The sequence below is a fragment of the Triticum aestivum genome, chromosome 5B (assembly GCF_018294505.1).
Source record: "Triticum aestivum cultivar Chinese Spring chromosome 5B, IWGSC CS RefSeq v2.1, whole genome shotgun sequence".
Lineage (NCBI taxonomy): Eukaryota > Viridiplantae > Streptophyta > Magnoliopsida > Poales > Poaceae > Triticum > Triticum aestivum.
The window spans coordinates 115,505,498-115,649,676 of NC_057807.1; the positions used below are offsets into that span (position 1 = coordinate 115,505,498).

The window sequence follows — 144,179 nt, forward strand, 5'->3', positions numbered from 1 at the left end:
TCCTTCATAGAAGCTTGGAGTAAACCCTTCAATGGGGTCACTGGTCCAGTTATTGCCAAAGCCATGGCACTCCAAGAAGGCATCATTTTTGCACTAACTATGAGGCTTTCTCACACGTGGTGATGGAAGTGGATTGCTTAGAGGCTGTTAACCTCTGGTCTTCGTGTTATAATTCTTGATCAATTGTAGCGTCTATCTTAGATGAAATAGAGGGAAAATAGGCAAGTTTTAGTTTTTCTGTTAGACATGTCCCAAGGATGGTAGCAGTGTGGGGGAACTTTATGCTAAGCAGGCATGTTCCTTGGTTTCAGACTACTGGCCACACAAACGTTCATCCTTTCTCATTACAGCTTCAGGGGTAGTTGTAATCGAATGTTATTAAAGTAATGAAGCTCCCCGAATTCTCGGCAAAAATCCCCAGAAAAAAAAAGAACAAGGGTGAGTCCCACCGGTCAGATATAGCAAACCCAAAATGAAAAAACAAACTCGTCATGCACCGCCTATGTTTCACTGGTATATCCCGCAGAATCTTGCGTACACATCACACACACATCCATCTAATAGTGTCGAGCTAATCAGCGTAGTGCATACTGTAATAATCACCCCACCGATCGATCAAAACCACCGAAAAATCGAAGTGCTCTGGCTAGCCGCACCCCGATCAGTTCATCGCACGAGTAGCTACTACGTACGGACGTATGCCCCATGGCCCCACGCGCGCCGGTCAATACGGGGAGGAGGAGGAGGTCCCCGCCGGGAGCCGGGAACCGGTGGCGAGGAAGCGGACGAGCCGGAACCCCGTCGCGAGCGCCGCCAGCGCCAGGAACGCGAACGCCGCGAACCCGAGCCCCACGGCGATGTCGCCCTGCAGGCACGCCGTGCTGCTGATATTCCGCTCCTGGCCTCCGCCGCACAACGCCGCTTCCCGCGCCGCCGCCGCCGCCGCGGCCAGCGCCATGTACCCGAAACCCTGCAGCGCACGCACACACGATCAAATTAACAACTCCGGAATTAGGTAACTAACTCCTTGTGTGTGGTCGATCGACCAGATGCAACTTGCGTGTAATTACAGCAAGTAGGCGCTGGTTAATTAGTTACCTGGTCGTGGCCGAAGTCGAACCAGAGCTGCAAGGCCTCCGGGAGCAGCGTGGCGCCCTTGGCCACCTCCCACGCCGCCGCGGCGACCTCGAACACCGAGTATACCGCCACGATCGCGTTCGCCGCCAGCAGGAACCTGAACGGCGCCAGCCGCAGCACGGCGCCGTCCGTCGCCGCGAGCACCGCCGCCGCGAGGCTAAAGCACAGCGCCGCCACACGCAGCACCAGCAGGAGCGCCCCCAGCCGCCTCGACTCCTTCCTCCGACCCCCCGCCTGAGCCCCGTTACGCAGCGGCGACGCCATCCGACCACCCAAAGCTCAGCTCATCCAACGGTGACTGGGTGTCCTGAGCTTCGCACGTAGCCTCCTCCCGGCTTTATAGACAGCCTGGGATCACGGGAGAGGCGAGTCTTGGGCGCCTACGTGGCGGCGCATGGGACCCACACGGCAGGCTCGGATGAGCCAAAGGTTGTGTAAAGCCGAGCTGCCATGGCCAGGTGTGGCGAGGCGTTAGGTGTGGACATGTGAGTGAATTAATGGCGCCATCAATGTGGACTGTTCGGAGCTTGTGATGCTATCTAATTTTCCACTTGAGCACCGCCACACGTACGAACGATCCAACAAATTCCCTCTGGTCCCATTTTCGGACACGGATTCTTCTTCACTTTCCATAGCAAAACGAACTGGTTTGCCTGACATTCATGCCGAAATCCCGTGAAATTTAGGCTGTAAAATTACGGAGATTGTTGATAAGCATCCTTGTCCTAAAGCACACAAATAAAGACAAGATGCATGAAATTGAGATTCTATGTAAACCGGGTACAGTTTAAATCCCGCTTAAATCCACTTATTATCTAACAGTTCAATATATTCACATATATTCTTTTTAGGAAAATGAACTATCAAACTAACTAAACGGGACTTTCGGGTGTCATTTATTTGCCATTTACATCCCTAGATACTTCCACAAATTCATATTAGGCCCTGTTTGGTTCATAAGTCTTAGGACTTTTTTTAGTCCCAACTTATAAGTCCCAAGTCCTTATAAAGTCCCTACCTGTTTGGTTCTTGGTACTTATAAGTCCCTATAAGACCATATTACAAATATAAGTCCCTATAAATCCCTCCTTGAGAGTCTTATTTCATAAGTCCCAAATGCCCACTTTAAGTCCCTATAAGTCCTTCTGTTTGGTTTAGATGGGACTTATAGAGATTTTTTTAAGTCCCTAAGCCAATAAGTCCCTGGAAACAAACACCCTCTTAATTGTTGCTGAGTTAGTACATATTATTATTTCTTAGATTCTTCTATGGAAGCCAAAAAAAATTAGATGCTCTCCACGTACTTGAAGAAGGAAGAAGAGAGAATATGCATGTAATACATGAAAATATCTAGTGCGCTGTTTTAGAATTCATGATTCTATGAACATGAAAACGGAAAGTAAGATTTGGATGGCATGGCATCTAGGAAACCAAAGCACATGAATTTGCAGCCGTGACACATTAGATGATATTCCAAAACAGTATATTTAAAGTGATAGAAGGTGCATGCAAAGTCTGCAGGAAAAAAATATGGCCCTAAGAGCATCTCCCTAAAAATCCCTAAAATGGGAGACCCTAAAACAATTTTAGGGTCAATGTCTAACAACTTTTAGGAATTACAGTGTGCTTCGCTCTACCAGAATCCCTAAATCACAGTCCTTTCATTTCTCTTCAATTCCGAGGGCAACTTGTATAGCATTAGCAACACCTTAGGAGTGATCGCGCGATCGGGTCTGGGCCATTTGATGGAAATTTGATGGTACAAATCACGTGAGGTGAAGAGGTGGTAGACATTTTAACAAGCCACTTGAACATAACGAACATTGCAGGCTCAGACCCTCTCGCCGCGGCTCCCTGTTTCTAGTCCAAACCTCTATCTCTCTCTTTCACGTGCACCAACCTGGGCTGCCGGAAAGCCCCCCCCCCCCCCCCATTCGTCCACTGTGTGCCACTAGCCCGGCCGAATAAACTCGACCGAGACTCACTGGGCTAGAGCCGGCCTTCCAAAGTCTCACTTCTTGTAGATCTGTCGGCTCCAAGTTGCGTTGCTTCCATCTCCAGCCAATTCAGAGCCCACCGTCGCCTTATCGCGCTCCCCCACTGTAACAGTGTCAGGTCTTCCTCCAAGCTACCATGAAGTCCCGGGCACATGCCTCCATTGGATACAGCGGCCCGAGCACCTTTGCACCAGATTCGTCTACTACCCCACTTGGTGCTCCTCACTCGTCATCAAGTTCATTTTGTTCCACATCACCTTCCCCTTGTTCATTAATTTTAACGCGAGAACCTTCCTTTTTTACACATTACCAAGTGATACTTTCTTATTTATACATGTGCTAACGAATTTGTAGGCAACAAGTCTTCCTTTGGTGCATTGCTCTCGTAAAATCTTCTTCTCTTTTGTACATATCTTGTGGATCTGTGTAGGATGAGCATTTGATTTTTGTTCTTGTCCAGCACAGCCTTATGTACAAATTATAGTTTGCAAACAAGAATTAATTAATGTACCAAAAGTGGAGATGAATATATGAAATGTCTCGTTTTTGTTGTTGTTCATTCTACATCAATGAATTATACCAAGGAAAAAACTAATGATGTACCATAAGGATTTGTGTTTGTGTACCAAATCTAGTTATTCCATTATACAATTTGAAATTTAATTTGTTCCCAAATCAGCATATTCTGGACATAAAAAGAAATCTACATAATGGTTTTAGTACATTCATATTTTTAAAAAATTACAATTTATTTTCTACATATATATTATGTTGTAAGGTATACACAACATTACTCATAAAAGCATAATCTAATTTGTAGAAGTTTTAAACAAGGCCAAATGGACAGAGATGATAAGAGTACTAAATTTTCAAATGACAAGAATTGTAATACAAGATATACTACGAGTCCCACCAAGAGAGGCGGAACTATGTGTAGTTCGGGGGAGGGGGCACTTGAAGAATTTTGTAGTGCTTGGATTGAAGAAATTGGAGTCATTTGCCCACCGCCACTAGCCACCAGTGCTTGATTTGGACCATTTATATCCTATTTCTTCATATGAATCCATGAAAACCACTTCCACGTTGCCATTGCGACCTTTTGCAAAACACTAAACCCAAGTAAACCAGATCTTTTCATTTGTTATTGTTGAAGTAGTTGTGTTCTCTTCCATTGCGTTGACAATGCACATACATAAATGACTTCTCATATGGAAGTGTCTCCTAACTTGATAAACGCCATGCTTTTGCTTGTTGCTCTCATCCATCTCTGCAAGCAAAAGTGTCACCATGTCCAAATCTTCATCGCCGTCAAGAAAGTCATCGACACCCTCCTCTAACAATGAATGTTCAAAATACTTCTCATTTAAGCAAATGGCATTAAACATCATCAAATTTGCATATCTAATTCGTGTTCTTTGAATTACAAGAGAGAGGGAGAGGGGGGGGGGAGAGAGATAGTCGAGCATGAGATTTTTACAACAACCTTTTCGATGGTGGTGGCATTGTCTAGCACAAACATTGCGGGAGGAGGAGGCACGACTACCGAGCTTTGGCGTTGAGAAGTAAGGCCACGCTTCGTAGAATGCGGGGAAGCGCTCGGGTGCATGGAGGAGGGCAGCGGTTACGTGTGTGGCTCTGCCCGAGCAACATGGCGAAAGGCTCGTAACTCAGACAAAGCTCCTCTGGGAGGAGCTCATGTTGCTGCGGTGGAGCTTGCTATGCCGACACACTCGAGCTCGGGGCGGTGGTAAAGAGTTGGGGGAGGCGGGTGAAGACGGTGCTGGATAGAGGGGAGGGGGTGGGGATGATTCCACGGTAGTAGGGAGAGGGTCGATGGTAGGTGGAGCAGGGCTTGAGGGTGGCCGACGATGGTCGGAGGGCACAGAGGCACGATTGCTCGCCACATGCGGTCAGGGAATTTTTTGTTCCTCCCACAAAGGTTGGAAAATATACACAAATCACATTGGGGTGTCTTTTGCCCTACTGTTTGGATCAGAAGACATCGGAGTTCTTATCTAACCTAAAATTTATAAGAATGACCTCAGATAAAGAATCTGCAAGGATGCATTTTCTTGAAATTTTGGCAATTTTATAAAGATGGTGATGGATAATGATTCTGCTAGACATGCTCTAACCTTTTACTATTAGGTATCTTAGGAAGTATAAGTGTAGAAAGTCAATCATTGTGAATTTTAACGAGCTCATTCCTTCAAGAGCATGACTAATACTACTATATAGTAACAGTTGGCTATAGCATGTTGCCATGTCTTACGTATAGCTAATGTAATAGACAATATAGCACTCCTTCCGTTCCTAAATATTTGTCTTTCTAAATATTTCAACAAGTCACTACACATGGAGCAAATGAGTGAATCTACGCTTTAAAATATGTCTATATACATCTGTATGTGATAGTAATTTGAAATCCCTAAAAATACAAATATTTAGGAAGGGAGGGAGTAGCAGTTAGCAACAAGAAAGTACTACTTTATTATCAAATAACCTATCTTACACTCTCACAAAGTTTCTTAGAACCCGTGATACAGCAGGTTGTAAATCTACAACCCGTTTTTCTTCTCTCTTCTTTTCTCTATCCTCCAACTCAGCAAAATATAATATTTAAAGTCTTACAGCTCGTCTACGTCACCTTGTTATACTTTCTCTAATTTGGAGCATTCTGCCATGCCTATTTTTGAAAATACATGATTCTAAAACATGTCATGAATTAGCTTCTAGGAAATCAAAGCACAAGAATTTGCAGCCGGAACTCATCAGATACTCTGCAGGAATTCTAGATTTTTTTCAGTAAAACTAGGAAATTGCCCGTGCGTTGCAACGGGGCATATTCTAGTAGTTCAATACCAATCATGTCTAACATATATTGTTAGGATTCTCATGCACATCAGGTGGAATTATCGATTTCTTTTTTCCTGGCAAGTCAATTTTAGTGGTTCGGTATCAATGATGACTTACTTATGTCATTAGGATTCTCATGCATAGCAGGCAAAAATGTCGATTTCTTTTTTACCGACAAGCCTCCTCCTTGTGCTCCTCCTCCTCTTATACCCACTTACATGTCGCCACTCTCTCCCAACATTCCCTTTCTTCTTCCTCCGACTCCAGTAAGACCATCCCAATCCGAAGTTTTATGCCCATAGTTTTTATTTACATGTTTGCATTACTTCCTTTTTTTGCAATGATTGGCCATCAAAAGTGCAATTAGCATACTACACATGAACATGTGTCATAAAAGTTAGTATAGTCGACACTACAGAGATAAAGTAACTTGAAAAATAGAAGATCACGCTTCAAAAAATGGCGACTAAACTTACCGCCTCCTTGAGCACCTTTCACATCATATCCTTTCTACCATGTTGAGGGGCACTTCAAGGTGCCAATCTTCCCCGAAGCTCCTCCGATCCACAATAGAATTACATTCTCGTATGAAGGATCCCGAGCAAAACCTTAGCCCAACCAAAACCAGTAACTATGAATATATCACCAACATTGATGAACAACTGAAAAATATATTATGATACACACAGTTCTAGGAAATATAGTAAGCCATAACTCCCAGGAGATATGTAAAATATGCACAAGGATCATGCTTCTCGCTCCCATGCATGAGATTCTCTGAATCAAATTGAGAACTCGAGACAAATCACGCCATATATCTTTTTCATGCCACAACACATATATAGTAACCGCCAATCAAGTGTTGGCTACCTATTATATAGCTTGTTCTTTGTTTGTACCAAGTGATTACTTATCAGCTTGAAGTTAAATTCATCAAATGTGTGCATGATTTGTCACTTTCAGTTTTGAGGAATGTCATACATCTTACTAAAAGTTATTACAATCAGAGGAGTGAAAAATCATGAACTGCTGAGACAACGAACTCTGCCTTGCGGACTATAAATTATGTACTCCGTCAGGTTAACTCATCATAGGCCTTTTGTTCTGTTATCCACTTATGTAATAGTTTTAAATTCTATTATGGGCAATTTTAGTGTGAATAAATTTGTTCTATTATTGTCCCACACTGGTGGCAAACGACTACAGTACTAAAAGCTGAGAGAAAGCTCAAAAAGGTGAAGAAGGAGCAGGCGTTGAAATTGGTATTGCTCTAATTCTTTTACTCACACCAGAATCCAGGGACCGAGCCATATAAGACTTCAATTGGCAGAAACAACCTGATCATGTATTAATACCGCATGCACAAAATGCCACAGCCTGCCAGAGTCGTAGAATTAGTTTGCCACAAAAGTACAAGATATGCAGCGTCTAGAGCAACCTATTTGAATAGCATACATCTCGCTGTCCACAAGAAACAGCAAGTCTCTCTCACATATGTGAAACTCAAAACATGCCACGAGGCCCACGACGAGAACCAGGAAGTCTCTCTCACCTGATGTAATCCACGATACGTTGCTGCTCCTCGTTGGTTTTGCCCTGGTTCTCCCCTCCCTACCCACCTCCTTCTCCCCGTCGTCAGCGGCCACGGGCAGCAAGGCGGCGACCTGCAGCGACGCCCAGTAGTGCGGGAGGTGGTGCCCATCAGAGGGGTAGAGGCGGCGGCGGCGGTTGCAGCATGATGGAAAACGATGGTGATACAGATTAACCTAATTCGGCAGAATCTACGGTGCGGGAGGGAGACCGCTGGGCCTAAGTTTTTTTTTTTCTTTTCTTGTGGGAGCGATAGAAAACCGGAGGGGAGGAAGAGTACGTCGCGGTGGAGCGAGGGGATCCGGACGAAACATACGAGGTGGAGGGATCTGGACGAAACGTTCGCTAGAAAACCGGGAGATAGAAAACCGGTGGGGGTGGGGGGAAGAAAATCGCTACGGGGTGGAAGGGATCGTACGAGAGGTTGGACGAAGAGGGGCGAACGTAAGAGAGGAAACGGAACACTACGTTTCTTTTAGGTAGCAGAGATTCTAGAGCTCCTTTTCAGAAGATCCTGTAATACATTAGAACCGTACAGTGTCTCGCGCGCATGCATGCCTGTCGTCAGACGGTTTGAGGCGGAGCTACCACCTGCCGATCACGGCCAAAAATGGCCCCTTCGACCCCGCAAAAAAAAAAATGGCCCCTTCATCTATCTTTAGCTTCGACACGTCTCAGTTTTTCCTACTGCAATCATCATCGCCCGTGGAAGAAGCGTCAGTGCGACTGCCATCTCACCGCGTACGGCGCACACGTCGCCAGCTACGTACCTAACAATCGAATGTTGAATGAAGGAAATAAAACCAGCTAAAGCACAGGCGTCAATGCGTGAGAAGGACGTTGCATGGCTTGACACACCAATATCATGGGCCATGACGACGTGACAGGGCCTACTAATTAAAGCCTAATCCACCGCAATTGCTGCATGCCGCCCATGTCCGGAAGTGGATCCTCTAACATGAAGAAGAGAAGTCACCTAAGATATAATTCCCTAACTTTCCTCCTTCGCATCCATATGATTAAGGCTAGAATGACTTGATTTAATTTGTAAATTACAAATCTATTGTATACATTTAGAAAAATTACATACAAACAAAATTATGATGTAATAAAATTAATTTTAAATTTATTTACATGAACAGTAACCACGCACATAACCTGTTACAGTAGCTAAATACAATATTTGCTACAGTGCCCCTGACTTTCCTTCTTTGTTTTGCATTAGATTGCACTGTAGCTTAGGTGACTTTCCTCCTTAATGTTAGAGGATCCACTTCCCCCATGTCCGGCCCGTCCGAGTCTGTACGTGTGTGACCGGAATGGCGCGCCCGAGCTGCGGCGTGATCCCCGTGAACTCGCGTGTGAGCTACAGTACTAAGGCCCAGTTCTTTTGCCAGAATCTGGGGATTCTCCCAGAATCCGACCCCTACCCAGCTTCTCCTAGAATCTTTGAGCCCCATTTGTTTTACAATCCTGTCTAATTAGAGCCTAACTAGGTAGGATTGTAAAACAAATGGGGCTCAAAGATTCTGGGAGAAGCTGGGTAGGGGTCGGATCCTGGGAGAATCCCCAGATTCTGGCAAAAGAACTGGGCCTAATAATCAGCTAAAGCAGCAGCCGATCGAGTGCCGTGGGCCGTGTCAGCGGCACTGATGATGAAGCGACGACAATACACGACAATACCTGAAATGCTACAGGAAGATGCGGCAAGCGCGATGCAGGCCAGGCCCAAGAGGAGAACCCAGGCACCGGCAAGGCTGCGAGGCCTAGAGTGGGCCCGTTAATTCGTGTATAAGTATTCCTGGTCTATTTCTGTAACGGATGGACGGCGGCTTCGGCCGAGGAATGGATAGGATAGATTCTTTTTTTTAGAGAGAATTTTTCATTCATATCACGAATCAGTACAAAGTAGTTGACCCTTACAAGCACACTGAAACGCAAACACAAAGGACCATGAACACCTAGAGTACCCTAAGACGACCATAACACAAGAAGATCTTCGGAGCCCAGTGTCATCATCCCTAAATCTTGAGAGAAGACCCTTGCAGCAGAAGGATCTGCAGAGGAATGGATAGGATAGCTGGCGTGTGTGGATTGGTTGTAATCGTTCCCCTCCTCTCGTTCAAACTCTCATGAACTAGCTGAGATCTGAGTGAATCCACCTGCTAAATCGAGCAATTCCATTCATGCTTACAATTGGCGTCAGAGCCATAGATCCTGGCGCCGCCCGTTCCCCTCCACCATCCACACGCGACGAGATTTGCGGCGCGACGCCGCCATGAAATGATGGAGAGCCTATCGCCGGCGATGAAGGCGGTGTACGAGTTCCTCAAGGCCGACTTGGCGGAGTCCCTCGACGCTCGTTTCAAGCGTCAGGAGGAGGAATCGGCTATGTCGTTGCGCTCCATCATGGGGGATCTGATGATGCGCATCGAAGACCTCAAGTTGTCGATCGGTGTCGACATGGACGAGCTCCGCCTCGGTCTGGAACGGCCGCCGACCGCCCCAGCTTCGTCTCCAACCGGACGCCCTCCTCCAACCGAGCCAGGCGGTTTCAGCAACAGCGACGCGGCTCCAGAAGGCAGCCGCCGAAATCCTTCAGTCAAGGGAAAGGATCACGTTCCTTACGTTCCACCCCCGGCCAGAGGTACGAGATCAGAACCGAGCTCTGTAATCACTTCGAGATTGGCTGAATTTCAACGGGAAAATCCTGACACCTACGGGTTTGCACCTCGCATCGATCTGCCCCGTTTCGATGGGTCCAATCCGAGGCTCTGGCAAACGAGATGTGAAGATTACTTCAGCATGACCAGCACACCGCGGCAACTATGGGTTCAGTTTGCATCCACCTTGTTCGAGGGACCAGCAGCGCGTTGGTTGGAATCAGTTTAGCGGCGAGTTCCAAACGCGCCGTGGGAGGATTTCTACAGGCTTTTATAGTGCAGGTTTGGGCGAAACCAACATCAGGCGTTGGTACGCAAATTCCATAGCATCTCTCAAACGGGTTCAGTGGAAGATTATGTGGAGCAATTCGTGGAGCTTTACGACCAATTGTCTGCATATGAAGCAGTTCTTGAATCCGTGCACTATGTCACCAAGTTCATTGATGGTTTGCACTCATCGGTCAGAGTAATGGTGGCGTTGCAACAGTCCGCAGATCTAGACGCAGCTTATGAACTGGCGCTGCTACATGAGTCCCTGACCAGCTCAGCCTCCCAACATAATCAGACGGCTCGACGCCCACACTATGCACAGGCAGCTTCGACAGTTAAACCAGTTGCGAACAAGACCTCCGATGACAGGCAAAACAACTCAGATATGCAGAAACAGAAACTAGGCAAGGACAAATGGGAAGCACTGAGATCATACCGCAAGGCCAAGGGGCTACGTTTTATGTGTGGAGAGAAATTGAGTCGTGATCACCAATGCAAGCAAACAGTGTCACTGCATGTAGTTCAGGAAATGGTGGAATTCTTTCAGTGCACATCTTCATAGGAAAGTGGGTTCAGATGAGGATGAGGAAGTTAATTTAATGGCCATTTTTGAAGCAGCTGAAGGAAAATCAACTCACAGCAAGGCATTCCAATTGGTTGTTATTCTCCAAGGGCAGCAGAAGAATTTTTTGGTGGATTCTGGCAGTACTTACTCTTTTGTTGATACTGCTTCAGCAAGCACGTTGACAGGAGTGCAGGCATGCCCTTCAATGAAAGTCAAGGTGGCCAATGGGGGGATCATGAACTGTTCTAATTTTGTGCCCAACTGCAAGTGGTCAGTGCAAGGAGTTTAGTTTGAGCATGATCTTAAAATACTATGTCTTAGCTGTTATGATGGAATTCTGGGAATGGATTGGTTAGCTAAGCACAGCCCAATGACTGTAGATTGGGAACAGCAATGGATGTCCTTTCCTCTGCATGGAAAACCAGTCACTATTCAGGGAGCAACACCAGTGGAGCTTGCTTATACCATCATAGAGTTGTCTGTAGTTACTGATGAAAATGCAGAAACTGTGTTACCAGAAATTCAGGAACTGTTAGATGAATACAAAGATGTTTTTGCAGTTCCAACTGGATTGCCACCAGAGTGAACTTGTGACCATTCTATTCCTCTTATTCCTGGTGCAAGGCCCTTTTCTCACAGACCATACAGACTAGCACCAGAATTAAAAGATGAAGTAGAAAAGCAGATCCAAGAAATGTTGGATTCTAGAGTGATCAGAAGGAGTAATAGTCCTTTTTCTTCTCCAATCCTGTTGGTCAAAAAGAAAGACCACACCTGGAGGTTAGTAGTGGATTACAGACATCTTAATGCCCTTACAATCAAAGGAAATAATCCTATGCCTGTCATAGATGAACTCTTGGATGAACTGCATGGGGCACAGTGGTTTACCAAGCTGGATCTCAGGGCTGGTTACCACCAAATAAGATTAGCCCCTGGAGAAGAATACAAAACAGCTTTTCAAACCCATCATGGACACTTTGAATTTTTGGTGGTGGGTTTTGGTCTGACAGGAGCACCAAATACTTTTCAAGGGGCCATAAATGTATCCTTATCAGAGGAACCTGAAATGTTGAGGCATTTTGTGATAGCTTTCTTTGGTGACATCCTTGTTTTCAGTAAAACACTGGAACGACACTTAGAACATGTCAGAAGAGTGTTGCAGGTACTGAGAAGGGATAAATGGTATGTGAAGCTATCCAAGTGTGAATTTTCTTCTCAAAAGCTACTCTATTTGGGTCACATTATCAGCAAAGATGGGGTATCCACTAACCCTGAAAAGATAACTACTATTGAGCAGTGGCCAAAACCAGAGTCTGTGAAAGAGGTCAGAAGTTTCTTGGGATTGGCAGGGTACTACAGGAAGTTCATTTGCCATTTTGGAGTTATTGCCAAGCCTTTAACTAACCTGTTGAGCAAGGGTAGTGTATTTGTTTGGACAAGTATTGAAGACACAACGTTCAGAACACTGAAGCAAGCGTTAACTACTGCTCCTGTATTGGCACTTCCTAATTTTCAGAAACCGTTCACTGTCGAAACTGATGCTAGTGACTATGAAATTGGTGTTGTGCTGTCACAAGATGGTCATCCCATAGCATTTGTCAATAAGGCCCTGGGCCCCAAGAATCAGACACTGTCAGTGCATGATTTTTTTGGCTATTTTGCTCGCAGTGGAACAGTGGCGCTCTTATCTGCAACTGAAGGAGTTCAACATCATTACTGATCAGAAGGCTTTGGTCAGTCTAACAGAGCAACATTTGCATACAGCTTGGCAACAAAAAGCCCTCAGCAAATTGTTTGGGCTGGATTATAAGATCATATATAGACAAGGGGTAGAAAACAAGGCCGCTGATGCCCTCTCTAGACGCCCCCATGTGTTAGGAGACTGCTACGTTATTTCAGAAGTGCAACCAGCTTTAGTACAAGAAATTATAGAGAGTTATACTTCTGATTCTCATGCGGCAAGAATTTTGCATAAGCTAGCAATTGATCCAGCAATTGTTCCTAATTTTACACTGCAAGGAGGACTGCTTCATTTCAAGAAAAGAGTGTGGATTGGGTCAAATGAAAAGCTTCAGCATCAATGTGACGCTCCCGATTCAATCGTACACTAATCATGCACGCAAACGTGTACGATCAAGATCAGGGACTCACGGGAAGATATCACAACACAACTCTAAAAACATAAATAAGTCATACAAGCATCATAATACAAGCCAGGGGCCTCGAGGGCTCGAATACAAGTGCTCGATCATAGACGAGTCAGCGGGAGCAACAATATCTGAGTACAGACATAACTTAAACAAGTTTGCCTTAAGAAGGCTAGCACAAACTGGGATACAGATCGAAAGAGGCACAGGCCTCCTGCCTGGGATCCTCCTAAACTACTCCTGGTCGTCGTCAGCGGCCTGCACGTAGTAGTAGGCACCTCCGGTGTAGTAGGAGTCGTCGTCGACGGTGGCGTCTGGCTCCTGGACTCCAGCATCTACTTGCGACAATCAGAAAGAAAGGAAAGGGGAAAAAAGGGGGGAGAAAGCAACCGTGAGTACTCATCCAAAGTACTCGCAAGCAAGGAACTACACTACATATGCATGGGTATATGTGTAAGGAGGCCATATCAGTGGACTGAACTGTAGAATGCCAGAATAAGAGGGGGATAGCTAGTCCTATCGAAGACTACGCTTCTGGCAGCCACCGTCTTGCAGCATGTAGAAGAGAGTAGATTGAAGTCCTCCAAGTAGCATCTCCAAGTAGCATCTCCAGTAGCATCGCATAGCATAATCCTACACGGCGATCCTCCCCTCGTCGCCCTGTGGAAGAGCGATCACCGGGTTGTCTGTGGAACTTGGAAGGGTGTGTTTTATTAAGTATCCGATTCTAGTTGTCATAAGGTCAAGGTACAACTCCAAGTCGTCCTGTTACCGAAGATCACGGCTATTTGAATAGATTAAATTCCCTGCAGGGGTGCACCACATAACCCAACACGCTCGATCCCATTTGGCCGGACACACTTTTCTGGGTCATGCCCGACCTCGGAAGATCAACACGTCGCAGCCCCACCTAGGCACAACAGAGAGGTCAGCCCGCCGGTCTAAAGCCTATGCGCGCAGGGTTCTGGGCCCATCGCCCATTGCACACCTGCACGTTGCGTGGGCGGCCGGAAGCAGACCTAGCAACCTCCATTACAAAGGAAGTTGCGTTAACGCAGTCCAATCCGGTGCGCGCCGCTCCGTCGCTGACGTCAAGAAGGCTTCAGCTGATACCACGACGTCGGGATACCCATAACTATTCCCGCGTAGATGGTTAGTGCGTATAGACCAAATGGCCAGACTCAGATCAAATACCCAGATCTCATTAAGTGTGTTAAGTATCCGCGAACGCCGAACAGGGCCAGGCCCACCTGTCTCCTAGGTGGTCTCAACCTGCCCTGTCGCTCTGCCACAAAGTAACAGTCGGGGGCCGTCGGGAACCCAGGCCCACCTCTACCGGGATGGAGCCACCTGTCCTTTCAGCCCCCTCATAAGAATCACTTGCGGGTACTCCTCGAGATGACCCGACTTTAGTCACCATCTGTATAGTATGTATGTATGTATAGTATATACCCGTGATCACCTCCCGAGTGATCACGGCCCAATAGTATAGCAAGGCAGACTGACAAGAATGTAGGGCCAATGATGATAAACTAGCATCCTATACTAAGCATTTAGGACTGCGGGTAAGGTATCAATGATTGTAGCAACAATGACAGGCTATGCAACAGAATAGGAGTAATCAAACAGTAACATGCTACACTACTCTAATGCAAGCAGTATAGAGAAGAATAGGTGATATCTGGTGATCAAAGGGGGGGCTTGCCTGGTTGCTCTGGCAAGAGAGAGGGGTCGTCAACACCGTAGTCGTACTGGGTAGCAGCAGCGTCGGTTTCGTAATCTATCAGAGAGAAGAGGGGGAAGAAACAATGAATACAATGCAAACAGATGCATAATGATGCATGACATAACAAGTAACGGTGCCAGAGGTGCCCTAACGCGGTATGAGGTGATACCGGTGGAGGGGGGAAACATCCGGGAAAGTATCCCCGGCGTTTCGCGTTTTCGGGCAGAGGAGCCGGAGGGGGAAAGTCACGAGTTCGATAGGTTAGGGGGGTGTGGCGGACGAACGGGTTGCGTATCCGGAATCATCTCGTCGTTCTGAGCAACTTTCATGCATAAAGTTTTTTTCCATCCGAGCTACGGATTAAAAGATATGATTTTCTAAAGATTTTATTAATTTCTGGAATTTAATTAATTAATTAATTAATTCGAAAAATAGGTTAATGACATCAGCATGATGTCATGCTGACGTCAGCAGTCAACAGGGTTGACTGGTCAACCTGGCCAGTGGGTCCCACTGGTCGGTGACACATGTTAATTAACCAGTTTAATTAATCTAATCAAAATTAATTAGGGGGTGGGCCCCACTGTCAGATTAATTAATTTAGCTAATTAACAATAGTTAATTAGGTTAATTAAACATTAGGTTAATTAACCTTAATTAGTTAATTTAACCAGAATTAATTAAGTTAATTAATTAATTAATTAATTAATTAATTAATTAATTAATTTTTTCATTATTTATTTATTTATTTGTTATTTTTATTTACTTTTTTTTAACGTTCTCGGGCTGGGGCCCTCCTGTCATAGGCCCATGGCCATAGTGGGTTTGGGCGGCGGTTACGGGCGCAATTTGAGCGCCCGATAGTGCGTAGCGGGGCTAGGCCACCGCGGTGCCGCAAGGCGAGGCCAAGGGCGCACGCCGGCGGGAGGGTAGCTGCGGGCGCGGGCCCGGACTAGGGCGGATCCGAGCGCGGGCGATGGCTGGCGACGCCGCACGGCGAGCAGCGGCCAACAGCGGACAGAGGAGCCACCGGAGCCGTGCTGGGGCGGCGGCGCGCCAGCGGCGACGGTTTATGGTGGAGGGGGCCGGCGACGACGTGCAAGGCGGAGCGGGGGGAAGAGGGGTGCCATGGGGCCGGGCGCGGTGACCAACGGCGACGGTGGCCGGGGCACGGGCTCGTGCGCTCGCACGGCCAGGGCGCGGCGAGCACGTACCGGGCGTGGCTGGGAAAAAATATGCAGGGGAGGAGGGAAACCGAGGCGCGGTGAGCCAGCGCGAGCTGGGGCGCGGCGAGCGCGGCACCCGAGCGAGCGCGTGGGGGGGGAGGAGGAGAGGGGAACCGTGGCCGTGGCCTCACCGGGGGGTGGCAGGGTCTAAGGCAGCGAGCTCGGGGAAGGTCGGAGGGGAACGACGGGGACGACGTGCGTAGGGGGGCAGTCCGGCGGGGGAGGGCGAAGTAGTCCGGCGGGGGAGAGCTCCGGGCGCCGGCATGGTCCTGACGGTGACGGGGCGCAGCGTTGGGGGCGAGGGGCGAGGGGATCGGGATCTCCTCCCGATCCGGATCCAAACGAGGGGAGTGGGGGGGAGCGAGTGGGGCGACGGGGTGGTTAGGGTTTCGAGGTGGGGGGATATGGAGGGGGAGTGGCCGGCTGGGCCTTTGCCCAGTTGGGCCGGTGGCCGAATGGGCCGGCCTGTTGGGTCGGCTGGCCCCGGGGGGGGGGCCCTTTCCTTTTCTTCTCTTTTTTTGTTTGTTTTCTCTTTTGTATTTTCTTTCTTTTATTTATTTTCTTTTCTGTTTTAAATCATTTTAAATTACTTAGGCATTTTCTAAAAATGTGTTTACTTCACCATAATTACCGATGCAATTATTGACATAGCCCGAACATTCTTGTTTTAATATTTGAAAACTTTTGTCGTTTGACTTATTTAGGATTTAAATTTGAAACGGTTTTGAATTAACCCGAGATTAATTACAGTGACAAAGGTGACGTGGCACCATTAACGTGAGATTACTGTAGCATGATTATCCGGGCGTCACAATTCTCCTCCACTACAAGAAATCTCATCCCGAGATTTAAGAGGTAGTGAAAGGGGGGAAGGTTTGGTAACGAATCTAGCGGGTCTTCTCATGCTGGCTTGCTCTTCTCGAAGAGGCCGGTCCAATACATTGATGTCTTCATTTCTCTGCTTCAAGTCATCAAGATAAAGTCGGTATCCTTTCTTCGGGGGTTCCATCATACTTACGAAAGAATAAGGGGGTATTCCGGGAGAACGAACCTCTACAAGGTTGACTATCGGTCGATATCATCGGGGAAGGTGGCAGAAAGTAACTCTCGAATTGAAATTTAAGAAAATATCGAGAGCAAAGTAATGAGGTTTCATGGGATGTTTCGAGCGAGCAGGCAACTGTTCGATGCCTGAAACGGGGCGTGAAAGGGGCTCAAAGCAATCGGGAATAAGTATTGCGTCTGATACCTGAATAGATCAACAGGCAAGTGGCCCGTGAATTACATACAAAGTCAAGCATGAGGAATAACTTTGACAACAGGGGGTACAGAAGAGTCAGGTTTCGATCCTGTGGAACTGTGGGTTATGGGCCCACCATGTGGGGTAAAAGAAGGAAGGGCATTGACGTCTTGCACGATCGCATAAGAAAGACATGTCAAAGCATAGCCTGTCAGTTATGTTGGCAACAATGTCGGTACCAAGGGCGAGGGACGAAGAGAACCATTTTCTTGCTCGTTGAACGAGGCGGACCAAAGACAAAGTTCTCGTCCATCGGCGGTTATCGGGATGTCATCAACAAAAGTAACAGGGTCTTTCTGATAGAATTGTACACAGAGGTGTTTACATAAGCAGGAGAATATTACTGCTTAGATCATATAGATCACCAGTAAGGTTAAACGAAACAATGGAAAGGAAAAGGTGATCATGAGATTAAACAGAACAATGGAAAAGAAAATGTGTTTAAACACACATTTCAGGGATATATCCTTCCCAAGGACAAGCAGAGCATGATATCATGTCAGGATATAATTTAGAAAACCCTTTAGGTAAGGGGAGAGAAATTTCAAGACATTACCCATACAACGGCGTTTGGATAATTGATCAAGAAACATCTTAGCATTGGGCTTCAAATGTTCTTGTTGAAAATCGGAGTACCACAGACATGCTTCGAGATAGCATAGACATGGTCTTCAAGCAAATGTCAGACTTTGGATACAAAGGATCCATCGGAAACAACTTATAGAATAAGTCTTACCATTTCCTCATGGAAGAATGGATAACCTTGCTGAAAAGGAATATATAACAATAGGGCCTCCGGCCAGGTGTGCTAGGCACGACATCACCTTACCGGGTCACATAGAGACCGTTGCTATAACTCTTGGAAATATGTTCCAACCATCATATCTGACCGAGATTCAGATCTGATTGGTGTCAGGATACCTCAGACTCAGGATGCCTGAGAAGAAAGGTGCAACACAAATTGTCGAGATGACATTGTAAGATTCTCGGGAAATAACGTACGGAGGCAAGGCTTCGAAACAAGAGTTCATCAGTAAGCCAAAGAGAGGATGAGGAGGTGGCTGATGGACTCAGCGACAATTCAACTAGGTATCCCAAAAGATGGATCTCCACAATTATGTGGATAAGGAGATAGCATTTGTCAGATCAAATGATGTAATGAAGTATGCTCGAGTAAAACATACACAATTAAACATTGGTTGAAAGGTGCGCCCGAAATATGGGTTGGGTTGCACGACCAATGTCAGAATGGTGATTCAATAATCAATAGTCTAAGAATGAACGGCCGACCATTAACTTGAAAGCAATAGGGTTGCTAGAAGGAAAGAATCCAAACAACACCGTTCACTTGTTGGAATCAAAATGGGGACCAAGAAAGAATGGTTATGGTGAGAAGTATCACTTGTATTAAGAGTTCTCAAGAGGTAGTGAAATTCTCACAACATTGAGGTTATAAGAGATGTTAATGTCCCAAGGTAAAGAAGGACAATTACTGGATAGCAAGGAACTCAAGGTATATCACCAAACACGAACAAGCTTGTGTTGGTGGGAAGGCAATAAAGTGGTCGATGATAACACAGATCATCAAGGACAAGGATGGTATTTCTCATCATGAATTCAATTGATATCCTGGAAGAGCTCGTAAGGTTGATGATGATCACGACACACTTTGTCGAGAGATTTCAAGATGTAATCGATCGGCGATGACATCAAGTCAAATGAATGGTGAAGCGAATGGTTATAGGAACCACAGTTACGGCACAAACTCGAGCTCAAGTTTGTTGTTTAAGGTGAAAGGGTATGATGAGGAAAATCGATGTAAGCTTAGCTATCCTCGCAAATTGGTGCTACGAGAATAAGGACCAGGTAGCACAGTTAGAATCATCACGACAAGGATATAGCCAAACAGGCTAGGAATGACATGATGGGGTACAAACTCGTAAGTAAATAATATCAGTAGGAGTTGTTGAACCGTAATGCGGACTCGGTTCAATTCTCGGTGTCTTTGAGTGTTTCATAACTCAGAGCCCGTGAAAAATTGGAATCAGTGAAAATGTAGCACTTGATGAAGATCTGATGAGAAGTTATGCAGTTCCATGATAATCTCGAGATACCAGGGGGTAATACTTGACGACAGATCAAAGCAGAGGTTGGAATGGGGTATTGCTCCGCAGCAGACAAGTGCTTACACTTGCATGAGAAATGGTATTAAAAGGAGAACATGGTCGGAACCACAATTGCAAAATGCCAGATCCCAGATATAAGATAAACTTATACCAAGGAGTAATTCATTGAAGAGAAGCTTTAATGATACGATCTACATCGTGTCCATGGGCATGAACGCAAGGTTCAAGGTCGACTCCCACTTCGTCAATGTATAACCTTCCATTCGCTTCTCGCTTTGATGAAGGCATTAGTGTTGAAAGTTTTACCTGGCATAACACCAGTAGGGTATGACCCGTAGAAGTTTCCGGGTTTAAACAGATTAGAAAAAGGTATAGGTTCAACCCATTGGGGCATCTTAGAATCATATACCACAATCTTGGAGTAATTAATACAAGCTCGAAAGTAGAGCATGGTTGACAAAGCAGAGGATACAATTTACCAAAGGCATTTTATACCCGCGGAAAGGCTCACAAGGTTATTGAATATGAAGGGCGTTGTTAGATAAAATCCAGCAAAGGATCTGGTGGTCCATAAGGTATCTGATGTGAGCATCGGTACTCAACCAGAAGAAGAAAGAATGCAAGGAGATCATATGATAGAAACAACTGACTAATTCAAAGCTCAATCACAAAGGAATTATGAATTCCAAGACAAGGGATCAGAAGCAATGCTCTGATTAGGGATGGATAAGTTGAATAGCCTTAGGGGTACAATCATCAACAATTTGATGGGTCGAGATCCAACTCATGTTCAAAATGACGTCTGAGCCGGAAAGATAATTTAGAAGGATCAACTGATGATTGCATGCTTTCACACACATGTTGAATCCATAGGATCAAAATGACGGTGTCTAAGGATACTAACGAATTTTGCCAGACATATGGAAAGCATCCATCATGCAAGCAGACAGGTATTGTCGAGCAATAAGCTACTAAGGATTTTTTTTTGGGAGGACCGAATAGTATTTCGAAGACCATTGTGAAACACATGAACAACTGGGGATGAGCGGATACTCGATAAGTGCGAGAATTATCCGTAGGGGTATTCAGGTGGCAAGAAACTGCAAGGCAGTAGGCACAAAGTATTCTCAGGGTATCTTGTAATAAAAAGATCGACTGGGAATAAAAGTAAGCACGGCAGGTGTAAGTATTTATCCATAGGGATATTTCGGTGGAAGGGAATTGCAAAAGCAACGGGCACAAGGTCTCGAGAGAAAATCGGAGAGTATCTTCGAATTCTTCTGTTGCAGCCGGCGATCATCTGGACTGAAGGGTCTCTCCGGAAGAAAGTATTATCGAGAACCTAGAGTCCGAGTTAATAAAATCGTTTAACCCGAATAGAAGAGATGTCAGAGTCCCAGAGTATGGGTCGAGGAATAAAAGATCCTACTACCACCCAATGGCGACGTGTGCCCGTAAGACACACAGCCATGTTAGTAAAAGTTTTTGGAACGTCTAGACTCGACTTCGGCCAAGGAGTGTGGAAGGGGGATTCCTACAGGCAGTCGGCTCTGATTCCAACTTGTGACGCCCCCGATTCAATCATACACTAATCATGCACGGAAACGTGTACGATCAAGATCAGGGACTCACGGGAAGATATCACAACACAACTCTAAAAACATAAATAAGTCATACAAGCATCATAATACAAGCCAGGGGCCTCGAGGGCTCGAATACAAGTGCTCGATCATAGACGAGTCAGCGGGAGCAACAATATCTGAGTACAGACATAAGTTAAACAAGTTTGCCTTAAGAAGGCTAGCACAAACTGGGATACAGATCGAAAGAGGCGCAGGCCTCCTGCCTGGGATCCTCCTAAACTACTCCCTGGTCGTCGTCAGCGGGCTGCACGTAGTAGTAGGCACCTCCAGTGTAGTAGGGGTCATCGTCGACGGTGGCGTCTGGCTCCTGGACTCCAGCATCTGGTTGCGACAACCAGAAAGAAAGGAAAGGGGGAAAAAGGGGGGGAGAAAGCAACCGTGAGTACTCATCCAAAGTACTCGCAAGCAAGGAACTACACTACATATGCATGGGTATATGTGTAAGGAGGCCATATCAGTGGACTGAACTGCAGAATGCCAGAATAAGAGGGGGATAGCTAGTCCTATCGAAGACTACGCTTCTGGCAGCCTCCGTCTTGCAGCATGTAGAAGAGAGTAGATTGAAGTCCTCCAAGTAGCATCTCCAAGTAGCATCTCCAGTAGCATCGCATAGCATAATCCTACCCGGCGATCCTCCCCTCGTCGCCCTGTTAGAGAGCGATCACCGGGTTGTCTGTGGCACTTGGAAGGGTGTGTTTTATTAAGTATCCGGTTCTAGTTGTCATAAGGTCAAGGTACAACTCCGGGTCGTCCTGTTACCGAGGACACGGCTATTCGAATAGATTAAACTTCCCTGCAGGGGTGCACCACATAACCCAACACGCTCGATCCCATTTGGCCGGACACACTTTTCTGGGTCATGCCCAGCCTCGGAAGATCAACACGTCGCAGCCCCACCTAGGCACAACAGAGAGGTCAGCCCGCCGGTCTAAATCCTATGCACGCAGGGGTCTGGGCCCATCGCCCATTGCACACCTGCACGTTGCGTGGGCGGCCGGAAGCAGACCTAGCAACCTCCATTACAAAGGAAGTTGCGTTAACGCAGTCCAATCCGGCGCAAGCCGCTCCGTCGCTGACGTCAAGAAGGCTTCGGCTGATACCACGACGTCGGGATACCCATAACTACTCCCGCGTAGATGGTTAGTGCGTATAGACCAAATGGCCAGACTCAGATCGAATACCCAGATCTCGTTAAGTGTGTTAAGTATCCGCGAACGCCGAACAGGGCCAGGCCCACCTGTCTCCTAGGTGGTCTCAACCTGCCCTGTCGCTCTGCCACAAAGTAACAGTCGGGGGCCATCGGGAACCCAGGCCCACCTCTACCGGGATGGAGCCACCTGTCCTTTCAGCCCCCTCATAAGAATCACTTGCGGGTACTCACGAGATGACCCGACTTTAGTCACCATCTGTATAGTATGTATGTATGTATAGTATATACCCGTGATCACCTCCCGAGTGATCACGGCCCAATAGTATAGCAAGGCAGACTGACAAGAATGTAGGGCCAATGATGATAAACTAGCATCCTATACTAAGCATTTAGGACTTCGGGTAAGGTATCAATGATTGTAGCAACAATGACAGGCTATGCAACAGAATAGGAGTGATCAAACAGTAACATGCTACACTACTCTAATGCAAGTAGTATAGAGAAGAATAGGCGATATCTGGGTGATCAAAGGGGGGGCTTTCCTGGTTTTGCTCTGGCAAGAGAGGAGGGGTCCGTTCCAACACCTGTAGTCGTACTGGGTAGCAGCAGCGTCGGGTTTTTCGTAATCTATCAGAGAGAAGAGGGGGAAGAAACAATGAATACAATGCAAACCGATGCATATATGATGCATTGACATAAACAAGTAACGGTGCTAGAGGGTGCCTAAGCGGTATGAAGGTGATCGGTGGAGGGGGGAAAATCCGGGAAAGTATCCCCCCGGCGTTTGCGTTTTCGGCAGAGAGCCGGAGGGGGCACAAGTCACGAGTTGATAGGTTAGGGGGGTGTGGCGGACGAACAGGTTGAGTTCGGAATCATCTCGTCGTTTCTGAGCAACTTTTCATGGCATAAAGTTTTCTTTCATCCGAGCTACGGATTATAAAGAATACTGATTTTCCCTAAAGATTTTATTAAATTTCATGGAATTTAATTAATTAATTAATTAATTCCGAAAAATAGGTTTAATTGACATCAGCCATGATGTCATGCTGACGTCAGCAGTCAACAGGGTTGACTGATCAACCTGACCAGTGGGTCCCACTGGTCAGTGACACATGTTAATTAACCAGTTTAATTAATCTAATCAAAATTAATTAGGGGGGTGAGCCCCACTGTCATATTAATTAATTTAGCTAATTAACAGTAGTTAATTAGGTTAATTAACATAGGTTAATTAACCTTAATTAGTTAATTTAATCAGAATTAATTAAGTTAATTAATTATTTAATTAATTAATTAATTTTTTCATTACTTATTTATTTATTATTTTTATTTACTCTTGTTTTTTAACGTTCTGGGGCTGGGGCCCTCCTGTCATAGGCCCATGGCCATAGTGGGTTCGGGCGGCGGTTACGGGCGCAATTTGAGCGCCCGATAGAGCGTAGCGGGGCAAGGCCACCGCGGTGTCGCAAGGCGAGGCCAAGGGCGCACGCCGGCGGGAGGGTAGCTGCGGGCGCGGGCCCGGACTAGGGCGGATCCGAGCGCGGGCGATGGCTAGCGACGCCGCACGGCGAGCAGCGGCCAACAGCGGACAGAGGAGCCACCGGAGCCGTGCTGGGGCGGCGGCGTGCCAGCGGCGACGGTTTACGGTGGAGGGGGCCGGCGACGACATGCAAGGCGGGGCGGGGGGAACAGGGGCGCCATGGGGCCGGGCGCGGTGACCAACGGCGACGGTGGCCGGGGCACGGGCTCGTGCGCTCACACGGCCAGGGCGCGGCGAGCACGTACCGGGCGTGGCCTGGGAAAAATATGCAGGGGAAGGGGGGAAACCGAGGCACGGTGAGCCGGCGCGAGCCAGGGCGCGACGAGCGCGGCACTGGAGCGAGCGCGTGGGGGGGGAGGAGGAGAGGGGAACCGTGGCCGTGGCCTCACCGGGGGGTGGCAGGGTCTAAGGCAGCGAGCTCGGGGAAGGTCGGGGGGGGGGACGACGGGGACGACGTGCGTAGGGGGCAGTCCGGCGGGGGAGGGCGAAGCAGTCCGGCGGGGGAGAGCGCCGGGCACCGGCGCGGTCCTGACGGCGACGGGGCGCAGCGTCGGGGGAGAGGGGCGAGGGGATCGGGATCTCCTCCCGATCCCGATCCAAACGAGGGGAGTGGGGGGGAGCGAGTGGGGCGACGGGGTGGTTAGGGTTTCGGGGTGGGGGGATATGGAGGGGGAGTGGCCGGCTGGGCCTTTGCCCAGTTGGGCCGGTGGCCGAATGGGCCGGCCTGTTGGGTCGGCTGGCACGGGGGGGGGGTCCCTTTTCCTTTTCTTCTCTTTTTTTGTTTGTTTTCTCTTTTGTATTTTCTTTCTTTTATTTATTTTCTTTTCTGTTTTAAATCATTTTAAATTACTTAGGCATTTTCTAAAAATGTGTTTACTTCACCATAATTACCAATGCAATTATTGACATAGCCCGAACATTTTTGTTTTAATATTTGAAAACTTTTGTCGTTTGACTTATTTAGGATTTAAATTTGAAACGGTTTTGAATTAACCCGAGACTAATTACAGTGACAAAGGTGACGTGGCACCATTAACGTGAGATTACTGTAGCATGATTATCCGGGCGTCACAATCAAATTATTGACAGTATGCATGCTAGTTCAGTTGGGGGCCATTCAGGTTTTCCAACTACTTATCGCAGGATCTCTCAACTGTTCCATTGGAAGAATATGAAGCAGATGATCAAAGGAGTGCTGCAACAGTGTCAGATCTGCCAACTTGCCAAACCTGACAGAATACCCTACCCAGGTCTGTTGCAACCCTTGCCAATTCCCTCACAACCATGGGAAATGATGACCATGGATTTCATCAAAGGCTTGCCAGTTTCACAGCATTACAACTGCATTCTAGTGGTTGTAGACAAGCTGACTAAATATGGACACTTTATTGCTCTCAAGCACCCCTATACAACAGCCACAGTAGCTGATTCCTTCCTGGACCATGTGTATCGTCTGCATGGTCTTCCTGTGTCCCTAGTTTCTGATCGAGATCCTATTTTCACCAGTGCGTTTTGGGAAGAGGTGTGCAACATAACCGGGGTTAAGCTTCGCATGAGCTCTGGTCAACACCCACAAACTGATGGACAAACAGAACGTGTGAATCAACAGGTTGAAGGGTATCTTTGCTGTTTCATCAGCGCCCATCCACACTGTTGGTTCAGCTGGCTTCCTCTCTGTGAACTTTGGTACAATACAAACTGGCATTCCTCAACAGGTCGCACTCCGTTTGAGCTGGTGTATGGGCATTTCCCCCGTTACTTTGGCCTCTCTCCTATGGACGCTATTGGTAGTTCAGATGCTCATCAATGGCTACGCGATCGACATGTCGTCATGGAGTCAGTCAAGCAACACTTATTGCGGACGCAACATCGAATGAAAGTCTAAGCTGATAAGCATCGCACTGAGAGATCCTTTGAGGTGGAGGACACAGTTTTTCCTCACGACGCAGCCATACATACAATCTTCCATCGCCCCAAGAGCAAACCACAAACTTGCATTCAAGTATTTCGGCCCGTTTGAAATTCTGGCAAGAGTTGGTGCAGTGGCATACAAGCTGGCGCTACCTGACAACTGCAGAGTGCATCCAGTTTTTCATATGTCTCTCCTCAAGCGTCATGTTAAGCCAGATCAGCAGGTATTGCCAGTTCTTCCTTCGTCAGCAGCTCACTTGCAGGTTCCGTCTTGTTTCCTCGATCGTCGATTGGTCTCCCACGGTACCAAGATGGTTGCTCAGGTGCTAGTCAAATGGAGCCACTCTCCGGCTTCGATGGCAACCTGGGAGGACCAAGACATGCTGAAGGAACAATTCCCGCGCGCTCCGGTTTGGGGCAAGCCATTTTCTCTCCAGGGGGATTGTCAGCGGCACTGATGATGAAGCGACAACAATACCTGAAATGCTACAGGAAGATCCGGCAAGCGCGACGCAAGCCAGGCCCAAGAGGAGAACCCAGGCATCGGCAAGGCTGCGAGGCCCAGAGTGGGGCCGTTAATTCGTGTATAAGTATTCCTGGTCTATTTTTGTAACGGGTGGACGGCGGCTTCGGCCGAGGAATGGATAGGATAGCCGGCGTGTGTGGATTGGTTGTAATCGTTCCCCTCCTCTCGTTCAAACTCTCATGAACTAGCTGAGATCCGGGTAAATCCACATGCTAAATCGAGCAATTCCATTCGTGCTTACATGCCGTGGCATAATTGGAAGATAAAATACCTAAACTCGCAGCAATGTCAAGTCATCCAGTGGAACGTTACGAAGACGCAAAAGGTTACGTGTGTGAAAGGTGCTAGAAAGTCGTGTTGCTAGCCTTTTCTTTCATGTCGGTAAGCTAGTCCAGTGCCAAAGCCGCTGGTGCGCCCACATGGTTGGAGTGTGAACTCAAATGCGTTGCGGACTAGCCTCGATACACACCAACAAAGAAGCTCGATTGGATTGGCTGGCCCACTGCTCCGACGGCCGGCTTGACCTGGAGGCCACGTCCATGGCCCAGCTATAACCTATAAACGCGTGGGGACTCCACCCCTAAAAAAACAAGCTATAAACGCGTGGGGAACACAGGAGTACGGCCGCGAGACCGAGACAGGAAATGGAACGACTGTGGGTTTGTACCAGTTGTAGTACTAGCGTTCGGAGTGAGCCACAGCCACAACTTGTCCATTTCCTGTTTGAGCAGGCGGTCATCCTGGAGTCCATCCAGACGGAGGCCGCGATGGAAGCCAACCAACGCTTCCTCCGCCAGCAAATGCCGGAGATCAACGGCAACCCTCATCTCTAGTGACAATGACGACGACGCTTGTCGTGGGCGGCCATCTACCCGGAGCCGACGACGAGTAGTGTAGGATAGATAGGATGCACGAGGGGTGCCACACACATAGCCATGCAGGCGACTCGCAATCTCATCTCTCACTGCAAATGGTGACCACGGGGGCGACAGCGGGGGCGACAGTGGGGGCGACGTATGCGCCCGACTACGGCTCCGCCGTCCGGCGCCGGCGATCGCCGGCGGGTGGGTGGCCGGTTTTGGGCGTTGGCAGATTCTGACGAAGAGGACGCGGAAGATGATGGGGAGGCGCCGCCGGTGGAGTCGCCGCCATCTCCATCCCCTTCTGATCTCATTTGCGAGTTTTTCCATTCAGGGTATTCCGAAGAGGAGGTGGCTACCACGGTCGATCGGGTTGTTCCTTCGGAGGATCCGGCACGCGCGGGTCTTCACGCCGGTGAGAGGATCGAGATGATCCGCCGGATCGTTCATCGGAAGACGGCGGCAATGGCACTCCGGCCGTGGAAAGGACTGTTGCCTAAGGTTAGTTTGCCAAAACTTACTTTGTTTGATTTGATTCGACCGGAGGATTGGGTTACGGTGAAGCGAAGAAAGAAGGCGCGGCGATCGGCCCGGAGTCTGGGATTGCCGGCGCCAGTAATGGCGGCCGCGGCGGCCTCGATTCAAACATCGAGGGCGGCCAGGCTAGAACGGCTGCTGGGTGCGGCTGGGCCAGCGCAGACGGATGTGGGCCTGGTGGGAATTGGGCCAGAGCTACATGGGTATGAGGCCCATGTTTCCTCTGAAGTCCATCCCGGTATGGTCGAGGAGCCATGCACGTATGAACCAGTTCGTGAGAATTACCCTGCGCCGTCGCTGGGTAGAGTTAGGGTTCGTAGGTGCGGGCGTCGAGGCTATCCGGTGTGCGGTGATCACCGGGCGAGGAGGATCTCGCCGCTGCGACTGATGGCTGGCCGGGGTGCTGCCCCGCCACCCGCTGCAAAGAATGGCGCGGTGGGGAGGGGCGGGGTTGCTCCGCCGCCGGCGGAGGGTTCGGGCCGTGGCGCCCCTGTACCGCACGGGCAGCGGCCGCCGGCGCCAGCTGCGGGTGCTGCGGGCCGGGGAGGGGCGCCTCCCCTGCAGCACCGCGAAGCTCCGCCTCCTCCCATGAGGCAACATGCGGGGATCGCCGCGAACCAGGGAGCCTGGCCTCCGGCTATGCTGCCGCCTGCGGCTGGGCGTGGCGGGCTAAGGCCCCCGGCGCCGGAGTGGCTCCGTCTGCTGCTGGCCGGGGGTGCAGCGCCTCCTGCTCCGGTGGCCAGCCGCTGTGACGGCGGCGGCGGGTTCGGTTGGTCACAGTCCCCCTGCGCCGGGGGTGGCTACGGCTGGCCGTGGAGGTGTTACCCCCGAGGCCGTGCATGCGCCTTCGGGAGGACAGCAACGTGCACCTCTGCCACATCTTGTCGCACGGCCGGCGCAGAACTGCTTTGGGCAGACGCAGTCACAGGCCAGACAGACTAATAATAATGGAGGTCCAAATGATCCACCACGAGGCAAGTGGGGGGATGACGGGTATGATGCATATGGTGTTGGTCAGCATCGAGGATCCTCTTCCACGGGAGGAGGCCGTGGATATGCATGGCAGAGTGACGGGTCTACGGAGAGACCGTTTCTTGGCCCAGCTGGAGGTTTTGTTGAGGGGGCCTCAGGACCGGATAATCGACAGAGAGGTGGTTTTTGTGGATATCGTGGTCGTGGTGGAGGCCGAGGGAGGTTTCGCCGACCGCCTCCACCCAGGGTTGCAGACCCTGCCGTTGCGGCAATGGAGACTGACCAGGTTCCCCCTGAGCTACCACCCCAGGCGATGGAGGTGGTGAATGCACTGGCCGTTGCTGATGTTCCTGGGACTGGGAAGGAGACTGAGGTCGCTGACAGGGCTGATGCTGAGCGGGCATCCAAGTATGCGCGCAAGAAAGAGAGGATGCTTTGTTACCGGTGCGGGGAGAAAGGTCATTTCATTGCAGAATGCGTGGCTCAGCTTTGTGAGTCTTGTGGCAAGCCAGCACATGCATCGGGGGAGTGTCCTTTTTTGAGGGAGCAGATTCCAGCTCTTACAGTGTACGGCGTGTATTGTGCTGAGCTGATGTTTTTTGAGTCAGCAGCTGCGAGGGAGATTCCAGTTGATACTCAGAGTCTCACTACTGGTTTGGTGAAGGTCACCCAGGGAGATGTCTCACAGGCTCAGATTGTGCAGAGGCTTCAGGAGTTGGCTCCGGGTGATTTTCAGTGGGACCTTGTTTCCATTGAAGAAAGAGTGTTCAGAGTTGAGTTCCCTTCAGTTGAGGACTTGCAGCGCTTGCTGAGCTTTGGGATGTGTAAGGTGCCAGGCACCAATGGTATTTTGGAGTTTCACGAATGGAAGAAAGTTGAGCCTAAGGGGAAGCCTCTTACTCAAGTGTGGTTGCGCTTCTCTGGGGCACCATCTGAGGCCCTGGCTGATGTTCGTGTTGTGGCTAGTTTGGGTATCATGGTTGGTAAAACGGAAAAGGTTGATATGGCATTCACTCGAGCCCAGGGGGTGGCCAGATTGCGAGTCAGTATTCTGGACATAGAGTACGTTCCGGACGTGGTCAACTGGACATATAGGGGAGAGGTGTTTCCCCTTGAGATCGAGTTTGAGGACGCTGAGTTGTTTGCTGAGGTGGCTACTGGTACTGATGTGGATATGCACGAAGGGGGCGATGATGCTGGTGCTAGGAGGGAACCGACTGATGAGGCTGGACAGGAGTCCAACGGATCGAGACCTATAACTCAGGGGCCCGAGACTGGATCCGGAGTTGAGCCATCTCCTACTTCGTCTGTGCCTAACAGCACGCTGCGGTTTGGATCTTTTCAGCCTGCATCGGCTCCTCCTCGGCTTTGGAGTGATCGGGTAGACTCTGACGATGCTTTCGAGCACTCGCTCCCGGCATTGGACTTTGGATCGGCTGTCCGTCCTACGGACGGAGTCCGTGATACGGGTGTGTCCGAGCCGACCCTGGGGAGGATAGGCAATGTGGAGCCTCAGGTGGCTCCGGTGCTCCCACGGTCCTTGGTGACTTCGTGCAGCCGGACAGAGGTGGACTTGGTGGCTGCACCGAGGGGGGGGGGCGTCGGGGCAGGCGGCCACAATTTCCTCTCCTTCTACCTTGTCACCAGTGTTGACGGCTTTAGCGCTGGTGGCCGACTGTGGTGGATCATCTCTGGGGCAGGTGGCCCTGGAGGAGTGCCACGCGGGAGCTATGCTTGCGGAGGGATCGCCGGAGGCGCTAGGCAGGCGTCAGGGGCAGGTGGCCCCAGACCCCCTAGTCTCGACGGCGGTCGAGACGGCGGTGCACTCGGCTGCGAGGGTGAGGGCAGGGGGGACGGACTAGGGCAGGCGGCCTTGGCGCCCACTTCCTCTGGCCTCTCTCCCAACCTTCGGAGGTCTCCCTCGTCCCTGCCCCCTCCGAGTGCCGCTACTCGGGAGGAGGTCATTGCTTTCGGAGGGATCCCAGACCCGGTCTCCGAGGGGAGACGGATGAGCTCTCGTCTCCAGGACCTTCCAGAGGTTGATGATATGCAGCAGCGGTGCGCTATGCGGGCGGCCAAGCTTCGTGATGTTGAGGTCACAACCGGTATGTCAGTAAATTTATCCAATTCCATTTTGCATTTTTCTAAGGATGAGATTATTAATAATGCAAACCAAGTAGGGGTGTCGCTTGGGAATAATAATTCTGAAATTTCAAACTCAGTTAACGATCTCCTAGATTTGGAAGCGGAACGTGCCTTAGAAACCATTAGAAACCTAGCGGCAGTAAGACCTATGAATGATGCTGAGATTGATGCATTGGGAGTAAGAGTGCTTGACCATTTTTGTGCGGATCTTGTTCCTCCGTCTGCGGAGTCTGACGAGGAGGAACTCCGTGTGGATGATGTAGTAATTCCACAACCGGAGTCCGGTTATGAGGACCGGGCTGCGGGAAATAATATTCCTAAACGTAAGTGGAAGCGGAAGGTGTACCCTGCATCCGCGGTACGTAGGAGCGCTAGGATTCGTACTGCCAAAAAATTCCATGATGACCTATGAAAGGAATATTCTAGAATAGCAGAGGTCTTAAGGACTTGGCTAAACGAAGGTTTCTAGCGGAGGCGTCTTTAGAGCACCGATTAGATTTCATTGCACTCTCTGAAACTGGTCGGGATAATTTTGCGCCACAGTTTCTTAACACGCTGTCGGGAGGTGTGGATTTCGATTGGCATTGTCTTCCTCCAAGAGGGAGGTCAGGTGGCATCTTGCTTGGTGTGAGATGTGATTCCCTTGAAGTTCGTAGCGTTGTAATGGGTGACTTCGCGGTCAAATTTCGAGTCAGGTCTAAAGTAGATGGGTTTAACTGGGTTCTGGTGGCGGTCTATGGGGCCGCACAACCTGAGCTTAAACCGGAATTTCTGGCTGACCTTGTTCGTATTTGCGGGTCTGAGCAACTCCCAATTTTGGTTGGGGGGGACTTCAACATCATTAGGAGGAGGGACGAGAAGAATAACGATAACTTTGACGGCAGATGGTCGTTTATGTTTAACACCATCATTGAGAGTTTGGATCTGAGAGAGATCGAGCTTTCTGGTCGACAATTCACCTGGGCTAACTCTTTACCCAATCCGACATATGAGAAGTTGGATCGGGTACTAGCAAGTGCCGAGTGGGAACAGAAGTTCCCTCTCGTCACGGTTCAGGCTCTCACGCGCGGGATTTCAGACCACACGCCTTTGTTTGTAGACTCAGGTGAGCCAAGGCATGTGGGAAACAAAAATGCCTTCTCTTTCGAAACGGCGTGGTTTGAACGAGAAGGTTTCCTGGATCTCGTAGCCAGGGAGTGGGCTACGGACACAGGGGGTAGAACGTCTGTCGAGAGATGGCAGAATAAGATCAGGCATTTGAGGAGCTTTCTCCGGGGATGGGCCAAGCACCTTAGTGGAGCTTATAAGATTGAGAAGGACAGACTCCTGGATCTTATACAATCCCTAGATATTAAAGCTGAATCAACAATTTTGCAACCTGCTGAATTGACTTTTAAGCTTGATGCGGAGAAGAGGTTGAAGGAACTTCTCCGCGAAGTAGAGCTGAAGTGGGCGCTCAGAGCAAAGGTTCGCAAAGTAGTGCAGGGGGATGCGAACACTCAATTCTTTCACCTCATTGCGAATGGCAACACACAGAAAGAAAAATATATTCCATCTCGAGCAAGACGAAGGCACAATTGTTGGTCACGATAATCTGAAGCTTTACATCACCGAATACTATAAGCAGTTATTTGGACCGCCGGAGGATAGCCCTGTGTCCCTCGATGAGTCCAGGAATGAGGATGTGCCTCAACTAACTGCTTCTGACAATGCTATTTTGGTTGCGCCGTTTACGGAAAAGGAGGTTTTCGATGCCATCTCTCAGATGGAGAACAATAAGGCTCCCGGGCCGGATGGGTTTCCGGCGGAGTTCTATAAAAAATGCTGACATATTATCAAGGGGGATCTATTACCTATGTTTCATGACCTTTTTGCTAGACGGCTTCAACTTTTTCACTTGAACTTTGGGACCATAACGCTGCTACCAAAAAAGACCGATGCTCTGAGGATTGAGCAGTTCCGGCCTATCTGCCTTTTGAATGTTAGTTTCAAAATTTTTACCAAGGTAGGGACTAATAGGCTCACACAGATTGCGCATTCTATGGTGCAGCAATCCCAGACAGCTTTCATGCCGGATAGAAACATCCTAGAGGGGGTGGTGGTCTTGCATGAAACGCTCCATGAAATCCACTCAAAGAAACTAGATGGAGTCATCTTTAAAGTGGATTTCGAGAAAGCGTACGATAAAGTTAAGTGGCCTTTCCTACAACAAGCCTTGCATATGAAAGGGTTCGACGAGGTCTGGAGGAGCCAGATTGAATCTTTCACGCAAAAGGGTAGTGTTGGCATTAAAGTGAATGACGACATTGGTCATTACTTCCAAACACATAAGGGCCTGCGGCAAGGAGATCCAATGTCCCCTATTCTGTTCAACATCGTTGTGGACATGTTGGCAGTTTTGTTAGGGAGAGCCAAGGAGGCTGGCCAAGTGGGAGGCTTGGTGCCTCATTTAGTGGATGGAGGAATTTCCATTCTGCAGTACGCTGATGACACTATCATCTTCATGGAGCATGACTTGGTAAAAGCAAGAAATATGAAGCTGTTGCTTTGTTTGTTTGAGCAATTGAGTGGGCTCAAAATTAACTTCCACAAAAGCGAGTTGTTCTGCTTTGGTAGAGCCAAGGAGGAACAAGAAGCATACAAACAATTATTTGGGTGTGGTTTGGGGGAGTTGCCATTCACATACTTAGGAATACCTATACATCACCGTAGGCTTACGAACAACGAATGGAAGTGTATTGAGGATCGATTCGAAAAGAAACTAAGTTGCTGGAAGGGTAAGCTCATGTCATATGGAGGCCGTTTAATTCTTATTAATTCGGTTCTCACGAGCATGCCCATGTTTCTTTTGTCTTTCTTCGAAGTCCCAGTTGGTGTAAGGAAAAGACTGGACTTCTATCGATCGCGTTTCTTTTGGCAGGGAGATGAGCTAAAAAGAAAATACCGGTTAGCGAAGTGGGATATCATTTGTAGGCCGAAAGACCAAGGGGGTCTCGGGATCGAAAATCTTGAGGTTAAGAACCGATGCCTTCTTAGTAAGTGGTTGTGGAAGTTATCTTCAGGAACTGACGCCACTTGGGCTCAAATCCTTCGTAATAAGTATCTTCAAACCAAAACTTTGTCTCAGGTCACGGTTAGACCAACTGATTCACCCTTTTGGAAAGGGCTTATGAAAGTTAAGCTTTCATTGTTTCAGAGGACAAAGCATATTGTTGGTAATGGTGCCAGCACAAGATTCTGGGAGGATACTTGGCTCGGAGGTGCACCCCTTGCAATCCAGTATCCGTCGTTGTATCGCATAGTCCAAAGACGCGATGCTCTGGTTGCAACGGTCTTTCATTCGATACCCCTTAATATTCAATTTAGAAGGTCGTTAGTGGGCAATCGTTGGGAAGATTGGCTACATATAGTTAGGAGACTGATGCAGGTCCAACTTTCACAACAACCTGATAAACTGCGCTGGAATCTCACTAGGTCGGGTGAATTTACAGTTAAATCAATGTATGTTGATGTCATTAATTCGAGCTCGATTCCTACTTCCAAGCATGTGTGGGATGTCAAAGTTCCTTTGAAGATCAAAGTGTTTATGTGGTTTCTACACAAACAAGTTATCTTAACAAAGGACAATTTAACAAAGCGCAATTGGACAGGGCCTACTAGGTGTAGTTTCTGTGATCAGGGTGAAACCATTAAACATTTGTTCTTTGATTGCCCACTAGCTAGAATTCTTTGGACGACTGTTCATATTTCTTTCAATATTCCTCCGCCAAATTCGGTTAACATGTTGTTTGGAACATGGCTAAACAGGGTAGAGCCCGGGTTAGCAAGACATATTCGTGTGGAGGTGTGCGCCTTAGTGTGGGCGCTTTGGAATTGCAGAAATGATCTGGTCTTTAACAGAACAACAAACATTCATTTTTTGCAGGTCATCTTCAGAGCTATGGCGCTTATCCGTTCCTGGTCGCTACTCACTCCGACGGAGGCCAGGGAGCTTTTGGTTACTGGTGCTACCCGATGGGAGACGGTAGCTCGGGATATCTTCAGCCGGTTTGGATGGCGGTCATGTAATAGGATAGGCAATTAGTTTACCTGTCTATTTTCGAGCCAACCGGTTGTGGTTTATCCTTTTGTGGCTAGCTTGTGTATCTAGCTTTCCGGCTCTGTGTGAGCCTTTATCTTCTTTTTTTTGCTACTATTGAGACTTCGAGACTTTGTTCATACTATTTATTAATAAGATGGCCGTATGCATCATGCTGATGCAGAGGCCGGGGATCACCCCTTTTCGAAAGAAAAAAAAGGAAAAAAAAAGATAGGATGGACATAGTACATAGATTTTTATGTTTCATAGTTTGTATGAATTTGAGGTATTAACTTTGAGGTACTTGGATGGACAAAATACGAGAGCTAATCAGTCAATGCCTGTGGACGCACTCGTGCGCATTCTCGGATATTTGAGGGTCCGCATTTGGCATTCATGGATGTAGATGCTATGAGACCGCTCATTTATATTTAACTTGTCGAGCTTCTCATCGGTGTGCAAAGTTGTTTATACAAACTAGACTGTGGGACTGCTGCGAGAATCGGTTGAAAAGAATTTCAACGAGATTTGATTTATAAACATGAATATTCTGATTAATCTAAAATTAAAAATACATATATTTTATGTTTTATATGAGGAAATCTAATTTGAACACATGCCCTCCCGTGCGGGGGTTCTCCAATGGGGTTTTCTCTAATATAGAGAGAGCACATGCATGCAGAAATCTTCCACCTCATGCTCACGTCGTCCTATTAATTATTGAATATGAATTTCCAAAATAATTTATCTCGCAAACTGTTAATCCAATTAGTGATCCATTTCTACCGGCGAGCCTGTCTAAGCAAAGCCTTCAAAACAAGACCCAATGTTGACATGTTTTGATGATTTTTTTTGTCGCGAGCTGTTGCGAGATCATACTACGATAAGAGCAACTCCAACGCAACAACCCAAATGAACGCTGATTTTGTCTGCTTTTCGTCTATATGGGTCGGTTGAGTGGACAGACGTGTCCGCATTTTTGTTTGGATCAGCCGGTGCGCCCAACGGGGGCAGACGCATTTTGTGACATGTTTGTCCCAACATTTTGTCGAACACCTGGTGGGTGAGTCCTTCCTTGAACTTCCCGAGCTCTCGCGCCGCCACCAACAGCTCCCGCGTTGCAGCCCCGAGCCCTCGTGCTGCAGCCCTGCCCGCGGGAGCGTCTGGTGCCCAGCAGCCCTGCCCTGCTCAAGAACGAGGTAGAGGTGCAGTGCGCTACATCACCTCCTGGACGTGCCACGTGCCGGCGAGGAAGCCATGGGGTCGCGTGCCCGCGCCCGCCCGAGCTCTAGGTCACGTGCTTGCGCCCGCCCGCTGCAGTACCTCCCGGTCGCGCTCCAGTCGGGCTCCGGTGTGCCCATGAACGGCGTCGTCACAGGGCGGGAGCGCGGGGAAAGGGACTCCATGGGCACGGGACGTGGCTCTAACGCGGGCTCGGGGAAGGCGAGGTCGGCCGCCATCGTGGGTGTATGGTGGTGCTGCGCTTCGAATCCGCGAGCCAGCGACCGGCGTGGTGTGTGGTGGCGCTGCCTCATGAGGTGGGTGGTGGGGGAAGACAGAGAAAAAGAGGATAAAGCGATAGGAGGTGGTGGGTCTGTGACAAGTGGGTCACGCCTCGCATGCGGCAGACCCAAACAGACAAAAAGGACACATAGAGTGTCTGCTTTGGACGCAAATGTGACAAATTTGCGACAGAAATGGGTCCAAGCGGACAGAAAATGGAATTGGGTCTGTGAGTTAGGATGAGTTTTTTATCCGTGCGAACACAAACAGACACGCACGGGTGAATTGGGTTGTTGTGTTGGAGTTGCTCTAACTCTCTAATCGTGAGTGCCACAACGATTGTGTACAGTTACTAGAGAGTGAGAATTCTACTTTTAACAAGTAGTATCACTCCACACAAGTACCATGAACACAAGTATTTTAGTCGTGTATACTAAGGTTCAAACAATATGACAACTAAGTTAATTTAGATTGTGTCAGTTAAGTGGCCAATAACACGGCAAATTAGTAATAATAATCTAGCTAGTATATGTGGAAAAATCCAAATATGCTGATATGGGATCTAGTTTCGGAGATCTCGGCAAGAGGAAGCTAATGGTGAAAGTGGATCATCAATTGGGTTAACCGTTTAGGAGATAAAAACTTTTTGAAATTTGAATTTGAAAAATCTTTTGCTGATGTCATGCTTACGTGTCATGGTTGCGTGCAAGAAAAGGGGAAGAGAACCGTCGCATAGGAAGATAACCATGCGGCGCTACCTAGTGGTGTTCAAGTTTTATTATATAACAACAAAATAGTTATTGAAATTAAGCAGCATAATAAATGGGAAGTCTCTTCACATAAATGCTTGCATGTTGTGGTAGGCATTTGCTTATGCAAAGGTGTATATCTTGAGATAAAGAACTTAGTGGGTCACTTGTTTAGTTATATATAGGAATGTTTGGTATAAGGGGCGAAACATTGAAGACTATTTCTCGACTGTTGCAAGTCTGAATGAGTGCTTGCTTGTACATTCCAGTACATGGGTTGTGGCTCATCCAGCGGATTTTCTTTCATTTGGTCCCGTGAGCTCGCTTTCGTCAATCCTCTATTGACGCCAATGCGCGGCAAGCAGATGTGCTTTCACTGAGGGATCCTGGTTTGGGAACATTCTGGAAGGTTCTTGGCCGATTTTGGGAATCTTCTAGGCCGTTTTTGTCCCATGTGAGCCGGTTTTGGAAGGTTCTTGACTGTTTTTTAAGTTTTTTGTTTATATGTTTTTGTTTTCTTTTTGGTTTTTCTATTTCCTTTTCTTTTCTTTTCTTTTCTTTTCTCGTTATTTTGCTTCTTTACCTTTTCTCTTGTATTCATAATTTTTTTTGCAATTTTCTTTTCTCTAGTTTTTTCTTCCGTTTTTTTGTTTCTCTATTTAATTTTATTTCTCTTCTCTTTTTTGTGTATCATACAAAGAGTTCACAGTGTATTACAAAAATGTTTATCGTCTATTTAATAAAATGTTCACCATATATTAAAAAAGCTTCAACATGTTTTGAAAAAAATATTCATTGTGTATTTAAAAATTATTCAGCATATGTCAACAAAATGTACAACGTGTACTAAAAATTTGTCTAGTGTATATCACAAAAAATGTTTGATGTGTATTTTATAATTGTTTAGCGTATATCACAAAAATGTTCAGTGCGTATTTAAAAACTGTTCAGCGTATATTACAAAAATGTTCAATGTATATTACAAATTGTTCGGCACACATAAAAAATTGTTCACATTTTTCCGATTTTGTTCACTTTAAAAAAAATGTTTGTGTTTTAAAGGTTTGTTCAAATTTTGAAATTTGTTTGCATTTTCAAACAGTATTCACATTTTTTAAGAAAATGTGTTCACATTTTGTGCTAGGAATGTTGAAACTTATGGAAAAAACAGATTTACCGCTGCAGCTAATACTTCAATGTTAGCATTGAATTTTAGGCAGCACAATCCAGCTCGACTGGCTACCAACAGTTGCCAGTTCGAGTCCATGCGCCCGCTTTTATTTTTCGTGAAGTTTTACGTTTGGCGCCCAAGAATGCACACCCTTCAACGAAAGCTCGACTATCGGACATGTGGGCATCCAATAGGAGCTCTCCTCGCTTTCGCATGGAGTTGGTCGGGTGTTGTCATGCGAACTCCTATTGGGGCGGTTTGGTGCGTCAGTTTTCCCTTTTTCCTATTTTCCTTTTTTTGCTTTTGTAACCATTTATTTTCTTTTTTATCTTTTATCTTCTGTTTTCCCTTTTTTATTCCTTATTTGCTAATGTTTTATTTCCGTTCTTATTTTTTGGTCATCGCGCAAAAAAGTTCATAATGCTTTTCAAAATTGTATGTAGTGTATTTCAAGATGTTCGTTGCTCATTTATAAAAATATGGACATAATTATAAAAGTGTACATGTACCCTTTAAACATATAAATGTATTTTATCTAAATTTCCATGTGAATAAAAATGTTCATGATTTAATAAAAGTGACTGTGTTTTTAAAATTGTTCATACAGTATTTAGAAAATGTTTGTCTTGTACTTAAAATTGTTTATTCTGCCTTTAGAATTGTCCATACTAACAGAAATTTGCCACATAGTAAAACATATTCATCACTTATTTTAAAAATGCTCATATTGTAATACAAAAAAAATTGTAGAATCATGTATTATAATTTTCATCATGTATTTTTGTAAGGTTCATGTATTTTTTTAATAGTGTTTAAAAATTGGAGAAAAATATTCATCTAATTTAAGAATGTGTTCTCTCAAGTTTTTAATCTAGAAAATATTAGTGAAAATAAAAGGACAAGGAAAAAAAAGGAGAAAAGTGAGTAGAAACTGAATAATCCCATCACATGAGAGCGGGTGATCACAGGAAAAACCAAAAAATTTCCAACCAGCCTAGAGGTAACAGACGCCAAAATTAGGAAAAAGTAGCAGCTTAGTAGGTAGGCCCATGCAAAGTGACTTCAGGCGAGTGCTATGTGTAGCTTGGTAAGAGCCCGATACATACACACCCATGAACCATGACAATAACCTAGTGGTAAATCTGGCTTACACCCATTGTATGTGAACGTATAGTCTATCACACCCAACCATCACGAGGTGCTTTGAAACGAGGAACTTTAGCAACGGTGCATACTCGGGGAGAACACTTTTATCTTGAAATTTAGTGAATGAATCATCTTATAATGCTACCGTCGTTCTAAGCAAAATAAGATGCATAAAAGATAAACATCACATGCAAAATATGTGACATGATATGACCATCATCATCTTGTGTTTTTGATCTTCATCTTCAAAGCATCGTCATGATCTCCATCGTCACCGGCTCGACACCTTGATCTCCATCGTTGCGTCGTGGTCATCTCACCAACGATTGCTTCTACAACTATCGCTAACGCATAGTGATAAGGTAAATCAATTACATGGCGTTTGCATTTCATACAATAAAGAGAAAACCATAAGGCTACTGCCGGTTGCCGATAAATTAACAAAACATGATCATATCATACATCAACGTATATCACATCATGTCTTGACCATATCACATCACAACATCCCTGCAAAAACAAGATAGACGTCCTCTACTTTTTTCTTGCAAGTTTTACGTGGCTGCTACGGGCTTCTAGCAAGAACCGTTCTTACCTACGAAAAAACCACAACGGTGATTCATCAAGTTTGTTGTTTTAACCTTCTTCAAGGACCGACCATATTCAAATTCGATTCAACTAAAGTAGGAGAAAAAGACACCCGTCAGGCACCTTTATGCAAAACTAGTTGCATGTCAATCGGTGGAACTGGTCTCATGTGCATGAACATGTAAGGTTGGTCTGGGCCGCTTAATCCCACAATACCGCCGAATCAAAATAAGACGTTGGTGGTAAGCAGTATGACTATCACCGTCCACAACTCTTTGTGTTCTACTCGTGCATATCATCTACGCATATACCTGACACAGATGCCACAGTTGACCGAAAGGTCGAACATGAGTCATATAGTAGATATGATCAACATGGAGATGTTCGCCATTGAAGACTACTCCATCTCACGTGGTGATCGGACATGGTTTAGTTGATTTGGATCATGTATCACTTAGACAACTTGAGGATGTTGATTTAAGTGGGAGTTCATTAGTAATATGATTAATTGAACTTAAATTTATCATGAACTTAGTCATGATAGTATTTGCAAATTATGTTGTAGATCAGTAGCTCGCATTGTAGCTCCCCTATTTTTTGATATGTTCCTAGAGAAAATTAAGTTGAAAGATGATAGTAGCAATGATGTGGACTGGGTCTCTGATATGAGGATTATCCTGATTGCTGCACAGAAGAATTGTGTCCTTGATGCATCGCTAGGTGACAAATCTATTGCAGGAGCAGATATAGACGTTATGAATGTTTGGCAAGCTCGATATGATGACTACTTAATAGTTTAGTGCGCCATGCTTTACGGCTTACAACCGGGACTTTCAAAAATGTTTTGAACACCACAGAACATATGAGATGTTCCAAGAGATGAAATTGGTATTTCAGGCGCATGCCCGTGTCGAGAGGTATGAGACCTCTGACAAGTACTTTACCTACAAGATGGTGGAGAATAGCTCAGCTAGTGAGCATATGCTCAGAATGTCTGGGTACTACAATCACTTGAATCAAGTCGGAGTTAATCTTCCAGATAAGATAGTGATTGACAAAATTCTCTAGTCACTATCACCAAGCTACTAGAAGTTTGTGATGAACTATAATATGCAAGTGTAGGATCGAAAGTATGTCTAGAGGGGGGTGGGGTGATTAGACTACTTGACCAAATAAAAATCTATCCTTTTCCCAATTTTAGTTCTTGGCAAATTTTAGCAACTTTGCACAAGTCAAGCAATCTTAACACAATTCAAGCAAGCATGAAAAGAGTATATGAGCAGCGGAAAATAAAGCATGCAACTTGCAAGAATGTAAAGGGAAAGGTTTGGAGAGTGCAAACGCAATAGGAGACACGGATGTTTTTGTCGTGGTTCCGATAGGTGGTGCTATCGTACATCCACATTGATGGAGACTTCAACCCACGAAGGGTAACGGCTGCGCGAGTCCACGGAGGGCTCCACCCACGAAGGGTCCATGAAGAAGCAACCTTGTCTATCCCACCATGGCCGTCGCCCATGAAGGACTTGCCTCACTAGGGGTAGATCTTCATGGAGTAGGCGATCTCCTTGCCCTTACAAACTCCTTGGTTCAACTCCACAATCTTGTCGGAGGCTCCCAAGTGACACCTAGCCAATCTAGGAGACACCACTCTCCATGAAGTAACAAATGGTGTGTTGATGATGAACTCCTCGCTCTTGTGCTTCAAATGATAGTGTCCCCAACACTCAACTCTCTCTCACAGGATTTGGATTTGGTGGAAAGAAGATTTGAGTGGAAAGCAACTTGGGGAAGGCTAGAGATCAAGATTCATATGGTAGGAATGGAATATCTTGGTCTCAACACAAGTCTAGGTGGTTCTCTCTCAGAAAATGTATGTTGGAAGTGTAGGCATATTCTGATGGCTCTCTCCACGAATGAAGAGTGGGTGGAGGGGTATATAGCCTCCACACAAAATCTAACCATTACACACAACTTGCCAATCTCGGTGGGACCGAATTGAGAAACTCGGTCGGACCGATTCAGCAAATGATGTGACCGTTCGGATTTTCGGTGGGACCGACATGCAACTCGGTAGGACCGATATGATTAGGGTTAGGGCATAATGTAATCTCGGTGAGACCGATTACACAAACTCGGTGGGATAGATTTTGGTAATAAGCTAACTAGAGAGTTGGTCAGGAAAACTCTGTGGGACCGATTCGCTCATCTCGGTTGGACTGAAACGTTACGAAAAGGAAACATAGAGTTTGCATTGTAATCTCGGTGGGACCGATCGCTCATCTCGGTTTGACTGAAATGTTATAAAGGGAAACAGAGAGATTACAACCCCATCTCGGTGAGACCGAGATCCCTATCGGTGAGACCGATTTGCCTAGGGTTTGTGGCAGTGGCTATGACATCTGAACTCGGTGGCGCCGGATGGAAAGAATCGGTGGGGCCGAGTTTGACTTTTGGTTTGGGTCATATGTGGATGTGAGAAAGTAGTTGAGGGCTTTGGAGCATATCACTAAGCATTTTGAGCAAGAAAGCCATTAAGCAACACCTCATCCTCCTTGATAGTATTGGCTTTTCCTATAGACTCAATGTGATCTTGGATCACTAAAATAGAAAATATAGAGTCTTGTGCTTTGAGCTTGAGCCAATCCTTTTGTCCTTAGCATTTTGAGGGATCCACTTTTCTCATCCATGCCATGCCAATCATTGAGCTTTCCTGAAATATTTATCTTGAAGTAGCATTAGCTCAATGAGATATATGTTAGGAATTACCAAAACCACCCAGGGATAGTTGCACTTTCAATCTCCCCCCTTTTTGGTAATTGATGACAACATATAGATCAAAGCTTCGACAAGTGATAATAAGATTGAAAAACATCGTCGCTTTGAGAAGTATGTGAAAAGTAAGAGCTCCGCCTAAATTTGTGCATTATTTAAAATTTGCTTTGGACTGCAAATGCACAATGTGTTAGGATCATGGGTTACTCTTCCATGTCACATACATCTTGGTGGAGCGCTCAAAATGATAATAATTAAATACATGCACTCATCACCAAGCAAAGTGAATGATCATATAGGGATATAAAAGGATAATGTTATCCAACAAGCATTAAGGTAGCATATGATCAAACACATGATCATCCAAGTATCCACATAAGGCAAAGAGTATCAAGCAAACAAGCAAATAACGAAGTTCAACCACCAAAAAGACAAGAGAGACCAAAAGCAACGCTCTCTCTCGAAGCCTATGATCTATACATTCCTCCCCCCCTTTGGCAACAAGTTACCAAAATGTTCATAGAAAATGCATAGTGCTAAACGACTCTCAGGCTTGGTCTTCATGTGATGGTGTAGAGATGGCTCCTTGGACGAAGACTTCTATTGATGTAGCTGGAGCTGGTGGAGAGGGTGCTGGAGCTGGATGCACTAAAGCTGTAGCTGGTGTAGATGATGTAGCTCTGGTGTCTGGCACAGGAACTGCAGCAGATCTCTGTCCTTTGGGCACTCTAGCAAAAGCATTAGTAGTTGACTTGCCCTTCTTCTCCTCCACTTCCTCCTGAAGTTGCTCAACTGCAGTCTGGATCTCAGTCACTTTGACATCAAGAGCATAAAACTTCTGCTCTATAATTCTCTCCAAGCTCTCCTGGTTTTGAGTTAGGGTGGCCAGGCCCTTCTCAATCCTCAGAGTGGAGGCAATTAAGTAGCCAAGCTGATCTTGCTTGCTCTTCAGGAAAATCTGAGATGCCTCTTTAGCAGTTGGCATCTTAGCAGCCTTCTCAGCCCTTGCCTTCTCCTTCTTCTCTTGTGCTTGCACAGAAGATGATTCATTTTCATCCATCACAACAGTGTTATCCTCAAAATCAGGGTAGATGGGCGGGTGTTCCTTGTCCAAGAGATATGTGCCAGTGCCCATCTTGGAGTTTATAAGCTCCTGAATCTATGGGGCATACCCAAAACTCCTCTTTTGATCAGCAGTAGTCCTTTTGATTGTTTCCACAATCAGGCTCATGACTTTGAACTTCTGAGGCACATCAAATATATGAAGCAAGTCAATTGCATAGGCCTCTGATCATCTTGTGATCACCTGACTTGGGCAGCAAAGTGTGCCTTAAAATCCAGTTGATAGTGGGCAGTCCTGACAATAGATAATGTACAGATCCAAACTTGTGTGTCTCAAGTGCAGCATCTGGGATCTCTCTGTACATGTGAGCCATGGAGTTGTGATCTTTCTTCTTCTTGGCATAGACATCCAATAAATCCTCATTCTCCTTTGGAGCATTGATCAATTCAGACCATTCCTCAACTGTTGATTGGTACCTGGTACCCTCAGACATCCAGACTATCCTCCCATCTGGGTAGAAATGAGCTGTGGAGTAGAACTGCATAATGAGCTCATCATTCCACTTTGTGAGCTTCTGCCCAACAAAGTCTACTACTCCACAAGACTTGAAACTGTCATAGACTCCAGGATAGTGCTCATCATTCTTCTTGATATAGTCCCAATCAACCCATCTCATGTCACAGACTATGGGCTTCTTGTCAAGCAGCACTGTCTCATAGAAATCCTGCTGTTCCTTAGTATGGAACATGTAGTCCACAACAGTTCTTCTCCTGACTGCATAGGGGTCAGTTAATCTCCACTATCTCAGACCTTCATTCTTCCTGAGCTTCATGTCTTCTGCAGCTGGGTGAGCATCATTATGATCTGGGATCTTGGGCTTCAGCTTTCTCAAGACAAGTGAGTCTTCATCTTCTTCTTCAGCTGCTTCAGGCACTGGGGCCTTGTTCTTCTCTGCAGTTGGAATACTCCTGGTGTTCCTCTTGGGTGCTGACTTGGGTTTTGGAGCAGCAGCCTTGGGAGCATCTTTGGGCTTAGATGGAGCAGCCCCTGACCTTATAGCATCTCCCATTAGCTTTTGAGCTTTAGGTGCTGGTGCAACAACCTCTTCCTCTTCATCTTCAGAGTCTCTCCTCATAGAGGGCTTGCTAAGTACTTTGGCAGTGGTTGTTCTGACTATCTTTTTCTTCTTGTCTTGGCCAGCAGCTTCATCTTCAGACTCAATGGTGAACTTCATGGTTTCACCAGTAGCAACCTTCCTAGGTTTGGAGGTGGGAATTCTCCTTGCATGTGCCTTCTTCTGCATCCCTGGCTTAATGGTGGCAGCTGTGCCATATTCCTTCTTCAGTACATTCTTCTTTGAGGTGGCCTCATCCTCAACAGCCACATAGTCCTCATCCTCAGAATAAGAGGTCTTCTTCTTTCTGGCCCTGGTGGCTGCTTTTGGGAAGTTGCTGGGTGTGCTCCTGCTGCCATCATCATAGGTGCTAGAAGGACTAGTGCCCTCACTCATCTGAACTTGCTCCTCGGACTTGTTCTGACTGTCACTCTGATCTGACATGATGCAAACTCTGACAGCAGACCCGGTGAATAGATATAGATGAGGTAGAGTGGATGAGCATCACAAAGCACAGAGGTTTTTGCAAAAGAAATGAGTTAAAAACTTAGTTTTAGTTTTCCACAGAAAGCATTTCGGAGCTACCGATTTGTAAACTCGGTGATACCGAAGCAGCTTTTGGAACCTAAACTAGTGAACTCGTTTAGACAAAGTCACAGTTCGGTGGCACCGAGACTGCTAGGGTTTCACAAAGTCCTGATCTCAGTCACACCGATTTGCAATTCACGGTCAGACCAAGAATCACGTATGCACTGGCCTGAGCCAAATCGGTGGGACCAATTTCTACAACTCGGTCAGTCCGAGATGAGTTCGGCCAAAACCTAACCCTAAATTTTCAATCCAAAACTAATCTACGGAGTGTTTTCGCTGGATAGGAAGATCTCAATCGTGGCAAGATACATGGAAATGCAATGTGCTAGGAATCGGAGTTAGGAATAGCACAAAGATTCAAGTCCATACCCTAGTTCGGCGATGGATTTGCTACGGCGGCAATGGCGGAGTTGAATCTCGTTGACGGCGGCGGAGACCAGCGGTGGGAGGTCGCTGGCAACGAGGAGGATGATCCGGAGACCCGAGGAGGCAGAGCAGGCAGTGCGCGGGCGAAGAGGTACGAAAAAATTTCCAAATTTTGGCCCGGGGGTATATATAGCCTGACCCTGTCGGTGTGACCAAGTGGAACAACTTGGTGACACCGAGATGCATAACTACAGGCAGTTACTGCAACTCAGTGTGACCGAAAAGTTCAAATTGGTTGCACCGAGATTGAAAACTTAGATCAACTTAGTGATCTCGGTGTGACCGAAATGGATGGATCGGTCAGACCAAAATGCACAAAGAGGTTTTGGAAGTTTAAGTCTATGACGAATCGGGGACTCCGAGTGCTCCTCACATAGAGTGGTTCGAATCTGACTTGATCAAACTTTGTGACGTAGCATGAATAGAGTTTGAGACAAGAAAAGCATAGATAGCTAGAGAAGGTTCTTAGGCATTCTTGTCCATCCACTTGGCAAAAGAAAAGAACCCAAACAATCAAAACTACAAATGGATGTCCTCGAATGAGTAAAATATGCAACCAACATGCTCACACAATAAAATGGCAAATGAAATATGTGGCAAAGCATGCACAACCATTCTAGCATCTATCAAGCAATTGGCGATGACTAGGTCATCTATATATGAGTATATTGACTTAGGAGTCAAATGAGAACATTTGATCATAGGTCATACTCATTGTTTAAGCACAAGTGGGGTTACCACTTTTACATAAAGCACTGTTGTGTTCACACCATTAGAGTTGCTTTAGCTCAATTCTTAGAGTAAAGCTCCCCCTAGATGTGAGATCCCCCCTAAGAGGGATGAACTAACCTTGGGTTTTGTCGATGATGACTTCATGTAGGTGTTGAAGATGTGGATGCTCAATGTTGATATAGATCATTTGGAGCAATCCATTGGAGTGAGTTGCACTTTCAATACCTACACGGGTTAGTCCCACGAGGAACAAACAAGGATATCCATAGACATAGAGTGATGCACACACAAGATGATGTCCATGAAAGCATTGGGTTACCTTGTCCCTTGTCTTACCAACAAGAGGGTTTGTGACTCCTTGAACTAGTGCAAGATGTGGAAGTTGATTGCACTTGTCCTTGCCAAAATGATATGAGTGAAATATGTTAGCGGAGTCACCCTCAAGAACTCTCTAGTTCTTCTTCTTCAGGATCCACATCATCTTGATGGGAATCCTTGGAGTTGTAGTTGTACTTGATGAAGTAGAACTTGATGTAGTCTTGGGAACCCACTTGACCAAGGCCTTAGGAGCTTCTTCAAATGCATCAATCTCCTCTTGAAGCTTGTCCTTGCCTTTTTACTTGTGGTCATGTGGTGGAAGATCATCTTGAGCTTGTGTCCCTTTGAAAGAAGTAGGATCATACTTCTCTTGTTGAGGAACAAACTTCGTCTTGGGGTATTGATCTTATTCCCACTCAACTCCATTGGCATTGAACTTTCGTTCAAAACCAACACCTTGGTTCTTCCGGTGCCTTCCTTGCTTGCGTACAATTTCCTCGGATTGCTTACTCCCGGCAAGGCTCTTGTAAACACCTTTCTCTATAATTCCCTTCAATAAGCTATTTTCTTGCTCAAGTGTAACTTGGCTAAGAGAATCATTAGTGAAATCAAGAGAACTACTAGAAGCAACAACATTGGATTTAGCATGATTATTGTTACTACTAGAGGAAGAATCCTTCTTGTTCTTGTTACTAGACTTAACTTGAGGCATGTAAGTAGATAAGAGTAAACGCTTGGCAATGTAAGAAGAACTTTTCTTGCGAAGGTCATCATTGATTGCTTTTAAGGACTCATGCTCTTGCTCAAGATTGAGCTTTTCAAAGCATAACTTCTCATGAGTCCTTAAAAGCTCTCGATGATCTCCTAAGATAGTTTCATGAGCTAACTTAAGAGTGTTTAGTTCTTTAGTTAGGAGCTCAATCTTCTCCTTATCATTGTCATTCATTTTATCTTGATTAGCATGATTAATAGATGTTTCATCATAGTATTCATCACTAGAGTTGTCAACAAGTAAATCATCATCACCTAACAAGTCATCTTCATCACTATTGAAATCAACATACTCGGGGTGTGATATCTTTGGGCCTTTAGCCATGAAGCATATTCCAAGTCCTTCATTTGAGGAATCAAATATGTCGTAGGAGTTGGTTGACACAAGTGCTAGACTGGCAACACCTTCATCTTGAGTATATTTAGAGTCGGAGTGATAGCTTCTCTCGGAGTGATTGTCAGAGTCGGAGCCGGATACCCATTCACCAACATGAGCTCGATGTCTTCGTTTTGTGTAGCTCCTTGATGACTTGTCCTTCCTTTCTGAATCCTTGCTTCTCCGGGATGTTCTTCGTTCATAACGACCATCTCTGCTCCTTCTCTCTCTTGATGGTGATTCTTCTCTTCTACTTCTTCTTTTTGGGGAATCTTCTCTTCTTTTGTAGGGTGCCGTACACTCATTGGAATAGTGTCCAGGTCTTCCACAATTGTAGCAATTACGCTCATGACTAGAAGATCTTTTGTCATTGTCGGTGTCAAAACCGGCGGATCTTGGGTAGGGGGTCCCGAACTGTGCGTCTAGGCGGATGGTAACAGGAGACAAGGGACACAGTTCGGGACCCCCTACCCGAGATCCGCCGTTTTGACACCGACATTGGTGCTTTCTTTGAGATTTCCTCTGTGTCGTCACCGATAGGCTCGATGGCTTCTTCAATCAACAACGACGCCGTCCAGGGTGAGACTTTTCTCCCTGGATAGATCTTCGTATTCGACGGCTTCGCACTGCGGGCCAATTCACTTGGCCATCTGGAGCAGATCGGAAGCTACGCCCCTGGCCATCAGGTCAGGTTCGGAAGCCTAAACTTCACGGCCGACATCCACGGGGACTTGATCTTCGACGGACTCGAGCCACAGCTGAGCGTGCCGCGCTGTCACGATGGGCATGATTTAGCTCTGCCGCCGGACAATGCCTTGGTGGCCGCACACGAATCCGCTCCGGCCCTCAGCCCGGAGCCGATCGCCCAGATCGAGGACCGGTGGCTGGACACCGCCTCGGGGGCTGCAACTTCCACGGCGATGGAGCCGAACACTGACCTTGTCCCCTATAAAGCTCATGACTCCGAGGTGCCGGACTCCCTGCCGGACTCCGAACCTCCTGCGCCCCTGCCGATCGAATCCGATTGGGCGTCGATCATGGAGTTCACCGCTGCGGACATCTTTCAGCACTCACCCTTTGGTGACATCCTAAATTCGCTAAAGCATCTCTCGCTATCCGGAGAGCCCTAGACGGATTATGTCCAGGATGGTTGGGATGCGGACGACGAAGAAATTCAAAGCCCACCCACCTCCCACTTTGTAGCCACTGTCGACGATCTAACCGACATGCTAGACTATGACTCCGAAGACATCGACAGTATGGACGACGATGCCGGAGACGAACAAGAACTAGCGCCTACAGGGCACTGGAAGACCACCTCGTCATATGACATATACATGGTGGACACCCCAAAAGATGGGGACGGCGAAGAAGCAGCAGAGGCAGATTCCTTAAAGAAACAGCCCAAGTGCCGACGTCAGCGGCGCCGCTCTAAATCCCGCCACAGCAAGACTGGAGATTCCGGCGCAGGAGATAATAACACCCCAGACAGTGCCGAAGACAATCCCCTCCAGCAAGATTCAGCCCAGGAGGATGCAGAAGCAAGCCCTCGCGAGAGAGCGGCAGACGAAGAGGTCGAGGATGATAATTACATGCCTCCCTCCGGAGACGAGGCAAGCCTCGACGACGATGAATTCGTCGTGCCCGAGGATCCCGTTGAACAAGAGCGTTTCAAACGCAGGCTAATGGCCACAGCAAATAGCCTAAAGAAAAAGCAGCAGCAGCTTCAAGCTGATCAAGACCTGCTGGCCGATCGATGGACCGAGGTCCTCGCGGCCGAAGAGTACGAACTCGAACGTCCCTCCAAGAGCTACCCAAAACGCAAGTTGCTCCCCCGATTAGAGGAGGAAGCATACATACCTTCATCACCAGCGCATAATACGGCCGACCGACCACCCCGTGGTCGCGATAGAGAGGCATCCAGGCCCTCCACCAAGACCGTACCCCGGCACCGCTCCAAAAGCGCGAAGCCAAGAGGGAACGCGCCGTACTTGCGAGATATATTAGAGGACAAAGCAAGGCAATCCAGATCCATCTATGGATCACGTGGGCGCCCCATGACCCACGATGAATACCGTCGCGCCAGATACAACAACTCCGGCCGGTCCGAACACAGCAGACAACGCTCCCTTGAGCTACGCCGTGATATTGCTCAATACAGAGGCTCCACACACCCGCTATGCTTCACTGACGAAGTAATGGATCATCAAATCCCTGAAGGGTTTAAACCCGTGAACATTGAATCCTACGATGGCACAACAGACCCCGCGGTTTAGATCGAAGATTATCTACTTCACATCCATATGGCCCGCGGCGACGATCTCCACTCCATCAAGTATCTCCCACTCAAGCTTAAAGGACCAGCTCGGCATTGGCTTAACAGCTTACCCGCAGAGTCAATTGGGTGTTGGGAAGACCTGGAAGCCGCATTCCTCGACAACTTCCAGGGCACATATGTGCGACCACCAGATGCCGATGACCTAAGCCACATAATTCAGCAGCCAGACGAATCGGCCAGACAGTTCTGGACACGGTTCTTAACAAAGAAAAATCAAATCGTCGACTGTCCGGATGCAGAGGCCCTCGCAGCCTTCAAGCATAACATCCGCGACGAGTGGCTAGCCCGGCACCTAGGACAGGAACCGAAATCTATGGCAGCCCTCACATCTCTAATGATCCGCTTCTGTGCGGGAGAGGATAGCTGGCTAGCTTGCACCAACAACCTCAGTAAAAATTCTGGCAGCCCGAATACCAAGGACCAGAATGGCAGGTCGTGTCGAAGCAAAAATAAACGCCGCGTTAACGGCGACGACAAGGAGGATACGGCAGTCAACGCCGGATTCCGAGGCTCTAAACCCGGTCAGCGGAAGAAGCCATTTAAAAGAACAACTCCGGGTCCGTCCAATTTGGACCGAATACTCGACTGCTCATGCCAGATACATGGCACCCCCGAAAAGCCAGCTAACCACACCAACAGAGATTGTTGGGTATTCAAGCAGGCAGGCAAATTAATTGCTGAAAGCAGTGACAAGGGGCTGCATAGCGACGATGAGGAAGAGACCCGGTTGCCGAACCGTAGAGGACATAAGGGTTTTCCCCCACAAGTGCGGACGGTGAACATGATATACGCAACCCATATACCCAAGAGGGAGCGGAAGCGTGCACTAAGGGATGTATATGCGATGGAGCCAGTCGCCCCAAAGTTCAATCCATGGTCCTCTTGCCCGATCACTTTCGATCGAGGAGACCATCCGACCAGCATCCGCCATGGCGGATTCGCCGTATTGGTTTTAGACCCAATCGTCGATGGATTTCACCTCACAAGAGTCCTGATGGACGGCAGCAGTAGCCTGAACCTGCTTTATCAGGACACAGTGCGCAAGATGGGCATAGATCCCTCAAGGATTAAACCTACAAAGACGACCTTCAAAGGCGTCATACCAGGTGTTGAGGCCAATTGTACAGGCTCAGTCACACTGGAAGTGGTCTTCGGATCCCCGGACAATTTCCGGAGCGAGGAGTTAATCTTCGACATAGTCCCATTCCACAGCGGCTATCACGCTCTGCTCGGACGAACCGCGTTTGCAAAGTTCAACGTGGTGCCGCATTACGCATACCTCAAGCTCAAGATGCCAGGCCCTCGTGGAGTCATCACGGTCAACGGAAATACGGAACGCTCCCTCCGAACGGAGGAACATACAGCGGCTCTCGCGGTGGAAGTACAAAGCAGCCTTCTAAGGCAATTTTCGAGTCCGGCCGTTAAACGACCGGACACGGCCAAACGCGCCCGGAGCAACATCAACCAAGACCACCTGGCACGTTCCGAGCACGCGTAGCAATGCGGCCCCAACCCCAGCCCTTGCATGATTGCAAGACCAACACTCCGCGTACATCACTACGCTCTGGAGATACCATGGGCCTAGGGGGAGGGGCACGACCACAACAGACCCAGAGTGCGGCTCGACCACACCAGGGGCTCCCAAGTGTGTCACTCTTATTATTTTTATTTTCCTTGTTTTATATACAGGACTCCGTTTTCCAGAGGCCCTGTCCGGCGGTGAACCCTCCGAACTCACGATGCAACAGCCAGGGAAGAAAGAAGGCTGCGATGAACACTCAGGTGGTCTCCATTACGAGCATTAAATTTGATTATATACACCAGTCCATAGCCTACCCCTGGAGGGGGACATGTTTAATTAGTCCAATCCCTTGCTTACCGCACTATTTGTATCATTCCGCACTCATAGCAGAATTCCTTGAATAAACAATGCAACATTTTTTGCCTGTTATTGCATTACTTTACACATATATTGCACCCGTATATTTTGGTACGGCCGAATACACCAGGGGCTTATGTTCCCCGCATTATGGTGTGATAAGTCCGGACACTTTCACAAGTGCGGCACCCAGAACTTATAGTATTATATGAATCGGCTCCGAATCATGCCTTGGGTCAATAGTTGGGTTTGCCCGGCTCCCACGTTTTGGTGCCTTACGTTCCGTTCTGTCGGCTAAGGTGGCACTGGGAGAACCACTGCGATTGCGCCCCGGTTGAGCTGGGCGAGTGTAACATCCCAAATTTTCAATTTGGAATGTTATACATAGATCATCATGCATATCATATTTTTATTGCATTGTTGGCTCGATCCTAGAAATTCTACGCAACTCAAGGACCCTCGGAGAGAGTTGGGGATTTCGTTATTTTCATATTTGGAGTTTTTCTCCAATTTTGAAAATAGGATCGTTGATTTTATTTATTTTATCTTCAATTATTTCTCCTACCAAAAATTCAGAGAGGGAATAAAATGACTTTCCCAAAATAAAGAAATAATGAAGATTTAATAAAAAAAATCAAATAAGATTTATTTTGGAGTTTTTCGCTTTTTATTTGAATTTAGGAAAAATGCGCGTGTTTCAAAATTGCATTTAGGCCCCAAATAAATGTTCATCTAGTCCGGCTTGATTTTAGAAGTCGGGGAAAAGTTATTTCGGGATTTTTGGAGTCCGTTTAGTATTTCTTTTTATTTTTCTACCGAGCGTAATGTTTAAAAAAAACGCGCGCCGACTCCGGGCCGTACCCGAGCGGGACTCCGCTCGGGGGCGCTATATAAAGCGCGGGACCCCGCCGCCCCAGCCCGCCAGATCCGCCCCGCCGCCAGCCCAACCCACCGCCGCCGACCCACGCCAAACCCTAACCCTAATCCGCTGCCGCCGCCGCCAGCCGCCGCCGCCGCCGCCGGAGCCGCCGCGCCGCCGCCCCGCATCCCAAGGTTCGCTGCCGCCTCGATTCGCGTGCCGCCGGTTTTCTTAAAAACCGGGCGGTATTTCTTTACGTTTTTTTTCGGTTTTTTTAGATTCGTTTTATTTTTGTCTTCGGGTTTTTTCTTCCGGTTTAGGTTAATTAGCGGACGTTCGTCCGTTAGTTCGTCTTAGCGAACGATTTTCGTCAGATTTGTTAAATTAAGGAACGTTCATTCGTTAATCTGTTCGACGTTTTTCTTTTTCTCGGATTTTCCGCAGTTATTTTCTGATCGCGATTTCTGATTCGATTTTCGTTTTAGTATAACTTTTCGCTCGTTTATCGGAATCAAGCGATTCAAGCGCCTGGAGTTTCGTCTCGAAACCCTCTTTTCGGATAATCTACTTAAACAAGTTTTTGCTTCCGTAAAATTTGACTTAGATCCAGATTAGTAAAACGAAGTTGTTTTCTTTCGCCGTTTGACTTTCGTTGCTTTATTCGATTTGATTCTTTTTGCAAACCAGAGTTCTTAAGTTGAATATTCTGGTTGGATATTTTGTTCGAGTTTTACCTGTGCATTAGATGAGTACTTATTGTATGCTTGTTTGTTTGTCTGCGATAGAATACCCGGAGTGCGCTGCCTGTTACTTCGAGTCTCTAGGTTTCGCGGATCATCAGCAAGGCAAGTAACACTTGATCATACCTTTTCTACTACCCAGTTTTTATGCATTAGATCTATCCTCAAGCATTGCATGATTAGGATCAAATTAAATTGTGGGATGGGAAGTAGATGAGGTAGTACCTATTACCTGTTTTATTATCAAACCTTTGGGAGTTACTTCTACGTTTGCTTATTATGCCATGCTATGCTAGTAGACGTGGATTGGGTGAGTGAATATCCATGACAGATGTGAGATTGTTAATTACTGGTTTATTTAAGGTGGCAACTTAAACACACATCTGGGTGGATTGAGGCACCTGTTTTCTAGCAGGACTTGCCTGTATTTCTTTGGACCGCCACTCAGGCTCAAAGGGATCATGAGATTATTCAAACTAGAAACTTCCGTGTGCAGCCACATGCTATTATGGGCTCTAGCATAGTTGACTAAGTTGTGCAAACTCTTACGGGGTGGACTAGCAGATGTAGGGGATGTAGGTTGGTACGGTCTACCCCTCTTGTAAGGTCCTAGTGCTTCTGAAAGACTATGTCTCGGTCATCCGTTTCTCAAACACCATATAGTGCGGGAAACCAAGCGAAGGCGATCGAGTCATGTGGGGAAAGTGCGCAAACCTCTGCAGAGTGTATAAACTAATCATGGTTAGCCGTGTATCCGGTTATGGACATCTTGAGTATCTAGTACTTGATTATCATGTGAATCTCATCATGTTACTTTAATTAATATTGTTGGGTTTTAATGAGTACTTTTTAATTGGGATTGAGGATGCTGTCAACCATTCTCAATGTTTAACAACCACCATGATAGTTAAATAAATTTATTCCTTTGCAGTAGGGAAAAATTGGCTTTATGCAAAAACTGTAACCATAGAGCTTTACCACCAGCCAAATATGCATGTAGTATAGCCAATCTCCATTGTTATTCTCTATGTGTTACATTGCCAGCATATTCCATGTGCTGACCCGTTTTCGGGCTGCAACGTTTCATGTTGCAGACTTTTCAGACGACGAGTAAGGTGCTTTTAGGTCGTGGTTCTATACTCAGTGATGCCGTTGGAGTTGATGGACTCGCTTATCTTCCAAGCCTTCCGCTGTTATCATTTTAGATGGCCTTAAGCCATATTTATTTCAATAAGTTCTCTTTTGAGACATTCGATGTAATAAGTGTGTGATTGCTACTCTGTTATAAATCCTCCAAGTACTGTGTGGTGTCAGCATTACTGATCCAGGGATGACACTAAGCACAGAGATCAGACTGTTTGAGGTCTGGTCGCTACAAGGTGGTATCAGAGCACACGCTGACTGTAGGACACGACCACTAAACTTAAGCCCTAGATCACTACTCTTTCTTCTCATTCTGACTCCTCATCTTTTCTATTCTTTAGGATGGCGGATGCAAGGATCAAGTTCGCGCAACCAGATGAGAATTCACCTTTTGGATGTCACTTGAAGGAAGCCGCTAGATACCTGAACATAGGAGTACCAAGCTTCACTGGAACTTTCAACGCCACTTTACCCGAAGAGGAGCGCTGGAGGATTCAAGTCTACATTCCAGGAAGGACGTTTGCACCAGTCACGGAGCCAATAGAGTTTACCTTTGATGTACCAACATGGAGCCTAGGAAAGAGCATGGCAGCTCACATCGCCATGGGACGAATTGGAGAAGTTTATCGCAATGATCTCAAGAATACTATCTACCAGATTTGTGGGCGCTGAGATGAGCATTGGGAGATGATCGCCACCAGGAGGGACATATCCATCGCAGCTTACATTCAGGAGTTAAACCAACACATCTGACGCCAGGAGAACCAGATGTGCGCAGATATGGAGGAGCTACAGAAGGCTGTGACCAGGATCAAGGAGTTAGAAGCAGAACTCAAGGCTACGCGTAAAGACTATATGGAAGAAATCGTCGCTCTAGTAAGACAGAACGGTGACCTTAAGGAGAAGATTGGAGTATTCATGGGAGGTTCAGCACCCAAAAGAGAAGAGGATGAACCTACCTGTCCGGATAATTATATCATCATCGACGACACCAACTCGGATCCCGACGATAGCGATGATGACTATGTTGATGAAGCTGGAGCAGATATCATGGAATCTGCATCGAAGCAGTTTTTCTAGTTGACCACCATAACAGTAGTAGAATTTTCCACCATTTAACTAGTTTTAGTCCCAGCACTTTTGTAACGATAGTTAGACCGTTGTATGCCCTTGTTTGAAATGATTGGAATGATATTGTGTGCTTTTGTCTCATGTGCATATGGGTAGTGTTTTCTCACTAGAACTCATTCTATTCTTAAACTCTCCCCTTTAAACCCTCAGATGCCTCCGAGACGCGACCCCGAGTTTGTTTTCCTGCCAGAGATCACTCAGTTGATTCAGCAGAAGAATACCTTGATTCAAACACTGGTACAGAACCAAGGCAACAACAACAACAACCCACCACCACCACCTATTGACCATCTGGCATGTTTCTTAAGGTTGAACCCGCCGGTGTTTTCCAGTAGCACCGAGCCAATAGTAGCAGATGATTGGCTCCGTAAGATAGGGAGGGAGTTGACCATTGCAGGATGCACAGATGGAGAGAAGCTGAAGTTTGCCGTGCATCAGCTTGACGGACCCGCAGCAGCATGGTGGGAGAATTTTACAGCCACTTACCCTGTAGACACTGTCACATGGAATCAGTTTCAGCAAGCTTTTCGCACTGCCCATGTTTCAGCCGGAGCTATGGCCATGAAGAAGCGTGAGTTTCGCAACTTACGCCAAGGAGGACGGACAGTTGGCCAGTATGTGGATGATTTTAGTAAGCTAGCACGTTATGCCCCAGATGACGTTGCTACGGATGCAGCTAAGCAGGAGAAGTTTCTAGAAGGACTGAATGATGAGCTGAGCATGTAGTTGATGGTAGCCACTTTCAATAACTACCAGGAGTTAGTAGATCGTGCTCTTATGATTGAAGGGAAGCAGCAGCAGATTGGTAATCGTAAGAGGAAGTATGCACAGGGGAAGTATAATTCTGGAGCTCAGCAGAAGCCACGCTTTACCCCAAAGTCAGGAGGACATTTTCAGCATACTCATGGAGGAGGCAGCTCGCACAATCACAATGGCACAAAGAATGGGAATGGGAATGGAGGAAGTAATGGACAAAGCCGCACCACCCCGTCAACACCATCCAAAGCAGACCTGAGCCACATCACCTGTTATAAGTGCCGCAAGACGGGGCATTATGCAAATGATTGTCCTGAAGGCCAAAATGGAAATGGCAATGGAAGCTCAGGAAAGAAGCCGAACCCTTTCAACAGGGGGCAAGTGAACCACGTTACCGTGGAGGAGGTTGAAGCTCAGCCAGATGCAGTAATAGGTAAGTTTTTGGTTAAGGCATTTACTGCAGTTGTTCTTTTTGATACTGGTGCATCGCATTCATACATATCAAGGGGATTTGTGGATAAATATAAATTGCCAACCCAAGCACTTAGGTCACCCATGCTAGTAACCTCACCCGGAGCAGAGTATACGGCTAGTAAATGGTGTGATCGACTGCCATTAAGGATTGGACACCATGTATTTCCCTCGGACCTAATAGTTTTGGAATCGCAAGGATTGGATGTGATATTAGGCATGGATTGGTTATCGAAGTATGGAGGGAACATTGATTGCGCCAGTAAGACAATTTTGCTTACAACACCAGAAGGGATAAGGATCAAGTATGTATCACGACATGAGCCGAGGAGAGCACATGTAAATTCCTTATCAGGAGTTGTGCAGGAGGAAGTACCAGTGGTAAGGGATTTCCCCGATGTATTTCCAGAAGAGTTGCCAGGCATGCCACCGGATAGAGAAATTGAGTTCTTAATTGAGCTACTGCCAGGCATTGGACCTATATCCAAGAGACCGTACAGGATGCCAGCCCAGGATTTGGAGGAAATCAAGAAGCAAATTAAGGAGTTGTTGGATAAAGGTTTTATTTGCCCAAGTTCTTCGCCTTGGGGATCGCCAGTACTTCTAGTGAAGAAGAAGGATGGATCGTTAAGAATGGTTGTTGATTATCGCGGATTGAATGAAGTAACCATCAAGAACAAGTACCCACTACCAATGATCAATGATCTGTTTGATCGATTGCAAGGAGCTAAGGTGTTTTCCAAGATCGATTTGCGATCAGGGTACCATCAGTTGAAGATTCGGGAGCAAGATATACCAAAGACGGCTTTTACCACCAGGTACAGGCTGTATGAGTATACCGTTATGTCATTTGGTCTGACTAACGCCCCAGCCTATTTTATGAACATGATGAACAAGGTTTTTATGGAGTTTTTGGATAAGTTCGTCGTGGTGTTCATTGATGATATTTTGGTTTACTCGAAAAATGAAGAGGAACACAAGGAGCACTTGCGATTAGTACTCGAGAAGCTCAGGGAACATCAGCTATATGCCAAGTTCAGCAAGTGTGAGTTTTGGTTGAAGGAAGTTGGATTTCTCGGACATGTTATATCCGGAGAAGGTATCGCAGTAGACCCCACTAAAGTCGTCACTGTGACAAACTGGGAAGGACCAACCACCATTGAAGAGATCAGGAGTTTCCTTGGACTCGCAGGATACTACCGAAGATTCATTGAAAATTTCTCGAAGATTGCGAAGCCTATGATAGAATTGTTGAAGAAGGATACTAAGTTCATTTGGACTGAGGAATGTGAGGCTAGCTTCCAAGAGTTGAAGAAACGTTTGGTTACCTCACCAGTGTTGATTCTGCCGGATCAGACTAAGGATTATGAAGTGTATTGCGACGCTTCACGTAGAGGACTTGGAGCAGTGCTTATGCAGGAGGGTAGAGTTGTTTCGTATGCTTCACGACAGCTTAAGCCCCATGAGTTGAATTATGCTACTCATGATTTGGAGTTAGCAGCCGTAGTGCATGCACTGAAAACGTGGAGACATTTTCTCATTGGAAATCATTGTGAGGTGTACACAGATCACAAGAGTTTCAAGTACATCTTCACGCAGAAGGAATTAAATCTCAGACAGAGGAGATGGTTGGAACTTATTAAGGATTATGATATGAGATTGCATTATCACCCTGGGAAGGCTAACGTTGTAGCAGACGCGTTGAGCCGCAAGAGCCATGTCAATACTCTAATGACGGGTGAAATACCCAAGGAGTTAGCCGAGGACCTTCGAGAACTATGTTTGGAAATAGTTCTGAGAGGCTATGTAGCAGCATTGGAGATTCAGTCTACATTGATGGATAAAATCAGAGAAGCTCAAAAGGCAGATATGGAGGTTGCCACTATTAAGGAACAGATGAGCAAAGGAAAGGCTAAGGGATTTCGTGAGGATGAGTACGATACCCTACGATTTGAGGACCGTGTTTATGTGCCCAATAACCCGGAGATCAGGAAGTTCATTCTGCAAGAGGCACATGATTCACCATATTTGATTCACCCCGGGAACACAAAGATGTATCTGGATTTGAAGGAAACATTCTGGTGGACCGGAATGAAGAAGGATATCGCAGAGTATGTAGCAGTTTATGATGTTTGTCAGAGGGTGAAAGCAGAACATCAGAAGCCAGCTGGATTGTTGCAGCCATTACCTATACCCGAATGGAAGTGGGACAAACTAGGTATGGATTTCATCACGGGATTGCCCAGGACACATTCAAGCTATGACTCGATTTGGGTTGTAGTCGATCGTTTGACGAAGGTAGCTCATTTCATCCCAGTAAAGACTACCTACAGCAGTGCCAAATTGGCTAAGATATACATGACGAGGATCGTATGTTTGCATGGAGTTCCGAGGAGTATCGTATCAGATCGAGGAACCCAATTCACCTCGAAGTTCTGGACACAGTTGCACGAAACCTTGGGAACCAGGCTGGAGTTTAGCACAACTTTCCACCCACAGACAGATGGACAGACCGAGAGAGTCAATCAGATTTTGGAGGATATGCTTAGAGCTTGTGCCTTGGATTATGGATCAAGTTGGGATGACAACCTACCATACGCGGAGTTTTCTTACAACAACAGTTATTAGTCCAGTTTGAAGATGGCCCCTTTCGAAGCCTTGTACGGAAGGAGGTGCAGAACCCCGTTGTTGTGGGATGAGGTTGGAGACCGCCAGTTGTTTGGACCAGATTTGATTAAGGAGTCTGAACAGAAAGTAAAGTTGATTCACGACAGGCTCAAGGTAGCACAGTCAAGGCAGAAGAGCTATGCAGAGTCAAAACGCAAGGAGACAAAATACAAAGTCGGAGACAGAGCTTATCTTCGAGTATCTCCACTTCGAGGAGTTAAACATTTTGGAGTTAAGGGAAAGTTAGCGCCACGTTTTGTGGGGCCATACAAGGTTTTGGAACGCATGGGAGAAGTAGCATACAAGTTGGAATTACCTGAGGGATTGTCAGGAGTTCATGATGTGTTCCATGTTTCACAGTTGAAGAAGTGTCACGCAGAGATGGCCGATATACCACTGAGAGATACAGTGCCATTGGAAACGATTCAGTTGAAAAAAGATCTGACCTATGAAGAGAAACCTGTTAAGATTTTGGATTATGCCAGCAGAGTTACCCGCAGCAAGGTTATCAAGTTTTACAAAGTTCAGTGGAACCACCACATCGAGGAGGAAGCCACCTAGGAGCGAGAGGAAGATCTGCTCAATGACCACCCTCACCTATTTGCTAGCCAACCCGAATCTCGAGGGCGAGATTCATCTTAAGGGGGGTAGGTTTGTAACATCCCAAATTTTCAATTTGGAATGTTATACATAGATCATCATGCATATCATATTTTTATTGCATTGTTGGCTCGATCCTAGAAATTCTACGCAACTCAAGGACCCTCGGAGAGAGTTGGGGATTTCGTTATTTTCATATTTGGAGTTTTTCTCAAATTTTGAAAATAGGATCATTGATTTTATTTATTTTTATCTTCAATTATTTCTGCTACCAAAAATTCAGAGAGGGAATAAAATGACTTTCCCAAAATAAAGAAATAATGAAGATTTAATAAAAAAATCAAATAAGATTTATTTTGGAGTTTTTCGCTTTTTATTTGAATTTAGGAAAAATGCGCGTTTTTCAAAATTGCATTTAGGCCCCAAATAAATGTTCATCTAGTCCGGCTTGATTTTAGAAGTCAGGGAAAATTTATTTCGGGATTTTTGGAGTCCGTTTAGTATTTCTTTTTATTTTTCTACCGAGCGTAATGTTTTTTTTTTAAAAACGCGCCCCGACTCCGGGCCGTACCCGAGCGGGACTCCGCTCGGGGGCGCTATATAAAGCGCGGGACCCCGCCGCCCCAGCCCGCCAGATCCGCCCCCCCGCCAGCCCAACCCGCCGCCGCCGGCCCACGCCAAACCCTAACCCTAATCCGCCGCCGCTGCCGCCAGCCGCCGCTGCCGCCCGACGCCGCCGCCGCCGCCGCCACCGCCAGCCGCCGCCCCGCCGCCCCGCATCCCGAGGTTCGCCGCCGCCTTGATTCGCGTGGCCCCGGTTTTCTTAAAAACCAGGCGGTTTTTCTTTACGATTTTTTTTTTCAGTTTTTTAGATTCGTTTTATTTTTGTCTTTGTTTTTTTTCTTCCGCTTTAGGTTAATTAGCGGACGTTCGTCCGTTAGTTCGTCTTAGCGAACGATTTTCGTTTGATTTGTTAAATTAAGGAACGTTCGTTCGTTAATCTGTTCGACGTTTTTCTTTTTCTCGGATTTTCCGCGGTTATTTTCTGATCGTGATTTCTGATTCAATTTTCGTTTTAGTATAACTTTTCGCTCGTTTATCGGAATCAAGCAATTCAAGCACCTGGAGTTTCGTCTCGAAACCCTCCTTCCGGATAATCTACTTAAACAAGTTTTTGCTTCTGTAAAATTTGACTTAGATCCAGATTAGTAAAACGAAGCTATTTTCTTTCGCCGTTTGACTTTCGTTGCTTTATTCGATTTGATTCTTTTTGCAAACCGGAGTTCTTAATTTGAATATTCTGGTTGGATCTTTTGTTCGAGTTTTACCTGTGCATTAGATGAGTACTTATTGTATGCTTGTTTGTTTGTCTGCGATAGAATACCCGGAGTGCGCTGCCTGTTACTTCGAGTCTCTAGGTTTCGCGGATCATCAGCAAGGCAAGTAACACTTGATCATACCTTTTCTACTACCCAGTTTTTATGCATTAGATCTATCCTCAAACATTGCATGATTAGGATCAAATTAAATTGTGGGATGGGAAGTAGATGAGGTAGTACCTATTACCTGTTTTATTATCAAACCTTTGGGAGTTACTTCTACGTTTGCTTATTATGCCATGCTATGCTAGTAGACGTGGATTGGGTGAGTGAATGTCCATGACAGATGTGAGATTGTTAATTACTGGTTTATTTAAGGTGGCAACTTAAACACACATCTGGGTGGATTGAGGCACATGTTTTCTAGCAGGACTTGCCTGTATTTCTTCGGACTGCCACCCAGGCTCAAAGGGATCATGAGATTATTCAAACTAGAAACTTCCGTGTGCAGCCACATGCTATTATGGGCTCTAGCATAGTTGACTAAGTTGTGCGAACTCTTACGAGGTGGACTAGCAGATGTAGTGGATGTAGGTTGGTACGGTCTACCCCTCTTGTAAGGTGCTAGTGCTTCTGAAAGACTATGTCTCGGTCATCCATTTCTCAAACACCATGTAGTGCGGGAAACCAAGCGGAGGCGATCGAGTCATGTGGGGAAAGTGCGCAAACCTCTGCAGAGTGTATAAACTAATCATGGTTAGCCGTGTCTCCGGTTATGGACATCTTGAGTATCTAGTACTTGATTATCATGTGAATCTCATCATGTTACTTTAATTAATATTGTTGGGTCTTAATGAGTACTTTTTAATTGGGATTGAGGATGCTGTTAACCATTCTCAATGTTTAACAACCACCATGATAGTTAAATAAATTTATTCCTTTGCAGTAGGGAAAATTGGCTTTATGCAAAAACTGTAACCATAGAGCTTTACCACCAGCCAAATATGCATGTAGTATAGCCAGTCTCCATTGTTATTCTCTATGTGTTACATTGCCAGCATATTCCATGTGCCGACCCATTTTCGGGCTGCAACGTTTCATGTTGCAGACTTTTCAGACGACGAGTAAGGTGCTTTTAGGTCGTGGTTCTATACTCAGTGATGCCGTTGGAGTTGATGGACTCGCTTATCTTCCAAGCCTTCCGCTGTTATCGTTTTAGATGGCCTTAAGCCATATTTATTTCAATAAGTTCTCTTTTGAGACATTCGATGTAATAAGTGTGTGATTGCTACTCTGTTATAAATCCTCCAAGTACTGTGTGGTGTCAGCATTACTGATCCAGGGATGACACTAAGCACAGAGATCAGACTGTTTGAGGTCTGGTCGCTACAGCGAGCGCCTAAGTGGAGAAAGCTAAAACTGACTGGCATGATAAGTCGAGAGACTGGTCGCTGTTCGAGAGGTCTTTTCGGGTCCCTAAAGACTTATGCCGCTTCGAGCGAAGTACCGGATAATGTCCGACGAAGGCGTGGATAGCGCCCCGAATTCGGTCTTCCGAATACTAGGGGCTTCGCCGAAATTTAAAATTATAGAATTCTATGGCTAAGTGAGAGTGTTCAAGCATTATAAGTCCGGTTGCCTTGTTCGTTGTGTTGAGTGCCTCCCTAGATGGACCAAAAAATGGGAACAAGAGTGCTCAAGTTTATCCCGAACACCCCAGCACTAGTGGCATGGGGGCTGAAGCTGACGACTTGCCGTCTCTCAGATTTTATAAACGGCCGCACAGAAGGTAATATTTTAAATTAAACAAGTGTTGCTTAGCGCATATGAACAAAGTTTTCAGCGCACAGGATAATACATAGCGAGTTTACTCAATAATTACATCTCCGGGGCACTCATCCGCAATATTGCGGGCACCCTTCAGGACAGTCTTATAGTACATTTTGGGCGTACGATACTCCTTGCCCGCTGGCGGCGGGTCAGTAAGAAGCCTCTCTGCATCCAGCCTGCCCCAGTGCACCTTTGCGCGGGCAAGGGCCCGACGAGCACCTTCAATACAGGCGGAGCGCTTGATGACCTCCACCCAGGGGCACGCATCCACCAGCCGCCGCACGAGGCCGAAGTAGCTCCCAGGCATGGCCTCTCCAGGCCACAGCCGGACTATGAGGCCCTTCATGGCCTGCTCGGCTACCTTATGGAGCTCGACCAGCTGCTTTAGCTGGTCGCTAGGGGGCACCGGATGGCCGGCCTCAGCGTACTGAGACCAGAAGACCTTCTCCGTTGAGCTCCCCTCCACGCCACGGTAGAATGCGGCGGCATCCGATACACTGCGCGGCAGATCTGCAAACGCCCCTGGAGAGCTCCGAATTCGGGTAAGTGTCAGGTAGTTTACATTAACATGCTTGCTTTGCATGAAAAATGCCTTACCCGCCGCTATTTTCTTCACATCCTCAACCTCCTGAAGGGCCTTATGGGCCTCGGCCTTGGCGGCTTTGGCACTTTAGAGAGTCGAGGCAAGCTCGGACTCTCGAGTCTTTGAGTCGCGCTCCAAACTCTCATGCTTTTCCATGAGAGCCTGAAGCTCTTGCCGCACTTCCGCCACCCGCGCCTCCTGTTTCTCTCGCTCTGTCCGTTCCGCGGCCGCATTGCGTTCGGCCGCGGACACAGCCTCCTTCAGGGTTGCCACCTCGTTAGTGGCCCCTGCAGTACCCACGTTATCCCTGTTATTTTTATTACAACCTAAATCCTTTTCTGTAAGGTAAATTTTCAAAGTGGTGTTACTCACCTTCTTTGTCCTCGAGCTGCTTCTTGGCACGGCCGAGCTCTTGCTCGGACCGCTCGAGATCCTGCTTCAATGCACCGACCTCCGCAGTCAGTGCGGCAGAGGTCAGCAGCGCAGCCTGCAAACCTATATTGACATAATTTTTAGCAACCCTGCATATATCTTCTTTAGATCCTCAGTCCGGCTTTTCTTTCTGAACACCGAACCGAGCATCAGGGGCTACTGTCTATGCGGTATTACATTACATAATTTTAACTTCTTACCTCAAAGCCTGTTAGAAGGCTACTGTAGGCTTCGGTCAGCCCGCTCTTGGAGAGCCGAACCTTCTGAATCATCGCACTCATGATAGTGCGGTGTTCTTCCTCAATGGAAGCGCCTTTGAGCGCCTCCAACAAGTTGTCTGGCGCCTCCGGTTGGACGGGGGCCGCCGGTGTCACGATCTTGCCCTTCTTGCGAAGGGGCCGCCTGCCGGACTCTGGAACCACTGCAGGTTCCGGCGTAGAGTCCGGCGCAAAGTCCGGGAGGCTGCCTTGCGGAGCCTCCGGAGCCTCCTCCTGATGGGTCCCTTCCCGGGATCGCACCTCGCGTCCTCAGCGGCGCGAGGGGTGGAGGCCGTCGGAATGGATTCCACATCCGACGCAGCCAACGACCCGCTCGATGAAGCAGGGAGATCATCGTCGGCCAGACTGCAGGCAGTATGCGGCATTAGAAGGACACTATGTGACACAAAAGAAATTGCAGATCATTCAGGGATCCGGATACTTATGATCTCGCCTGAGGCCTGGCCCTTGAGGGCCACTCTTCATCGCCAACGTTGGTGTTGGCGGAGCTGTCCGGGGGAATAGTTCTTCCCCTCTTGGACCCTTCGGCCTCCCCTGTTGGGGAAATCTTCCTCTTCCTCTCTCCCTCCTCCGGGAGAGAGTCTTCTTCCTCCTCCTCATCTTCAGGGGAGGAGTCCGCCTCGGAGTCGTCGGAGACCTGAAAATGGGAACTCTTTCGAGTGCCCGTGGCCACCTTCTTGGCCTTCTTCTCCGGCACCACATGCGGTGCCGGAACCAGCAGCCCCGCTAGACGGGCGTCCACTGGGTCTTCTGGCATGGGAGCCGGGCAGATGAGCTGCTCGGCCTTCTTCATCCATTCCTGTCAAAGGAAAAGGAAGATTGAAACCCGCTTAGGGTCGAACTATTAACAACAAGTGTCCCGTAAAGGGGTAGAATCACTTACCTCGTCAGCTGGACGCTGCGAGTGAAATCCGCGATCTTCCGTCGCGGATGCGGGGGCTTCGGCGCCCTTAAACAGCACCCTCCAGGCGCCTTCGTACGTCGTGTCGAAGAGCCCGCTCAACGCCTGGTGCTGTTCCGGATCGAACTCCCACAGATTGAATGCCCGTTCTTGGCATGGGAGAATCTGGCGGACGAGCATGACTTGGACCACATTAACCAGCCTGAGCTTCTTGTTCACTAGCTTCTAGATACAGGCTTGGAGTCCCGTCAGCTCCTTCGAATTACCCCACAGCAAGCCCTTCTCTTTCCAGGAGGTGAGCTGCGTAAGGATACCAGATCTGAACTCGGGGGCCACCGCCCACGTAGGGTTGCGCGGCTCGGTGATATAGAACCACCCCGACTGCCACCCCTTGACGGATTCCACGAAGGCCCCTTTGAACCAAAGGACGTTGGGCATCTTGCCCAACATGGCGCCTCCGCACTCCGCTTGAGTGCCCTTCACTACCTTCGGCTTGACATTGAAGGTCTTGAGCCACAAGCCGAAGTGGGGCTGGATGCAGAGGAAGGCCTCGCACATGACGATAAACGTTGAGATGTTGAGGATGAAGTTCGGCGCCAGATCATGGAAATCCAGGCCGTAGTAGAACATGAGCCCCCGGACAAAGGGGTGAAGTGGAAAGCCCAGTCCGCGGAGGAAGTGGGGAAGGAAAACAACCCTCTCATGGGGCCTGGGGGTGGGGATGAGCTGCCCCTCATCGGGCAGCCTGTGCGCGATGTCACCGAAAAGGTATCCGGCGCTGCGCAGCTTTGTGATGTGCTCCTCCTTAACGGTGGAGGCCAACCACTTGCCTCCCGCTCCGGACATGGTCGGAGAAGGTTGAGACGAGATGTGCAAACTTGGGCGCTGGAGCTCGAGTGCACGGAGATGGATAAGCAAAGGAGGAAGAAGGCGTAGGTGAAAAGGTGAATCCTTATCCCTTATATATAGGCGGACGAAGACTATGCGTCCCTACTAGCCTGGTAAAACTTGCTTATCTCCCAAGCGCCACCATCAATGGCGCGGTTGGGTTACCCACGTCCGTATTGATGAGAATCTCGGAATAAGGGGAACACGATCTCTGCTTCGACAAGACGTGCCAAGGAAACTGCTTCGCTAAACGCGCTGAGGCGGTATAATAAAAAACGATTCAAGTAAAGGCTTGGTAGTGGTGTGACGTCACGCTGCAAAATACATCAGCGGATTGAACTTGTGTATATATTATTCTCTCTACGGTGGAACATGGAATTTATTTTGCAGAGCCGGACACTATCCTGGTGTTCACAATCTTCTCTGGATTATTCAAAGGAGGAACCCGCCTTGCAATGCCGAACATTATGCGCGCCGGACTCATCGTCATTGAAGCCAGGTTCAGGGGCTACTGAGAGAGTCCTGGACTAGGGGGTGTCCGGACAGCCGGACTATCATCGTCCGCCGGACTCCAAGACTACGAAGATACAAGATTGAAGACTCCGTCCCGTGTCCGGATGGGACTTTCCTTGGCATGGATATGTAGATCTCCTACCATTGTAACCGACTCTGTGTAACCCTAGCCCTCTCCGGTGTCTATATAAACCGGAGGGCTTTAGTCTGTAGGACATAACATCCATTACAACAATCATACCATAGGCTAGCTTCTAGGGTTTAGCCTCCTTGATCTCGTGGTAGATCCACTCTTGTAATACACATCATCAATATTAATCAAGCAGGACGTAGGGTTTTACCTCCATCAAGAGGGCCCGAACCTGGGTAAAACATCGTGTCCCTTGTCTCCTATTACCATCCGCCTAGACGCACAGTTCGGGACCCCCTACCCGAGATCCGCCGGTTTTGACACCGACAGTCATCGTATGACCTTGACTTGGAACTTCTTTCCTTGCTTCTACTCTTGTAGAACTTGTTGAAGTTCTTCACCATTAGGCTCAATTCTTCATTGAAGGTTTGTTTCTCACTTGATGATGCGGGAGCTTCACATGAGGCTTTGTAAGCACCACTTGACTTGTTGTGGAGCTCCTCCTTATCCTTGAGTGACATCTCATGAGCAACAATTCTTCCAATGGCTTACGTTGGCTTGAGATCTTTGTAATTGGGCATCATTTGGATCAATGTGCACACGGTATCATATTTTCTATCCAAAGCTCTTAGGATCTTCTTGATGATGAATTTGTCGGTCATCTCTTCACTTCCTAAGCAGGCAATCTCATTTGTGATAAGAGCAAGCCTAGAGTACATTTCAGCAACGCCTTCACCATCCTTCATTTTGAACTTGTCAAGCTGACTTTGAAGCACATCCAACTTGGATTCCTTGACGGAGTCGGCGCCTTCATGCATATCAATCAAAGTATCCCAAATTTCCTTTGCATTCTCAAGACGGCTGATTTTGTTGAATTCTTCGGGGCAAAATTCGTTGAAGAGGATGTCACAAGCTTGAGCATTGTATTGCAGCATCTTCAACTCTTCTGCGGTAGCTTCACGGTTCGGTTCTCTCCCATCAAAGAATTCACCTTGCAAGCCAATACACACAATAGCCTAAACGGCGGGGTTATGTCCAAGAATATGCATTTTAATCTTATGCTTCCAACTAGCAAAATTAGTACCATCAAAGTAAGGACCTCTACGGTGGTAATTTCCCTTGCTAGATGCCATACTCTCCTAGGTTGTGAAACCAAGGCTATGACCACCAAAAGCTATGGAGATCAAGGCAAATAGAGACCAAAGCTCTGATACCACTTGTAAGATCAAAAGTATGTCTAGAGGGGGGGGGGTGATTAGACTACTTGACCAAATAAAAATCTATCATTTTCCCAATTTTAGTTCTTGGCAGATTTTAGCAACTTTGCACAAGTCAAGCAATCTTAACACAATTCAAGCAAGCATGAACTGAGTATATGACCAGCGGAAAGTAAAGCATGCAACTTGCAAGAATGTAAAGGGAAGGGTTTGGAGAGTGCAAACGCAATAGGAGACATAGATGTTTTTGTCGTGGTTCCGATAGGTGGTGCTATCATACACCCACGTTGATGGAGACTTCAACCCACGAAGGGTAACAGCAGCGCGAGTCCACAGAGGGCTCCACCAACGAAGGGTCCACGAAGAAGCAACCTTGTCTATCCCACCATGGCCGTCTCCCACGAAGGACTTGCCTCACTAGGGGTAGATCTTCATGAAGTAGGCGATCTCCTTTCCCTTACAAACTCCTTGGTTCAACTCCACAATCTTGTCGGAGGCTCCCAAGTGACACCTAGCCAATCTAGGAGACACCACTCTCCAAGAAGTAACAAATGGTGTGTTGATGATGAACTCCTTGCTCTCGTGCTTCAAATGATAGTGTCCCCAACACCCAACTCTCTCTCACAGGATTTGGATTTGGTGGAAAGAAGATTTGAGTGGAAAGCAACTTGGGGAAGGCTAGAGATCAAGATTCATATGGTAGGAACGGAATATCTTGGTCTCAACACAAGTGTAGGTGGTTCTCTCTCAGAAAATGTATGTTGGAAGTGTAGGCATATTCTGATGGCTCTCTCCACGAATGAAGAGTGGGTGGAGGGGTATATAGCCTCCACACAAAATCTAACCATTACACACAACTTGCCAATCTCGGTGGGACCGAATTGAGAAACTCGGTCGGACCGATTCAGCAAATGATGTGACCGTTCGGATTTTCGGTGGGACCGACATGCAACTCGGTAGGACCGATATGATTAGGGTTAGGGAATAATGTAATCTCGGTGAGACCGATTACACAAACTCGGTGGGATCGATTTTGGTAATAAGCTAACTAGAGAGTTGGTCAGGAAAACTCTGTGGGACCGATTCGCTCATCTCGGTTGGACTGAAACGTTACGAAAAGGAAACATAGAGTTTGCATTGTAATCTTGGTGGGACCGATCGCTCATCTCGGTTTGACTGAAATGTTATAAAGGGAAACAGAGAGATTACAACCCCATCTCGGTGAGACCGAGATCCCTATCGGTGAGACCGATTTGCCTAGGGTTTGTGGCAGTGGCTATGACATCTGAACTCGGTGGCGCCGGATGGAAAGAATCGGTGGGGCCGAGTTTGACTTTTGGTTTGGGTCATATGTGGATGTGAGAAAGTAGTTGAGGGCTTTGGAGCATATCACTAAGCATTTTGAGCAAGAAAGCCATTAAGCAACACCTCATCCTCCTTGATAGTATTGGCTTTTCCTATAGACTCAATGTGATCTTGGATCACTAAAATAGAAAATATAGAGTCTTGTGCTTTGAGCTTGAGCCAATCCTTTTGTCCTTAGCATTTTGAGGGATCCACTTTTCTCATCCATGCCATGCCAATGATCGAGCTTTCCGAAATATATGTTGTTAGGAATTACCAAAACCACCCAGGGATAGTTGCACTTTCAGCAAGGGATGACGAAAATGATTCTTGATCTCTTCGCGATGCTAAAATTAGCGAAGGTAGAAATCAAGAAAGAGCATCAAGTGTTGATGGTTAACAGGGCCAGTAGTTTCAAGACAAAGGGCAAGGGAAAGAAAGGGAACTTCAAGAAGAATGGCAAGCAAGTTGCCGCTCCCATGAAGAAGCCCAAAGCTGGACCCAAGCCTAAAGGTGAGTGCCTCTACTACAAAGGAAATGGTCATTGGAAGCAGAACTGCCCCAAATACGTGGTGAATAAGAAGGATGGAAAAGTAAACAAAGGTATATTTGATATACATGTTATTGATGTGTACCTTACTAGTGTTCGTAGTTGCCCCTGGGTATTTGATACCAGCTTAGTTGCTAAGATTAGTAACTTGAAACAGGAGTTGCAGAATAAACATAGACTAGTTATGGGCGAGGTGATGATGTGTGTTGGAAGTGATTCCAAGGTTGATATGATCACCATCGCACTCCCTCTACCTTCGGGATTAGTCTTGAACCTAAATAAATATTATTTGGTGTTTGCGTTGAGCATGAATATGATTAGATCATGTTTATTGCAATGCAGTTATTCTTTTAAATCAGAGAATAATTTTTGTTCTATTTACATGAATAAGACATCTATGGTCATACACCAAATGTGAATGGTTTATTGAATCTCGATCGTAGTGATACACATGTTCATAATATTGATGCCAAAACATGCAAAGTTGACAATGATAGTGCAACATACTTGTGGCACTACGTTTATGTCATTTGGTGTAAAGCGCATGAAGAAACTCCATGCAGATGGACTTTTGGAATCACTTGATAATGAATCATTTGATGATTGCGAACCATGCCTCATAGGCAAGATGACTAAAACTCCATTCTCAGAACAATGGAGCGAGCTAATGAATTATTGGAAATAATACATACCGACGTATGCGATTCGATGAGTGTTGAAGCACGCAGTGGGTATCATTATTTTCTGATCTTCACAGATGATTTGAGTAGTTATGGGTATGTCTACTTGATGAAACACAAGTCTGAAACATTTGAAAAGTTCAAAGAAATTCCGAGTGAAGTGGAGAATCATCATACACGAAAATAAAGTTTCTACGATCTGATCGTGGAGGCGAATATTTGAGTTACGAGTTTGTCCTTCATTTAAGATAATGTGGAATTGTTTCACAACTAACGCCACCTGGAACACCACAACGTAATTGTGTGTCCGAATGTCATAACCGTACTTTATTAGAAATGGTGCATTCTATGATATCTCTTACCAATTTTCCACTATCATTTTGGGATTAAGCATTAGAGATAGCCGCATTCACATTAAATAGGGCACCGTATAAATCTGTTGAGACGACACCGTATAAACTATGGTTTTGCAAGAAACCTAAGACGTCGTTTGTTAAAGTTTGGGTTGTGACACTTATGTCAAAAGGCTTCAGCCTGATAAGCTCGAACCCAAATCGTAGGAGAGTGTATTCATAGGGTACCCTAAGGAAACAATTGGGTATACCTTCTACCACAGATCCGATGGCAAGATCTTTGTTGCTAAGAATGGATCCTTTCTAGAGAAGGAGTTTCTCTCGAAAGAAGTGAGTGGGAGGAAATTAGAACTTTATGAGGTAGTTGTGCCTTCTCTCAAATTGGAAAGTAGCACATCAGATAAATCCGTTCCCGTGATGCCTACACCAACTAGAGAGGAAGCAAATGATAATGATCATGAAACTTCAGATCGAGTTGCTACTGAACCTCGTAGATTAACCAGAGCATGATCCAAACTAGAGTGGTATGGTAATCCTGTCCTGGAAGTCATGTTATTAGACCAAGGTGAACCTATGAACTATGGAGAAGCTATGATGAACCCAGTTTCTGACAGATGGCTTGATGCCATGAAATTTGAGATAGGATCCATGTATGAGAACAAAGTGTGGACTTTGCTGGACTTGCCCGATGATCGGTAAGCCATAGAGAATAAACGGATCTTCAAGAAGAAGACTGACGCTGATGGTAATGTTACTATCTACAAAGCTTGACTTGTCACAAAAGGTTTTCAACAAAGTTCAAGGGGTTTACTATGATGAGACTTTCTCACTCGTAGCGATGCTTAAGTCCGTCAGAATCATGTTAGAAATTGCCACATTTTACAATTATGAAATCTCGCAAATGGATGTCAAAACTGCATTCCTTAATGGATATCTTAAAGAAGAGTTGAATATGATGCAACCAGAAGGTTTTGTCGATCCTAAATGTGCTAACAAAGTGTGCAATCTCTGGCGATCCATCTATGGACTGGTGCAAGCATCTCGGAGTTGGAATATACGCTTTGATAAGGTGATCAAAGCATATGGTTTTATACAGACTTATGGTGAAGCTTGTATTTACAAGAAAGTGAGTGGGAGCCTTGTAGCATTTCTAATATTATATGTGGATGCCATATTGTTGATTGGAAATGATATAAACTTTCCGGATAGCATAAAATGATACTTGAATAAGAAATATTTCAATGAAAGACCACACTGAAGCTACTTACATATTGGGCATCAAGATCTATAGGGATAGATCGAGACGCTTAATATGACTTTCACAAAGCACATACCTTGGAAAAGTTTTGAAGAAGTTCAAAATGGATCAGTCTAAGAAAGGGTTCTTGCCTATGTTGCAAGGTGTGAAGTTGAGGAAGACTCAAAGCCCGACCACGGCAGAAGATAGAGAGAGAATGAAAGTCATTCCCTATGCCTATGCCATGGGTTCTATAAAGTATGCCACACTATGTACTAGACCTATTGTGTACCTTGCCATGAGTATGGCAAGGGGTACAATAGTGATCCAAGAGTAGATCACTGGACAACGGTCAAAAGTATCCTTAGTTACCTAAGAGGACTAAGGAAATATTTCTCGGTTATGGAGGTGATAAAGAGTTCATCATAAAGGGTTACGTCGATGCAAGCTTTAAACACTGATTCGGATGACTCTGAGTCTCAATCTGGATATGTATTGAAAGTGGGAGCAATTAGCTAGAGTAGCACCATGCAGAGCATTGTAGACATAGAAATTTGCAAAATACATACGGATCTGAATGTGGCAGACCCGTTGACTAAACTTCTCTCACAAGCAAAACAAGATCACACCTTAGTACTTTTTGGGCATTAATCACATGGCGATGTGAACTATGGGTGTTAATCACATGGCGATGTGAACTAGATTACTGACTCTAGTGTAAGTGGGAGACTCAAGGAAATATGCTCTAGAGGCAATAATAAAGTTGTTATTTTATATTTCCTTATTCATGATAAATGCTTATTATTCATGCTAGAATTGTATTGATCGGAAACTTAAATACATGTGTGAATACATAAACAAATGTTGTGTCCCTAGTAAGCCTCTACTAGACTAGCTCGTTGACCAAAGATGCTTAAGGTTTGCTAACCATGGACATGTGTTGTCATTTGATAACAGGATCACATCACTAGGAGAATGATGTGATGGACAAGACCCATCTGTTTGCTTAGCATATTGATCGTTCAGTTTATTGCTATTGCTTTCTTAATGTCAAATACATATTCCTTCGACTATGAGATTATGCGACTCCCGGATACCAGAGGAATACCTTGTGTGCTATCAAACGTCACAATGTAACTGGGTGATCATAAAGATCCTCTATAGGTATCTCCGAACGTGTTTGTCGAGTTGGCATAGATCGAGATTAGGATTTGTCACTCTGAGTACCGGAGAGGTATCTCTAGGCCCTCTTGGTAATACACATCATAAGCTTGCAAGCAAATGACTAAGGAGTTAGTTAAGAGGTGATGTATTATGGAACGATCAAAGAGACTTGCCGGTAACGAGATTGAACTAGGTATGAAGATACCGACGATCGAATCTCAGGCAAGTAACATACCGACAAACAAAGGGAATTATGTATGTTGTCATAACGGTTCGATCAATAGAGATCTTCGTGGAATTACGTATCAGACACCTTCCCGGTCAATAACCAATAACAAATGGAATTACGTATGTTGTCATAACGGTTCGATCGATAAAGATCTTCGATCGGAATTTGTGTCTTAAGGTGTTATTCTAGTATGAACTCTATGATAGATTGAATGGAAAGAATAGCTTCATGTTATTTTACTACGGACTCTTGAATAGATAGAACAGAAAGGATAACTTTGAGGTGGTTTTGTACCCTACCATAATCTCTTCGTTTGTTCTCCGCTATTAGTGGCTTTGGAGTGACTCTTTGTTGCATGTTGAGGGATAGTTATATGATCCAATTATGTTATTATTGTTGAGAGAACTTGCACTAGTGAAAGTATGAGCCCTAGGCCTTGTTTCCTACCATTGCAATACCGTTTGTGCTCACTTTTATCATTAGTTACCTTGCTATTTTTATATTTTCAGATTACAAAAACCTATATCTACTATCCATATTGCACTTGTATCACCATCTCTTCGCCGAACTAGTGCACCTATACAATTTACCATTGTATCGGGTGTGTTGGGGACACAAGAGACTTTTTGTTATTTGGTTGCAGGGTTGTTTGAGAGAGACCATCTTCATCCTACGCCTCCCACAGGTTGATAAACCTTAGGTCATCCACTTGAGGGAAATTTGCTACTGTCCTACAAACCTCTGCACTTGGAGGCCCAACAACGTCTACAAGAAGAAGGTTCTGTAGTAGACATTAAGCACTTTTCTGGCACCGTTGCCGGGGAGGTGAGTGCTTGAAGGTATATCTTTAGATCTTGCAATCGAATCTTTTTGTTTCTTGTTTTATCACTAGTTTAGCCTATAAAAGAAAACTACAAAAAAATGGAATTAAGTTTGTCTCATACGCATCATCTTTTGAATATCTTTCATGAGAATGATGGAAAGGAAAATTGTGCTCAATTGCTAGAAGAAGAATGCATTAAAATGCTTGGTACTAAATCTTTGAATGATGAGCATGATTGCAATGTTGTTAGTATGAACTCTTTGAATATCCATAGTACTAATGATGATTGCACTAGTTACGATGAAAATGTCTCCTATAAATATGTCGATTTTTGTGGAGTACATTGGGTTTGCAAGTACACACCAAATAGGGAAAATAGATATTGCAAGAGGCATAAGCATTTAGAAACTAAATGGTTGCAAGAAAGGCTTAATGTTAGGGCTGAAAATTTTAAATATCTCCGCCGTAGTTGTGAACTTTGCAATGAACATGGTCATTTAAATCTTTGATGCAAATTGTTTCATGATCGAATCGTGTCCAAAAATTGTGATGAATTGATTTCCCTTGCGCATCATACTGAACTTAGTTTGCTTTTGGGTTATGAAGAATTGAAACGTGCAACTAAGCTTATTCCAGAATTTAACCTTGAGAAATTCCTTGATATTGATCTAGAGGAGATTTATATGTATTGTGCGGTGAATTGCATTGAAAATCCTTATATTGCCAATTACATAAAGAAAAGAAAGAAAATAGAAGATGAAGAGAATACTAATGAAAGGGAAGAGACTTCCCAATATTCTCCTATTATTTCTTATGATGAATCAGGTAACGAGGAGGAGCTTTCTATTCAACCAATGTCATCAATAAGGAGCTCAGAGAAGAAGGTTGAACCCACACATAATGTGAAGAAGAAAAAGAAAAAACGGGGAAGCAAAGGTAGAAAGGCATCTCTCCCAAATGATGTTGCTCCTATTACTCAATGTGATGATGATAATTGCTATACTATTGGTGCTATCCATACTATTAATGATGAGAGTGATTATGCTTATGATATGAAAAGGCCCAAGCTTGGGGAAGCTATGTTTGATGAGGGTGACATATTTGATAATATATTTGCTGCAACTAATGTTTTTCCCAAGCTTGGGGATGCTATGTTTAATGAAGATGATATTTTTAGCCTCCCAAGTTTTGATATGCAAAGTTGTTATGACGATAACATGCCTCTTACCTATGATGATTATACTGATGAAAGTGGGTTTGGAAGAGTGTCAACTTTAGGAAGTAATGATCCCACTATTTTGGAGGATGTTGAATCTTATTGTGATGAATATGAAATTGGATTTGGAGAGGTCATGACTTTATTTAGTGATGATTCCACTATCTTGGAAGAGGCTTCAATCGATTATGATAAGAACAAAGTTGCTACTTATGATGATTATTGTGATGAAACTTATGCTATAAAAAGTAGTGACGATTATATTTATAAAACTTGTCATGATTATAATTACCCTTTTTCTGAACATTACTCTTTTAATGTGGAAACAATTTATAGTATTCAAGTCTCTTATGATACTCCCACCATTCCGAATGAGAAGAATTTTGCTTATGTGGAGAGTAGTAAATTTTCTATGCAAGTAGATCATGAAAAGAATGCTTTAGGTGATGGTTATATTGTTGAATTCATTCATGATGCTACTGAAAATTATTATGAGGGAGGAACATATGCTTGTAGGAATTGCAATAATATCAAGTTTCCTCTCTATGTGTTGAAAATCTTGAAGCTATGCTTGTTTTACCTTCCTATGCTTGTTGATTATTGTTCCCATAATTTGTTTGCTCACAAAATCCCTATGCATAGGAAGTGGGTTAGGCTTAAATGTGCTAGTCATATGCTTCATGATGCTCCCGTTATGTTTCCATTCTTATCTTTTATGTGAGCATCATTGTCATCATCATGCCTAGCTAGAAAGGCATTAAAGAAAAGCGCTTGTTGGGAGACAACCCAATATTTGTCCTTACTGTTTTTGTGTGTTAACATGATTATGCTACTGTATTAATCATTTTTTATAGCTTTTGTTTGAATAAAGTGACAAGTAAGACCTTTAGGATAGCTTATGGTGATAGTTGTGTTGATCCTGCTGAAAATCAGAAACTTTTGCACCCAGTAAATTAGTTTTGATAATTCACGGAAACGTGATTTTGATCTGATTCTTTTTGATATGAATTGGTAAACAAATTTCTTAGGACCTCCTAATTTGGTAGGATTGTTGGAGTTCCATAAGTATACGTTTGATACAGATTACTACATATTGTTTTGTTTTTGACAAATTCCGTTTTCTATGTGTTGTTCGCTTATTTTGATGAATCTATGAGTAGTATCGGAGGGTATGAACCATAGGGAAGTTGGAATATAGTAGATGTTACATCAATATGAATTTAGAATGAGTTCACAACAGTACCTAAGTGGTGATTTATTTTCTTATACTAACGGAGCTTACGAGTTTTCTGTTGAGTTTTGTGTTGTGAAGTTTTCAAGTTTTGGGTAAAGATTTGATGGACTATGGAATAAGGAGTGGCAAATCCTAAGCTTTTGGGGATGCCCAAGGAAGCCCAAGATATTCAAGAATATCTAAAACCTAAGCTTGGGGATGCCCCGGAAGGCATCCCCTCTTTCGTCTTCATTATCGGTAACTTTACTTGGAGCTATATTTTTATTCGCCACATGATATGTGTTTTGCTTGGAGCGTCTTGTATGATATTATTATTTTGTTTTTAGTTTACCACAAACATACTTCGGTACACACCTTTTGGGAGAAACCCACTTGATTGGAATTTACTAGAATACTCTATGTGCTTTACTTATATCTTTTGAGCTAGATAGTTTTGCTCTAGTACTTCATTTATATCTTTTAGAGCATGGCGGTGGCTTAATTTTGTAGAAATTGTTAATCTCTAATGCTTCACTTACATTATTTTGAGAGTCTCTTAGAACAGCATGGTATTTGCTATGGTTATAAAATTGGTCCTAGAATGATGGGCATCCAAGTTGGGTATAATAAAAACTATCATAGGAAGTGAATTGGATGCTATGATCAATTTGATACTTGATAATTTTTTTGAGATATGGAGGTAGTGATATTAGAGTAATGCTAGCTGGGTGATTATGAATTTAAATAATGCTTGTGTTGAAGTTGGCAAGTCCCGTAGCATGCATGTATGGTAAAAGTTGTGTAACAAATTTGAAACATGAGGCGTTCTTAGATTGTGCATCCTTATGAGTGGCGGTCGGGGACGAGCGATGGTCTTTTCCTACCAATCTATCCCCCTAGGAGCATGCGCTAGTGCTTGGTTTTTGATGACTTGTAGATTTTTCCAATAAGTATATGAGTTCTTTTTTGACTAATGTTGAGTCCATGGATTATACGCACTCTCACCCTTCCATCATTGCTAGCCTCTTCGGTACCTTGCATTGCCCTTTCTCACCTTGAGAGTTGGTGCAAACTTCGCCGGTGCATCCAAACCCTGTGATATGATACGCTCTATCACACATAAACCTCCTTATATCTTCCTCAAAACAGCCACCATACCTACCTGTTATGGCATTTCCATAGCCATTCCGAGATATATTGCCATGCAACTTTCCACCGTTCCGTTCATCATCATGACACACATTATCATTGTCATATTGCCTTGCATGATCATGTAGTTGACATCGTATTTGTGGCAAAGCCACCATGCATAATATTTCATACATGTCACTCTTGATTCATTGCCCATCCCAGTACACCGCCGGAGGCATTCATATAGAGTCATATCTTGTTCTAGTTTTGGGTTGTAATTCATGAGTTGTAAATAAATAAAAGTGTGATTATCATCATTATTAGAGCATTGTCCCGCCCCCCAAGGCCAAAGAAAAAAAGAAAGTCCAAAGAAAAAAAAGAAAAAAGAAAAAAAGGGGGCAATGTTACTATCTTTTTCCACACTTGTGCTTCAAAGTATCACCATGTTCTTCATATAGAGAGTCTCATATGTTGTCACTTTCATATACTAGTGGGAATTTTTCATTATAGAACTTGGCTTGTATATTCCTACGACGGGCTTCCTCAAATGCCCTAGGTCTTCATGAGCAAGCAAGTTGGATGCACACCCACTAGTTTCTTTTGTTGAGCTTTCATACATTTATAGCTCTAGTTCATCCGTTGCATGGCAATCCCTACTCCTCATGTTGACATCAATTGATGGGCATCTCCATAGCCCGTTGATTATCCTTGTCAATGTGAGACTTTCTCCTTTTTGTCTTCTCCACACAATCTCCCTCATCATATTCTATTCCACCCATAGTGCTATATCCATGGCTCACGCTCGTGTATTGCGTGAAAGTTGAAAAGGTTTGACATTATTTAAGTACGAAACAATTGCTTGGCTTGTCATCGGGGGGGGGGGGTGTAAGATGGGAGCATTTTTGTAAATGAAGCATGACCTAACTATATGATTTTGTAGGGATGAACTTTCTTTAGCCATGTTATTTTGAGAAGACATGATTGCTTTGATTAGTATGCTTGAAGTATTACTATTTCTTATGTCAATATGAACTTTTATTTTGAATCATGTGGATCTGAACATTCATGCCACAATAAAGAAAATTACATTGAGAATTATGCTATCGAGGACGAGCAGGAATTAAGCTTGGGGATGCTTGATACGTCTCCGACGTATCTATAATTTTTGATTGTTCCATGCTATTATATTACCCATTTTGGATGTTTATGGGCTTTACTTTACACTTTTATATCATTTTTGGGACTAACCTATTAACCGGAGGCCCAGCCCATATTGTTGTTTTCTTGCCTATTTCAGTGTTTCGAAGAAAAGGAATATCAAACGGAGTCCAAACGGAATGAAACCTTCGGGAGCGTGATTTTTGGAACGAAGGTGATCTAGGAGACGTGGAGCTGAAGTCAGGGAAGCTTCGAGGAGGCCACGAGGCAGGGGGGCGCGCCCACCCCCTGGGCGCGCCCTCCACCCTCGTGGGCCCCTCGTGGCTCCCCTAACTGACTTCTTTCGCCTATATATAAGTCCATATACCCTAAAACCTTCGGGGAACACAATAGATTGGGAGTTCCACCGGCGCAAGCCTCTGTAGCCACCAAAAACCTCTCGGGAGCCCGTTCCGGCACCCTGCCGGAGGGGGAATCCCTCACCGGTGGCCATCTTCATAATCCCGGCGCTCTCCATGACGAGGAGGGAGTAGTTCACCCTCGGGGCTGATGGTATGTACCAGTAGCTATGTGTTTGATCTCTCTCTCTCTCTCGTGTTCTTGAGGTGATATGATCTTGATGTATCGCGAGCTTTGCTATTATAGTTGGATCTTATGACGTTTCTCCCACTCTACTCTCTTGTCATGGACCGAGTTTTCCCTTTGAGGTTATCCTATCGGATTGAGTCTTTAAGGATTTGAGAACACTTGATGTATGTCTTGCCGTGCTTATCTGTGGTGACAATGGGATATCACGTGATCCACTTGATGTATGTTTTGGTGATCAACTTGCGGGTTCCGCCCATGAACCTATGCAGAGGAGTTGGCACACGTTTTCGTCTTGACTCTCTCGTAGAAAATTTGGGGCACTCTTTGAAGTACTTTGTGTTGGTTGAATAGATGAATCTGAGATTGTGTGATGCTTATCGTATAATCATGCCCACGGATACTTGAGGTGACAATGGAGTATCTAGGTGACATTAGGGTTTTGGTTGATTTGTGTCTTAAGGTGTTATTTGTCACGCCCAATATGCGACCCTATCCAAAAGGAACTCGAAGGTCCCACCAAGGATACACCCGCATATTGAAACGCTTTTGCAAGGTGGATATCATTACATCAACATTACATAATAGATGGGGATACATACATAAGGCATACAATGCCACACAAATACAACATCACAATACATAAGAGCAACATCTGACTACGGATGAAACACAAACAGAAGCTCAAACGACATCCACCCTGCTAGCCCAGGCTGCCGACCTGGAACCTATCCCCTGATCGAAGAAGAAGCAGAAGAAGAACTCCGAACAAGCAAACATCACTCTCGCGTCATGATCATCGCATAACCTGTACCTACAACTGTTGTTGTAGTAATCTGTGAGCCACGAGGACTCAGCAATCCCATTACCATGGATATCAAGACTAGCAAAGCTTAATGGGAAAGGAAGGGGTAAAGTGGTGAGGTTGCAGCAGCGACTAAGCATATATGGTGGCTAACATACGCAAATGAGAGCGAGAAGAGAAGCAAAGGAACAGTCGTGAAGCTAGCAATGATCAAGAGGTGATCCTGAACTCCTACTTACGTCAAACATAACCCAAAACCGTGTTCACTTCCGGAGTCCGCCGAGAAGAGACCATCACGACTACACACACAGTTGATGCATTTTAATTAAGTCAAGTGTCAAGTTATCTACAATCGGACATTAACAAATTCCCATCTGCCACATAACCGCGGGCACGGCTTTCGAAAGATAATACCCTGTAGGGGTGTCCCAACTTAGCCCATGATAAGCTCTCGCGATCAACGAAGGATATTCCTTCTCCCAGGAAGACCCGATCAGTCTCGGAATCCCGGTTTACAAGACATTTCGACAATTGTAAAACAAGACCAGCAAAGCAGCCCGATGTGCCGACAAATCCCGATAGGAGCCGCACATATATCGTTCTCAGGGCACACCGGATGAGCCAGACGTCGGGTTGGCATAGACCCTGGTTGCCCAGGGGGCGCCGGACATCGCTCAGGTTGGACCAACACTCGAAGGAGCACTGGCCCGGGGGGGTAAAATAAAGATGACCCTCGGGCTCCGGAAACCCAAGGGAAAAAGGGCTAGGTGAGGCAAATGGTAAAACCAAGGTTGGGCCTTGCTGGAGGAGTTTTATTCAAAGCGAACTGTCAAGGGGGTCCCATAAATCACCCAACCGCGTTAGGAACGCAAAATCCGGGAACATAACACCGGTATGACGGAAACTAGGGCGGTAAGAGTGGAACAAAACACCAAACATAAGGCCGAGCCTTCCACCCTTTACCAAGTATATAGATGCATTAATTAAATAAGAGATATTGTGATATCCCAACATAATCTTGTCCACCATGGAGCAATGTTCAACTTCACCTGCAACTAACAACGCTATAAGAGGGGCTTAGCAAAGCGGTAACATAGCCAAGCAATGGTGTGCTAGGAAGGGTGAAAAGGTTAGAGGCTGACATGGCAATTTGGGAGGCTTGAAAAGCAAATAATAGGTAGCGCAACAATGCGATAGAACGAAGCAACTAGCATAGCAATGATAGTAGTGAGATCCAAGGTGACGGTCATCTTGCCTGAAATCCCGCTAGGAAGAAGAACGAGTCCATGAAGAAGACGAACGGGAGTAGTCGAACAAATCCTCACGATCGCAATGAAACGGGAACTATCGAGAAGAAGCACACAACAAGGTAAACACACCACACATAAACATGGCATGATGCACAATCAAGTATGATGCATGTCCGGTTTAATGAGTCATGGCATGACAAAGTGCAACAAACAATACTACAATTTAAGTGGAGCTCAATATGCAACGAGTTGCATATTGATGAAACACCACATTGACATATTTAGTTTAATCTCGTTTAAGCTACCAAACAATATTAAATGTTGTTAAACATGGCAAGAGGTGAAGCATAAATAAACTACCTATCTAGGCAAGTTTAAATGAGGCCGGAACAACAAACAACAATTTCGGAAACTCCAAATGTTATTTAGCAATTTAACGCAAACAACAATTTTAAACATTTAAATGTTGTTATCATGATGCGGATGACATATGCAAGTTTTATGCAATTTTATGAAAATGTTGACATGAGCATGTTATGAAGCATTTGGTCACCATGGCGGAATAAAACGGGTGCCATGGCAACGAATCCGAAAATGATGCCACGGCAACATATCGGTTCCGGTAACTCACGGAGATACCGGTGCAAAAGAAGTGGCCGTGAGCATCTCATGCAAGGATGGTGGGGTGCTTCCCGGATTCCGGGTTCCCACGGGACGGCGGCATGGCAAAGAGCGACAATTCGGGCGCGGTGCAAACATACGGTTCATCTCAAACAACATGCATTCGTCCACGGGTCATCGTCTCGGCGATTATACCTTTGAAGCATGCATTTTCGAAGCGGTTCGGGTTCGGTACGATGTCGAGGAAGTAGTCGTTCACGGGTCATCGTGGGAAGTAGTTGTTCACGTGGCGACGGTAGTGGAAGTAGTCGTTCTCGTGATGGTAGTGGAAGTAGTGGTACACGGCGACGGTAGTTGTACACAGTTGTAGACGTTCTCGGGTCATGGGTAGAGGTACTTGGCGCATCGTCGTGTGTAGTCGTACTCGGTGTCCTCGGGGAAACGACTATAGTCGAAGTACTTGGCGTGCATCCACTGTTGACTAACAGTGTACAGGAGGCAGCAAGGCATGGCCGACTTGGTGTGCAACCAAAGATGGACTCCGGGCGTCTGGGTTGACTTGGCCACGACAAAGGCAGCAAGGCCAACGGGGTAGCCAGCTCGTCTTGGAGGGGAGCCCTATCGGACGGAGCAGCTCGCGAGGACATCGGCGGCTTGCGAGGCACCCACAGCAGCAGGACGAGGCATGAAAAACCACCAGCACGGCAACCATGAAGGAGGCGCACATGGTCGTGGTGGCTCGGGCAGAAGGCCACAGAGGATCGACGGGGATGCAGACTAGGCAGGAGGCGGCGGAGACATGGCCATCGATGCGCGACCGTTTGGAGGTGGGGCGCCACGTAGCTGCGGCTGCTCCCAGCCGAAGCTCGGGCCTCCATGCCGTCGAGGCGCGGCACAGGGAGATGGAAGGATGGATAGGCGCGACGGAGGGCAGCAGTCCGGCGACGGAGCAGAGGCGCAACAGGGAAAAAGGGGAAGGAGCACCGGGCGAGGAGGAAGATAGAGATGGCATGGAGCAGTGACCTGCAGGTGGTCGCCTTCGCGGGCGAGACAAGGGGCGGCAGAGCGCCATGGCTTGGGTGGTGCGCGGCATGGAAGCAGAGGAACGGTGCGAGGGAAGGTCCCGCGGCGAGGGACACCGGCGAACGGAGGCAGGCGGCGGAGGGCATTCACGGGCACGAGGGCTCGGTGACGCTTCTATTGCCGATCGGGACGAAGAAGGAGGTCGAGCGGGTGATGGGATCGGGCGCGATGCGGGTGTGGCGGCGGGCACGGGAACGAGAGGGAGAGATGGGGAGGGGGGCTCAGGGCTAGGGTTATAGGTTTAGGTGGGCTGGATGGGCATGACGCAAATGGGCCGGCCTGGCTGCAGGTTGCGGCTGGGCTCTCTCTCCCTACTAAAAGAAAAGAAAAAAAAACAGAGATTAAGAAAGAAAAGAAAGAGGGGTTAGGGGAAGAAGTTGGACACGCACATAATTTCCTCGGATTCACAAAAATGAGGTTGATCCAAGGAAATAGAAGTTGGCATGAATGCAAGATTTAAATTCAAACTCATTTGAATTTAATTCAAATGGTTTGAACTATAACAAGGTTTTAGAAGTGTCCAAAAATGTTGGGAATTTTGATGGAGATTGGAAAAGTGATGAAACAAATTATGGGAAAAGTTGAGGCCAAGGGTTTAGATAGAAAGGCATGGGATTTGTTTGCAAGTGTGTTATGGTTAATTCCAAAACAATGGAATATTAGTTTTATAGCTCCCTAATAATATTGGGAGGATATATGTTATAAAGAGAAATCACCATGTGCATTTCCCTTGATTTAAATGGACAGAAGATCCATACGATTTTATTTAGACGAGTTTTAAAAAGGGTTGCATGATGACATGATGCAATGCAAATGATGCAAAGAGATGAGATGCATGACATGAACAAAATGCAAAACAAAGGACAAAAACCCAACCACGAAAGAAATATCATATAGCATCTCCGGAAAAGGCAAGAGTTGGAGTTACGAATGGGGAAAGTTGTATCCGGGGAGTTACAACACTCCACCACTACGAGAGGATCTCGTCCCGAAATCTAGGATGGCACCGGAGGGAAAAGGAAGAGGAAGATAAGAGGTAAACTAAGTTGCTTCTTCGACCAATGAGTGAAACCACGAACCTTGAGAGGTTGAGCAAAATGAATGAAAGAGAACAATGAAGATGAGCAAAGTTGAAAACACTCTGTTAGAAAAGAGGAACAAGGGATACGACGAGAACCAAGAGGTTAGTGATAAGATAGATATTGAAACCACTCCGGTTAAAACTAGATAGAGAAGGAATAAGATAGATATAATTTGGGCAGCACTCCGACTGAAAGAAGAAGGAACACTTGATAAGATGAAAAGAACTTGAAGAGATGACACAGCACTCCGGTTAAATGGATAAGCACGAAAAGAACACGATCTTCACAATTCGAGATGATGGGTCAACGAGAGCAACATCACAATGCCTCCGGAAGAAATGAAAGAATGGAAAGAACGGAGAGAAACAAGATCTTGAAAGAGCACGCTTACAAGAAATGCTAGAACGGAGTTGTTGGAAAACCAACAACAAAACGAATAAGCTTGTAGTGGGCTTATGGAAAACATCCCAAGACTAAGAGGTGAAATTCTGCCACTAATGAAAAACAATTGCTTGTTTGAGATCAAGGAAGAGATGAAAACTTCTTTCGCCGAGAGAATAGGAGAAAACTCAGATCATTGATAAGCACCACAATTAGCAACATTCCTTAGGGAAGGCTTTAGGTGAAATCTATACCAAGATAACTCCAAAGAAGAGATTGATGGATTTAAAATACCTCATTCTTGACAACATGTGAATCAGAAACATGAACAGAAATTCTCAAGAATGATATAACACCATCTCAAAAGATAAGGTAGGAGAATTGCACTTTGGAATGCAAGAAGAAGAATACTTGAACTCCTCAAGAAAAACATGTGTTGGGCACCATGTTTATTTGAGTATAGCTTGGCGGATCATAACTCCAAGAAAAATCTTGAAGAACAATTGAAGAATGAAAAGGAATCCTTGATGAACCACCATGTAGAGCCTCCATGAAAAACTCCGGTAATAAAAGGATGATAGAAAGAAAGAGAAGTTGAAAACACCAGGTGAAGCCTTGCAATGATTTAGATGGAGCTTCGCGATGAAATACAGCGAAAAACTTGGAATTTCGGAAGAAAGATGAACAACATATAATTGAGAAATTGATGTCACGGACAAACTCCGGTAGAAAAGAATTAAACACTTGGATGAAACAAGAATAAGAATTATGTTATGTGTATCCTTCATCAATTTAAGTTGATGACAAGCAACGGATTTGGCATACTACTTATTCCCGTAGAAAGGATTAAGAGAGATATAGCACAAACTTGAGAAGGTATTGATGGAACCACTGGTGTGATTTGGAAACAACAAATATTTGATATGATAACGAAGGAAGTGAAATCTTGAACGAACCACCGTAAGAATAGAAAATGAAAGTAGCAAAGGCACAATTCACCGGGAAGAATTGGAAAACGAATGAAGATACTTGAAGGGATTTAGATACATGAGAACGAAGAGGTTATGAACTGATTAGAGGATATTTGAATGATGCACTGGAAGAATTTGAAGAACGATAGCTACACGCTGAGAATAAAGAATTATGACATGATGGCCTTCGAAGGAAAGAAATGGAAACAACTCATGAAATGCTCTAGATGGTAAGAAAAGAATTGTCACAATCAAAACAATTATGAGGATGGCATGAAGCTAGAACCATGAATCTCTGGAAGAACGGGTAAGGATTTAAGAGGAACTCTTCTTCGGCATTCAAAATTCGAGAATGACGACGAGAAACACCACCATGAATTGTTGAGACACTCCGGAAGGACTAAAAGAAAAAGGTTGAGCAAAGATGAAAAGAATTTGAAAACGACCTTGGAGAAGGCATGTGACTGATGAAAATTCATTCTTACATCAAACTTGGAAAAAAATTTGGTAATGGCTCCTGATAATTAGAAGAGTCAGGTAAGATCCTGGGAAAAGACTTGTGGGTTAGGGCCCACTAAAAGATACACCATTGAACGATTGATTGAAAGGGGGGATTGCACCGGTTGAAGTAAATGGCTTGAATGAGATAACAACCTCAAAATAACTTGAACGGATAGAGAATGGAAACAGGATCTTCCGAGATATCTTCAACACTCCGGATATGAACTGGGAGAGGTGAATAAATAAGAGAGCCTTGGATAAGAAATTCACATGGGAAGACATGTGAAACAAAAGGAAGAGATATGATCAACACCCAAAGCTTAAATTAAATCCACCGGAGAAGAAAAATAATGAAGAATGATGAAATCAAAGCTCCGTTAGTATCTTCACGAGGGCTCACCGGATAAGAACATTGACGGAAAAGGGTGAAGTGACTTCACATGAATAAATGGATACATGATTAAAATATATGAGTCCTTGAAGAAAAGGGTGGGAGGGTGGGGAAAAACAAAGACAACTTGGGATGAACGAAACAAACACCGTTGAGAAAACTTAGAATTGATCTTGCGGATGGGGAGAATGATGGGATCATCTCGAAGAGAAGCGCACCGGTTGGGAAAGAATTAACATGACGACCTCGATGATCAAGAAGGATTAGTATTCGCATAGCAATATGAGAACACCGTTTAGGAAAGGTATGGATTCAACATTTGACTTCGAAGCAACTCGAATACCACAAATAAAATAAAACAAAGGATTTGGCTTGCGGAAATAAGCCGGAACAAATACATATGATAGAGATTTACCCAATCCCATATCATGCATCTGTGGGAAAGATATTCTAGGAGCTACTTGAATTCCCACCTATAAACTCCCGAAACTTTCTGGTTATGCAATCTGGTGTTGGGGATACAGGGGAAGCAATATATCTCACCCAAACTAACAATACCTACATCCAAGCTGTATCCATCCGTCAACACATAACCAAGAAAACTCCAGAAATCGTGTACCTCAACCTTCGAAAAGCATCCGTTATACAAGCTATGGCAATACTCCCGAACTCCCCAGTACTGGGTGGCGTCGAGGTTATCTCACCAACAACTGCATAAAAGAGATTTTTGATGTCGACAAAACTCAGGTATTCCAGAACTGCAACGATAAAATTGTGACGACAACACCTCAGAGCTCAACTCCCCGGGACACTTCCACAACCCCTAAATGTCAGGAGGCACCGAGAACAATGTTCTCGTCACAAGACTATCGGAACGATTCCAAGATACCCGCGTGATCCTAAATTTTTTTTTAGTGAAATTTGAGGAGAGGAAAGACAAAACATCTACGTCAGGAGTCCTCACTAGAGCGACGAAGGGGGCTGAGGAGTAAAAACAATCCTACTCTCCGATATATATAATCCTAAGACTCAAAATAGTTTTCTTCTAGACTCAACAACGGCCAACAATCAAAGGGGCTCAAATGGTCAGTCGAGGCTCTGATACCAACTTGTCACGCCCAAGATGCGACCCTATCCAAAAGGAACTCGAAGGTCCCACCAAGGATAGACCCGCATATTGAAACACTTTTTCAAGGTGGATATCATTACATCAACATTACATAATAGATGGGGATACATACATAAGGCATACAAAGGGCAGCCCGGTGCATGTAGCTCCTGCTTGCGCAGGGTCCGGGGAAGGGTCCGACCACTTTGGGTCTATAGTACGCAGCCTTTCCCTACATTTCTGTAAGAGGCTGTTTCCAGGACTTGAACCCGTGACCTCATGGTCACAAGGCAGCAACTTTACCACTGCGCCAAGGCTCCCCTTCATACATAAGGCATACAATGCCACACAAATACAACATCACAATACATAAGGGCAACATCCGACTACGGATGAAACACAAACAGAAGCTCAAACGACATCCACCCTGCTAGCCTAGGCTGCCGACCTGGAACCTATCCCCTAATCGAAGAAGAAGCAGAAGAAGAACTCCGAACAAGCAAACATCGCTCTCGCGTCATGATCATCGCATAACCTGTACCTGCAACTATTGTTGTAGTAATCTGTGAGCCACGAGGACTCAGCAATCCCATTACCATGGGTATCATGACTAGCAAAGCTTAATGGGAAAAGAAGGGGTAAAGTGGTGAGGTTGCAGCAGCGACTAAGCATATATGGTGGCTAACATACGCAAATGAGAGTGAGAAGAGAAACAAAGGAACGGTCGTGAAGCTAGCAATGATCAAGAGGTGATCCTGAACTCCTACTTACGTCAAACATAACCCAAAACCCTGTTCACTTCCCGGACTCCGCCGAGAAGAGACCATCACGGCTACACACGCGGTTGATGCATTTTAATTAAATCAAGTGTCAAGTTATCTACAACTGGACATTAACAAATTCCCATCTGCCACATAACCGCGGGCACGACTTTCGAAAGATAATACCCTGCAGGGGTGTCCCAACTTAGCCCATGATAAGCTCTCGCGATCAACGAAGGATATTCCTTCTCCCAGGTAGACCCGATCAGTCTCGGAATCCTGGTTTACAAGACATTTCGACAATGGTAAAACAAGACCAGCAAAGCCGCCCGATGTGCCGACAAATCCCGATAGGAGCTGCACATATCTCGTTCTCAGGGCACACCAGATGAGCCAGACGTTGGGTTGGCATAGACCCTGGTTGCCCAGGGGGCGCCGGACATCGCTCAGGTTGGACCAACACTCGAAGGAGCACTAGCCCGGGGGGGGGGGGTAAAATAAAGATGACCCTCGGGCTCCGGAAACCCAAGGGAAAAAGGGCTAGGTGAGGCAAATGGTAAAACCAAGGTTGGGCCTTGCTGGAGGAGTTTTATTCAAAGCGAACTGTCAAGGGGGTCCCATAATTCACCCAACCGCGTTAGGAACGCAAAATCCAGGAACATAACACCGGTATGACGGAAACTAGGGCGGCAAGAGTGGGACAAAACACCAGGCATAAGGCCGAGCCTTTCACCCTTTACCAAGTATATAGATGCATTAATTAAATAAGAGATATTGTGATATCCCAACATAATCCTGTCCACCATGGAGCAATGTTCAACTTCACCTGCAACTAACAACACTATAAGAGGGGCTGAGCAAAGCGGTAACATAGCCAAGCAATGGTGTGCTAGGAAGGGTGAAAAGGTTAGAGGCTGACATGGCAATTTGGGAGGCTTGAAAAGCAAATGATAGGTAGCGCAACAATGCGATAGAACGAAGCAACTAGCATAGCAATGATAGTAGTGAGATCCATGGTGACGGTCATCTTGCCTGAAATCCCGCTAGGAAGAAGAACGAGTCCATGAAGAAGACGAACGGGAGTAGTCGAACGAATCCTCACGATCGCAATGAAACGGGAACTATTGAGAAGAAGCACACAATAAGGTAAACACACCACACATAAACATGGCATGATGCACAATCAAGTATGATGCATGTCCATTTTAATGAGTCATGGCATGGCAAAGTGCAACAAACAATACTACAATTTAAGTGGAGCTCAATATGCAACGAATTGCATATTGACGAAACACCACATTGACATATTTAGTTTAATCTCGTTTAAGCTACCAAACAATATTAAATGTTGTTAAACATGGCAAGAGGTGAAGCATAATTAAACTACCTATCTAGGCAAGTTTAAATGAGGCCGGAACAACAAACAACAATTCCGGAAACTCCATATGTTATTTAGCAATTTAACGCAAACAACAATTTTAAACATTTAAATGTTGTTATCATGATGCGGATGACATATGCAAGTTTTATGCAATTTTATGAAAATGTTGACATGAGCATGTTATGAAGCATTTGGTCACCATGGCGGAACAAAACGGGTGCCATGGCAACGAATCCGAAAATGATACCACGGCAACATATCGGTTTCGGTAACTCACGGAGATACCGGTGCAAAAGAAGTGGCCGTGAGCGTCTCATGCAAGGATGGTGGGTGCTTCCCGGATTCCGGGTTCCCACGGGATGGCGGCATGGCAAAGAGCGACAATTCGGGCGCGGTGCAAACATACGGTTCATCTCAGACAACATGCATTCGTCCACGGGTCATCGTCTTGGCGATTATACCTTTGAAGCATGCATTTTCGAAGCGGTTCGGGTTCGGTACGATGTAGAGGAAGTAGTCGTTCACGGGTCGTCGTGGGAAGTAGTTGTTCACGTGGCGACGGTAGTGGAAGTAGTCGTTCTCGTGATGGTAGTGGAAGTAGTGGTACACGGCGATGGTAGTTGTACGCGGTTGTAGACGTTCTCGGGTCGTGGGTAGAGGTACTTGGTGCATTGTCGTTTGTAGTCGTACTTGGGGTCCTCGGGGCAACGACTATAGTCAAAGTACTTGGCATGCATCCACTGTTGACCAACAGTGTACAAGAGGCAGCAAGGCATGGCCGACTTGGTCTGCAACCAAAGATGGACTCCGGGCGTCTGGGTTGACTTGGCCACGACAAAGGCAGCAAGGCCAACGGGGCAGCTAGCTCGTCTTGGAGGGGAGTCCTATCGGACGGAGCAGCTCGTGAGGACATCGGCGGCTCGCGAGGCACCCACAGCAGCAGGACGAGGCATGAAAAACCGATAGCACGGCAACCATGAAGGAGGCGCACGTGGTCGTGGTGGCTCAGGCAGAAGGCCACGGAGGAGCAACGAGGATGCAGACTAGGCAGGAGGCGGCGGAGACATGGCCATCGATGCGCGACCGTTTGGAGGTGGGGCACCACATAGCTGCGGCTGCTCCCAGCCGAAGCTCGGGCCTCCATGCCGTCGAGGCGCGGCACAGGGAGATGGAAGGATGGATAGGCGCGACGGAGGGTAGTAGTCCGGTGACAGAGCAGAGGCGCAGCAGGGAAAAGGGGCAGGAGCACCGGGCGAGGAGGAAGACAGAGATGGCGTGGAGCAGCGACCTGCAGGTGGTCGCCTTCGCGGGTGAGACAAGGGGCGGCAGAGCGCCATGGCTTGGGTGGTGCGCGGCATGGAAGCAGAGGAACGGTGCGAGGGAAGGTCCCGCGGCGAGGGACACCGGTGAACGAAAGCGGGCGGAGGAGGGCATTCACGGGCACGAGGGCTCGGTGACGCTTCTGTTGCCGATCGGGACGAAGAAGGAGGTCGAGCGGGTGATGGGATCGGGTGCGATGCGGGTGTGGCGGCGGGCACGGGAACGAGAGGGAGAGATGGGGAGGGGGGCTCGGGGCTAGGGTTATAGGTTTAGGTGGGCTGGATGGGCATGACACAAATGGGCCGGCCTGGCTGCAGGTTGCGGCTGGGCTCTCTCTCCCTACTAAAAGAAAAAAAAATAGAGATTAAGAAAGAAAAGAAAGAGGGGTTAGGGGAAGAAGTTGGACACGCAGATAATTTCCTCGGATTCACAAAAATGAGCTTGATCCAAGGAAATAGAAGTTGGCATGAATGCAAGATTTAAATTCAAACTCATTTGAATTTAATTCAAATGGTTTGAACTAGAACAAGGTTTTAGAAGTGTCCAAAAATGTTGGGAATTTTGATGGAGATTGGAAAAGTGATGAAACAAATTGTGGGAAAAGTTGAGGCCAAGGGTTTAGATAGAAAGGCATGGGATTTGTTTGCAAGTGTGTTATGGTTAATTCCAAAACAATGGAATATTAGTTTTATAGCTCCCTAATAATATTGGGAGGATATATGTTATAAAGAGAAATCACCATGTGCATTTCCCTCGATTTAAATGGACCGAAGATCCATACGATTTTATTTAGATGAGTTTTAAAAAGGGTTGCATGATGACATGATGCAATGTAAATGATGCAAAGAGATGAGATGCATGACATGAACAAAATGCAAAACAAAGGACAAAAACCCAACCACGAAAGAAATATCATATCGCATCTCCGAAAAAGGCAAGAGTTGGAGTTACGAACGCGGAAAGTTGTATCCAGGGCGTTTCATTATTCTAGTATGAACTCTATGATAGATTGAGCGGAAAGAATAGCTTCATGTTATTTTACTACGGACTCTTGAATAGATAGAGCAGAAAGGATAACTTTGAGGTGCTTTCGTACCCTACCATAATCTCTTCATTTGTTCTCCGCTATTAGTGGCTTTGGAGTGACTCTTTGTTGCATGTTGAGGGATAGTTATATGATCCAATCATGTTATTATTGTTGAGAGAACTTGCACTAGTGAAAGTATGAACACTAGGCTTTGTTTCCTACCATTGCAATACCGTTTGTGCTCATGCTACGTCTTGAGCTTGCGTTGGTTTTCCTTGAAGAGGAAAGGGTGATGCAGCAATAGTAGCGTAAGTATTTCCCTCAGTTTTTGAGAACCAAGGTATCAATCCAGTAGGAGGCTCCTCAAAAGTCCCACGCACCTGCACAAACAAACAAATAACTCGCAACCAACGCAATAAAGTGTTGTCAATCCCTTCACGGCCACTTGCGAAAGTGAGATCTGATAGGGATAGTATGATAAGATAAACATATTTTTGGTATTTTATGATATAGATTGGAAAAGTAAAGATGCAAATAAAAGTAGATTGAAAGCTTATATGATAAAAGATAGACCCGGGGGCCATAGGTTTCACTAGTGGCTTCTGTCAAGATAGCACAAGTATTACGGTGGGTGAACAAATTACTGTCGAGCAATTGATAGAAAAGCGAATAATTATGAGATTATCTAGGCATGATCATGTATATAGGCATCACGTCTGCGACAAGTAGACCGACTCCTGCCTGCATCTACTACTATTACTCCACACATCGACCCCTATCCAGCATGCATCTAGAGTATTAAGTTCATAAAGAATAGAGTAACGCATTAAGAAAGATGACATGATGTAGAGGGATAAACTCATGTAATGTGATATAAACCCCATCTTTTTATCCTCGATGGCTACAATACAATACGTGCCTTGCTGCCCCTGCTGTCACTGGGAAAGGACACCACAAGATTGAACCCAAAGCTAAGCACTTCTCCCATTGCAAGAAAGATCAATCTAGTGGGCCAAACAAAACTGATAATTCAAAGAGACTTGCAAAGATAACTCAATCATACATAAAAGAATTCAGAGCAGATTCAAATATTTCTCATAGATAAATTTGATCATAAACCCACAATTCATCGGGTCTCAACAAACACACTGCAAAAAGAGTTACATCGAATAGATCTCCAAGAAGATCGAGTAGAACATGGTCTTTAGATCCAAAAGGAGGGAAGAAGCCATCTAGCTAATAACTATGGACCCGAAGGTCTGTGGTAAACTACTCACAACTCATCGGAGGGGCTATGGTGTTGATGAAGAAGCCCTTCGTGGTCGATTCCCCCTCCGGCGGAGCGCTGGCGAAGGCTCCAAGATGGGATCTCGCGGATACAGAAGGTTACGGTGGTGGAATTAGGTTTTCATGGGCTCTCCTGATGTTTCCGGGGTACGTGGGTATATATAGGAGGAAGAAGTAGGTCGGTGGCCGCCCGAGGGGCCCACGAGATAGGGGGCGCGCCCTTTAGAGGTGGGCGCGCCCTCCACCCTCGTGGCTGCCTCGACTGCTTCTTGACTTGCACTCCAAGTCCTCTGGATCACGTTTGTTCAAAAAATCCCGCTCCCGAAGGTTTCATTCCGTTTGGACTCCATTTGATATTCCTTTTCTTTGAAACACTGAAATAGGCAAAAAACAGCAATACGGGTTGGGCCTCCGGTTAGTAGGATAGTCCCAAAAATGATATAAATGTGTAACGTAAAGCCCATAAACATCCAAAACGGGTAATATAATAGCATGGAACAATAAAAAATTATAGATAGGTTGGAGACGTATCAATCATTCCCAAGCTTAATTCCTGCTCGTCCTCGAGTAGGTAAATGATAAAAACAGAATTTTTGATGTGGAATGCTACCTAGCATAATTCTCAATGTAATTTTCTTTATTGTGGCATGATTGTTCAGATCCAAATGATTCAAGATAAAAGCTTATAAAACATAAAATTAATAATACTTCGAAGCATACTAACAAATAATCATGTCCTATCAAAATAGCATAGCCAAAGAAAGCTTATCCCTACAAAATCATATAGTTAGGCCATGCTTCATTTTCATTACACAAAATACTCCCATCATGCACAACCCCGGTTTCAGCCAAGCAATTGGTTCATACTTTTTAACGCGCTTCAGCTTTTTCAACTCTTACGCAATACATGAGCGCAAGCCATGGACATAGCACTATGGTGGTATATGGTGGTGGTTGTGAGGACAAAAATGAGAAGATAGTCTCACATCAACTAGGCGTATTAACGGGCTATGGTGATGCCCATCAATAGACATCAATGTGAGTGAGTAGGGATTGCCATGCAATGGATGCACTAGAGCTATAAATGTATGAAAGCTCAACAAAAGAAACTAAGTGGGTGTGCATCCATCTTTCTTGCTCACGAAGACCTAGGGCATTTTGAGGAAGCCCATCATTGGAATATACAAGCCAAGTTCTATAATGAAAAATTCTCACTTAGTATATGATAGTGACAACATGGGAGACTCTCTATCATGAAGATCATGCTGCTACTTTGAAGCACAAGTGTGGTAAAAAGGATAGTAGCATTGTCCCTTCTCTCTTTTTCTCTCATTATTATTTTTTCCTTTTTTCTTTTTTTTCTTTTTTGCCTTTCTCTTTTTTTTATAAAGTCCGAAGTCTCATCCCGACTTGTGGGGGGATCATAGTCTTCATCATCCTTTTCTCACTGGGACAATGCTCTAATAATGAAGATCATCACACTTTTATTGATTTACAACTCAAGAATTACAACTCAAAACTAGAACACGATATGACTCTATATGAATGCCTTCGGCGGTGTACCGGGATATGCAATGAATCAAGAGCGACATGTATGAAAATTATGAAGGTGGCTTTGCCACAAATACGATGTCAACTACATGATCATGCAAAGAGCAATATGACAATGATGATGCGTGTCATAATAACGGAACAGTGGAAAGTTGCATGGCAATATATCTCGGAATGGCTATGAAAATGCCATAATAGGTAGGTATGGTGGCTGTTTTGAGGAAGGTAAGTAATGGGTGCATGATACCGGCGAAAGTTGCGCGGTATAATAGAGGCTAGCAAAGTGGAAGGGTGAGTGTGCGTATATCCATGGACTCACATTAGTCATAAAGAACTCATATACTTATTGCAAAAGTTTACTTGCCCTCGAAGCAAAGTACTACTACGCATGCTCCTAGGGGAAGGGTTGGTAGGAGTTAACCATCGCGCGATCCCGACCTCCACTCATAAGGAAGGCAATCAAAAGAGCACCTCATGCAACAAATTTTTCACACAACTTTTACCATATGTGCATGCTACGGGACTTGCCAACTTCAACACAAGTATTTATCAATTTCATAATTATCCACTAGCATGACTCTAATATTGCCACCTTTATATCTCAAAACAATTATCAAGCATCAAATTGATCCTAGTATTTAATGCACTTTCTATGATAGTTTTTATTATACCCAACTTGGATGCTCATCATTCTAGGACCAAATTCATAACCATAGCAAATACCATGCTGTTCTAAGAGACTCTCAAAATAATATAAGTGAAGCATTAGAGACTAAAAATTTCTACAAAATTAAGCCACCGCCGTGCTCTAAAAGATATAAGTGAAGCACTAGAACAAATACTATCTAGCTCAAAAGATATAAGTAAAGCACATAGAGTATTCTAGTAAATTCTAATCAAATGGGATTCTCCCGAAAGGTGTGTACAACAACGATGATTGTGGTAAATTAAAAAGCAAAGACTAATATCATACAAGACGCTCCAAGCAAAACACATATCATGTGGCGAATAAAAATATAGCTCCAAGTAAACTTACCAATGAACGAAGACGAAAGAGGGGATGCCTTCCGGGGGCATCCCCAAGCTTAGGCTTTTGGATATTCTTGAATATCTTGGGGTGCCATGGGCATCCCCAAGCTTAGGCTTTTGCCACTCCTTATTCCATAAACCATCAAATTTTTACCCAAAACTTGAAAACTTCACAACACAAAACTTAACAGGAAATCTCATAAGCTCCGTTAGTGAAAGAAAGCAAAACCACCACATAATGTACTGTAATGAACTCATTATTTATTTATATTGGTGTTAAACCTACTGTATTCCAAGCTCCCTATGGTTCATACCACTTAATACTAGCCATAGATGCATCAAAATAAGCAAACAACACACGAAAAACAGAATCTGTCAAAAACAGAACAGTCTGTAGCAATCTGTAACCCACGAATACTTATGGAACTCTAAAATTCCTACCAAAATAGGAAGTCCTGGACAATTTGTCTATTGATCTACAGCAAAAAGAATCAACGCAAAAGCACGTTTCTGTGATTTAAAAAAAACTAATTTCGTGCGTGCAAAGTTTCTGTTTTTCAGCAGAATCAAATTAACTATCACCATAGGTTATCCTATAGGTTCTACTTGGCACAAACACTAATTAAAACATAAAAACACATCTAAACAGAAGGTATATGGAAAGTTTATTACTAAATAGAAACAAAAACAAAAAAACACAAATAAAATTGGGTTGCCTCCCAACTAGCACTATCGTTTAACGCCCCTAGCTAGGCATAGAAGCGAGGATAGATCTAAGTAGTGCCATCTTTGGCACTCAATTCATAAGTAGCTCGCATGATAGATTCATAAGGTAATTTAATTTTCTTTCTTGGAAAGTGCTCCATGCCTTTCCTTAATGGAAATTGGAATCTAATATTCCCTTCCTTCATATCAATAATCGCGCCAATCATTCTAAGGAAAGGTCTACCAAGAATAAGAGGGCAAGAAAGATTGCAATCTATATCAAGAATGATAAAATCTACGGGCACCAAATTTCTATTTGCAACAATGAGAACATCATTGATCCTTACCATTGGCTTTTTAATTGTGGAATCCGCAAGGTGCAAATTTAAAGAGCAATCATCAAGATCATGGAAACCTAGAATTTCACATAAAGTTTTCGGAATCGTCGAAACACTAGCACCCAAATCACATAAAGCATAACACTCATGATCTTTAATTTTAATATTTATAGTAGGTTCCCACTCATCATTATGTTTTCTAGGTATAGAAACTTCCGAATTAAGTTTTTCATCAAAAGATTGCATCAAGGCATCAACAATATGTTTGGTAAAAGCTTTATTTTGACTATAAACATGAGGAGAATTCACAATGGATTGCAACAACGAAATACAACCTTCTAAAGAACAATTATCATAATCAAATTCCTTGAAATCCAAGATAGTGGGTTCAATGCTATTTAAAGTCTTGACCTCTCCAATTCCACTTTTACCAAATTTAGCATCAAGATCTAAAAACTCTGAATCATTGGGACGCCTTTTAACTAAAGTTGACTCATCTCCAGTCCCATTATTATTAAGATTCATATTGCAAAACAAAGATCTAATAGGGGACACATCAATAACTTTAAGATCTTCATCATTATTTTCACGGAAACTAGAAGAACATGCCTTTACAAAGCAATCTTTCTTAGCACGCAATCTAGCGGTTCTTTCTTTGCACTCATCAATGGACACTCTCATGGCTTTGAGAGACTCATTGATATCATGCTTAGGAGAAGTAGATCTAAGTTTCAAAGAATCAACATCAAGCAAGAGTCTATCAACGTTCCTAGCCAAATCATCAACTTTGAGCAATTTTTCTTCAAGCAAGGCATTAAAATTCTTTTGAGAGATCATAAATTCTTTCACTCTATTCTAAAAATCAGAGGGCATCTTATTAAAATTACCATAAGAATTATTGTAGGAATTTCCATAATTATTAGAGGAATTACTAGGGAACGGTCTAGGATTAAAGTTTCCTCTGTAAGCATTGTTTCCGAAACTATTCCTACCAACAAAATTCACATCCATAGATTCATTATTATTATCAATCAAAGTAGACAAAGGCATATCATTGGGATCAATAGGAGCACTCTTAGTAGCAAACAATTTCATAAGTTCATCCATCTTTCCACTCAAAACATTAATTTCTACTATAGCATGCACTTTTTTACTAGTAGATATTTCGGTGTGCCATTGAGAATAATTAACCATAATATTATCAAGGAGTTATGTAGCATCTCCCAAAGTGATTTCCAAAAACGTGCCTCCTGTGGCCGAATCTAAAAAATTTCTAGAAGCAAAATTCAATCCGGCATAAAAATTTTGTATGATCATCCATAAATTCAAACCATGAGTAGGGCAATTGCGAATCATCAATTTCATTCTTTCCCAAGATTGGGCAACATGCTCATGATAAAGTTGTTTAAAATTCATAATATCGTTCCTAAGAGTGATGATCTTAGCGGGAGGAAAATATTTAGAGATAAAAGCATCTTTGCACTTGTTCCTAGAATCAATACTATTTTTAGGCAAAGACGAAAACCAAACTTTAGCACGATCTCTAAGTGAAAATGGAAATAACTTCAATTTAACAATATCATTATCCGTATCCTTCTTCTTTTCAATATCACACAAATCAACAAAGTTGTTTAGATGGGTAGCAGCATCTTCACTAGGAAGGCCGGTGAATTGATCTTTCATAACAAGATTCAGCAAAGCAGTATTGATTTCACAAGACTCAACATCATTAAGAGCAGCAATCGAAGTACTAAGCAAATCATTATTATTGGTATTGGAGAAATCACACAATTTGGTATTATCTTGCACCATCGCGACAAGTAATCGAACACACAAGCAAACAAAAAAAGGCAAACGAAAGCGAGGAAGAAGAAGAGAGCAAGCAAAAGAGAGGGCGAATAAAACGGCAAGGGTGAAGTGGGGGAGAGGAAAACGAGAGGCAAATGGCAAATAATGTAAATGCGAGGGAGATGAGTTTGTGATGGGTACTTGGTATGTCTTGACTTGAGCGAAGACCTCCCCGGCAACGGCGCCAGAAATCCTTCTTTCTACGTCTTGAGCTTGCATTGGTTTTCCTTGAAGAGGAAAGGGTGATGCAGCAATAGTAGCGTAAGTATTTCCCTCAGTTTTTGAGAACCTAGGTATCAATCCAGTAGGAGGCTCCTCAAAAGTCCCACGCACCTACACAAACAAACAAAGAACTCGCAACCAACGCAATAAAGGGGGTTGCCAATCCCTTCACTGCCACTTGCGAAAGTGAGATCTGATAGAGATAGTATGATAAGATAAATATATTTTTGGTATTTTATGATATAGATTGGAAAAGTAAAGATGCAAATAAAAGTAGACTGAAATCCTATATGATAAAAGATAGACTCGGGGGCCATAGGTTTCACTAGTGGCTTCTCTCAAGATAGCATAAGTATTATGGTGGGTGAACAAATTACTGTCGAGCAATTGATAGAAAAGCGAATAATTATGAGATTATCTAGGCATGATCATGTATATAGGCATCACGTCCGCGACAAGTATACCAACTCCTGCCTGCATCTACAACTATTACTCGACACATCGACCACTATCCAGCATGCATCTAGAGTATTAAGTTCATAAAGAACAGAATAACGCGTTAAGAAAGATGACATGATGTAGAGGGATAAACTCATGCAATATGATATAAACCCCATCTTTTTATCCTCGATGGCAACAATACAATGCGTGGCTTGCTGCCCCTGCTGTCACTGGGAAAGGACACCGCACGATTGAACCCAAAGCTAAGCACTTCTCCCATTGCAAGAAAGATCAATCTAGTAGGCCAAACCAAACTGATAATTCAAAGAGACTTGCAAAGATAACTCAATCATACATAAAAGAATTCAGAGGAGATTCAAATATTTCTCATAGATAAACTTGATCATAAACCCACAATTCTTCAGATCTCGACAAACACACCGCAAAAAGAGTTACATCAAATAGATCTCCAAGAAGATCGAGGAGAACATGGTATTGAGATCCAAAAAGAGAGAACAAGCCATATAGCTAATAACGATGGACCCGAAGGTCTGTGGTAAACTACTCACAACTCATCAGAGGGGCTATGGTGTTGATAAGGAAGCCCTCCATGGTCGATTCCCCCTCCAGCGGAGCACTGACGAAGGCTCCAAGATGGGATCTCGCAGATACAGAAGGTTACGGCGGTGGAATTAGGTTTTCATGGGCTCTCCTGATGTTTTCGGGGTACGTGGGTATATATAGGAGGAAGAAGTAGGTCGGTGGCCGCCCAAGGGGCCCACGAGATAGGGGGCGCACCCTGTAGGGGTGGGCGCCCCCTCCACCCTCGTGGCCGCCTCGGCTGCTTCTTGACTTGCACTCCAAGTCCTCTGGATCACGTTTGTTCCAAAAATCACGCTCCCGAAGGTTTCATTCCGTTTGGACTCCGTTTGATATTCCTTTTCTTCGAAACACTGAAATAGGCAAAAAAACAGCAATATAGGCTAGGCCTCCGATTAGTAGGTTAGTCCCAAAAATGATGTAAATGTGTAAAGTAAAGCCCATAAACATCCAAAACGGGTAATATAATAACATGGAACAATAAAAAAATATAGATACGTTGGAGACATATCAGCTCACTTTTATCATTAGTTACCTTGCTGTTTTTATATTTTCAGATTACAAAACCTATATCTACTATCCATATTGCACTTGTATCACCATCTCTTCACGGAACTAGTGCACCTATACAATTTACCATTGTATCGGGTGTGTTGGGGACACAAGATACTCTTTGTTATTTGGTTGCAGGGTTGTTTGAGAGAGACCATCTTCATCCTACGCCTCCCATGGATTGATAAACCTTAGGTCATCCACTTAAGGGAAATTTGCTACTATCCTACAAACCTCTACACTTGGAGGCCCAACAACATCTACAAGAAGAAGGTTGTGTAATAGACATCAGTGTCTCGGTCATGTCTACATAGTTCCCAAACTCATAGGGTCTGCACGCTTAACGTTCGTTGACAATATAATGTTATATGAGTTATATGTTTTGGTGACCGAATGTTGTTCAGAGTCCCAGGTGAGATCACAAACATGACGGGGAGTCTCCAAATGGTAGAGAGGTAAAGATTGATATATAGGACGATGGTATTTGGACACCGGAAGTGTTTTGGGACGTACCGGGAAGGAATTGGGTCACCGGAAGGGGTTCTCGGCACCCCCCCGGGATGATATGGGCCTTATGGGACAAAGGAGGGGACAGACCAGCCCACAATGGGGCTGGTGCGCCCCTCCCATGGATGGATGGCCCTAAGGGGAAGGGAAGGGGAGGGGTGGCCCCTCCTGCCTTTCCCTCCTTGGGAGAGAAAGGAAAGGGGGGCACCTCCTCCTTCCTCCCGCGCTCCGAATAAGGAAAGGGGGCGCGACTTGGGAGAGACCCCAAGTAGGATTCCCCCTACTTGGATGCCCCCCTTGGCTGCTCCTCCCTCCCTCCCACCTATATATATGTGGGAGGGGGCGCCTAGCACAAGACAGACAATTGCCTAGCCGTGTGCGGCGTCCCCCTCCACGGTTTACACCCCCGGTCGTATTTTCGTAGTGCTTAGGTGAAGCCGTGCGGAGATCACTTCACCATCACTATCTCCACGCTATCATGCTGTCAGAACTCATGCACTACCTCGCCGTCTTGCTGGATCAAGAAGGCCGAGGACGTCACTGAGCTAAACGTGTGCAGAACTCGAAGGTGTCGTACGTTCGGTACTTGACCGGTTGGAGAGCGAAGAAGTTCGTCTACATCAACCGCGATACTAAACGCTTCCACTTACGATCTACGAGGGTACGTAGACACACTCTTCCCCCTCGTTGATATTCATCTCCATGGATTGTCCATCACATCATTCTTCTAATGATGTGATCCTGTTATCAAAGGACAACACATATCTATGGTTAGGAAACCTTAACTATCTTTGATCAATGAGCTAGTCTAGTAGAGGCTTACTAGGGAGATGATATTTGTTTATGTATTCACACATGTATTTAAGTTTCTGATCAATACAATTCTAGCATGAATAATAAACCTTTATCGTGATTAAGGAAATATAATAATAACCATTTTATATTGCCTTTAGGGCATATTTCCATTAGTCTCCCACTTGCACTAGAGTCAATAATCTAGTTCACATCACCATGTGATTTACTAGAGTCAATAATCTAGATCACATCACCATGTGATTAACATCCAAAGAGTACTAAGGTGTGATCATGTTTTGCTTGTGAGAGAAGTTTAGTCAACGGGTCTGTAACATTCAGATCTATATGTATTTTGCAAATTTATATGTCTACAAAGCTTTGTATGGAGCTACTCTAGCTAATTGCTCCCACTTTCAATACGTATCCAGATTGAGACTCGGAGTCATCTGAATCGGTGTCAAAGCTTGCATCGATGTAACCCTTTACAACAAACTCTTTATCACCTCATAACCGAGAAATATTTCATTAGTCCTCTTAGGTAACTAAGGATAATTTTGACCCCTATCCAGTGATCCATTCCTGGATCACTATCGTACCTCCTTGCCAAACTTATGGAAAGGCACACATCAGGTCTGGTACACAACATAGCACACATGATAGAACCTATGGCTGAGGCATAGGAAATGACTTTCATCTTTTCTCTATCTTCTGTAGTGGTCGGGCTTTGAGTCTGACTCAACTTCACACCATGTAACACAGGCAAGAACCCTTTCTTTGACTGATCCATTTTGAACTTCTTCAAAACTTTATCAAGGTATGTGCTTTGTGAAAGTCCTATTAAGAGTTTTGAACTATCTCTATGGATCTTGATGCCCAATATATATGCAGCTTCACCGAGGTCTTTCATTGAAACATTCTTATTCAAGTATCCTTTTATGCTATCCAGAAATTCTATATTATTGCCAATCAATAATATGACATCCACATATAATATCAGAAATGCTATAGAGCTCCCACTCACTTTCTTGTAAATACAGGCTTCACCGTAAGTCTGTATAAAACCATATGCTTTGATTACCTCATCAAAGCGTGTATTCCAACTCCGAGATGCTTGCACCAGTCCATAGATGGATCGCTGGAGCTTGCACACTTTGTTAGCACCTTTAGGATCGACAAAACCTTCTGGTTGCATCATATACAACTCTTCTTTAAGATATCCACTAAGGAATGCAATTTTGACATCCATTTGCCAGATTTCATAATCATAAAATATGGCAATTGCTAACATGATTTGGACTGACATAAGCATCGCTACGGGTGAGAAAGTCTCATCGTGGTCAACTCCTTGAAGTTGTCGAAAAACTTTTGCAACAAGTCGAGCTTTGTAGAGAGTAACATTACCATCAGCGTCAGTCTTCTTCTTGAAGATCAATTTATTTTCTATGGCTTGCCGATCATCGGGCAAGTCTACCAAAGTCCATACTTTGTTTTCATACATGTATCCTATCTCAAATTTCATGGCCTCAAGCCATCTGCCGAAATCTGGGCTCATCATAGCTTCTTCATAGTTCATAGGTTCACTTTGGTCTAATAACATGACTTCTAAGAGAGTATTACCGTACCACTCTGGTGCGGATCATGCTCTGGTTGACCTACGAGGTTCAGTAGCAACTTGATCTGAAGTTTCATGATCATTATCATTTGCTTCCTCTCTAGTTGGTGGAGGCATCACGAGAACGGATTTCTCTGATGTGCTACTTTCCAATTCAAGAGAAGTTACAACTACCTCTCAAGTTCTACTTTCCTCCCATTCACTTCTTTCGAGAGAAACTCCTTTAGAAAGGATCCATTATTAGCAACAAAGATCTTGCCTTCGGATCTATGGTAGAAGGTGTACCCAATTGTTTCCTTAGGGTATCCTATGAAGACGCACTTCTCCGATTGGGATTCGAGCTTATTAGGCTGAAGCTTTTTGACATAAGTGTTGCAACCCCTAAGTTTAAGAAACAACAGCTTAAGTTTTTTGCCAAACCATAGTTCATACAGTGTCGTCTCAACGGCTTTAGACGGTGCCCTATTTAACGTGAATGTGAATGCATAACCCCAAAACGATAGTGGTAAATCGGTAAGAGACATCATAGAATGCACCATATCCAATAAAGTACGGTTACAACATTTGGACACACCATTACGGTATGGTGTTCCAGGTGGCATGAGTTGTGAAACAATTCCACATTGTTTTAAATGAAGGCCAAACTCATAACTCAAATATTTGGTTCCACGATCAGATTGTGGAAACTCTATTTTCTTGTTACGATGATTCTCTACTTCACTCTGAAATTCTTTGAATTTTTCAAATGTTTCAGACTTGTGTTTCATCAAGTAGATATACCCATACCTACTCAAATCATCTATGAAGGTCAGAAAATAACGATACCCACCACGTGCCTCAACACTCATCAGACCGCATACTTCGGTATGTATTATTTCCACTTAGTCATTAGCTTGCTCCATTGTTCCGGAGAACAGAGTTTTAGTCATCTTGCCCATGAGGCATGGTTCGCTAGTATCAAGTGATTCATAATCATGTGATTCCAAAAGTCCATCTACATGGAGTTTTTTCACGCGCTTTACACCAATATGACCTAAACGGCAGTGCCACAAGTATGTTGCACTATCATTATCAACTTTGTATCTTTTGCATCAATATTATGAATATGTGTATCAATACGATCAAGATCCAATAAATCATTTACAATGGGTGTATGACCATAGATGGTTTTATTCATGTAAACAGAACCACAATTATTCTCTGACTTAAATGAATAACCGTATTGCAGTAAACATGATCAAACCATATTCATGCTCAACGCAAACACCAAATAACAATTATTTAGGTTCAACACTAGTCTCGAAGGCAGAGGGAGTGTACGATGGTGATCGTATCAATCTTGGAATCATTTCCAACACACATCGGCACCTCGCCCTTAACTACTCTCTGTTTATTCTGCAACTCCTGTTTTGAGTTACTAATCTTAGCAACTGAACCAATATCAAATACCCAGCTGCTACTACGAATACTAGTAAGGTACACATCAATAACATGTATATCAAATATACCTTTGTTCAATTTGTCATCTGATACGTCCATTTTGCATCATGCTTTTATATCGATATTTATTGCATTCTGGGCTGTTATTACATGTTATGTCACAATACTTATGCCTATTCTCTCTTATTTTACAAGGTTTACATGAAGAGGGAGAATGCCGGCAGCTAGAATTCTGGGCTAGAAAAGGAGCAAAATTAGATACCTATTCTTCACAACTCCAAAAGTCCCGAAACTCCACGAAAGTCATTTTTGGAATTAAAAAAATACTGAGCGGAAGAAATACGAGAGGGGGGCCACCCACCATCCACGAGGGTGGGGTAGGGCACGCCCCCTACCTCGTGGGCCCCCTAGCAGCCCTCCGGTGACCATCTTCTGCTATATGAAGTCTTTTACCCTAGAAAAAATCATAAGCAAGCTTTCGGGACGAAACACCGCCACCACGAGGCGGAACCTTGGCGGAACCTGTCTAAGGCTCCGGCGGAGCTGTTCTGCCAGGGTGACATCCTTCCGAGAGGGGGAAATCATCACCATCGTCATCACCATCGATCCTCTCATCGGGACGGGGGCAATCTCCATCAACATCTTCACCAGCACCATCTCCTCTCAAACCCTAGTTCATTTCTTGTATCCAATCTTTGTCCCAAAACCTCAGATTGGTACCTGTGGGTCACTAGTAGTGTTGATTACTCTTTGTAGTTGATGCTAGTTGGTTTATTTGGTGGAAGATCATATGTTCAGATCCTTTATGAATATTAATACCCCTCTGATTATGAACATGAATATGATTTTTGAGTAGTTACGTTTGTTCCTGAGGACATGGGTGAAGTCTTGCTATAAGTAGTCATGTGAATTTGGTATTCGTTCAATATTTTGATGAGATGTATGTTGTCTCTCCTCTAGTGGTGTTATGTGAACGTTGACTACATGACACTTCACCATTATTTGGGCCTAGAGGAAGGCATTGGGAAGTAATAAGTAGATGATGGGTTGCTAGAGTGACAAAAGCTTAAACCCTAGTTTATGCGTTGCTTCGTAAGGGGTTGATTTGGATCCACATGTTTCATGCTATGGTTAGGTTTACCTTAATACTTCTTTTGTAGTTGCGGACACTTGCAATAGGGGTTAATCATAAGTGGGATGCTTGTCCAAGAAAGGGCAGTACCCAAGCACCGTTCCACCAACATATCAAATTATCAAAGTAACGAACGCGAATCATATGAGCGTGATGAAAAATAGCTTGACGAGAATTCCCATGTGTCCTCGGGAGCGCTTTCCTTCATATAAGAATTTGTCCAGGCTTGTCCTTTGCTACAAAAGGGATTGCGCCACCTTGCTGCACCTTATTTACTTTTGTTACTCGCTACCCGTTACGAATTACCTTATCGCAAAACTATATGTTACCGATAATTTCAGTGCTTGCAGAGAATACCTTACTTAAAACCGCTAGTCATTTCCTTCTGCTCCTCGTTGGGTTCGACACTCTTACTTATTGAAAGGACTATGATAGATCCCCTACACTTGTGGGTCATCAAGACTCTTTTCTGACGCCTTTTGCCGGGGAGTGAAGCGCCTTTGGTGAGTGTAACTTGGTAAGGAAAAATTTATACAGTGTGCTAAAATTTACTGTCACTTGTTACTATGGAAAATAATCCTTTGAGGGGCTTGTTCGGGGTATCTTCGCCCCGACCAGTAGAGCAAAGAGTTGCTCCTCAACCTACTGAACCTACTGAAAATATTTACTTTGAAATTCCTTCGGGTATGATAGAGAAACTGCTAGCTAATCCCTTTACAGGAGATGGAACATTGCATCCCGATTTACACCTAATCTATGTGGATGAAGTTTGTGGATTATTTAAGCTTGCAGGTATGCCCGACGATGTTATCAAAAAGAAGGTCTTCCCTTTACCTTTGAAGGGAGAGGCATTGACATGGTATAGGCTATGTGATGGTATGGGATCATGGGACTACAACCGATTGAAATTGAAATTTCATCAGAAGTTTTATCATATGCATCTTGTTCACTGTGATCGTAATTATATATATAATTTTTGGCCTCACGAAGGAGAAAGCATCGCTCAAGCTTGGGGGAGGCTTAAGTCAATGTTATATTCATGCCCCAATCATGAGCTCTCAAGAGAAATGATTATTTAAATATTTTATGCTCGGCTTTCTCTCAACAATCGCTCCATGCTCGATACTTCTTGTACTGGTTCTTTTATGATGAAGACTATTGAATTCAGATGGGATTTATTGGAAAGAATTAAACGCAACTCTGAAGATTGGGATCTCGACGAAGGTAAGGAGTCAGGTATGACACCTAAGTTTGATTGTGTTAAATCTTTTATGGATACCGATGCTTTTCATGAATTTAGCACTAAATATGGACTTGACTCTGAGATAGTAGCTTCTTTCTGTGAATCATTTGCTACTCATGTTGACCTCCCTAAGGAGAAGTAGTTTAAATATAATCCTCCCATTGAAGTAAAAGTAGTTGCACCTATTATAGTTGAAGAAAAGACTATCACTTATAATAATCCTATTGTTCCTACTACTTATATTGAGAAACCACCTTTCCCTGTTAGGATAAAGGATCATGCTAAAGCTTCAACTATGGTTCGTAAGAGTAATACTAGAACACCTACACCACCTGAGCAAATTAAAGTTGAACCTAGTATTGCTATGGTTAAAGATCTCTTGGCTGATGATATTGATGGGCATGTTATTTACTTCTGTGATGAAGCTGCTAGAATTGCTAGACCTGATACTAAGAATAAGCATAGACCTGTTGTAGGCATGCCTGCTATTTCTGTCAAAATAGGAGATCATTGTTATCATGGCTTATGTGATACGAGTGCTAGTGCTAGTGCAATACCTCATTCCTTATACAAAGAAATTATGCATGATATTGCACTTGCTGAGATAGAAGAAATTGATGTTACCATTAAGCTTGCCATTAGAGATACTATTTCACTAGTTGGGATTGTAAGAGATGTTGAAGTCTTGTGTGGGAAAGTTAAATATCCTGCTCATTTTCTTGTTCTTGGTTCCCCACAAGATGACTTTTGTCCCATTATATTTGGTAGACCCTTCTTGAATACTGTTAATGCTAAGATAGACTACAAAAAGGACGTTGTTACTATTGGTTTTGGGGATATGTCTCATGAGTTTAATTTTGCTAAATTTTGTAGACAACCCCATGATAAAGAATTGCCTAGTAAAGATGAAATTATTGCTCTTGCTTCTATTGTTGTGCCTCCCAATGATCCTTTAGAACAATATTTGCTACACCATGAAAATGATATGCTTATGAATGAAAGATGGGAGATAGATAAAATATTCTTTAAAGAGGGACCTATTTTGAAACACAACTTGTCTATTGAAATTCTAGGGGATCCTCCTCCACCCAAGGGTGATCCCGTGTTTGAGCTTAAACCACTCCCTGATACTCTTAAATATGCTTATATTGATGAAAAGAAGATATATCATGTTATTATTAGTGCGAACCTTTCAGAGCAAGAAGAGGAGAAATTATTGAAAACTCTGAAGAAGCACCGTGCTGCTATTGGATATACTCTTGATGATCTTAAGGGTATTAGTCCTACTCTATGCCAACACAAAATAAAATTGGAGAAAGACACCAAACCAGTTATTGATCACCAACTATGGTTAAATCCTAAGATGAAAGAAGTGTTAAGAAAGGAAATACTAAAGCTCCTGGAGGTGGTTATAATTTATCCCGTTGTTGATAGTCAGTGGGTAAGTCCTATCCATTGTGTCCCTAAGAAGGGAGGTATTACTGTTCTTCCTAATGATAAAGATGAATTGATCCCACAAAGAATTGTTATAGGTTATAGGATGGTAATTGATTTCCGCAAATTAAATAAAGCTACTAAAAAGGATAATTACCCTTTACCTTTTATTGATCAAATGCTAGAAAGATTATCCAAACATACACATTTTTGCTTTCTAGATGGTTACACTGGTTTCTCTCAAATACACGTGTCAGCAGAGGACCAATAAAAGACCACTTTTACTTGCCCTTTTGGTACTTTTGCTTATAGACGTGTTCCTTTTGGTTTATGTAATGCACCTGCTACCTTTCAAAGATGCATGATGGCTATATTCTCTAACTTTTGTGAAAAGATTGTTGAGGTTTTCATGGATGATTTCTCCGTTTATGGTTCCTCTTTTGATGATTGCTTGAGAAACCTTGATTGAGTTTTGCAGAGATGCAAAGATACTAGTCTTGTCTTGAATTGGGAGAAGTGCCACTTTATGATTAATGAAGGCATTGTCTTGGGGCATAAAATTTCTGAAAGAGGTATTGAAGTTGATAAATCTAAGGTTGATGCTATTGAAAAGACACCGTGTCCCAAGGACATTAAAGGTATAAGAAGTTTCCTTGGTCATGCCGGTTTTTATCGGAGGTTCATTAACGACTTCTCTAAAATTTCTAGGCCTCTGACCAATCTCTTACAAAAAGATATTCCTTTTGTCTTCGATGATGATTGTGTAGAAGCATTTGAAATACTTAAGAAAGCTTTGATCTCTGCACCTATTGTTCAGCCACCTGATTGGAATTTACCCTTTCAAATTATGTGTGATGCTAGTGATTATGCCATAGGTGTTGTTCTAGGACAAAGGGTTGATAAGAAATTAAATGTTATTCAATATGATAGTAAAACTCTAGACAGTGCCCAGAGAAATTATGCTACTACTGAAAAAGAATTTTTAGCAGTTGTATTTGCTTGTGATAAGTTCAGACCTTATTTGTTGATTCTAAAGTAACTGTTCACACTGATCATGCTGCTATTAAATATCTTATGGAAAAGAAGGATGCTAAACCTAGACTTATTAGATGGGTTCTCCTACTACAAGAATTTGATTTGCATATTACTGATAGAAAGGGAGCTGAGAACCCCGTTGCAGACAACTTGTCTAGGTTAGAGAATGTTCTTGATGACCCACTACCTATTGATGATAGCTTTCCTGATGAACAATTAGCTGTCATAAATGCTTCTCGTACTGCTCCATGGTATGCTGATTATGCTAATTACATTGTTGCTAAATTTATACCACCTAGTTTCACATACCAGCAAAAGAAAAGTTTTTCTATGATTTAAGACATTACTTCTGGGATGACCCACACCTTTATAAAGAAGGAGTAGATGGTGTTATTAGACGTTGTGTACCTGAGCATGAACAGGAACAGATCCTACGCAAGTGTCACTCCGAGGCATATGGAGGACACCACGCTGGAGATAGAACTGCACATAAGGTATTGCAATCCGGTTTTTATTGGCCTACTCTCTTCAAAGATGCCGTAAGTTTGTCTTGTCTTGTGATGAATGTCAAAGAATTGGTAATATTAGTAGACGTCAAGAAATGCCTATGAATTATTCTCTTGTTATTGAACCATTCGATGTTTGGGGCTTTGATTATATGGGACCGTTTCCTTCCTCTAATGGGTATACACATATTTTAGTTGTTGTTGATTACGTTACTAAGTGGGTAGAAGCTATTCCAACTAGTAGTGTGATCATAACACCTCTATTAAGATGCTTAAAGAAGTTATTTTTCCGAGGTTTGGAGTCCCTAGATACTTAATGACTGATGGTGGTTCACATTTTATTCATGGTGCTTTTCATAAAATGCTTGCTAAGTATGATGTTAATCATAGAATTGCATCTCCATATCACCCACAGTCTAGTGGCCAAGTAGAACTCAGCAATAGAGAGCTCAAGTTAATTTTGCAAAAGATTGTTAATAGATCTAGAAAGAATTGGTCCAAGAAACTTGATGACGCATTATGGGCTTATAGAACTGCATATAAAAATCCTATGGGTATGTCTCCATATAAAATGGTTTATGGAAAAGCATGTCACTTACCTCTCGAACTAGAACATAAGGCATATTGGGCCATTAAAGAGCTCAATTATGATTTCAAACTTGCCGGTGAGAAGAGGTTATTTGACATTAGCTCACTTGATGAATGGAGAACCCAAGCCTATGAGAATGCCAAAGTGGTTAAAGAAAAAGTTAAAAGATGGCATGACAAAAGGATATGAAAGCATGAGTTTAATGTAGGTGATTATGTGTTGCTTTTCAACTCTCGTTTAAGATTATTTGCAGGAAAACTTCTCTCTAAATGGGAAGGTCCTTAAGTTATTAAGGAGGTCTATCATTCCGGTGCCATAAAAGTCAACAACTTCGAAGGCACAAGTCCAAGGGTGGTGAACGGTCAAAGAATCAAACATTATATGTCAGGTAATCCTATAAATGTTGAAACTAATGTTATTGAAACCGTAACCCCAGAGGAATACATAAGGGACACTTTCTAGAATGTTTCAGACCCTGAAAAGGAATAGGTATGTGGTACGGTAAGTAAACCGACTCCAAAACAGTTCTAATAGCAACTTTTCTCCGTTTTGGAATATTTAAGAAAATAGGAAAATAAGAAGTAGTATGGGTAGGACACGAGGCATCCACGAGGGTGGAGGGCGCGCCCTACCCCCTGGGCGCGCCCCCCTGCCTCGTGGGCACCTTGTGTGCTCTCCGGACTTTGTTTTCTTGCATGATACTTCTTTTGGTCAGTAAAAATTCATTATATAATCTTCCAAAGGTTTTGACCATCGTATCACACAATTATCCTCTGTCTTTGTTTCGATCTGTTTCTGCAACAGATTTAGAGCAAGATGTCTTCTCAAGAGTCAGTTGGGGAGAGTCGGGTGTCTCATCCGACACCGGGATCAGGAGCAAAAAGCGATGCTTATCACTTTGGGCCATCAACAGAGGAGGAGATGGAGGCCGACTTGAAAAGGATAGATGCCATGGAGGAAGATCAAGAAGTTACCTCTCGTTTCCAAGCCGGATTTATGATGGGGGAACTACAGAGCTTAGCTATCCCAAAATCGGTCATCCCTTCCAATGTTAGATTTCTTTCTTATGAAAATATGAAAAAGAGTGTCACTTGTTCTCCAGCAGGTATGCAACATCCATGGGTGAAAGGAGCTTTAGCCATCACGGGTAAGCTCCGCAAGGAAAATATGGACCTCAAGCAGCAAGTCAATAAGCTTGAGGAGGAGAATCATATCCTGAGGGGCATCATCGCCACGAAGATCACACCACCACCTCCGAAGAAGGAGACATAAACACATGGGTATGGGCACTCCCCTTGGCAATGCCAAGCTTGGGGGAGGTGCCCCGGTATCGTATCACCATCACACTCCTATCTTTATCGTTTTTCTTAGTTTGCTCCTTTTAGTAATATCTTGATCTAGTAGAATAGGTTTTGGTATGATTTAGTTTTGAGTTTTGCTTTATGATTCCTTCTATGTAATCGAGTCCGTGAGCTATATATAATAAAGATTAGTGTTGAGTCAAGGGCTTTGCTATCTTGCTATGATCTTGAGGGAATAAAAGATTAAAAAGAAATAAAGAGATCATATTGATCTTATGGAGAGTAATGACTTCACATATAAAGAGTATGATGATTAAAAGTTGTTGAGGGTTGGCAAACATAGTTTTGGTCATCATTGCAATTAATAGGAAGTAATAAAGAAAGAGAGGTTCTCACATATAAATATACTATCTTGGACATCTTTTATGATTGTGAGCACTCATTAAAATATGACATGCTAAAGAGTTGATGTTGGACAAGGAAGACAACGTAATGGGTTATGTTTTCTTATATTCGAAATAAAGTATATTGTCATGGATCATCCAACATGTTGAGCTTGTCTTTCCCCCTCATGCTAGCCAAATTCCTTGCACGAAGTAGAGATACTACTTGTGCTTCCAAACATCCTTAAACCCAGTTTTGCCATGAGAGTCCACCATATCTACCTATGGATTGAGTAAGATCCTTCAAGTAAGTTGTCATGTTGCATGCAATAAAAATTGCTTTCTAAATATGCATGACTTATTAGTGTGGAGAAAATAAGCTTTATACGATCTTTTGATATGGAAGCAATAAAAGTGACGGACTGCATAATATAGGTCCGTATCACAAGTGGCAATATAAAGTGACGTTCTTTTGCATTAAGATTTCGTGCATCCAACCATAAAAGCACATGACAACCTCTGCTTCCCTCTGTGAAGGGCCTATATTTTACTTCTGTCTTATACATTATGCAAGAGTCATGGTGATCTTTAGCTTCCCTTTCTATATTTTATCCTTTGGCAAGAACCTCGTGTTGGAAAGATCCTGATATATATATCCAATTGGATGTAAGTTAGCATGAACTATTATTGTTGACATTACCCTTGAGGTAAAAGGTTGGGAGGCAACACTACAAGCCCCTATCTTTCTTTGTGTCCGATTAAAACTTCATACCCATAAGTATTACGTGAGTGTTAGAAATTGTGAAAGACTAAATGATAGTTGAGTATGTGGACTTGCTGAAAAGCTCTTATATTGACTCTTTCGGATGTTATGATAAATTGCAATTGCTTCATTGACCGAGATTATAGTTGCTAGTTTTCAATGAAGTTTCTGATTCATACTTGACATTGTGGATAGATTATCACTTGAGCATAAGAAATCATATGACAAAATATATATGTTGCTGTTATAAGAATGATCATGATGCCCTCATGTCCGTATTTTATTTTATCGACACCTCTATCTCTTAACATGTGGACATATTTTTTGATATCGGCTTCCGCTTGAGGACAAGCGAGGTCTAAGCTTGGGGGAGTTGATACGTCCATTTTGCATCATGCTGTTATATTGATATTAATTGCATTATTGGCTGTTATTACTCGTTATGTCACAATACTTATGCCTATTCTCTCTTATTTTACAAGGTTTACATGAAGAGGGAGAATGCCGCCAGCTGGAATTCTGGGCTGGAAAAGGAGCAAATATTAGAGACCTATTCTGCACAACTCCAAAAGTCTTGAAACTCCACGAAAGTCATTTTTGGAAATAATAAAAAATACTGAGCGTAAGAAATACCAAAGGGGGGCCACCCACCGTCCACGAGGGTGGGGGCGTGCCCTACCCCCCTGGGCGCGCCCCCTACCTCGTGGGCCCCCTGGCAGCCCTCCGGTGACCATCTTCTGATATACGAAGTCTTTTACCCTGGAAAAAATCATAAGCAAGCTTTCGGGATGAAACACCGCCACCATGAGGCGGAACCTTGGCCGAACCAATCTAGGGCTCCGGCGGAGCTGTTCTACCGAGGAAACATCCTTCCGGGAGGGGGAAATCATCACCATCGTCATCACCATCGATCCTCTCATCGGGAGGGGGCCAATCTCCATCAACATCTTCACCAGCACCATCTCCTCTCAAACCCTAGTTCATCTCTTGTGTCCAATCTTTGTCCCAAAACCTCAGATTGGTACCTGTGGGTCACTAGTAGTGTTGATTACTCTTTGTAGTTGATGCTAGTTGGTTTATTCGGTGGAAGATCATATGTTCAGATCCTTTATGCATATTAATACCCCTCTAATTATGAACATGAATATGATTTGTGAGTAGTTACGTTTGTTCCTGAGGACATGGGTGAAGTCTTGCTATAAGTAGTCATGTGAATTTGGTATTCGTTCGATATTTTGATGAGATGTATGTTGTCTCTCCTCTAGTGGTGTTATGTGAACGTCGACTACATAACACTTCACCATTATTTGGGCCTAGAGGAAGGCATTGGGAAGTAATAAGTAGATGATGGGTTGCTAGAGTGACAGAAGCTTAAACCCTAGTTTATGCGTTGCTTCGTAAGGGGCTGATTTGTATCCACATGTTTCATGCTATGGTTAGGTTTACCTTAATACTTCTTTTGTAGTTGTGGGCGCTTGCAATAGGGGTTAATCATAAGTGGCATGCTTGTCCAATAAAGGGCAGTACCCAAGCACCGGTCCACCCACATATCAAATTATCAAAGTAACGAACGCGAATCATACAAGCATGATGAAAACTAGCTTGACGATAATTCCCATGTGTCCTCAGGAGCGCTTTCCTTCGTATAAGAACTTTTCCAGGCTTGTACTTTGCTACAAAAAGGATTGGTCCACCTTGCTGCACCTTTTTTACTTTTGTTACTTGCTACCCGTTATGAATTACCTTATCACAAAACTATCTGTTACCGATAATTTCAGTGCTTGCAGAGAATACCTTACTGAAAACCGCTTGTCATTTCCTTCTGCTCCTCGTTGGGTTCGACACTCTTACTTATCGAAAGGACTATGATAGATCCCCTACACTTGTGGGTCATCATCATCCTTCTTATCCACCAAGTATTTGGGGGCAATTCCGCTTCTAGTGACCATTCCATTTGTAGTAGAGGCACTCAATTTCAGGCTTAGGTCCAGCTTTGGGCTTCTTCATGGGAGCGACAACTTTCTTGCCATTCTTCTTGAACTTCCCCTTCTTCCCCTTGCCCTTTTTCTTGAAACTAGTGGTCTTGTTAACCATAAACACTTGATGCTCCTTCTTAATTTCTACCTTCGCCGATTTCAACATCGCGAAGATCTCGAGAATCATTTTCGTCATCCCTTGCATATTATAGTTCATCACGAAGTTCTAGTAGCTTGGTGATAGTGACTAGAGAACTCTGTCCATCACTATCTTATCTGGAAGATTAACTCCCAGTTGATTCAAGCTATTATAGTACCCAGACATACTGAGCACATGCTAACTGGTTGAGATATTCTCCACCATCTTGTAGGCAAAGTACTTGTCAGATGTCTCATACCACTCGACGTGGGCATGAGTCTGAAATACCAATTTCAGCTCTTGGAACATCTCATATGCTCTGTGGCATTCAAACATTTTTGAAGTCTTGGTTATAAGCCATAAAGCATGGTGCACTAAACTATTAAGTAGTCATCATATCTAGCTTGCCAAACGTTCATAATGTTTGCATCTGCTCCTGCAATAGGTCTGTCACCTAGCAGTACATCAAGGACATAATATTTCTATGCAGCAATGAGGATAATCCTCAGATCACGGACCCAGTCCGGATCATTATTACTATCATCTTTCAACTTATTTTTCTCTAGGAACGTATCAAAAATAGGGGAGCTATATTGCGAGCTATTGATCTACAACATAGATATGCAAAAAACTATTAAGAATAAGTTCATGGTAAATTTCAGTTCAATTAATCAAATTACTAATGAACTCCCACTTAAATTAACATCCCTCTAGTTATTTAAGTGATACATGATCCAAATCAACTAACCCATGTTCGATCATCACGTGAGACGGGGTAGTCATCAATGGTGAACATCTCTATGTTGATCATATCTACAATATGACTCATGTTCGACCTTTTGGTCTCAAGTGTTCCGAGACCATGTTTCTACATGCTAGGCTCGTCAAGTTTAACCCAAGTATTTTGTATGTGCAAACCTGTCTTACACCCGTTGTATGTGAACATAGAGTCTATCACACCCGATCATTATGAGGTGCTTCGAAACGACGAACTTTAGCAATGGTGCATACTCGGGGAGAACACTTTTATCTTGAAATTTAGTGAAGGGATCATCTTATAATGCTACCATCATTCTAAGCAAAATAAGATGCATAAAAGATAAACATCACATGCAATCAAAATATGTGACATTATATGGCCATCATCATCTTATGCTTTAGATCTCCATCTCCAAAGCATCGTCATGATCTCCATCGTCATCGGCTCGACACCTTGATATCCATCGTTGTGTCGTGGTCGTCTCTCCAACTATTGCTTCTACAACTATCGCTAACGCCTAGTGATAAAGTAAAGCAATTACATGGCGTTTGCATTTCATACAATAAAGAGACAACCATAAGGCTCCTGCCGGTTGCCAATAAATGAAAAAACATGATCATCTCATACAATAGCGTATATCACATCATGTCTTGACCATATCACATCACAACATGCCCTGCAAAAACAAGTTAGACGTCCTCTACTTCGTTGTTGCAAGTTTTACGCACCAACTAGAGAGGAATCAAATGATATTGATCATGAAGCTTCAGATCATGTTACTACTGAACCTCATAGGTCGACCAGAGCATGATCCGGACCAGAGTGATATGGTAATCCTGTCCTAGAAGTTATGTTATTAGACCATGGCAAACCTACGAACTATGAAGAAGCTATGATGAGCCTAGATTCCGATAAATGGCTTGAGGCCATGAAATCTAAGATGGGATCCATGTATGAGAACGAAGTATGGACTTTCGTTGACTTGCCCAATGATTGGCAAGCCATTAGAATAAATGGATCTTCAAGAAGAAGACTGACGCTGATGGTAATGTTACTGTCTATGAAGCTCGACTTGTCGCAAAAGGTTTTCGACAAGTTCAAGGAGTTGACTATGATGAGACTTTATCGCCCATAGCGATGCTTAAGTCCATCCGAATCATGTTAGCAATTGCCACATTTTATAATTATGAAATCTGGCAAATGGATGTCAAAACTGCATTCCTTAATTAATGGATTTCTTAAAGAAGAGTTGTATATGATGCAACTAGAAGGTTTTGTTGATCCTAAAGGTGCTGACAAAGTGTGCAAACTCCAGTGATCCATCTATGGACTGGTGCAAGCATCTCGGAGTTGTAATATACGCTTTGATGAGGTGATCAAAGCATATGGTTTTATACATACTTATGGTGAAGCCTGTAATTACAAGAAAGTGAGTGGGAGCTTTGTAGCATTTGTTATATTATATGTGAATGATATATTGTTGATTGGAAATGATATAGAATTTCTGGATAGCATAAAAGGATAGTTGAATAAGAAATTTTCAATGAAAGACCTAGGTGAAGCTACTCACATATTGGGCATCAAAATCTATAGAGATAGATCAAGACGCTTAATAGGTTTTTCACAAAGCACATACCTTGACAAAGTTTTTGAAAGAGTTCAAAATGGATCAATCAAAGAAAGGGTTCTTGCCTATATTCAAGGTGTGAAGTTGAGTAAGACTCAAAGCCCGACCATGACAGAAGATAGAGCGAGAATGAAAACCATTCCCTATGCCTCATCCATAGGTTGTATAAAGTATGACATGTCGTGTACCAGACCTATTATGTGCCTTGCCATGAATCTAGCAAGGGGGTACAATAGTGATCCAGGAGTGGATTACTGGACAGCGGTCAAAATTATCCTTAGCTACCTAAAGAGGACTAAGGAAATGTTTCTCGGTTATGGAGGTGATAAAGAGTTCGTTGTAAAGGGTTACGCATCGATGCAAGCTTTAACACTGATCCGGATGACTCTGAGTCTCAATCTGGATACGTATTAAACATGGGAGAAATTAGCTAGAGTAGCTCCATGCAGAGCATTATAGACATAGAAATTTGTAAATTACATATGGCTCTGAATGTGGTAGGCCCATTGACTAAACTTCTCTCACAAGCAAAACTTGATGATACCTTAGTACTCTTTGGGTGTTAATCACATGGCGATGTGAACTAGATTATTGACTCTAGTAAACTCATTGGGTATTAAGTCACATGGCGATGTGAATGATACATCTTCAATGTATCTATAATTTTTTATTGTTCCATGCTATCATATTATCCATCTTGGATGTTTTATATGCATTTATATGCTATTTTATATGATTTTTGGGACTAACCTATTAACCTATAGCCCAGTGCCAGTTTCTGTATTTTTCCTTGTTTTTGAGTTTTATAGAAAAGGAATACCAAACTGTTGGGGATATAACTGGTGGGTATAAACCGCCCAGGAGGGGCCGGTTTATCCTTAGAGAGGTTACAAATATTGAAGCCCATGAAGTTATAGAAGACAGCGACTTATGAAGGAAACTTAACAAGGAAGCCCAAAGCCCAGAGGTGGGTTAGGGCCCATAGACATAAACCGCCATGGGCGTGTAACTTGTAATGTAAGGTAGGAAAGAATAGATACCGAGCCGGACACGTTTATGAACCGGCCTCGGGATTCTGTAGACCGACGGGCGTCAACCTGTGTATATAAAGGGATGACCCGGCAGCGGTTTAGGGACAAGAAACAACAACTCGAGAGCAAGGTTATGCGTATTCGCTCCCTGGTTATCGAAACCCCAATAATTCCACCACAACTGGATTGTAGGCTTTTACCTTCACCACAAGGGGCCGAACCAGTATAAACTCCCCATGTCCTTTGTCCACTTTAACCCCTTTAAGCTAATCTCGTTATGATGGCTCCACGGCTAAGTCCTCACACTAGGACATGTGACGTGACAATTCCACGACAGTTGGCGCCCACCGCGCGGCTATCGCATGATGGTTTCACGTTCTTAGAGGGCAATTTCGAAGGACTCAAGGGATACGCAGTGGGACGGATGACCAAGAGTCGTCGCAGCAAGCTCTACATCGACAACGCATGCTGGGGCCCCGACACCGACTCAATCGAGTATGGGTACCGGCTCCCCTTCGGAGGGATTCATGTCTTCATTGGCAAGATCGGCGAACCGGGCCCTGAGCCGGACATCTGCACCGACCTCATCGAGACGGCTCGGCATGCGAGACCCGCCTGAGTTCAACCTGCCACGAAGCATGCTTTCGTAGGATTCATCAATGGTGCAGAATCTGAACCAGTGTCCAATGGTGAGACGGTTGTCTATTCAGATGGCGAGTCATCAACCGGTGAGACCGAGTCACTATACCAACTGCCAGATGGCCAGTTTGGGGGTTGTTCTGATGGCGACAATATTCCGGACCCCCTTGAGCCACCAAACCGGGTTGCGATCTTCATGGCCGGTATGCATCCCACGCAGCACTCCTCAGCTGTGGCGGCAATGATTTCCGGATCGGCAGCCGGGGCAGGAGGCCCAGCACGCCCACCGGCTCAAGTCCTGTCCGGGTTATTGGACCCCTTGACGACATTGTTGACCACAGAGGTTAACCCGGATAATCGAGATCGGCATAATGTGGAGGTCACGAAACTGCGAGATCAGATAGCTCAGGCCAAGGAGGACATGGCGGCTGAGGAAACCAGGATGGCTGTGGAGCGGGGGTGCTTTGGATGCTCGGGCACAATGGATTCAGTCGGAAAATTACCGGCTCATGCTGGATCAGAATGCTTCAAATGACGTGAGGAGGAGGAGGCGTCGGTCTCGTCTACCACTGGTTTATGAAGCAATGAATTTCTTTAACACGCTAGGAGCGGGAACCAGTAACCCGACAGTGGCAAACCAGGTTGAAGCACCTAGGACAGGAGCACCAGATCAGCCACGGACAACGGACCCGCCTCGACAGAACCATGACCCGCCTCAATACGTGTCAACACCACCGGGTCACTTTTCTACCCCTTTGGATAACATGATCGCTGCGGCGTCGCGATTAGCAGCTATTCCAATGGAGGTTGAGTCTCCAGCAGCGGTTGAGACACGTTGGCCCAGAGATCTCCTTCAAACGGCTTTGGTTCAGCAGCAGGCTTATTCGTATAGTCGAGACAGGATTCATTCAACCCCTCGCCCGAGCCGGAGTTACAACAGCATATCGAGGAGCCGGCCGTGTCCAGCAGTGGACAGAACCATAATCCGCCCCGTAGACCTAACCCGGCAGGAGGGGGAGCTGATGCTCAGGACATAGTGGACCAGGGCAGAGCGCGTCGAGAAGCCGAGTTAGTTGCGCAGTATGCGGAACGTCGGCCTACTCCGATTCATGCAACAACTTCAGTGGAGCCAGGTGTGACCTTTAGAAATTTGGGTGCACCGTGTTTAGTGTCGGCCTTGTGCAATGAGTGTTTGCCGAAGGATTTCAAGGGTCCTCGCAAGGTGCCTAACTATACAGCCGATTTATCTCCTGAGGCGTGGGTTGAGAGTTATGAGATGGCCATGGAGTTGCTGGATGTTAGTGAAGCTGCGCGTGCTAAGTATTTCCCCCTGATGATGGAAGGAACGGCCCGGACTTGGTTAAAGGGGCTCCCAGCTAACTCCATCAGATCATGGGCCGAGTTAAAGGCCTGGTTTATCCAGAATTTTAAAGACACATGCAAGCAGTCCATGTCAATTGTGGACTTGGCCGCCTGTGTCCAAGAAGAAGGTGAATCGATGACTCAGTGTGCCGGGTCTCAGTGATTCTGCACTCGTCGGATCGTATCAATGTCGATTCTGCGGTCTTGACGTTAGAAGGCAATTATTGTTTCAAGCCCCTGAAGCTGAAACTAGGGCAGCTTAAACGTCATTGTAATGACATGAGGACACTCATGGCAGCCTTGGTTAAATACGCTGACTCTGATGGTACCAAGGACCCCGAGTCTGATGATGAAAAGCTAGGGAAGGGAAAGAGGAACAACAACGCCAAGGGGCGGCAGCTTAATCCGGCAAATCAAGGAGGCAATGGTAAGCGCAAAGCTGAGAATAATTTTGATTTTGTGGCTAACACCAATGCGCAGAATAATAGTCAGCGCCGTAAGGGTAAACCGCCCCCACAGACCGGATAGTCAGGCATCAATCTTGGGCAACTATTAAACCAGCCCTGCCCAAGACACGAGACGAAGGAAAGGCCGTCCGGACACCTCTGGAAAGATTGCTTCATCATGAAGGAGTTCAAAAATTCGAATTTTTACCAGGATGGTCAGGGACTGGGCGGCGGTTCAGGATCCGGTTTCCATGGACCGGGTTATGGTGGAGGCGGTTCAAGCTCGGGATTCCAAGGTAATCCGGGCAATCAAAAAAACTAGGGTGATTACAACCAACAGAATAATCAAGGAAATCAGCAACAGTCGGGTTATCAGAGTCACCCGAAGTAGTTGAACAGTGGGCAGTATCATGTCTTCACCACTAGCTTATGCAAGCATGACCAGAAGCTTCATAAGAGGGCAGTAAATTCGGTTGAACCGGCAGTCCCATGTTATTTGCGTTGGTGAGAACAACCCATCGTATGGAGCTGAGAGGATCACCCCGCCACGGGTTGATAATCCGGGTCACCTCGCGTTGGTGGTGGCACCTCAGGTTGGAGGGTATACGTTCACAAAGGTACTAATGGACGGAGGGAGCAGCATCAATATCCTCTATTATGAGACCTTCCGTCGCATGGGGCTGACAGATAAAAACTTAAACCGTCAAACACTATTTTCCATGGTGTGGTACCTGGTAAGTCGGCATACCCGATTGGTAAGACAACTCTGGAGGTTGCGTTTGGAGATGATCATGATTCCAGATCAGAAACCTTAACCTTTGAAGTGGTGAAAATTAAGAGCCCTTATCATGCTCTGTTTGGACGGCTGGCTTATGCTAAGTTCATGGCCCGACCTTGTTATGTTTATCTGCAGCTCAAGATGCCGGGTCACCATGGGACCATCACAGTACATGGGAGTCGAAAGATAGCTTTGGAGTGTGAAGAGGGCGATGCAGCTTACGCCGAGTCGTTTGCGCAACTGAGGAGTTGAAATTTTATAAGGACAATGTTGATCCGGCGGATATGACATCTTTGAAAAAGCCAACTACAGAGCATGATCCGGCCTTGAAGTTTAAATCAGCTGATGAGACTAAATTGGTTGATTTTGTTCCTGGCAATTCATCCAAGCAGTTCAGCGTCAGTACTAACCTGGATCCAAAATAGGAAAGCACGCTCATCGAGTTCATCTGTGAGAATCGGGACATCTTTGCATGGAAACCTTCTGACATGTTAGGTGTACCGAGGGAACTTGCTGAGCACACTCTCAATATTGATCCCAAGTTTAAACCGGTCAAGCAGTTTCTCCGCCTCTTCAATGAAGAAAGGCGCAAGGCCATTGGTGAGGAGGTAGCCCGGCTTTTGGCGGCTGGGTTTATCATGGAGGTTTTCCATCCTGAGTGGCTGGCTAACCCGGTGCTGGCACTTAAGAAGAATAGCACTTGGCGCATGTGTGTGGATTACACGGATTTGAACAAGGCTTGTCTAGCTGATCCTTTTGCTCTCCCTCGTATTGATCAGATTATTGATGCTACGACGGGTTGTGAACGCTTGAGTTTTTTGGATGCTTATTCTGGTTATCATCAGATCAAGATGGCAGTTAAGGACAAGAGAAAACAACTTTTATAACTCACTTTGGAGCCTTCTACTATGTGTCTATGCCCTTCGGGCTGAAGAGTGCCCAGGCAACTTATCAGCGATGTGTGCAGAATTGCCTTCACAAGCAGATTGGGCGCAATGTTCATGCTTATGGGGATGATATTGTGGTGAAGTTCAGGAAGAAGGAGACATTGATAGATGATTTGAAAGAGACCTTTGATAACCTCCGGGTTTATAAAATGATGCTTAACCCGGCCAAGTGTGTCTTCGGTGTACCGGCATGCAAACTCTTGGGTTTTTTGGTGTCTAACAGGGGCATTGAAGCTAATCCGGAGAAGATCAAGGACATCACTTCTCTGGCTAAACCAGCGTGTATCAACGATGTACAACGTCTGGCGGGTCGTATTGCGGTGCTGAGCTGGTTTATCAGCCGGTTCGGAGAAAAAGCTATCCCTTTATACCAGATGATGAAGAAGACAGACAACTTTGTCTGGAGTGATGCTGCTGATGCGGCGTTGGAGGACTTGAAGAAGCAGTTAGCCGAGCCACCTGTTCTTGCTGCCCCCATTGATAAAGAAACATTGCTATTATATGTGGCTGCTAACGCCCGGGCTGTCAGCGTGGCTATTGTGGTGGAGCGCAAGAAGGCAGGTAAGGAGTATCCGGTTCAGCGGCCGGTTTATTATATCAATGAGGTGCTTATTGAGTTGAAGCATAGATATCCCCATTGGCAGAAGCTTGTGTATGGAGATTTTATGGTGAGCCGAAAGCTTAAGCAATACTTTGAGGGCCATTCCATCACTGTGGTCAGTTCCGCTCCTTTGGGAGATATCATCCAGAACAGGGAGGCAACTGGCCAAGTTGCTAAGTGGGCTATCGAGCTTGGACCTCATAGGTTAAAATATATGCCTCGTACGGCCATCAAGTCCCAAGCGCTCGTGGACTTCATCAATGACTGGATAGAGTTGCAGGCGCCGGAGGATAAACCATATAACACATACTAGACTATTCACTTTGACGGGTCCAGACAATTGGAGGGCTCGGGGGATGGAGTTGTTCTTACTTCCCCTCGAGGTGACAAATTTTGTTATGTTCTCTGCTTGATGTTTCCTTGTACTAACAATGCAGCAGGGTATGAGGCCTTGCTCCACGGTCTTCGGGTGGCTATGGAAATGAACTTAATCCGGGTACGGTGCTTTGGGGACTCCGATTTAGTGGCTCAGCAAGTCTCTGGTACTTGGGATTCTAAGGATCCACTCATGGCGGCTTATTGACGTGAGGTGGATGTTATTGCTGGTCACTTCAAGGGTTACCAGGTCGAGCACATTGATCGGCGCAAAAATGAAGCGGCAGACGCTTTAAGCCGGCTGGGGTCTCAGCGTAAACTGGTGCCACCCAATGTCTTTCTTGACGTTTTGCATAACACGTTGGTCAAACTGCCTACAGAGGAGGATATGGCTGTTCCTGACCCGGAGGCTCAATTGGTGGCGGTTCTTCATGCTATCCCTGATTGGACGGTACCGTACTTGGCGTATATGACCAGGGGCGAGTTACCCGAGGACGAAGTTTTGGCCAGGCAGATAATCCGGTGGTCCAAGTCCATGACTATTGTCAATGGCGAGTTACATCACTGCAGTGTCTTGGGGGCGTTTCAGCGTTGCGTTTCTCCTGAAGAAGGTTGTGAGATTTTGCGTGGAATCCATGAAGGGGATTGTGGTCATCATGTCGGTCCAAAATCCCTTGTGGCTAAAGCTTTTCGACACGGTTTCTATTGGCTAACGGCTCATGCTAATGTTGAGGATTTGGTCAGGAAGTGTGACGGTTGTCAGAAGTTTTCACGCCGAGCCCATGTTCCGCCTCAGGAGTTGAGGATGATTCCAATCACTTGGACATTTGCAACTTGGGGGCTTGATATGGTGGGGCCTTTTAAGAGGTCCAAGGATAATAAGACCCACCTTTTGGTGGCAGTTGATAAGTTCACTCAATGGATAGAGGCGGAGCCAGTCAGCAAGTGTGATGCAACTACGGCGGTTCAATTCATGAAGAAGGTGATTTTCCGCTTTGGTTTTCCACACAGCATCATAATAGATAATGGCACGAACCTCTCCAAGGGTGCTATGGAAGACTTTTGTCAACGTGAGCACATCCGGCTTGATGTATCGTCAGTGACTCACCCCCAATCTAATGGCCAAGCTGAGAGAGCTAGTCAAGAAATCTTGAAAGGCATCAAGCCCCGGCTTATGGTTCCTTTGTAGAGGACGTCGGGTTGTTGGGTGGAAGAGTTGCCTTCCGTATTGTGGAGCATTAATACCACCCCCAATAGATCTATGGGTTATACGCCTTTCTTCATGGTTTACGGGGCAGAAGCAGTTCTCCCTAGTGACATTCACCATGACTCGCCTTGGGTGGCAGCTTATGTTGAAGCAGACAACGAACAAGCACGCCAAGACGCATTGGACCTGTTACATGAAAAACAGGACATAGCGGCGGCTCGTTCGGCGATTTATCAGCAAGATCTGCGGCGTTATCATAGCCGCCATGTTAAAACCAGAGCTTTTCAAGAAGGTGACTTAGTGCTCCGGCTTATCCAGGATCAGACCAATATGCACAAGTTATCCCCACCGTGGGAAGTACCCTTTGTGGTCAGCAAGAATCTGAACAACGGGTCATACTACCTTACCGATGTTCGAGAGCACAAAGACTCACGCAAATCGGAGGAGGAGACCCGCCGGCCGTGGAATATTGCTCATCTTCAGCCCTATTACACCTGAGCCATAGGCTCTTCTGATGTACATATTTTGACAATGTATATATTATGATCAATATAATAAACCGGCATGCCCGCTAAAGCAGGGCCTCTGTCGCTTTTTTTCTTCAATGGGTTCTTGGGTTTTCCGCCGTATAAAGTGAAGTTATCATTACCCTTTGATCCAACTTATTGGCCACACGAAAAAAAGCTTAGGGGCTTGCAACCCATGTTATGGGGACCAAAGAGAGTCTGTTGTAAAAAGCACAACTCAAACATAGGTATCCCTTGAGCACAGCTCAAAATATTGCTTGGGGGCTCTTTTGGTTCTAAAGAACAGAAGTGGCTATAACCCCTGTGATAGGCTATAAAAGCCAGGCTTGGAAGCCAGGTGTATTCACCTAAAACCCCGGGTCATCCTCACTACAAAAAAATACACTTCCGTGATGATACGTGTTTGTCACAGTAGGTCGCATTTTTTGTCAGGCATGTACATCCATGACGATTTTATGACAGAATCAAGATAGTCATACCTATGCTGTCGTGGAAGTGTTCCATGACATTACCAAAATTATCATCATGGAAGTGTCCACTTCCATGACAATAAATCGCGCGTCACAGAAGTGCTTTTGTCAAGGGTGACCGACACATGGCATCCACAACGGAACGCCGTTAAGCTATCGGGTCGGGTTTTGGATCCGATATCCCGTTAACAGCCCCGACCAATGGGGATTTTCCACATGTAAAATCATCATTGGCTGGAGGAAACACGTGTCGGCTCATCGTTGGGACAGATATCATCCACTCATTGGACAGAAGGCACCTATGATACGTCGACACGTGGCACGGCCCAATAGAGGCCCATTCCTGTGAAAAGGCTGACCCGTTTGACTTGGTCAAAAGGTGGCGGGCCGGCCCATGGAAAGCCTGTTAATGGCATGTTCGCATATAGCCCATTTACAGCCCGCTAACCCAAGGCCCGTTACTCCCTATCCGAATTAGGCCCAGTAGCATCATCTAGGCCATCCAATATGATTCGATCCCGTTTTCACTTCTGGCCCATGTATGGCCCATGATGTCTTTCGGCCCATATGAGGCCCTATGTAACTCTTGGCCTATTAACGGCCCATGGTGAAACTAGCCCGCAATGAACAATGTATCACTTTACACCCACTAACGGTCCGTGGTGAAACTGGCCCGTAATGAACAGTGTATCACTTTATACCCATTAAGGGCCCGTTATTCAGTTGGGCCGTTTCCAGCCCATGTTATCCTTCAGCCTTCTCAAAGCCCATTTATTCTTGGGCTCATTTCCAGCATTGGTTTACTTACGACCCGTTACTGTCATTTTCTGCTTGTGGGCCAAATTCAGCCTGTGGTTACAGTCGGCCCGTTTGTGGTCCGTTAATACGTTGGGCCGTTTCAATAGCGTCATCAAATACGGCCTATTAACGATGGCCCGTTATGGTCGGCCCATGAACGGACAATTCCAACTCTAGCCCATTTACGGCCATAATGCGGCATGTTATTGGCCCATGTTTGGCCAATCGATCATACGGCCCGTATAAGGCCCATTGATGATACGGCTCGTAGAAGGCCCATTGTTTCTACGGCCCGTAGAAGGCCCATTGTTTCTACGGCCCGTAGAAGGTCTACTGTTTCTACGGCCCGTAGGAGGCCCAGTGTCACTACAGTAAATATTAGCCCATGGTTATTGTGGCCTAGTTTTAAAAAATAGGTTATTGCAGCCACTAGTAAACCGCGGAAAAATAACAGCATTGACTACAAGCAAACAAATAAACAAGACAACAAGGAAATAAATAAGCAAGCAACTTATGCTAGGCTATCACGGCTGTTACATATATTAAATCCACTGGGCATCAAAGTTCGCCACCAGTGCAAATATAGGGAACAAAGCAGCATATAAACGCCACAGCAAAACAAGTCCAGATCTGAAACCACTTCAGAAGAGTTCAAGAAACAATATCCTGGGTACCCATAATGCTGGCAAGATGCTTAGCAAGCTTATTAACTTTCTCTTGTTTGGCGCTTAAATCCTCCAGCGCTTGCTGTTGCACAAGAAAGTACGCATCTGAATTCTGCAGGGACTTCCTCAGTCCTTCGGCTTCTTGCCGCAGCACAACTAACTGATGCCTTTCAGCTTGTAGCTAAGACTGAAGAAGCTGAAGTGATTCAGGCAGCGAGTTCGAAGAGCTTGTGCCAGCGGTACTGGCCAGTAACTCGAACACTACATCAATGCAGGACTGTGGGGATTTTCTCACTGTCTACAAGATCATTTTTATCACCTTTCTTGGAGACCAACAGGGTTGTCTCACTATCTTGAACCTTATCTGCATTACTTTCTCTACCATTGCATAGTGGGGTGCTCTTCTCCAATATTCTGTTTGCATACTACAAGAGAAACAAGCAGACACATCACGGGTTTAGCTTGTAGTATACGAAACTCATTTTGCTAAACCGGTTTAGTAGTAAGGTGGACAGGATAACAGCATGAAACAAACATATATCTATGTACTATGGTCACTGTATTGTCCATATCATTCTAGTTTATGTTCCCTAATCAAGATAGAGACACAGTTCAACTCATATATTTTTAAGACACAGCAGCATAGACAGAATATAAGTGTGAGAAACTACACAGCATTGGTAGCACTTGTAATGTGTATCACATGAGCACATAACTATTTATACAACTTAAACTAAAATCAACATAGAGCAAGAAGTTAGAACAACAATCTAGTTAAAGAAATAAGTTTAAAACATACCTGTTGCACCATTGGAGTTTCAATTGGATCCTTCAAATTCGAAAGTAGCTGGTATGAGAAAATACAGTGATGCAACAACAAAGGAGTATGGACCATAGCTACGGAATCTGACCTAAGAACAGTTGCTCTTCTGCTTTAAACGTGGAGTTTGGGTTAGCTGTGGTGGTCTTCGTGCTTTGGGCATTGCAGTAGCTTTACAAACTGCTCGTGTGGGGGTACTCTGTGGTGGACATGGTGCTTTGTCAACTATAAGTGGGTTACTATATGTTGGGGTTGCGGTTAGATGGGTTGTAGCTGGTTCTCTGCCCAACGGTGTAAGTGTGCAATCTGGAAGAGTCTCGATTATGTGTGGTGGGGCTAGTTTGTGGGCCAATACAACCATGGTTCTATCTTCATCGACGGGTAGCACTGTCTTTTGTGAAGAACGGGTTTTTGCTCCCTTAGATACTGCCATCACCCCCTCCAATTCAAATGGCTGATAAACAAGAAAAGAAATTGAACGTACAGACATTGTATGATAGACAAATGTGGTAATTCACATATATGTTGTCTAACCAAACAGGATAGCATGACACAATTTCACATATATGATGCCTAACTAAATAGGATAGCATGACACAGTTTCAGATATATGATGGATAACTTAACAGGATATAATGGCATAATTCAACATATGATGAGTACCTAAACAGGATGACATGACAAAACTATATGATGTCTTTATAAAATAGGTTGGTATGAAATAATTCACATACATGTTGTCTAAGTATACAGGATGGCATGATATAATTGACATAATTGATTCATATACTAAGCAGCTGGCACTCGCATGTATGATCTCTAAACTAAGCAGATAGAATTCAATATTGTGCATATGATGTCTAAACTAAGCAATGCAAGACACCATATGCATCATATGAGAAATATAAACATTGCAACTTAGAGCATACACCTCAGGTGGGATATAGGACTGGTCATCTGTCTCTGAATCCTCCTCTGAGGAGCTCCCTGTAACCATCGAGATATATGCTTCAACAGGTACCATTGCCTGCTCTAAAGACCTTGTTTTCACTCCAGATTTTTCCATAACCGGCTCAAATGGCTGATATAAATGAAGAGTAGTTCAATATACACAGATTGTCGACAAATGGAATACATAATGAAAAAAAAGATGGCATGAGATAATTCACATATATGATGCCTGGCTCCATGGTGGTGCATAATTCACATATATGATAACTGGCTGAAAAACATGGCATTGTATAATTCACATATCTGATATAGAAAGCAAACAGGAGGCATCCACACAAAGCATGTCTAGTCTAAGCAGATGGCATGGCAATGCAAGACACCATATGCATGATATGAGCAATATAACCCAGCCAAGTTAGAGCATGCACCTCTGGGGGGGGGGATACGACTGGTCATCTCTCTCTGAATCCTCATCTGAGGAGCTATCTGTAACCAGCAAGGAATCTGCATCGACAGGTAGCACTGACTGCTCAGAAGACCTTGTTTTCACTCCAGATTTTCCCATGACCGACTCAAATGGCTGATGCATGGGAAGAGTAGATGAATGTATAAACATTGTTAACAAATGGAATACATTATGGGAAAAAATATGGCACGATACAATTCACATATACGATGACTGGCTAAACAGGATGGCATTGCATGATTCACGTATATGATGCCTGGCTAAAGAAGATGGCATTGCATAATTCCCATATACTCCCTCCGTTCCTAAATATTTGTCTTTTTAGAGATTTCAAATGGACTACCACATACGGATGTATATAGACATATTTTAGAGTGTAGATTCACTCATTTTGTTCCGTATGTAGTCACTTGTTGAAATCTCTAAAAAGACAAATATTTAGGAATGGTGGGAGTATGATATAGAAACCAAACAGGTGGCATTCACACAAAGCAAAACTAAACTAAGCTGATGACATATAAGATGTATAATGTAAGCAATGCTAGGCGCCATATGCATGATATGACCAACATCAGCATGCCAGGTTAGAGCAAACACCTCAGGTGGTAAACAGGCGTGGTCGGCTCCTTCTGAATCTCCATCTGAATAGTTATCTTCCTCTGGAATACAATCTAGAAATGCAGGAGAGGGGGGCCACTTCGCCCACCATGGAGCGGCGTCTGCATGACATTACATTCGCACGCAACGGTCTTCTCTTTTTCTCTAGATGTTCAGTATGATTGTGTACAATATCTGACATGCATAATAAAAAAATAGTTAGATTTTGTAAGGCCTAAGGGGTGCATGCAAAAAGCAAGACTGATGGTAGCAAACGAGTGGATGGATCCAAAACTAATGATAGCAGGTAGATTATAGCTTCAGTTTAAAAAGATAGACAATGGATCATCTATTATTTGTTGCCCACCCAACATGAACCACATAGAAGACCCCAGATGTACCAGATAGTAGACAGATACTATTTGTTGCTGGCTCGATATGAGACCCATGGGCAATTCAAAACGCAAGATTGAACGATAAAGTAGCAGGTAATAATAACCAATGTATAACCTAAGCAAACACGAAAGACTGCGACCTCTCTTCCAAAACTGTGTAGTCCTCAGGTTCATCTGCTCAGTCGATGATGGTAATGCAGTTGGCGTGGCTGCCGGCAACGGGGAAGATGATCTGAGGCGGCGAAAGAAAGTCTGCAGGGGGGATCTCTGCTGCAGTGAACGCTTCTGTCGATGGTGCACCTCAGGTGGGGTGGATGACGGCACGGCAGGAGCAGGACATAACAGACAGAGTTTTCTTTGATGCCAATCTGAAAATGAAGTAAATCTGTAAGGGCTCCTTAGAATTGGAGGATTCTATAAACGCAGGGACAGGAAAAACACAGGAATAGGATAGGAATGCATGTGCAAAACAGAGCATTTGGAAACATAGGATTTCAGTCAACCTGGGTGTTTGGCCCACATGAATTGGAAGAACAGAGGAATGGAGAAACAAAGTGATGCGACGAGTGTACAACCTCTTTGGCATAGCCTTGTGGACCTCAGCATCATTGGGTTGGACGTGGAGGATGGTGATGATGCTGGTGTGACTGTCGGAGGCGGGGAAGAAGATCCGAGACCTCTGGAAACAGCGCCAGCAGCTCCGCTAAGGTGTACAGCGACGAGCTGAAGCATGACAAGACAGACAACGTTAATCTGAAGTGGAAACCTAATATCATCTGCAATAGATGATGTAAAATACATCACCAAAAAGTGCTAGATGTAAAACGCATCAGCCGCGCCACGGCCGCTCCGACAGATGCTGTAAGTACTATTCACTCTGAACTTAACTGAAGAAAATGAACTTCATAGTCGAAACTGAATTGTACTGTCGAAACTGATTGAACTAGTAACAGAGCATTGCAATAGATGTTTAGGGCATTCGAGCACTAGTAGCAGAGAAGCAGTGATCTAAATCAGCAGACGCTTGAGCAGGGAACGCACTAGCAGAGAGCAAGTCCTGCAGTAGCACCGCGAGCGAGTGCTAAAGCAGCAACTCTTGTAGCTGCCGGAGGTCGTGTAGCAGCAGCAGCAGCGCAAGCGAGAGCAAGAGCAAAGCAGCAGCACGAACAAAAGCAGGAGCAGTGCAGTAGCGTGACCGACAGCAAGAACAGAGCCGCAGCGCGAGCAAGAGCCGGAGCAGCTGCAGCTAGTGTCGTTGTGGAAGTCGCTGCCGAGGAAGCAACGACATGGGGGAGAGACAGCGTGGATGATGTGGCCGGCAACGGCGCCGTCGATGGAGATGCCATGTCTGCTCGGTATCGAGCACCGGCAGCCCCGTGAGATCGAATAAAAGATAAAATGCAGCGATGAGTGCAGAACCTCCTTGGTGGCGCCGAGTTGGCCTCGGCTTCATCGGAGGAATTGGTGAGGGTGGTGATGTGGTTCCGGTGGGGCAGGTCAAGATGGTGCTATGGGGATTGAGGTGGCGCGATAGATGAGGCGAACGTCGGGGCAGCTCCTTGGAGGTGGAGGACAGGGCGGCTGATTCGGCGGGATGACGAGATCGACAACGGATCCTCATCCGGTGCGGTGGATGAGGGACGGTGAGCTGTTGCGGTGGATGACGTAGTCGGGGAAGAGTCTCCGACTGGGCGGCGGTCGGGAGGCCGACGGAGGAGCATGGGGTTTCGCGGGTTTTGGCGGCCTCGGTGTACGAATGGGGGGGCGAAGGGGGAGGGGGGAGCCAAGCTTAGGGACGCGCTTGTCTGAAATGTAGAGTAAGTTACCAGCGTACCCCCACCGGTTTTGACACCACGACGTGGAGCTTCATTTCCGGCTGAGGGGTAGAAGAGGGATTTCGCGTGTCTGGGCTGCGGGAGCGATTTCGAATGAGGAGGGAGTTCGCATGCGCGTCCCAATTTCGGGATAACAAGGCGCGGCGCGGGTTGAAGAAGCAGGAGTTTCAAAGCAGGTGAGACAAAAGATACTCGAGCTTGAAAATTTCGGGATAACAAGGTGTGGATTCCTTGTTCGGCAGAACAAACTTAACGTGTAAAAAAACAATTCATACAAGACACAAGAGAGTCATGTCCCCTTTTACTATATTGCTATAGATGCCATTGAAAAAACTACAAGAAAAATGTAAAAAAAACCGGGAGAACAAGATTACCCTGCACAGTACCAAATCAATTCCCACTTCCCTCAACAACAACAAAAAACAAATCAATTCCCACCAAAGAAAGAGTAATGTCCCGTTTTATATGATTACGGATGCCATGATCTCGAATTTCAATTTTTGAATCCACGTTATGTTGAATCGAATATATCATTAGGTGACCTTGTGGTTTATAATTGATGTAGTCGTACATTTTGATCTTCAATCATATATGAACATTTTACTCCACCATGTGAACATATATATTGTCGTCTACAATATGGACTAAATTTGAATCAATTTTCCTTCTTTGAATACGATTGTTGTCAAGTTATACAATAATTTAGATATTATCTTGATAACAAAAAGACATGCATATAGCAGTAATCATATTTCACTATGAACTACATGTACCATACGCTCTCCAATTCAAATATTTGTATCCATTTTATGTTGAATTCAAATCATAGTACATTATTGGTCTAGGTAGCGAGATGTTCGGGATAATCTAAACCCTGTTTTCATACGTATATTTTTTGGCTGAATTGGGACAAGTTTTGGTATAAGCCTCTTGCAAAACCGGAGATTCTCTCAACAAGCCTCGTGGTTCTGAGAGGGAACGTGTCACCTTTGTGTGCGAAACGATATACGCTGCCTCCCCCTGATTTTATTTACAGAGGCAACATAGAACTATATGAGTGCCCTGTTAAATTTTGGAATTATTTCGGGTTCATTTGGCCTTTTTATACATTAAGTGAGTTTCTGGATTTTTAATGTGCATAATCTAAATATGAATTGCATGCACATGCTCCGGTGCACCAAAGTGGGTTGAAAAATCACATGTGTGTCCTTGGTTGAATTTCTAGGTCCCATAGAAGAAATGAGAATGAAATTCAAACATCTGGGCGTCATGACTCTGCCGAGAACATCGAGAAACTTAGATTTTAAATTCATGTAAATCCAAAACTCAGCTGGAAATCATAAAACTTGGCATGGTGTCATGTCATGGCACTAACATGTTGTGGTAAAAAATTGGGCCGATTTGGAAGCTCGTGGTTCTAAGAGGGAACGTGCCACCTTTGAGTGTGAAACGATATACGCTGCCCCCCTTGAGTTTCTTAACAAAGGCAACATAGAACTACATTAGTTCCCTGTTAAATTTTGGAATTATTCCGGGTTCATTTGTCGTTTTTTATACATTAATTGAGTTGCTGGTCATTTAATGTGCGCAAGTCAAATTTGAACTACAAGCACATGCTCTCGTGCACCAAAGTTGGTTGAAAAATAACATTTGTGTCCTCGGGCGAATTTCTAGGTCCCATGCAAGAAATGAGAATAAAATGAAAACATCTGGGCATCGTGGCTCGGCCGAGAACATTGAGAAACTTGATTTTAAAAATCTTGTAAATCCAAAACACGTCTGAAAATCATGAAACTTGGCATGGATGTCATTGTTGGGGAACGTAGTAATTTCAAAAAATTTCCCACGCACACGCAAGATCATGGTGATGCATAGCAACGAGAGGGGAGAGTGTTGTCCACGTACCCTCGTAGACCGTAAGCGGAAGCGTTATGACAACACGGTTGATGTAGTCGTACGTCTTCACGATCCGACCGATCCAAGTACCGAACGTATAGCACCTCCGAGTTCAGCACACGTTCAGCTCGATGACGAACCCCGGACTCCGATCCAGCAAAGTGTCGGGGATGAGTTCCGTCAGCACGACGGCGTGGTGACGATGATGATGTTCTACCAGCGCAGGGCTTCGCCTAAACTCCGCGACGATATGACCGAGGTGGAATATGGTGGAGGGGGCACCGCACACGGCTAAGGAACGATCTTGAAGATCAACTTGTGTGTTCTAGGGTGCCCCCCTGCCCCCGTATATATAGGAGCAAGGGGGGTGCGGCCGGCCCTAGGAGGAGGCGCGCCGGAGGAGTCCTACTCCCACCGGGAGTAGGACTCCCCCCTTCCCTAGTTGGATTAGGACTTGGGGGGAAGGAAGAGAGGGGGGAAAGGAAGGGGGGGCGCTGCCCCCCTCCTTGTCCAATTCGTACTTGGGGGGGAGGGGCGCGCGACTACCCCTAGGCCTCCTCTCCTCTTCCTCCACTAGGCCCAATAAGGCCCATTAGGTTACCGGGGGGGTCCGGTAACCTCCCAGTACTCCGGTAAAATGTCGATTTCACCCGGAACACTTCCGATGTCCAAACATAGGCTTCCAATATATCAATCTTTATGTCTCAACCATTTCGAGGCTCCTTGTCATGTCTGTGATCACATCCGGGACTCCGAACAAACTTCGGTACATCAAAACTTATAAACTCATAATAAAACTGTCATCGTAACGTTAAGCGTGCGGACCCTACGGGTTCGAGAACTATGTAGACATGACCTAGAACTATTCTTAGTCAATAACCAATAGCGGAACCTGGATGCTCATATTGGCTCCTACATATTCTACGAAGATCTTTATCGGTCAAACCGCATAACAACATACATTGTTCCCTTTGTCATCGGTATGTTACTTGCCCGAGATTCGATCATCGGTATCCAATACCTAGTTCAATCTCGTTACCGGCAAGTCTCTTTACTCGTTACGTAATGCATCATTCCGTAACTAACTCATTAGCTACATTGCTTGCAAGGCTTATAGTGATGTGCATTACCGTGAGGGCCCAGAGATACCTCTCCGACAATCGGAGTGACAAAACCTAATCTCGAAATACGCCAACCCAACATGTACCTTCGGAGACACCTGTAGAGCTCCTTTATAATCACCCAGTTACGTTGTGATGTTTGGTAGCACACAAAGTGTTCCTCCAGTAAACGGGAGTTGCATAATCTCATAGTTACAGGAACATGTATAAGTCATGAAGAAAGCAATAGCAATATACAAAACGATCAAGTGCTAGGCTAACGGAATGGGTCATGTCAATCACATCATTCTCCTAATGATGTGATCCCATTAATCAAATGACAACACATGTCTATGGTTAGGAAACATAACCATCTTTGATTAATGAGCTAGTCAAGTAGAGGCATACTAGTGACGTTATGTTTGTCTATGTATTCACACATGTATCATGTTTTCGGTTAATACAATTCTAGCATGAATAATAAACATTTATCATGATATGAGGAAATAAATAATAACTTTATTATTGCCTCTATGGCATATTTCCTTCAGTCTCCCACTTGCACTAGAGTCAATAATCTAGATTACACAGTAATGATTTTAACACCCATGGAGTCTTGGTGCTGATCATGTTTTGCTCGTGGAAGAGGCTTAGTCAACGGGTCTGCAACATTCAGATCCGTATGTATCTTGCAAATCTCTATGTCTCCCATCTGGACTTGGTCCCGGATGGAATTGAAGCGTCTCTTGATGTGCTTGGTCCTCTTGTGAAATCTAGATTCCTTTGCCAAGGCAATTGCACCAGTATTATCACAGAAGATTTTCATTGGTCCCGATGCACTAGGTATGACACCTAGATCGGAAATGAACTCCTTCATCTAGACTCCTTCATTTGCTGCTTCTGAAGCAGCTATGTACTCCGCTTCACATGTAGATCCCGCCACGACGCTTTGTTTAGTACTGCACCAACTTACAGCTCCACCGTTTAATAAAAACACGTATCCGGTTTGCGATTTAGAATCGTCCGGATCAGTGTCAAAGCTTGCATTAACGTAACCATTTACGACTAGCTCTTTGTCACCTCCACATACGAGAAACATATCCTTAGTCCTTTTCAGGTATTCAGGATGTTCTTGACTGTTGTCCAGTGATCCACTCCTGGATTACTTTGGTACCTTGCTGCCAAGCTTATTGCTAAGCACACGTCAGGTCTGGTACACAACATTGCATACATGATAGAGCCTATGGCTGAAGCATAGGGAACATCTTTCATTTTCTCTCTATCTTCTGCTGTGGTCGGGCATTGAGTCTGACTCAATTTCACACCTTGTAGCACGGGCAAGAACCCTTTCTTTGCCTGGTCCATTTTGAACTTTTTCAAAACTTTATCAAGGTATGTGCTTTGTGAAAGTCCAATTAAGCATCTTGATCTATCTCTATAAATCTTGATGCCCAATATGTAAGAAGCTTCACCAAGGTCTTTCATAGAAAAACTTTTATTCAAGTATCCCTTTATGCTATCCAGAAATTCTATATCATTTCCAACTAATAATATGTCATCTACATAAAAAATCAGAAATGCTACAGAGCTCCCACTCACTTTCTTGTAAATACAGGCTTCTCCAAAAGTCTGTATAAAACCATATGCTTTGATCACACTATCAAAGTGTTTATTCCAACTCTGAGATGCTTGCACCAGTCCATAAATGGATCACTGGAGCTTGCATACTTTGTTAGCACCTTTTGGATCAACAAAACCTTCTGGTTGCATCATATACAGCTCTTCTTCCAGAAATCCATTCAAGAATGTAGTTTTGACATCCATTTGCCAAATTTCATAATCATAAAATGCAGCAATTGCTAACATGATTCGGACAGACTTAAGCATCGCTACGGGTGAGAAAGTCTCATCGTAGTCAACCCCTTGAACTTGTCGAAAACCTTTCGCAACAAGTCGAGCTTTATAGACAGTTACATTACCATCAGCGTCAGTCTTCTTCTTAAAGATCCATTTATTCTCAATGGCTTGCCGATCATCGGGCAAGTCAACCAAAGTCCATACTTTGTTCTCATACATGGATCCCATCTCAGATTTCATGGCCTCTAGCCATTTTGCGGAATCTGGGCTCATCATCGCTTCCTCATAGTTCGTAGGTTCATCATGGTCAAGTAACATGACTTCCAGAATAGGATTACCGTACCACTCTGGTGCGGATCTTACTCTGGTAGACCTACGAGGTTCAGTAGAAACTTGATCTGAAGTTTCATGATCAATATCATTAGCTTCCTCACTAATTGGTGTAGTTGTCACAGGAACCGGTTCTTGTGATGAACTACTTTCCAATAAGGGAGCAGGTACAGTTACCTCATCAAGTTCTACTTTCCTCCCACTCACTTCTTTCGAGAGAAACTCCTTCTCTAGAAAGGATCCGAATTTAGCAACGAAAATCTTGCCCTCAGATCTGTGATAGAAGGTGTACCCAACAGTCTCTTTTGGGTATCCTATGAAGACACATTTCTCCGATTTGGGTTCGAGCTTATCTGGTTGAAGTTTCTTCACATAAGCATCGCAGCCCCAAACTTTAAGAAACGACAACTTTGGTTTCTTGCCAAACCACAGTTCATGAGGCGTCGTCTCAACGGATTTTGATGGTGCCCTATTTAACGTGAATGCGGCCGTCTCTAAAGCATAACCCCAAAACGATAGCGGTAAATCAGTAAGAGACATCATAGATCGCACCATATCTAGTAAAGTACGATTACGACGTTCGGACACACCATTTCGTTGTGGTGTTCCGGGTGGCGTGAGTTGCGAAACTATTCCGCATTGTTTCAAATGTAAACCAAACTCGTAACTCAAATATTCTCCTCCACGATCAGATCGTAGAAATTTTATTTTCTTGTTACGATGATTTTCCACTTCACTCTGAAATTCTTTGAACTTTTCAAATGTTTCAGACTTGTGTTTCATTAAGTAGATATACCCATATCTGCTCAAATCATCTGTGAAGGTGAGAAAATAACGATACCCGCCGCGAGCCTCAACATTCATTGGACCACAAACATCAGTATGTATGATTTCCAACAAATCAGTTGCTCGCTCCATAGTTCCGGAGAACGGCGTTTTAGTCATCTTGCCCATGAGGCACGGTTCGCAAGTACCAAGTGATTCATAATCAAGTGATTCCAAAAGCCCATCAGTATGGAGTTTCTTCATGCGCTTTACACCGATATGACCTAAACGGCAGTGCCACAAATAAGTTGCACTATCATTATCAACTCTGCATCTTTTGGTTTCAACACTATGAATATGTGTATCACTACTATCGAGATTCAATAAAAATAGACCACTCTTCAAGGGTGCATGACCATAAAAGATATTACTCATATAAATAGAACAACCATTATTCTCTGACTTAAATGAATAACCGTCTCGCATCAAACAAGATCCAGATATAATGTTCATGCTCAACGCTGGCACCAAATAACAATTATTTAGGTCTAAAACTAATCCCGATGGTAGATGTAGAGGTAGCGTGCCGACCGCGATCACATCGACTTTGGAACCATTTCCCACGCGCATCGTCACCTCGTCCTTAGCCAATCTTCGCTTAATCCGTAGTCCCTGTTTCGAGTTGCAAATATTAGCAACAGAACCAGTATCAAATACCCAGGTACTACTGCGAGCATTAGTAAGGTACACATCAATAACATGTATATCACATATACCTTTGTTCACTTTGCCATCCTTCTTATCCGCCAAATACTTGGGGCAGTTCCGCTTCCAGTGTCCAGTCTGCTTGCAGTAGAAGCACTCAGTCTCAGGCTTAGGTCCAGACTTGGGTTTCTTCTCTTGAGCAGCAACTTGTTTGCTGTTCTTCTTGAAGTTCCCCTTCTTCTTCCCTTTGCCCTTTTTCTTGAAACTGGTGGTCTTGTTGACCATCAACACTTGATGCTCCTTCTTGATTTCTACCTCCGCGGCTTTTAGCATTGCGAAGAGCTCGGGAATAGTCTTGTCCATCCCTTGCATATTATAGTTCATCACGAAGCTCTTGTAGCTTGGTGGCAGTGATTGAAGAATTCTGTCAATGACACTATCATCAGGAAGATTAACTCCCAGTTGAATCAAGTGATTATTATACCCAGACATTTTGAGTATGTGTTCACTGACAGAACTATTCTCCTCCATCTTGCAGCTATAGAACTTATTGGAGACTTCATATCTCTCAATCCGGGCATTTGCTTGAAATATTAACTTCAACTCCTGGAACATCTCATATGCTCCATGACGTTCAAAACGTCGTTGAAGACCCGGTTCTAAGCCGTAAAGCATGGCACACTGAACTATCGAGTAGTCATCAGCTTTGCTCTGCCAGACGTTCTTAACGTCGTCAGTTGCATCAGCAGCAGGCCTGGCACCCAGCGGTGCTTCCAGGACGTAATTCTTCTGTGCAGCAATGAGGATAATCCTCAGGTTACGGACCCAGTCCGTGTAATTGCTACCATCATCTTTCAACTTTGCTTTCTCAAGGAACGCATTAAAATTCAACGGAACAACAGCACGAGCCATCTATCTACAACAAACATAGACAAGCAAAATACTATCAGGTACTAAGTTCATGATAAATTTAAGTTCAATTAATCATATTACTTAAGAACTCCCACTTAGATAGACATCCCTCTAATCCTCTAAGTGATTACGTGATCCATATCAACTACACCATGTCCGATCGTCACGTGAGATGGAGTAGTTTCAACGGTGAACATCAATATATTGATCATATCTACTATATGATTCACGCTCGACCTTTCGGTCTCCGTGTTCCGAGGCCATATCTGTTATATGCTAGGCTCGTCAAGTTTAACCTGAGTATTCTGCGTGTGCAACTGTTTTGCACCCGTTGTATTTGAACGTAGAGCCTATCACACCCGATCATCACGTGGTGTCTCAGCACGAAGAACTTTCGCAACGGTGCATACTCAGGGAGAACACTTCTTGATAATTTAGTGAGAGATCATCTTAAAATGCTACCGTCAATCAAAGCAAGATAAGATGCATAAAGGATAAACATCACATGCAATCAATATAAGTGATATGATATGGCCATCATCATCTTGTGCTTGTGATCACCATCTCCGAAGCACCATCGTGATCACCATCGTCACCGGCGCGACACCTTGATCTCCATCGTAGCATCGTTGTCGTTACGCCATCTATTGCTTCTACGACTATCGCTACCGCTTAGTGATAAAGTAAAGCAATTACAGGGCGTTTGCATTTCATACAATAAAGCGACAACCATATGGCTCCTGCCAGTTGCCGATAACTTCGGTTACAAAACATGATCATCTCATACAATAAAATATAGCATCACGTCTTGACCATATCACATCACAACATGCCCTGCAAAAACAAGTTAGACGTCCTCTACTTTGTTGTTGCAAATTTTACGTGGCTGCTACGGGCTTAGCAAGAACCGTTCTTACCTACGCATCAAAACCACAACGATAGTTCGTCAAGTTAGTGCTGTTTTAACTTTCGCAAGGACCGGGCGTAGCCACACTCGGTTCAACTAAAGTGAGAGAGACAGACACCCGCCAGCCACCTTTAAGCACGAGTGCTCGTAACGGTGAAACCAGTCTCGCGTAAGCGTACGCGTAATGTCAGTCCGGGCCGCTTCATCTCACAATACCGCTGAACCAAAGTATGACATGCTGGTAAGCAGTATGACTTGTATCGCCCACAACTCACTTGTGTTCTACTCGTGCATATGACATCTACGCATAAAACCTGGCTCGGATGCCACTGTTGGGGAACATAGTAATTTCAAAAAAAATCCTATGCACACGCAAGATCATGGTGATGCATAGCAACGAGAGGGGAGAGTGTTGTCCACGTACCCTCGTAGACCGTAAGCGGAAGCTTTATTACAACGCGGTTGATGTAGTCGTACGTCTTCACAATCCGACCGATCCAAGTACCGAACGTACGGCACCTCCGAGTTTAGCACACGTTCAGCTCGATGACGATCCCCGGACTCCGATCCAGCAAAGTGTCGGGGATGAGTTCCATCAGCACGATGGCGTGGTGACGATGATGATGTTCTACTAGTGCAGGGCTTCGCCTAAACTCCGCGACAATATGACCGAGGTGGGATATGGTGGAGGGGGGCACCGCACACAGCTAAGGAACGATCTTGAAGATCAACTTGTGTGTTCTAGGGTGCCCCCCTTCCCCCATATATAAAGGATCAAGGGGGGTGCGGCCGGCCCTAGGAGGAGGCGCGCCGGAGGAGTCCTACTCCCACCGGGAGTAGGACTCCCCCCTTCCCTTGTTGGATTAGGACTTGGGGGGAAGGAAGAGAGGGGGGAAAGGAAAGGGGGGGCGCCCCCCCCCCCTCCTTGTCCAATTCGGACTTGGGGGGGAGGGGCGCGCGGCTGCCCCTAGGCCTCCTCTCCTCTTCCTCCACTAGGCCCTATAAGGCCCATTAGATTACCGGGGGGTTCCGGTAACCTCCCAATACTCCGGTAAAATGTCGATTTCACCCGGAACACTTCCGATGTCCAAACATAGGCTTCCAATATATCAATCTTTATGTCTCGACCATTTCGAGACTCCTCGTCATGTCCGTGATCACATCCGGGACTCCGAACAAACTTCGGTACATAAAAACTTATAAACTCATAATAAAACTGTCATCGTAACGTTAAGCGTGCGGACCCTACGGGTTCGAGAACTATGTAGACATGACCTAGAACTATTCTCGGTCAATAACAAATAGCGGAACCTGGATGCTCATATTGGCTCCTACATATTCTACGAAGATCTTTATCGGTCAAACCGCATAACAACATACGTTTTTCCCTTTGTCATCGGTATGTTACTTGCCCGAGATTCGATCATCGGTATCCAATACCTAGTTCAATCTCGTTACCGGCAAGTCTCTTTACTCGTTACGTAATGCATCATTCCGTAACTAACTCATTAGCTACATTGCTTGCAAGGCTTATAGTGATGTGCATTACCGAGAGGACCCAGAGATACCTCTCCGACAATCGGAGTGACAAAACCTAATCTCGAAATACGCCAACCCAACATGTACCTTCGGAGACACCTCTAGAGCTCCTTTA

The 144,179-nt window shown here is 44.7% G+C and overlaps 1 protein-coding gene across 1 annotated transcript; it reads right to left on the reverse strand.

Moving 5' to 3' along the window:
- Positions 1–305: 305 nt before the first annotated feature.
- LOC123115805 (CASP-like protein 4C1) lies at positions 306–1,449 on the reverse strand. The gene is made up of 2 exons (XM_044536895.1): positions 1,099–1,449; positions 306–970 (listed from the first exon to the last, which is right to left on the reverse strand). The coding sequence occupies exons 1-2, from the start codon at positions 1,399–1,401 to the stop codon at positions 725–727; spliced, it is 549 nt and encodes a 182-aa protein (XP_044392830.1). The 5' UTR covers positions 1,402–1,449; the 3' UTR covers positions 306–724.
- Positions 1,450–144,179: the final 142,730 nt, after the last annotated feature.

Coding starts and splice junctions, on each gene's coding strand:
- LOC123115805 (XM_044536895.1), bottom strand. CDS start 1,401: ATGGCGTCGCCGCTGCGTAACGGGGCTCAGGCGGGGGGTCGGAGGAAG. Junction 971..1,098: donor TCGACTTCGGCCACGACCAG/GTAACTAATTAA, acceptor CGTGCGCTGCAG/GGTTTCGGGTACATGGCGCT.